Source organism: Salvelinus namaycush, chromosome 1, assembly GCF_016432855.1.
Source record: "Salvelinus namaycush isolate Seneca chromosome 1, SaNama_1.0, whole genome shotgun sequence".
In the NCBI taxonomy this organism is placed as follows: Eukaryota; Metazoa; Chordata; class Actinopteri; order Salmoniformes; family Salmonidae; genus Salvelinus; species Salvelinus namaycush.
The window spans coordinates 78,871,655-79,015,833 of NC_052307.1; the positions used below are offsets into that span (position 1 = coordinate 78,871,655).

At 46.3% G+C, this 144,179-nt stretch overlaps 2 protein-coding genes across 3 annotated transcripts; one reads left to right on the top strand and one right to left on the bottom strand.

The window, feature by feature from the left end:
- Nucleotides 1-5,793: 5,793 nt before the first annotated feature.
- On the bottom strand, nucleotides 5,794-35,944 carry cstf3 (cleavage stimulation factor, 3' pre-RNA, subunit 3). Its single transcript, XM_038995846.1, has 20 exons — nucleotides 35,764-35,944; nucleotides 34,781-34,882; nucleotides 34,500-34,595; nucleotides 30,140-30,172; nucleotides 29,242-29,339; nucleotides 28,981-29,047; nucleotides 28,837-28,871; nucleotides 28,617-28,743; nucleotides 28,407-28,484; nucleotides 28,134-28,296; nucleotides 21,359-21,468; nucleotides 21,100-21,216; nucleotides 20,552-20,770; nucleotides 20,178-20,280; nucleotides 17,876-17,945; nucleotides 16,904-17,099; nucleotides 16,540-16,693; nucleotides 12,171-12,265; nucleotides 6,478-6,538; nucleotides 5,794-6,371 (listed from the first exon to the last, which is right to left on the bottom strand). Exons 1-20 carry the CDS (start codon nucleotides 35,788-35,790, stop codon nucleotides 6,172-6,174), a joined length of 2,151 nt encoding a protein of 716 aa, XP_038851774.1. The 5' UTR covers nucleotides 35,791-35,944; the 3' UTR covers nucleotides 5,794-6,171.
- Nucleotides 35,945-40,654: 4,710 nt separating this feature from the next.
- On the top strand, nucleotides 40,655-120,045 carry hipk3b (homeodomain interacting protein kinase 3b). Of its 2 annotated transcripts, none has more exons than XM_038995827.1 (16): nucleotides 40,655-41,013; nucleotides 55,124-56,411; nucleotides 89,167-89,290; nucleotides 103,372-103,491; nucleotides 104,016-104,102; nucleotides 105,344-105,528; nucleotides 105,694-105,850; nucleotides 110,071-110,194; nucleotides 110,348-110,469; nucleotides 110,995-111,122; nucleotides 111,408-111,578; nucleotides 111,681-112,001; nucleotides 112,369-112,515; nucleotides 112,959-113,218; nucleotides 114,583-114,716; nucleotides 114,871-120,045. In XM_038995827.1, the coding sequence occupies exons 2-16, from the start codon at nucleotides 55,126-55,128 to the stop codon at nucleotides 115,333-115,335; spliced, it is 3,831 nt and encodes a 1,276-aa protein (XP_038851755.1). In that variant the 5' UTR covers nucleotides 40,655-41,013; nucleotides 55,124-55,125; the 3' UTR covers nucleotides 115,336-120,045. The 2 variants fall into 2 exon arrangements, with proteins under 2 accessions (XP_038851755.1, XP_038851764.1); XM_038995836.1 differs by having other exon boundaries at nucleotides 110,998-111,122.
- Nucleotides 120,046-144,179: the final 24,134 nt, after the last annotated feature.

Here is a 144,179-nt window from a genome sequence, read left to right on the forward strand (position 1 = left end):
TGGGGAGTGTTGGATGAGAGCGAGAGGGAAAAGGATACAAGGTAGTGGTCGGAGACTAGGAGGGGAGTTGCAATGAGGTTAGTGGAAGAACAGCATCTAGTAAAGATGAGGTCAAGCGTATTGCCTGCCTTGTGAGTAGGGGGGGAAGGTGAGAGGGTGAGGTCAAAAGAGGAGAGGAGTGGAAAGAAGGAGGCAGAGAGGAATGAGTCAAAGGTAGACGTGGGGAGGTTAAAGTCACCCAGAACTGTGAGAGGTGAGCCGTCCTCAGGAAAGGAGCTTATCAAGGCATCAAGCTCATTGATGAACTCTCCAAGGGAACCTGGAGGGCGATAAATGATAAGGATGTTAAGCTTGAAAGGGCTGGTAACTGTGACAGCATGGAATTCAAAGGAGGCGATAGACAGATGGGTAAGGGGAGAAAGAGAGAATGACCACTTGGGAGAGATGAGGATCCCGGTGCCACCACCCCGCTGACCAGAAGCTCTCGGGGTGTGCGGGAACACGTGGGCAGACGAGGAGAGAGCAGTAGGAGTAGCAGTGTTATCTGTGGTGATCCATGTTTCCGTCAGTGCCAAGAAGTCGAGGGACTGGAGGGAAGCATAGGCTGAGATGAACTCTGCCTTGTTGGCCGCAGATCGGCAGTTCCAGAGGCTGCCGGAGACCTGGAACTCCACGTGGGTCGTGCGCGCTGGGACCACCAGGTTAGGGTGGCCGCGGCCACGCGGTGTGAAGCGTTTGTATGGTCTGTGCAGAGAGGAGAGAACAGGGATAGACAGACACATAGTTGACAGGCTACAGAAGAGGCTACGCTAATGCAAAGGAGATTGGAATGACAAGTGGACTACACGTCTCGAATGTTCAGAAAGTTAAGCTTACGTTGCAAAAATCTTATTGACTAAAATGATTAAAATGATACAGTACTGCTGACTGGTGAAGTAGGCTAGCTAGCAGTGGCTGCGTTGTTGACTTTGTTTGAAAGTGTAGCTGGCTAGGTAACCTCGATAATTAGTCTAAACTACACAATTATCTTAGATACAAAGACAGCAAAGACAACTATGTAGCTAGCTAACACTACACTAATCAAGTCGTTCCGTTGTAATGTAATAGTATCTACAGTGCTGCTATTCGGTAGAAGTTGGCTAGCTGGCTAGCTAGCAGTGTTGACTAGGTAGGAGAACGGTGGCGCGGCGGACGAGAGTAGCTGGCTAGCTAACCTCGATAGTTACTCTAAACTACACAATTATCTTAGATACAAAGACAACTATGTAGTTAGCTAACACTACACTAATCAAGTCGTTCCGTTGTAATGTAATAGTTTCTACAGTGCTGCTATTCGGTAGAAGTTGGCTAGCTGGCTAGCTAGCAGTGTTGACTAGGTAGGAGAACGGTGGCGCGGCGGACGAAAATAGCTGGCTAGCTAACCTCGATAGTTACTCTAAACTACACAATTATCTTAGATACAAAGACAGCAAAGACAACTATGTAGCTAGCTAACATTACACTAATCAAGTCGTTCCGTTGTAATGTAATAGTTTCTACAGTGCTGCTATTCAGTAGAATAGCAACTTCGGTAGAAGTTGGCTAGCTGGCTAGCTAGCAGTGTTGACTACGTTAGAAGTGCGAAAATAGCTGGCTAGCTAACCTAGATAATTACTCTAAACTACACAATTATCTTTGATACAAAGACGGCTATGTAGCTAGCTAAGATCAGACAAATCAAACCGTTGTACTGTAATGAAATGAAATGAAGTGTAATACTACCTGTGGAGCGAAGCGAAATGCGACTACTCGCTCCAACCCGGAAGACCTAAACCCGGAAGTATTTAGAAACTTAAACATACTTCAAAGTCCAGTACAGAATCTTGTTGCCGGTTTTGACTTGAGTCATATTCAGGTCTCGAGACATGACTGATTTGTAGCAGTGGAAGAGGCCTGGTCTCATATTCTCTTGATAAAGCTACTGAATTCCACACATTGATGTGGGAATGAGCTCTTTGGGCCAATTTTAAAGAATTAACTAGCAACAGATGAATGAAACAAAACAAATTCGTAGTCCTCCCGTGACCCATAAGTGGGTCCCAACCAACAGTTTAGGAACTACTAAGATGCTGCATAACAATCCAGTTGATATAAGGGTCTGGTGTCTGGTAAAGGGTTGATTGACTTGAGGCTAGGTGTCTGGTAAAGGGTTGATTGACTTGGGGCTAGGTGTCTGGTGAAGGGTTGATTGACTTGGGGCTAGGTGTCTGGTAAAGGGTTGATTGACTTGGGGCTAGGTGTCTGGTAAAGGGTTGATTGACTTGGGGCTAGGTGTCTGGTAAAGGGCTGATTGACTTGGGGCTAGGTGTCTGGTAAAGGGCTGATTGACTTGGGGCTAGGTGTCTGGTAAAGGGCTGATTGACTTGGGGCTAGGTGTCTGGTAAAGGGTTGATTGACTTGGGGCTAGGTGTCTGGTAAAGGGTTGATTGACTTGGGGCTAGGTGTCTGGTAAAGGGTTGATTGACTTGGGGCTAGGTGTCTGGTAAAGGGTTGATTGACTTGGGGCTAGGTGTCTGGTAAAGGGCTGATGGACTTGGGGCTAGGTGTCTGGTAAAGGGCTGATTGACTTGGGGCTAGGTGTCTGGTAAAGGGCTGATTGACTTGGGGCTAGGTGTCTGGTAAAGGGTTGATTGACATGGGGCTAGGTGTCTGGTAAAGGGCTGATTGACTTGGGGCTAGGTGTCTGGTAAAGGGTCGATGGACTTGGGGCTAGGTGTTTGGTAAAGGGCTGATTGACTTGGGGCTAGGTGTCTGGTAAAGGGCTGATTGACTTGGGGCTAGGTGTCTGGTAAAGGGTTGATTGACTTGGGGCTAGGTGTCTGGTAAAGGGTCGATGGACTTGGGGCTAGGTGTCTGGTAAAGGGCTGATTGACTTGGGGCTAGGTGTCTGGTAAAGGGCTGATTGACTTGGGGCTAGGTGTCTGGTAAAGGGTCGATGGACTTGGGGCTAGGTGTCTGGTAAAGGGCTGATTGACTTGGGGCTAGGTGTCTGGTAAAGGGTTGATTGACTTGGGGCTAGGTGTCTGGTAAAGGGTTGATGGACTTGGGGCTAGGTGTCTGGTAAAGGGTCGATGGACTTGGGGCTAGGTGTCTGGTAAAGGGCTGATTGACTTGGGGCTAGGTGTCTGGTAAAGGGCTGATGGACTTGGGGCTAGGTGTCTGGTAAAGGGTTGATGGACTTGGGGCTACGTGTCTGGTAAAGGGCCGATTGACTTGGGGCTAGGTGTCTGGTAAAGGGTTGATTGACTTGGGGCTAGGTGTCTGGTAAAGGGCCGATTGACTTGGGGCTAGGTGTCTGGTAAAGGGCTGATTGACTTGGGGCTAGGTGTCTGGTAAAGGGTCGATGGACTTGGGGCTAGGTGTCTGGTAAAGGGTTGATTGACTTGGGGCTAGGTGTCTGGTAAAGGGTCGATGGACTTGGGGCTAGGTGTCTGGTAAAGGGTTGATTGACTTGGGGCTAGGTGTCTGGTAAAGGGTCGATGGACTTGGGGCTAGGTGTCTGGTAAAGGGCTGATTGACTTGGGGCTAGGTGTCTGGTAAAGGGTCGATGGACTTGGGGCTAGGTGTCTGGTAAAGGGTTGATTGACTTGGGGCTAGGTGTCTGGTAAAGGGTCGATGGACTTGGGGCTAGGTGTCTGGTAAAGGGCTGATTGACTTGGGGCTAGGTGTCTGGTAAAGGGTCGATGGACTTGGGGCTAGGTGTCTGGTAAAGGGCTGATTGACTTGGGGCAAGGTGTCTGGTAAAGGGTCGATGGACTTTGGGCTAGGTGTCTGGTAAAGGGTTGATTGACTTGGGGCTAGGTGTCTGGTAAAGGGTCGATGGACTTGGGGCTAGGTGTCTGGTAAAGGGCTGATTGACTTGGGGCTAGGTGTCTGGTAAAGGGTCGATGGACTTGGGGCTAGGTGTCTGGTAAAGGGCTGATTGACTTGGGGCTAGGTGTCTGGTAAAGGGCTGATTGACTTGGGGCTAGGTGTTTGGTAAAGGGCTGATTGACTTGGGGCTAGGTGTCTGGTAAAGGGCTGATTGACTTGGGGCTAGGTGTCTGGTAAAGGGTTGATTGACTTGGGGCTAGGTGTTTGGTAAAGGGCTGATTGACTTGGGGCTAGGTGTCTGGTAAAGGGCTGATTGACTTGGGGCTAGGTGTCTGGTAAAGGGTTGATTGACTTGGGGCTAGGTGTCTGGTAAAGGGCTGATTGACTTGGGGCTAGGTGTCTGGTAAAGGGTTGATTGACTTGGGGCTAGGTGTTTGGTAAAGGGCTGATTGACTTGGGGCTAGGTGTCTGGTAAAGGGCCAGATGATATGACATTATGGTGTGGAGGGCACATCGTTAGTGTTGTGATCTGTTATGGATATCTCTCCTTCAGAGGACTTTGTCACTGTGAATAGGTTTAATAGAGCCCAGGGTAAATGAGCTGCCAAACAACTCATTCTCAGTTGATTATCAGCCATAGTGGAAGCTATTGTGTTGTCATGACGTTGCCCTCTTTTGGTACAGCGAGCACATCCCCCTCTCTCTGTCTCCTACACTCAGGCTGCTGCGACCTCAGGTCGTAAATTCCTGGAGGAGATTATCTCCTGGTGGCCACAGTATAGAGAGAGAGAGTGGGTTTTCATAGAGAGAACAAAGGAATTTCTTCCACCTCACAGAACTTGAGGTCCGAACAACATTTAGGTTCTGGAGAAGGTATAAAAGATCGGCGAAGAATCCAGCTACGAACTAGTCCGTTTGGTACAATTTTGTGAAACTCATGAGACACAATACGGCAACATTACCATAACGCTGTTTATACAATAGCCTCAGATATGAGGCTTACATCTAATTGTTGTATAAGATGAATGAGTGAGGATGATACTGTTTGTGAAATTGTGTAATGTGATTTGGACTGTTTAATGACGGAAACTCCAATTCCCTTTGGAGTTTAACTAAATCAGAGGACCGCCCATGAGCACAGTTACGGTCGGGCGTCCTGGGACAGGCCCTTTTCTGCTCTTCCGAATAAAACCCCCATCCGGGTTTTCTATCACCAGACCAACTTACCTCTATCACCAGACCAGACCATAAACCTGAGTATAAGCTAAGGTTTGAGTAGATGGCTGAATCTTTTAACCATACCACGTGGTTAAACTCTTAGACTATCGATACCGACAGAATAAGAACAAGTCTTTGATATTAATTACTAGTCTGCAGATAGGAATGCGATATCATTGAACGCGAAGACCGACAACCGCCGTAACATCTATGCTATAACGACATGAATGAATGTCACTCTGAACTATCCATTCTAACCACGACAGAGAGAGGGTGGACAAACTTTTCAACAGAGATCACGACGACACACTGAGCGTAAATATATATATTGATTGCAATTATTTGCACCCGTACGTAGATCAGTCATAGTTACTTAGTTAATAACAGGCTGGTGGAGGTGACCAGAGGCAGACCTATCTCAGCACTAACAGGAGTTCTTGTGATGGTCTGGTACTGAGCAGGTCCCATCATCAAGGCAGGGAATATGATTAGATAGATGGAGACTGGTTGTATCAGGCTCCACTGCTGATGCACTGATACACACAGCTGGAAGTCTCTGGTCTAGACAGCACCATGCTGAACCCTAGTGGTGACTATTAAATGTGCACAGCCAAAGTTATATGCTGTAGACTTTTACCCCTCAAACACGATTGACCTTGAAATAATATTAAAATAATCTAAGAGAACAGAAGTGATCATTTCAGTAACACACAAGACAGGAGCCAGTTTTGTTTGGGTTCTTTTCTCCCCTTTTTATTGGAAGGAAATGTGTTCTCTCAATTTGACTAGAAAAACAGGTCGATTCCATTTGTCCATCACCAGAGATTCACAAGGCCAAACAGCTGAGTGTCAAATTAAGGGTTGAATTAAAAACTTTGTACAGTATTAGTCACCCAGCTTTAAAAAATAAAACTGTTAAAAAAACACCAAGAACAAAAAAACAAACACAGGTGTGTGTAGAGGAACCAACAACGGTTGGATATAAAGGATCTTCCAGACAAACTTCAGACCAGTCTGTTTGCCCTAAAAGGTTTGACGTAATGGGTTACATTCCTGTACAGAGTCCATCCCAAGTGTGCGTGTGTCTGAGTGAGTGTGTGTTCACCGAATCCTCTTCTGCTGGCGAGCGCGGTAGATGTCGTGAACGGGTGGGGCCACAGCGCCCTTGTCCTCCTCTTCATCAGAGTCTGCGTTGGGTCTCTTCAGTGACTTGGTCATGGCATGGTTCTCCATGGAGCCGTTCCCTTCTCCGCCGGCATCAGGCTGCCTGCCCGTTATCAACTCTACTGCTGCATCTACAGCTGAGAGGGAGGGAGGGAGAGAGATATCAACATTATGTGTGCTATTCAGGCAAAGGAAAATCTAAAGGAAAGCTTGGTGAAATCTGACAGTTTCAAAGCTACTTACTCTCTGGTAGTGTACATCTCCTGAAGCTCTCCATCAGTTCATCCACCTGCACAAAGGGCCCCTGTAGAAACACCACAACATCAGGACAACAATCACATGAAGTCATCAACTGTTGGCACTGTGATGTCACCAACAGTGAGTGGTGGGGTGTTGGTACTGTGATGTCACCAACAGTGAGTGGTGGGGTGTTGGTACTGTGATGTCACTGTGATGCCACCAACAGTGAGTGGTGGGGTGTTGGTACTGTGATGTCACCAACAGTGAGTGGTGGGGTGTTGGTACTGTGATGTCACTGTGATGCCACCAACAGTGAGTGGTGGGGTGTTGGTACTGTGATGTCACCAACAGTGAGTGGTGGGGTGTTGGTACTGTGATGTCACTGTGATGCCACCAACAGTGAGTGGTGGGGTGTTGGTACTGTGATGTCACCAACAGTGAGTGGTGAGGTGTTGGCACTGTGATGCCACCAACAGTGAGTGGTGGGGTGTTGGTACTGTGATGTCACCAACAGTGAGTGGTGGGGTGTTGGTACTGTGATGTCACCAACAGTGAGTGGTGGGGTGTTGGTACTGTGATATGCAAGTGGTGGGGTGTTGGTACTGTGATGTCACCAACAGTGAGTGGTGGGGTGTTGGTACTGTGATGTCACCAACAGTGAGTGGTGGGGTGTTGGTACTGTGATGTCACCAACAGTGAGTGGTGGGGTGTTGGTACTGTGATGTCACCAACAGTGAGTGGTGGGGTGTTGGTACTGTGATGTCACCAACAGTGAGTGGTGGGGTGTTGGTACTGTGATGTCACCAACAGTGAGTGGTGGGGTGTTGGTACTGTGATGTCACCAACAGTGAGTGGTGGGGTGTTGGTACTGTGATGTCACCAACAGTGAGTGGTGGGGTGTTGGCACTGTGATGTCACCAACAGTGAGTGGTGGGGTGTTGGCACTGTGATGTCACCAACAGTGAGTGGTGGGGTGTTGGCACTGTGATGTCACCAACAGTGAGTGGTGGGGTGTTGGCACTGTGATGTCACCAACAGTGAGTGGTGGGGTGTTGGCACTGTGATGTCACCAACAGTGAGCGGTGGGGTGTTGGCACTGTGATGCCACCAACAGTGAGCGGTGGGGTGTTGGTACTGTGATGTCACCAACAGTGAGTGGTGGGGTGTTGGTACTGTGATGTCACTGTGATGCCACCAACAGTGAGTGGTGGGGTGTTGGTACTGTGATGTCACCAACAGTGAGTGGTGGGGTGTTGGTACTGTGATGTCACCAACAGTGAGTGGTGGGGTGTTGGCACTGTGATGCCACCAACAGTGAGTGGTGGGGTGTTGGTACTGTGATGTCACCAACAGTGAGTGGTGGGGTGTTGGTACTGTGATGTCACCAACAGTGAGTGGTGGGGTGTTGGTACTGTGATGTCACCAACAGTGAGAGGTGGGGTGTTGGTACTGTGATGTCACCAACAGTGAGCGGTGGGGTGTTGGTACTGTGATGTCACCAACAGTGAGTGGTGGGGTGTTGGTACTGTGATGTCACCAACAGTGAGTGGTGGGGTGTTGGTACTGTGATGTCACCAACAGTGAGCGGTGGGGTGTTGGTACTGTGATGTCACCAACAGTGAGCGGTGGGGTGTTGGTACTGTGATGTCACCAACAGTGAGTGGTGGGGTGTTGGTACTGTGATGTCACCAACAGTGAGTGGTGGGGTGTTGGTACTGTGATGTCACCAACAGTGAGCGGTGGGGTGTTGGCACTGTGATGTCACCAACAGTGAGCGGTGGGGTGTTGGCACTGTGATGTCACCAACAGTGAGTGGTGGGGTGTTGGTACTGTGATGTCACTGTGATGCCACCAACAGTGAGTGGTGGGGTGTTGGCACTGTGATGTCACCAACAGTGAGCGGTGGGGTGTTGGCACTGTGATGTCACCAACAGTGAGCGGTGGGGTGTTGGTACTGTGATGTCACTGTGATGCCACCAACAGTGAGTGGTGGGGTGTTGGTACTGTGATGTCACTGTGATGCCACCAACAGTGAGTGGTGGGGTGTTGGCACTGTGATGTCACCAACAGTGAGCGGTGGGGTGTTGGCACTGTGATGTCACCAACAGTGAGCGGTGGGGTGTTGGTACTGTGATGTCACCAACAGTGAGTGGTGGGGTGTTGGTACTGTGATGTCACCAACAGTGAGCGGTGGGGTGTTGGTACTGTGATGTCACCAACAGTGAGCAGTAAAGTGTTGGCACTGTGATGCCAGCAACAGTGAGCAGTGGGGTGTTGGTACTGTGATGTCACCAACAGTGAGCGGTGGGGTGTTGGCACTGTGATGTCACCAACAGTGAGTGGTGGGGTGTTGGTACTGTGATGTCACTGTGATGCCACCAACAGTGAGCGGTGGGGTGTTGGTACTGTGATGCCACCAACAGTGAGTGGTGGGGTGGTGGTACTGTGATGTCACCAACAGTGAGTGGTGGGGTGGTGGTACTGTGATGTCACCAACAGTGAGTGGTGGGGTGGTGGTACTGTGATGTCACCAACAGTGAGTGGTGGGGTGGTGGTACTGTGATGTCACCAACAGTGAGTGGTGGGCTGTTGGTACTGTGATGTCACCAACAGTGAGTGGTGGGGTGTTGGTACTGTGATGTCACCAACAGTGAGTGGTGGGGTGTTGGTACTGTGATGTCACCAACAGTGAGCAGTGGGGTGTTGGTACTGTGATGTCACCAACAGTGAGTGGTGGGGTGTTGGTACTGTGATGTCACCAACAGTGAGCAGTGGGGTGTTGGTACTGTGATGTCACCAACAGTGAGCAGTGGGGTGTTGGTACTGTGATGTCACCAACAGTGAGTGGTGGGGTGTTGGTACTGTGATGTCACCAACAGTGAGTGGTGGGGTGTTGGTACTGTGATGTCACCAACAGTGAGTGGTGGGGTGTTGGTACTGTGATGTCACTGTGATGCCACCAACAGTGAGCGGTGGGGTGTTGGTACTGTGATGCCACCAACAGTGAGCAGTGGGGTGTTGGTACTGTGATGTCACCAACAGTGAGCGGTGGGGTGTTGGTACTGTGATGTCACCAACAGTGAGAGGTGGGGTGTTGGTACTGTGATGTCACCAACAGTGAGCGGTGGGGTGTTGGTACTGTGATGTCACCAACAGTGAGTGGTGGGCTGTTGGTACTGTGATGTCACCAACAGTGAGTGGTGGGGTGTTGGTACTGTGATGTCACCAACAGTGAGTGGTGGGGTGTTGGTACTGTGATGTCACCAACAGTGAGTGGTGGGGTGTTGGTACTGTGATGTCACCAACAGTGAGTGGTGGGGTGTTGGTACTGTGATGTCACCAACAGTGAGTGGTGGGGTGTTGGTACTGTGATGTCACCAACAGTGAGTGGTTGGGTGTTGGTACTGTGATGTCACCAACAGTGAGTGGTGGGGTGTTGGTACTGTGATGTCACCAACAGTGAGTGGTGGGGTGTTGGTACTGTGATGTCACCAACAGTGAGTGGTGGGGTGGTGGTACTGTGATGTCACCAACAGTGAGTGGTGGGGTGTTGGTACTGTGATGTCACCAACAGTGAGAGGTGGGGTGTTGGTACTGTGATGTCACCAACAGTGAGAGGAGGGGTGTTGGTACTGTGATGTCACCAACAGTGAGTGGTGGGGTGTTGGTACTGTGATGTCACTGTGATGCCACCAACAGTGAGTGGTGGGGTGTTGGTACTGTGATGTCACTGTGATGTCACCAACAGTGAGTGGTGGGGTGTTGGTACTGTGATGTCACCAACAGTGAGAGGAGGGGTGTTGGTACTGTGATGTCACCAACAGTGAGTGGTGGGGTGTTGGTACTGTGATGTCACCAACAGTGAGTGGTGGGGTGTTGGTACTGTGATGTCACCAACAGTGAGTGGTGGGGTGTTGGTACTGTGATGTCACCAACAGTGAGAGGTGGGGTGTTGGTACTGTGATGTCACCAACAGTGAGTGGTGGGGTGTTGGTACTGTGATGTCACCAACAGTGAGAGGTGGGGTGTTGGTACTGTGATGTCACCAACAGTGAGAGGTGGGGTGTTGGTACTGTGATGTCACCAACAGTGAGTGGTGGGGTGTTGGTACTGTGATGTCACCAACAGTGAGTGGTGGGGTGTTGGTACTGTGATGTCACCAACAGTGAGTGGTGGGGTGTTGGTACTGTGATGTCACCAACAGTGAGTGGTGGGGTGTTGGTACTGTGATGTCACCAACAGTGAGTGGTGGGGTGTTGGTACTGTGATGTCACCAACAGTGAGTGGTGGGGTGTTGGTACTGTGATGTCACTGTGATGCCACCAACAGTGAGCGGTGGGGTGTTGGTACTGTGATGTCACCAACAGTGAGTGGTGGGGTGTTGGTACTGTGATGTCACCAACAGTGAGTGGTGGGGTGTTGGTACTGTGATGTGCAAGTGGTGGGGTGTTGGTACTGTGATGTCACCAACAGTGAGTGGTGGGGTGTTGGTACTGTGATGTCACCAACAGTGAGTGGTGGGGTGTTGGTACTGTGATGTCACCAACAGTGAGTGGTGGGGTGTTGGTACTGTGATGTCACCAACAGTGAGTGGTGGGGTGTTGGTACTGTGATGTCACCAACAGTGAGTGGTGGGGTGTTGGTACTGTGATGTCACCAACAGTGAGTGGTGGGGTGTTGGTACTGTGATGTCACCAACAGTGAGAGGTGGGGTGTTGGTACTGTGATGTCACCAACAGTGAGCGGTGGGGTGTTGGTACTGTGATGTCACCAACAGTGAGCGGTGGGGTGTTGGTACTGTGATGTCACTGTGATGTCACCAACAGTGAGCGGTGGGGTGTTGGTACTGTGATGTCACTGATGCCACCAACAGTGAGTGGTGGGGTGTTGGCACTGTGATGCCACCAACAGTGAGTGGTGGGGTGTTGGTACTGTGATGTCACCAACAGTGAGCGGTGGGGTGTTGGTACTGTGATGCCACCAACAGTGAGCGGTGGGGTGTTGGTACTGTGATGTCACCAACAGTGAGCGGTGGGCTGTTAGCACTGTAATGTCACCAACAGTGAGTGGTGGGGTGTTGGTACTGTGATGTCACCAACAGTGAGTGGTGGGGTGTTGGTACTGTGATGTCACCAACAGTGAGTGGTGGGGTGTTGGTACTGTGATGTCACCAACAGTGAGTGGTGGGGTGTTGGTACTGTGATGTCACCAACAGTGAGTGGTGGGGTGTTGGTACTGTGATGCCACCAACAGTGAGTGGTGGGGTGTTGGTACTGTGATGTCACCAACAGTGAGTGGTGGGGTGTTGGTACTGTGATGTCACCAACAGTGAGTGGTGGGGTGTTGGTACTGTGATGTCACCAACAGTGAGTGGTGGGGTGTTGGTACTGTGATGTCACCAACAGTGAGTGGTGGGGTGTTGGTACTGTGATGTCACCAACAGTGAGTGGTGGGGTGTTGGTACTGTGATGTCACCAACAGTGAGTGGTGGGGTGTTGGTACTGTGATGTCACCAACAGTGAGTGGTGGGGTGTTGGTACTGTGATGTCACCAACAGTGAGTGGTGGGGTGTTGGTACTGTGATGTCACCAACAGTGAGTGGTGGGGTGTTGGTACTGTGATGTCACCAACAGTGAGCGGTGGGGTGTTGGTACTGTGATGTCACCAACAGTGAGTGGTGCGGTGTTGGTACTGACCACGAAGCAGGTGGGTGGAGGCAGTAGCTTCATCAGGATGACTGCGGCCGGGGGGACCGGGAACACCCCCCCTGGAACAGGGTGCAGTCCTGGAGCTGTGGGGCGAGACCAGAGCATGTGAGAGGAGCTGGAGTGGAGTGTGCCCAATTTGACTGGAGTGTGGAGCGAGATTCCCAAAGGCTGGAGCGTCGTAGGTAAGGTACCTACTAGCCAGGTGTCTTTGGTGGTAGGGGTAGAGGAGGGGGTAAGGTACCTACTAGCCAGGTGTCATTGGTGGTAGGGGTAGAGGAGGGATAAGGTACCTACTTGCCAGGTGTGGTAGCTGGTAGGGGTAGAGGAGGGATAAGGTACCTACTTGCCAGGTGTGGTAGCTGGTAGGGGTAGAGGAAGGTACTTACTAGCCAGGTGTCATTGGTGGTAGGGGTAGAGGAGGGATAAGGTACCTACTAGCCAGGTGTCTTTGGTGGTAGGGGTAGAGGAGGGATAAGGTACCTACTTGCCAGGTGTGGTAGCTGGTAGGGGTAGAGGAAGGTACTTACTAGCCAGGTGTCATTGGTGGTAGGGGTAGAGGAGGGATAAGGTACCTACTAGCCAGGTGTCTTTGGTGGTAGGGGTAGAGGAGGGATAAGGTACCTACTAGCCAGGTGTCTTTGGTGGTAGGGGTAGAGGAGGGATAAGGTACCTACTAGCCAGGTGTGGTAGCTGGTAGGGGTAGAGGAGGGATAAGGTACCTACTAGCCAGGTGTGGTAGCTGGTAGGGGTAGAGGAGGGGTAAGGTACCTACTAGCCAGGTGTCATTGGTGGTAGGGGTAGAGGAGGGATAAGGTACCTACTAGCCAGGTGTGGTAGCTGGTAGGGGTAGAGGAGGGATAAGGTACCTACTAGCCAGGTGTCATTGGTGGTAGGGGTAGAGGAGGGATAAGGTACCTACTAGCCAGGTGTCATTGGTGGTAGGGGTAGAGGAGGGGGTAAGGTACCTACTAGCCAGGTGTCATTGGTGGTAGGGGTAGAGGAGGGATAAGGTACCTACTAGCCAGGTGTCTTTGGTGGTAGGGGTAGAGGAGGGATAAGGTACCTACTTGCCAGGTGTGGTAGCTGGTAGGGGTAGAGGAAGGTACTTACTAGCCAGGTGTCATTGGTGGTAGGGGTAGAGGAGGGATAAGGTACCTACTAGCCAGGTGTCTTTGGTGGTAGGGGTAGAGGAGGGATAAGGTACCTACTAGCCAGGTGTCTTTGGTGGTAGGGGTAGAGGAGGGATAAGGTACCTACTAGCCAGGTGTGGTAGCTGGTAGGGGTAGAGGAGGGATAAGGTACCTACTAGCCAGGTGTGGTAGCTGGTAGGGGTAGAGGAGGGGTAAGGTACCTACTAGCCAGGTGTCATTGGTGGTAGGGGTAGAGGAGGGATAAGGTACCTACTAGCCAGGTGTGGTAGCTGGTAGGGGTAGAGGAGGGATAAGGTACCTACTAGCCAGGTGTCATTGGTGGTAGGGGTAGAGGAGGGATAAGGTACCTACTAGCCAGGTGTCATTGGTGGTAGGGGTAGAGGAGGGGTAAGGTACCTACTAGCCAGGTGTCGTTGGTGGTAGGGGTAGAGGAGGGGGTAAGGTACCTACTATCCAGGTGTCATTGGTGGTAGGGGTAGAGGAGGGGGTAAGGTACCTACTAGCCAGGTGTCATTGGTGGTAGGGGTAGAGGAGGGGGTAAGGTACCTACTAGACAGGTGTGGTAGCTGGTAGGGGTAGAGGAGGGGGTAAGGTACCTACTAGCCAGGTGTGGTAGCTGGTAGGGGTAGAGGAGGGGTAAGGTACCTACTAGCCAGGTGTGGTAGCTGGTAGGGGTAGAGGAGGGGGTAAGGTACTTACTAGCCAGGTGTCATTGGTGGTAGGGGTAGAGGAGGGATAAGGTACCTACTAGCCAGGTGTGGTAGCTGGTAGGGGTAGAGGGGTAAGGTACCTACTAGCCAGGTGTCGTTGGTGGTAGGGGTAGAGGAGGGGGTAAGGTACCTACTAGCCAGGTGTCGTGGTTGGTAGGGGTAGAGGAGGAGGTAAGGTACCTACTAGCCAGGTGTCGTTGGTGGTAGGGGTAGAGGAGGGGGTAAGGTACCTACTATCCAGGTGTGGTAGCTGGTAGGGGTAGAGGAGGGGTAAGGTACCTACTAGCCAGGTGTCGTTGGTGGTAGGGGTAGAGGAGGGGTAAGGTACCTACTAGCCAGGTGTCGTTGGTGGTAGGGGTAGAGGAGGGGGTAAGGTACTTACTAGCCAGGTGTCTTTGGTGGTAGGGGTAGAGGAGGGATAAGGTACCTACTAGCCAGGTGTCGTGGGTGGTAGGGGTAGAGGAGGGGGTAAGGTACCTACTAGCCAGGTGTGGTAGCTGGTAGGGGTAGAGGAGGGGGTAAGGTACCTACTAGCCAGGTGTGGTAGCTGGTAGGGGTAGAGGAGGGGTTAAGGTACCTACTAGCCAGGTGTCGTGGTTGGTAGGGGTAGAGGAGGGGGTAAGGTACGTACAGGCCAGGTGTGGTAGCTGGTAGGGGTAGAGGAGGGGGTAAGGTACCTACTAGCCAGGTGTCGTGGTTGGTAGGGGTAGAGGAGGGATAAGGTACCTACTAGCCAGGTGTCGTTGGTGGTAGGGGTAGAGGAGGGGACAAGGTACCTACTAGCCAGGTTTGGTAGCTGGTAGGGGTAGAGGTGGGGGTAAGGTACCTACTAGACAGGTGTGGTAGCTGGTAGGGATAGAGGAGGGGGTAAGGTACCTACTAGCCAGGTGTCGTTGGTGGTAGGGGTAGAGGGGACAAGGTACCTACTAGCCAGGTTTGGTAGCTGGTAGGGGTAGAGGTGGGGGTAAGGTACCTACTAGACAGGTGTGGTAGCTGGTAGGGGTAGAGGAGGGGGTAAGGTACCTACTAGCCAGGTTTGGTAGCTGGTAGGGGTAGAGGAGGGGGTAAGGTACCTACTAGCCAGGTGTGGTAGCTGGTAGGGGAGGAGGAGGGGGTAAGGTACCTACTAGCCAGGTGTGGTAGCTGGTAGGGGTAAAGGAGGGGACAAGGTACCTACTAGCCAGGTTTGGTAGCTGGTAGGGGTAGAGGTGGGGGTAAGGTACCTACTAGCCAGGTGTGGTAGCTGGTAGGGGTAGAGGAGGGGGTAAGGTACCTACTAGCCAGGTGTCGTTGGTGGTAGGGGTAGAGGAGGGGGTAAGGTACCTACTAGCCAGGTGTCGTTGGTGGTAGGGGTAGAGGAGGGATAAGGTACCTACTAGCCAGGTGTGGTAGCTGGTAGGGGTAGAGGAGGGGGTAAGGTACCTACTAGCCAGGTGTGGTAGCTGGTAGGGGTAGAGGAGGGGGTAAGGTACCTACTAGCCAGGTGTGGTAGCTGGTAGGGGTAAAGGAGGGGACAAGGTACCTACTAGCCAGGTTTGGTAGCTGGTAGGGGTAGAGGAGGGATAAGGTACCTACTAGCCAGGTGTGGTAGCTGGTAGGGGTAGAGGAAGGTACTTACTAGCCAGGTGTCATTGGTGGTAGGGGTAGAGGAGGGATAAGGTACCTACTAGCCAGGTGTCTTTGGTGGTAGGGGTAGAGGAGGGATAAGGTACCTACTAGCCAGGTGTCTTTGGTGGTAGGGGTAGAGGAGGGATAAGGTACCTACTAGCCAGATGTGGTAGCTGGTAGGGGTAGAGGAGGATAAGGTACCTACTAGCCAGTGTGTGGTAGTGGTAGGGGTAGAGGAGGGTAAGGTACCTACTAGCCAGGTGTCATTGGGTAGGGGTAGAGGAGGGATAAGGTACCTACTAGCCAGGTGTGGTAGCTGGTAGGGGTAGAGGAGGGGATAAGGTACCTACTAGCCAGGTGTCATTGGTGGTAGGGGTAGAGGAGGGATAAGGTACCTACTAGCCAGGTGTATTGGTGGTAGGGGTAGAGGAGGGTAAGGTACCTACTAGCCAGGTATCGTGGTGGTAGGGGTAGAGGAGGGGGTAAGGTACCTACTATCCAGGTGTCATTGGTGGTAGGGGTAGAGGAGGGTGTAAGGTACCTACTAGCAGGTGTGGTAGTGGTAGGGGTAGAGGGGGGTAAGGTACCTACTAGCCAGGTGTGGTAGCTGGTAGGGTAGAGGAGGGGGTAAGGTACTTACTAGCCAGGTGCATTGGTGGTAGGGGTAGAGTCGTGGGTAAGGTACCGTACTAGAAGGTATGGTAGCTGGTAGGGTAGGAGGAGGGGGTAAGGTACCTACTAGCCATGTGTGGTAGCTGGTAGGGGTAGAGGAGGGGGTAAGGTACCTACTAGCCAGGTGTCGTGGTTGGTAGGGGTAGAGGAGGGGGTAAGGTACGTACAGGACAGGTATGGTAGCTGGTAGGGGTAGAAGAGGGGTAAGGTACGTACGGGCCATGTGTCGTGGTTGGTAGGGGATCATCTGGCTGGTGTCAGGTTTGGGGTACTCTGGTTTGCGGTCGGCCTCGTCCTTTTGCGTGGGAGCTGATGGAGTCACCACCGTCTCTGTCTGGAGCAACGCCGCCAGTTTGGCACGGGACACGTCCTGCACACACACAGGTTTAAAATCATAGAATTCTAAACAGATATCCTTTACCCCACATGATTGAAGAGTTGAACAAGAGAGAAACACACAAATGGTCCACTTGTTTCATAGCCATAGATCTGTTTCTATTGAAGAGTCGTGAAGAGGCCATAGCAGTCAGAATCATCTTCCTGTGTAAATGTAGCTGTAGAAATTACCAGTTGTACAGACCTTGTATCCGAGAGCTTTGAGCTCGCTGGCAGAGCAGGGGTACAGGTCCATGAACTTGTATCTGTCCACCAGCAGGGCTGTCTCCTTGCCTTCGTACTCGTCCTTGAAGGCTGTGAAACGCCTGCGCTCCACCTTCAGGATACTGGCCAGGTCCCCGATGTTACTCTCAAAGGCCAAGAAACGTGCCCAGATCTCACTGAGGGAGAGGTGTTGACAAACACACAGGCCCGTTAATAACACAATAACAGACAGATCTAATGTGGATGTTCTATAATAAAACAATAACAGACAGATCTAATGTGGATGTTCTATAATAAAACAATAACAGACAGATCTAATGTGGATGTTCTATAATAAAACATTAACAGACAGATCTAATGTGGATGTTCTATAATAACACAATAACAGACAGATCTAATGTGGCTGTTCTATAATAAAACAACAGACAGATCTAATGTGGCTGTTCTATAATAACAGACAGATCTAATGTGGATGTTCTATAATAACACAATAACAGACAGATCTAATGTGGCTGTTCTATAATAAAACAACAGACAGATCTAATGTGGCTGTTCTATAATAACAGACAGATCTAATGTGGATGTTCTATAATAACAGACAGATCTAATGTGGATGTTCTATAATAACACAATAACAGACAGATCTAATGTGGATGTTCTATAATAACACAATAACAGACAGATCTAATGTGGATGTTCTATAATAACACAATAACAGACAGATCTAATGTGGATGTTCTATAATAACACAATAACAGACAGATCTAATGTGGATGTTCTATAATAACAGACAGATCTAATGTGGATGTTCTATAATAACACAATAACAGACAGATCTAATGTGGATGTTCTATAATAACACAATAACAGACAGATCTAATGTGGATGTTCTATAATAAAACAATAACAGACAGATCTAATGTGGGTGTTGTAGGAACATAATTCCTCATACCCAGACTTCTCTGGCGACAGGCTTCCCGAGGTGAGAACACGCTCAAACAGAACTCTGGTGTTGTTGTCCTCTGGAGGGCGGTAGAGAAAGAGGTGAGGCCTTCAAACTCATGAATCTACCATTATGTTGCAGATAATGCCTCAGCATCTGTCTCCTAACTTACAGCATAACACTCTATCTACACTGACCAAAAATATAAAATGAACATGTAAAGTGTTGGTCCCATGTTTCATCCCAGAAATATTCCATACACACAAAAATATTATTTATCTCAAATTTTGTGCAAATTTGTTTACATCTGTTAGTGAGCATTTCTCCTTTGCCAAGAAAATCCATCCACCTGACAGGTGTGGCATATCAAGAAGCTGATTAATAAAGGACCAGACCCTTTTTTTCTATTTTTGCCTAAAATGACATACCCAAATCTATCTGCCTGTAGCTCAGGACCAGAATCAAGGATATGAATATTCCTGATACCATTTGAAAGGAAACACTGAAGTTTGTGGAAATGGGAAATTAATGTAGGAGAATAACACACATTAGATCTGGTAAAAGATAATACAAAAAAAAAAACATGCTGTTAGAAGGCCAAAATATGAGAAAGTGAATAAGAGAAAGGCCAAAATATGAGAAAGTGAATAAGAGAAAGGCCAAAATATGACTTAGAAATCTAAGCACAATATAGAATTTGGCACCTAGAGGCAGCAGTGTATGTGCAACGTTTAAGACTGATCCAATGAACCATTGCATTTCTGTTCAAAATGTTGCATCAAGACTGCCCAAATGTGCCTAATTGGTTTATTAATACATTTTCAAGTTCATAAATGTGCACTCTCCTCAAACATAGCAGGGTATTCTTCACTGTAATAGCTACTGAAAATTGGACAGCGCAGTTAGAGTAAAAATAATTTAAGCTTTCTGCCAATATCAGATATGTCTATGTTCTGGGAAATTTTCTTGTTACTTACAACCTCATGCTAATCACATTAGCCTACGTTAGCTCAACCGTCCCGCGGGGGGGGGACCGACTCTGTAGGAGGTTTTAAATAGCATGATCATTACACAGGTGCACCTTGTGCTGGGGACAATAACAGGCCACTGTAAAATCTACAGTTTTGTCACACAACAATGCCACAGGTGTCTGAAGTCGAGGGGGCATTAAATTAGCATGCTGACTACAGGAATGTCCATCAGAGCTGTTGCCAGAGAATTTAATGTTAAGTCACCTCCAATATCTTTTTAGAGAATTTGGCAGTATGTCCAATAGGCCTCACAACCACAGACCACGTGTATGGCATGGTGTGGGCGAGCGGTTTGCTGATGTCAACGTTGTGAACAGAGCGCCCCATGGTGGTGGTGGGGTTATAGTATGGGCAGTCGTAAGCTACAGACAACGAACACAACTGCATTTTATCGAAGGCAATATGAACGCACAGATATACCGTGATGAAAACCTGGGGCCCATTGTCGTGCCATTCATCCACCGCCATCACCTCATATTTCAGCATGATAATGCACGGCCCCATGACGCAAGGATCTGTACACAATTCCTGGAAGCTGAAAATGTCCCAGTTCTTCCATGGCCTGCATATTCACCAGACATGTCACCCATTGAGCATGTTTGGGATGCTCTGGATCGACGTGTACGACAGCGTGTTCCTGTTCCCATCAATATCCAGCAACTTCGCTCAGCCATTGAAGAGGAGTGGGACAACAGTTCACCGGCCACAATCAACAGCCTGATCAACCCTATGTGAAGGAGACTTGTTGCGCTGCATGAGGCAAATGGTGGTCACACCAGATACTGACTGGTTTTCTGATCCACGCCCCACCTTTTGTTTTTAAGGGATCTGTGACAAACAGATGCATATCTATATTCCCAGTCATGTAAAATCTATAGATTAGGGCCTAATTTATTTATTTCAATTGACTGATTTCCTAAAATTAACTGTAACTCAGTAAAATCTTGGATGTTGGGTTTATATTTTTGTTCAGTATATACACGTCAATGAAATAAAGAAACACACAGCAGCGTCTATAGACCGTCTCTGCCTGGGTTTTATCTAGTTTGACTATATGAGTAATTGATAGAGGATGTCACTGGTCCATGTCATAGAGAGAATAGGATCAGCATGTTGAACAAATACACTGATATTGGATCCCCTGTAGCCTTCAACACCATCGCTTAACAACGATACAATCTCAATGACTGTTGCCATGGCAGCTACCCGTGGTTGTGTTATTGTTACACAAGAGGGTGTATGACAAGTCTCAATAAATGAATCCGTCACTTGTCACTTACCATTAAGGTGTGAGAGGTAATCGATGTATGCAAGTATATACTCTGGAATGTCTCCATATTTCTTCAAGCCCAGTTCAAATATCTTGAAGGCCACTGATTTGTCCTGTGAGGGAAGGTAACGGAAGACCAGTCAAACATTGAGACAGAATGTTTCCCCTTATATTCTCTTTGCACTGTTGGCACGGGTGTCAGGCTAAGGCCACAGAGACACAGGAACACAGATGAAATCATATATGCATTAATTAATTGTCAGTTTTTGTCCATCAAACGCTATTTTCAAGTCAACTGTTTTCAGTTCCCCATCATCCGTCAACCGATGACTCCGTCCCATTTCAGACAAAATGTGTTTGTGGCCGTAGACTATGTATACCCACCTTACTGCAGTAGTACTCCATCAGTGCTGCAGTCACGTAGACGTGGTGACGCGTGCGCATGTCCTCCCGGGCCTTCTTAAAGATGATGCGGCCTGACTTGATGCCCTCGGCCCGCCTGCCAAACTTCATGTACTGGATGTAGACCAGCGTGGGGTCGATGTCCTCGATGGCCAGCAGACGGTTGTAGATGCTGTGGACCTTTTCATGCTTCAATCGACTCTGAAAAGAGGAGAGATGTGGGTTAGCTCATTCATCAATTAAATGCCTGTCAAACATTTCCTGGACCTCTATTCAACATTCATTTATACTGGTTCACGCTCCACAACTTAACTCAACACTAGGATTGCTCCGGAATAATCCAATTAATTAGTCTTAATAGGAACGAGATGAGACAAATTAATACGTCTGCAGTGAAAGATGCACTAATCATTTATGGATGACAGTCAATTCTACATTTCCTTGGCAACCCTTGACATCTTCATATTATGACCTGATGTTTTGTTTCGGCAAGTGTTCCGTGACAGATGATTGGTGTTCGTGCAGCTCACCTCCTCGTAGTCAGCGAATGAAAAGTACAGCAGCATGTTCTTCTTCAGTAGAGTACCGATGGCGCGCTCGTAGATGTTAGCTGCTTCGTCACTGAACACCTTAGAGTTGTTCATGTCCTGAGGAGTGGAAGAAAGGGTTCAAGTCTGGCATTTAAAAACCATATAACAGTAAGGTCTAAAATATATAACATATCTTTTAAAACGTGGAGGAAACCCAGTTCCAATGAGGACACATTGTGCCATCAGTGGCCTCTCTTACCCCCTTCTCTGCCAGTAGTTTACTGGACTGGTCCAGATACTGGGCAGCCTCATACCACACGTCAGGGTGATGACCCAGCACCAACAGACACTGCTCATAGGCAAACATCACTGCAACACGGAGCACAATTACAACATTAGGGCTGCAATGCTAGCAAAACCTCTAGGCAACACTGGATTTCTATCAACTTTACTGTGCCTATAAAGTCTGATGGTATAATATATCAAGTTCACACACACACCACCACTATAGGAATCAATGTCCCCCCCCACCACACACACCACCACTAGCTATATGAATCACTGTTCCCCACCACCACGAGCTATATGAATCACTGTTCCCCCCACCACCACTAGCTATATGAATCACTGTTCCCCCCCACCACCACTAGCTATATGAATCACTGTCCCCCCCCCCACCACTACTAGCTATATGAATCACTGTTCCCCCCCCACCACCACTAGCTATATGAATCACTGCCCCCCCCCCCCCTAGCTATATGAATCACTGTTCCCCCCACCACCACTAGCTATATGAATCACTGCTCCCTCACCACCAGCTATATGAATCACTGTTCCCCACCACCACCACCACTAGCTATATGAATCACTGTTCCCCCCACCACCACGAGCTATATGAATCACTGTTCCCCCCACCACCACTAGCTATATGAATCACTGTTCCCCCCACCACCACTAGCTATATGAATCACTGTCCCCCCCCCCCCACCACTACTAGCTATATGAATCACTGTTCCCCCCCACCACCACTAGCTATATGAATCACTGCTACCTCACCACCAGCTATATGAATCACTGTTCCCCACCACCACCACCACTAGCTATATGAATCACTGTTCCCCCCACCACCACTAGCTATATGAATCACTGTTCCCCCCCACCAGCTATATGAATCACTGTCCCCTCCCCCCCCCCAGCTATATGAATCACTGTTCCCCCCACCACCACTAGCTTTATGAATCACTGTTCCCCCCCACCCCCACCACCACTAGCTATATGAATCACTGTCCCCCCCCCCCACCACTATATATATATGAATCACTGTTCCCCCCCCCCACCACTAGCTATATGAATCACTGTTCCCCCCCACCACCACTAGCTATATGAATCACTGTTCCCCCCCACCACCACTAGCTATATGAATCACTGTTCCCCCCCACCACCACTAGCTATATGAATCACTGTTCCCCCCCACCACCACTAGCTATATGAATCACTGTTCCCCACCACCACCACTAGCTATATGAATCACTGTCCCCCCCACCACCACCACTAGCTATATGAATCACTATTCCCCCCACCACCACCACTAGCTATATGAATCACTGTTCCCCCCACCACCACCACTAGCTATATGAATCACTGTTCCCCCCACCACCACCACTAGCTATATGAATCACTGTTCCCCCCACCACCACCACTAGCTATATGAATCACTGTTCCCCCCCACCACCACTAGCTATATGAATCACTGCCCCCCCACCACCACTAGCTATATGAATCACTGTTCCCCCCCCCCACCACTATATATATGAATCACTGTTCCCCCCCACCACCACTAGCTATAGGAATCACTGTTCCCCCCCACCACCACTAGCTATATGAATCACTGTTCCCCCCCCACCACCACTAGCTATATGAATCACTGTTCCCCCCCCACCACCACTAGCTATATGAATCACTGTTCCCCCCCACCACCACTAGCTATTGAATCACTGTTCCCCCCACCACCACCAGCTATATGAATCACTGTTCCCCCCACCACCACTAGCTATATGAATCACTGTTCCCCCCCACCCCCACCACCACTAGCTATATGAATCACTGTCCCCCCCACCACCACCACTAGCTATATGAATTACTGTTCCCCCCACCACCACCACTAGCTATATGAATCACTGTTCCCCCCACCACCACTAGCTATATGAATCACTGTTCCCCCCCACCACCACTAGCTATATGAATCACTGTTCCCCCCCCCACCACTAGCTATATGAATCACTGCCCCCCCACCACCACTAGCTATATGAATCACTGTTTCCCCCCCCACCACTATATATATATATGAATCACTGCCCCCCCACCACCACTAGCTATAGGAATCACTGTTCCCCCTCACCACCACTAGCTATATGAATCACCGTTCCCCCCCCACCACCACTAGCTATATGAATCACTGTTCCCCCCCACCACCACTAGCTATTGAATCACTGTTCCCCCCACCACCACTAGCTATATGAATCACTGTCCCCCCCCCCACCACTAGCTATATGAATCACTGTTCCCCACCACCACTAGCTATATGAATCACTGTTCCCCACCACCACTAGCTATATGAATCACTGCCCCCCCCCCCCCCCCCTAGCTATATGAATCACTGTTCCCCACCACCACCACTAGCTATAGGAATCACTGTCCCCCCACCACCACCACTAGCTATATGAATCACTGTTCCCCCCACCACCACTAGCTATATGAATCACTGTTCCCCCCACCACCACTAGCTATATGAATCACTGTCCCCCCCCCCCCCACCACTATATATATATATATGAATCACTGCCCCCCCACCACCACTAGCTATATTAATCACTGTTCCCCGCCCACCACCACTAGCTATATTAATCACTGTTCCCCCCACCATCACTAGCTATATGAATCACTGTCCCCCCCCCCCCCCCCAACCACCACTAGCTATATGAATCACTGTCCCCCCCCACCACCACCACTAGCTATATGAATCACTGTTCCCCCCCCACCACCACTAGCTATAGGAATCACTGTTCCCCCCCACCACCACTAGCTATATGAATCACTGTTCCCCCCCCACCACCACTAGCTATATGAATCACTGTTCCCCCCCCACCACCACTAGCTATAGGAATCACTGTCCCCCCCCCCCCCACCACCACTAGCTATATGAATCACTGTCCCCCCCCCACCACCACTAGCTATATGAATTACTGTCCCCCCCCCACCACCACTAGCTATATGAATCACTGTTCCCCCCACCACCACTAGCTATATGAATCACTGTTCCCCCCCACCACCACCACTAGCTATATGAATCACTGTTCCCCACCACCACCACCACTAGCTATTGAATCACTGTTCCCCCCACACTAGCTATATGAATCACTGTCCCCCCCCCCCCCCCAACCACCACTAGCTATATGAATCACTGTCCCCCCCCACCACCACCACTAGCTATATGAATCACTGTTCCCCCCCCACCACCACTAGCTATAGGAATCACTGTTCCCCCCCCACCACCACTAGCTATATGAATCACTGTTCCCCCCCCACCACCACTAGCTATATGAATCACTGTTCCCCCCCCACCACCACTAGCTATAGGAATCACTGTCCCCCCCCCCCCCACCACCACTAGCTATATGAATCACTGTCCCCCCCCCACCACCACTAGCTATATGAATTACTGTCCCCCCCCCACCACCACTAGCTATATGAATCACTGTTCCCCCCACCACCACTAGCTATAGGAATCACTGTCCCCCCCCCCCCCACCACCACTAGCTATATGAATCACTGTCCCCCCCCCACCACCACTAGCTATATGAATTACTGTCCCCCCCCCACCACCACTAGCTATATGAATCACTGTTCCCCCCACCACCACTAGCTATATGAATCACTGTCCCCCCCCCCCACCACCACTAGCTATAGGAATCACTGTTCCCCCCCCCACCACCACTAGCTATAGGAATCACTGTTCCCCCCCACCACCACTACTAGCTATATGAATCACTGTTCCCCCCACCACCACTAGCTATATGAATCACTGTTCCCCACCACCACCACTAGCTATAGGAACCACTGTTCCCCCCCACCACCACTAGCTATATGAATCACTGTTCCCCCCCCACCACCACTAGCTATATGAATCACTGTTCCCCCCCCACCACCACTAGCTATATGAATCACTGTCCCCCCCCCCACCACTAGCTATATGAATCACTGTTCCCCCCCCACCACCACTAGCTATATGAATCACTGTTCCCCCCACCACCACTAGCTATATGAATCACTGTTCCCCCCCCCCCCCCACCACTAGCTATATGAATCACTGTTCCCCCCCCCACCACTAGCTATATGAATCACTGTTCCCCCCCACCACCACTAGCTATATGAATCACTGCCCCCCCACCACCACTAGCTATATGAATCACTGTCCCCCCCCCCCACCACTATATATATATATGAATCACTGCCCCCCCACCACCACTATATATATATGAATCACTGCCCCCCACCACCACTAGCTATAGGAATCACTGTTCCCCCCCACCACCACTAGCTATTGAAACACTGTTCCCCCCACACTAGCTATATGAATCACTGCCCCCCCCCCCCACCACCACTAGCTATATGAATCACTGTCCCCCCCCCCACCCCCACTAGCTATATGAATCACTATTCCCCCCCACCACCACTAGCTATATGAATCACTGCCCCCCCACCACCACTAGCTATATGAATCACTGTCCCCCCCCCACCACCACTAGCTATATGAATCACTGTTCCCCCCCCACCACCACTAGCTATATGAATCACTGTCCCCCCCCCCACCACCACTAGCTATATGAATCACTGTCCCCCCCCCCACCACCACTAGCTATATGAATCACTGTTCCCCCCCCCACCACCACTAGCTATAGGGATCACTGCCCCCCCCCCCACCACCACTAGCTATATGAATCACTGTCCCCCCCCCCACCACCACTAGCTATATGAATCACTGTCCCCCCCCACCACCACTAGCTATATGAATCACTGTTCCCCCCACCACCACTAGCTATATGAATCACTGTTCCCCCCCACCACCACCACTAGCTATATGAATCACTGTTCCCCACCACCACCACCACTAGCTATATGAATCACTGTTCCCCCCACCACCACTAGCTATTGAATCACTGTTCCCCCCACACTAGCTATATGAATCACTGCCCCCCCCCCCACCACCACTAGCTATATGAATCACTGTCCCCCCCCACCACCACCACTAGCTATATGAATCACTGTTCCCCCCCACCACCACTACTAGCTATATGAATCACTGTCCCCCCCACCACCACTAGCTATATGAATCACTGTTCCCCACCACCACCACTAGCTATATGAATCACTGTTCCCCACCACCACCACTAGCTATAGGAATCACTGTTCCCCCCCACCACCACTAGCTATATGAATCACTGTTCCCCCCACCACCACTAGCTATATGAATCACTGTTCCCCCCCCCACCACTAGCTATATGAATCACTGTTCCCCCCCCCACCACTAGCTATATGAATCACTGTCCCCCCCCCCACCACTAGCTATATGAATCACTGTTCCCCCCCACCAACCACTAGCTATATGAATCACTGTTCCCCCCCACCACCACTAGCTATATGAATCACTGTTCCCCCCACCACCACTAGCTATATGAATCACTGTTCCCCCCCCACCACTAGCTATATGAATCACTGTTCCCCCCCACCACCACTAGCTATATGAATCACTGTTTCCCCCCACCACCACTAGCTATATGAATCACTGTTCCCCCCCCCACCACCACTAGCTATATGAATCACTGTTCCCCCCCACCACCACTAGCTATTGAATCACTGTTCCCCCCACACTAGCTATATGAATCACTGCCCCCCCCCCCCCCCCACCACCACTAGCTATATGAATCACTGTCCCCCCCCCCCACCCCCACTAGCTATATGAATCACTATTCCCCCCCACCACCACTAGCTATATGAATCACTGCCCCCCCACCACCACTAGCTATATGAATCACTGTTCCCCCCCCACCACCACTAGCTATATGAATCACTGTTCCCCCCCACCACCACTAGCTATTGAATCACTGTTCCCCCCACACTAGCTATATGAATCACTGCCCCCCCCCACCACCACTAGCTATATGAATCACTGCCCCCCCCCCCCACCACCACTAGCCATATGAATCACTGCCCCCCCCCCCCCCACTAGCTATATGAATCACTGTCCCCCCCCCCCCCCCCACTAGCTATATGAATCACTATTCCCCCCCACCACCACTAGCTATATGAATCACTATTCCCCCCCACCACCACTAGCTATATGAATCACTGTCCCCCCCCCCCCCACCACCACTAGCTATATGAATCACTGTTCCCCCCCCCCCCCCCACTAGCTATATGAATCACTGTTCCCCCCCCCCCACCACTATATATATATGAATCACTGCCCCCCCACCACCACTAGCTATAGGAATCACTGTTCCCCCCACCACCACTAGCTATATGAATCACTGTTCCCCCCACCACCACTAGCTATATGAATCACTGTTCCCCCCCACCACCACTAGCTATATGAATCACTGTTCCCCCCCACCACCACTAGCTATATGAATCACTGTTCCCCCCCACCACCACCACTAGCTATATGAATCACTGTTCCCCCCCACCACCACCACTAGCTATATGAATCACTGTCCCCCCCCCCCCACTAGCTATATGAATCACTGTTCCCCCCCACCACCACTAGCTATATGAATCACTGTTCCCCACCACCACCACTAGCTATATGAATCACTGTCCCCCCCCCACCACCACTAGCTATATGAATCACTGTTCCCCACCACCACTAGCTATATGAATCACTGTTCCCCCCCACCACCACCATATATATATATATATGAATCACTGTTCCCCCCCACCACCACTAGCTATATGAATCACTGTTCCCCCCACCACACCTCTCTTAGTGATGAGTGTCTGGTCCTCTGTGCGGAGCGGGTTGCTCTTCTCCCATTGGATGTACTTCTTCCACATCTCCACCTGCACCGCCTCCTGGGGGGAGTTCTGGGGGGGCACCGAGGGGGCGTTCCTATCTAGACCCTTCATCACAGTCTCATATTCCTGAATAGACAATTTTACATCAGCTCACAATCATTAAATAATTTACCAGACAGTATGAATCCGTTTACCTCATCATAGTGTGTATGTATGTGTGTGAGTGAGTACCTTACCTTGGCCACTCTCCTAGCGTTCATGTAGTCTCTGCTGCGGTCCTCAATCATCTTCTTGGCCAGATGTACGTTGATGCCCTGTTTGTACAACACCAGGCTACTTAGCACCACTGACAGATGAGATCAATGGCACACGAAAGCAATGTTCTGCTACCCCTCATGTGGTTCCTTATTCAGCCCTCCATATGAGTCATAGGTCATTGGTCTTACCTCCTCATACTTGCTGTAGTCTCTCCAGAGCTGCTCGATGTTGATCATGGGGTTCACACAGCCCCTCTGGTAGACCCTGCGCACCGCCGTGATTCGCTGGTTTTCAGCGTACGAACCAACCGCCTCACTGGAAGGACACAAGGCTAGGGAATTAGGGACTTGAAGTACTTTTTAATGAACGAAAACAACAACAAAGTATTGTGTTAAGAGCCGTACTTACACTCCTTTGAGGAAGTTGATGTAGTCCACCCATATCTGAGGGGAGAGCAGAAGAATTAGAGATCATGGCTTGGAAACCCATTTCAGATTACATATTTTTAACAGACTTGTTATAACATTTAATTGCCAATATACTTTGATTTACCTGGTAGGACATGATCTCCATGCCGATTTTATCCAGCGCAAAGTCATATGCCTGCGCCATTTTCTCTCTGGTGATGGTCAAGCAGGGCTGGGTTAGGACTTGTGTTACATCACAATATCAAGACATGCACTGGCAACATTTGTCAAAACAGGGTGCTGTGTTATCACTGTGAAATGCATTGCTGAATGGTTAAGATTGTGTGTGAGCACAGGAAGAGCCCGTCCCCCTCCAATTCCTTTCCTGGGTAACAGGTGAACCTACTTGTAGCTGGGTAGCTTTCCTTTGGTCTCTCGGACGTAGGAGAGGTAGCATTTCCACAGGTCGATGTGCAGCACTTTCATCAGACATCTCTGAAACAACTACAGCAGGAGGGAAGGGCCTCGTTTCACTTTAACGCATTCAAAAATATATCGGTCTACTGAAAATGAACGCTTCAGACAACAGTGTGTATTCAATCATTCCCCACTGTCATACTGAGAAATGGATACGCTGGGTGATTTGTAGTGTGTTTCCGTGTATAAAAGGGGAAGTAGGGGATTCTCTCTAGGGGGGGCTGCCTAATAGAAAGTGACCCAATGCCTACCCTGGCAGGAGAACCAGCGGAACAGAGCTCACTGACAGACAGCAGCCACACTGTACCACAGCTGGAGATAGAAACAGCAGTGTACACAAGGGCTTTGCAACGTGCTGCTGCTATAAAAGACTGAACCCACCTTGGTGAAAATGAGAGAACTACTTTTCCTTTCAGTTTCAGGGGATGGTTAATAGACAGTACCAACATAGTAAAAACATCTGCACCAGGCAGAAAAGTTTGAGCTGCTAAATGTTTAGTGTTGCTTGTGGGTTATCAATACATGTTCTGTGACTTTAACAAGTGGCAATAAACAATGATTTCCCACTCTTGTGAATTGTAGATTTACTGTTGTACTGCAGTAAAGCATGCAGCTACATTTTATGGGTTTGGCTTGATCCTTGATATATTACAGAGGTGACTTAAATGGCTTCTTCAGTTGTTAAGGGCAACACTGGATGAGTCAGAACCATGTTGGTTTCCATCCAGTGACAGGGAGGTGGAACCTCCCTTAGAATCAACCAACCATGGCAGTCTCAGTCCCCTGTAAGGCCAATGGGAGGGGACTTTGGTATGATTGGCACTCACCTTTTCTACCTTGTCATAGTTTTTTGCCTTGATCTGTGGACAGAGTGTAAACGAAGTGTTAATTCAACAGGCAGGTGTTTCCATTGTATATATGGACAAACAGGCATGCATGCAAACTCCCTCTGACACACACACATACAATCCCTTTCAGATCAACAAAGTGAATTTCACACAAGAAAGACCATTTCAAGATCAATTTTGTAAGATATGGGGTTTATTCTCATTGTACATCATGGACCATACATGAGTCACATGAGCAAGCGGTTGTAAGAAAAATGGGGTTTGATGTTTAGACATTGTTCCATGGGGTAAAGAACACGTTTTCCCATCTGTGAATACCCACCCTTCCCAATAAACTGTAGGCTTAGAAAAAAAAGCTCAATAAAAACTATAAAAATGACATTTTCATCAGCATATAATAAGCAATCATATATTAGCCCCTTCACTACACTGGAAAAGACCACGCTCGTGCCAATCACTAAACATGTTACTGACAGTCAGCCTGCCCAGACATCAAGGGGACTCATTGGCTGACAGTGGCAGGAAAGAGTCTCAACACTGGCAGGCAGCTGATGTTGGGTGGGAGAGGGAGTCCTCAATCAGTTCTGTCCCTACTGAAAGCCCTGTGGAGTTTCAACTCTCCCTCTACACAGGCCTGCCAGCATAGACCAGTGTCAGCTAAGCATAATGAGAAGCAATCTTTACTGGAGCTACCGGTTGGCCTGGCCCTGACAAACGGCCTGTCTGACAGGCACAGGTCTCCCAACGCAGCAGCCTAGCTGCATGTCCTGTACTGTAGGCATTTTGTTGTTGTAATTGCAAGGCTAGTAGCTCCTAAAAAGTTGATGACAAAACACACAGTAACAAGAAACATTCAGGTGTTTGAATGGGAGAATACGTTTGAACTTGGAATGAATCCTGCCTCGATAATTCTCCATCTAATTCTTTCCCTCATCAATTCTAAGAGTAATACAGAGGAATGTCACTAAGCCCACAAGTTGGCTTTCAGCTTATTGTTGTGCAAGCCACTTAACACAATCACTGATTAGAGGACCTATCAAATAATCTGTCAACGTTAAACATCGCCTAGGCCTCGAAGTGTAAGGCTTGAATAGAAGTACTTTTTCAGGAATAACAATACTCAGCGCAAGAAAATAACCCATTCAATATGCATACATCTAGAGGTGGGAAGTATCATTGCAAGATTACAATGAATAATTTCACATTTGTTCAAAAAGTCAGATCCTAAAGAGAACTAGGCCTATGTCAAATGTAGCCTATGGAATTGTAGTGTTAGACATGAAAAAGAACACTAGTTTTACACAGACAACATGAAACAAGATTGGTAATAAACAATGATTTATTGAAGTAAAATCACTAGAGATAAATCAACATAAAAATAATACACAGAAGACGTAACCCCAGCCGTGACAGCTGCAGGCATAGAGAACTACATCCCGTGACATAGCTTTAGGTAGGCTACATAGATAAAATCTCACATCGAGGGCAGACTCACACACCCACACAATCTGTAGCCAGCATATATTGTCATTGTATGAATCTACAGCAGCCCATGGCTTTAGCATTCACTACCAATAGTTTCAGTGTCTCACTCAGTTGTTATTCCAGCTACAACATGAGAACCAGACCCCGAAGACACTACAAGAGAGACAAAGTCTACTAAAGCACTTTGTTCTATTTCGGTGCAGGCAAAACAGTCGAGTGGGGAATTAAATATGAATCAATCCATCCAATTGTCTAAAATTATTGTTTAAATCTCAACCAAATAAAATACATTCTAGTAGTAATATGGGCTTTTATCAGGAAGTCACAACAATCCAGGCTACTTGAAAGACCCAGGCTTAAAACCCCAAGAGCAAGCCCATCAACACAGAAATACTGTTTAACATATCCATAGAGATAGCTTCCACAACACTCCAAACTATTCCAGTTCTTCATTCTACCATCAGTTCTCTATCAAATAAGCATTCACATTACAAACACAACATCACTAGGCCTACGACCTAACTCGCACTCAGCAGCCAAACAAAAAAGAACATGAACTAGGAAGGTAACAGGCACAATTTCTATGTGGGATAATCAAGAGCAGCAGGCCTAATGCATTCTTTAAAATGGGATTAGGTATGGGAATGGTTATGGGGGAAGGAAGTGGTTGTGAACTGGACTGAAGTAACCATCAACACCATAAAGAAAAAGATGCAATAAGTCACAGTAGAGAATTCTGGTCATTTGTTTTATTAAACAGTATGCAATTTAAATTCACTTTCTCAACAAACCGCAGGGTACAGTCAGAGTACAACGCAACTTATGCATTTCCTTATTCTTGTGCATGCACAGATCAACCACTTGAGTTCACCATGGTGAGTGAAACTGTATTGAAACGAAGACAAAAACCACAAAGCAAGTGCAAAATGTGCCACAAAAGGTCAAATCTGACCCAGAACCAAGACAATGGTCCCCTAAACTGCGATGTGTGAATTCACAAGTTAAACACCTGAATTCCCAATACTGGATTGTTTCTGTATAACTCTTTCACAAGCACACGTTATTTTCTTGAAAGGTTAGTGAAGAGGTCAGACATTCAAACGTATGATTTGTTTTCTACACATTAGATCCAAACTAGAATGTTGATGTTACTGCAGTAAAGAAAAAGGTTACAACTACCATATTATTTGACAGGTGGCGGTTAAGCTCAAAACAACCAAATCTTAACAAAATTAGGTAATTTTTTCCCAGGTTGCTCATGATGTTGAGGCAAATGAAACTGGGATAAAAAGACTGCGGCAAGCTCGATTTGACTGCAGTCTAGAAATAAATCAAAGGCTACCCAAACTGGAAGGGGGAAAAACTATTGAATAGTTTTAATGCAAATTACCTACTTTTAACTATGGTACATAGCTATAAATAAATGAAATCACAATGTACCCAACTCCTCACGGATGTGCACGGTGCATTTACCCCAGGGTATAGGCTGATTGTATTACAGTTACAATATATCTACAAATAAGGTGACGGTCTGAACATTAGAGACTATTAGCCAATCTGGTATCAAATCAACCCTTAGACAAGGGGTGTCTAATTCCAATCTTGTAGGGCAGCAGTATGTGCAGGCTTTTCCTCTCTAGTCCAGAACCAACACACATGGGTCACGTTCAGTAGCCACAAATAACAGGGGGAAAAAATACTTTACCCAGATTCAACAACATGGAATCAGGTGTATTTGCACTGGGCTGGAACAAAAGCCTGCATACTGCCGGACCAAGATGGGACACCATGTTCTAGTCAATTCCTGTAGATGTGAAAGGAAGCTGTGGGTGTAAGGGGGCTCCGTGAAGCATTACCTGTTCACATACTCCCACTCAATCCCTTCAGACCTACAAGAAGTGAGGCATGGGCTTGATTTTAAACTTGGGCACATGAGCTGGTCTCCTCCCCAGACTTCTGTTCACCTGCTGTAGACAGCCCAGGTCCCAGAAGACTAGTTCGGATCAGAGCTGCGTGTAGTGGGCATCAATTAATGAGGCTTGGTCAGTCATGCTTTTAACTCACACATACTTACCCACTTTATCCACCTAAATAAGTGGATTACAAGCATCCATTTGTATGTCTAAAACTAATGGCATACTAATGAAATGATGGAGCTTATGTAGGGATGGGGTTTAACGCTCATCTAAGATGTTGGCAATATGGCGTGATAAGGGTGGGGGGCAGGAATGAAAGCAGGTACCATCCACAAATACCCAATGTCATTTTGTAATTTGGGTGAACTATCCTTTTAAAAGACATATTGGAGTAATGTGGATTCTTTGCTGGGTCAAAACCAGGGTGAACATCAGCCTACATGAACAGGGATCTACAATACTACAGCCTTCGTAGTAAACATAGGTCACTTGTTGGGGGGGTAGGGTAGCATAACTGTGCTGGAAAAAAAATGTTAAGTTGGACACAACATTCACTCATACGGTTTATGATCAAAAACAAAAATGACCTCAAAGAAATGACACAGGAGGCAATAAATAGACACGACAAGTGAATAAAAGGCTAAAGCACTCCAATACCATTAAAAAGTTTTAATGCTGTTGCAGATCAAACATGCAACAAATGCACTTAACCCCATTTAAAGACGTAGAAAATAGTTTTTTTTCTACTGAGGAACATACAGTCTGCGTCCTGAAAAATAAATGGTTAGATAGTAACCTAAACCCCTCGTATTTAAAAAAAAAAAATACCATTGAGATGAAGTGGACCTATTTGTTGTGTGAAAGTCACATTGTTGATCCTGTTAGGATATGTACGCCCATGCACACATATAGTTGTGAGAAATTTATAAAATATTAACCTCCGCTTCAATGAATAGTTTCCAGAATCTGCCCGAGCTTGGGAACTGGGCCACAAGTCGTTCATACGTCTTCCTTGCTTTGTCTATTGGTTGGTTCTAAAAGGGTAGAATGCATTTACATGTACACTTGTTGACAAACAAGTTGAAACAGTCCTATATGACACATTTGTAATTTTTCTGTTAGATCCCCACCCACCACCCTCTTGATCCCCACCCTCTCCCCCTCCCTTGACCCGATCGATTACCCCAGGTAAGAGGAATGCAACCCTGAGTCACTAAACCTGTGCTTCTCGAATCAGAATGCTCCATGCGTCAAGGTCATATGGGTTTTCTTCCAACTTCTTCTCTGCTTTCTTAACCTTCTCTGGGATATACTCAGCTGCCTGCAAGACATAAAAAGATGATTGGGGTTACAGACATGCATACACTGCAATAAGAGGTGGCTTGGGAAAACAAATCAATCAGGGTGCCAATATTATAGACAATTTTAAGAGTACATTTTAGAAGATCTCGTTCATAATAGACCTACTACACTTGTTTCCAGTTTGGACTACTTTATTTAGCCACATAAGAAACCGAGTAGAACAAAGGCAGACACGAGGCAATGCTTGCTTGTTTACATGGTTAGCTAGTTGGCTACTAAGGTAGTTCGCTAATCATGTTACACAACTTCTAACACAGCTAGCTTATGGAGTAAACCGTGCGCTCAATTGTTTAAACGCAATACAATGTGCACGCATTGCTGCATACGCTTTGGCTAGTTAGGTAGCGTAACAAAAAAGCGCGGCCCAACTGCAACAGTAATGTTACCTAGGTAGCTAACTTCAGCTAGCAAGCGAAATTAACTCGTTTGTTCCCAGCAACAGGCCAAAAGCTAACTAGTATACGCTAACTAGTCGTGTTAGCATGACGTTCAGACCATATTAGGTCGTGTTATCTGTACAAGTTAGCTGACGTTTGTTGGTCGACTGACATTAATTTCTGACCAAAATCATTGGCAGGTTACCTAGCTAGTACGCAATGAGCTTAGCCGCAGATCTCTCAAAAAGGCAACGTAATTAAGTAGTTAACTATTTTCACTAAAATATTGTCAATAATGTGTGGTAGCTATGTAGAAAGCGCTTCAAATCCATAGATTCTATATTAAACGGTATCTAGAGTGTAGGCCTAGTTAGCTAACGTCAGTGAACCACCATGCAACACGAGTGAAATTGTAACGTAGCTAACTAGCAACCGTTCGCTACAAACAACTGAAATGCTCTACCTGGTCGGCGGTTGCTTCCGTGGACATTACTGGTTACGTTTAGTGTACCTATATTACAAATTGCAACAGTATTTAAACATAGAAATATTTAATTAAAAACAGCTATATCGCATGACTGCACGACGACTCCAGTAGCTATGAACACAGTCTGCCCACTGCTGTGACTGGCCGTTTTCTCAAAATGGCGTGGCAGAATGCTCACTTCCTTATGTTCTGGAGGATGTAACCCCTTTCAGACAAAAAAAATCACATTTGAGGTTGCTCTGTACAGCATTTTAATGTTTTATATATATGGATGAGACCAATATTTAGAGCACAAAAAAGCTATTCAATTAACACATTTTAATCACTAATGTAATATCTTTCATAGGATATCTGGGTCATTGAATTAACACATTTGAATCACGAATGTGATTCATCTCTTTGATAGCTATGACAAAAACAGTACAGTATGAAGATAGGCTATAACTGCTTCTCCAATAGAAATCCCCGATCACATGTGTCATGTCATGGCGACGTTGACTAGCAAAAACGTCAAATCAAAGGCATTCCTTCGATATAAAGTTGTTTTTGACGAAAATTAAAACGTGTCAGTTTGTCATTTTCCCGAGTTGAGTAATAACATGTTCAACCACTTAAAACATTGGTTCGATTCTTGATTGTACCTTTAGATTTTGAGAAAATTAACAACTAAGGAATAATTCTTCACTTTTCTCATTGACTTCTCAAACCCCCAACTCTAGCCTGATCTGTTTGGTATGTTTTGCAAAAGTTCCCGGAAGTCTCGCGATGCGCCTCTAGGTTTAGAAACTCCGTGGCTATGACGTCTGGGTCCGAAAATTGTCTGCATAGCTAGTTTTTGTGATTTATTTATCATATAAAAACACATGAGCTGATGCACACCCAGAGTAATAGTTTGTGTGGAGGTGCTGACTAACAGCGAATGAACTATAAACTATCAAAATAAAGAAAGTCGCACATTCCATGTATAATATCCCAGCAATTGAATGGGTATTTCAGGCACAGTGATGCCGAAACGTTGGTAAATACCCATTAAATTGCTGGGAGATTATACATGGAGTGTGCGACTTTATTTATTTTGATAGTTTATAGTTTATTCGCCGTTAGTCAGCACCTCCACACAAACTATTATTCTGGGTGTGCGTCAGCTCATGTTTCTTTTTTGTAATATATGTTTAAGACAGCAGAGGGGGACAGAATGCAAATCAACACTATGATTAAATAAACAGACCATATCAACCGAGCCCAGAGCTCATCATCATCCGTACACGTTCTGCTATAATAGTAATAAAAAAAACATTATCTGCTGTAATTTGCACTCACTGCAGGCATTGCAATGCTCACTTTACGAATGATTAACGAGAGCAGGTCCACAGGGTGACTACAGGGTGTGAGACGACTGACTCCTACTTCACGTTTAACGGCCATGACAACTGCAAGATAGTATATGCGAAGGAGACCCTTTTTTTTAGGCCTATACACCATAGACCTACACCAAACAGCTGGTCAGGCCATTATGGTACAGACTTCCCACTCAATCCAGGTCTCTGCTGATTTACTTTTTCTTTAAAATGAACATTTATTTGCCTTTGATATTTTATGTTGGCAAGGTTGGGGAGTGACTGATTACATAATCAGTTACATTTAAACCTATTAAAGAAAACTGTAACTAATCCGTTTTGTTACCAGCAAACATATTGCAATCAGATTACATATACTTTTGAAAAACTAGATGATTACTTATTGGATTCATTTCAAATTCAGAAAGGAATGTAGGCTATATAATGAATTGATGTAGGCTATATAATGAATTGATGTAGGCTATATAATGAATTGAATTGAGTGCTATTTATTGGCCCCTAGGTTTGTTAGTGTGGTGCTACAGTGACAAAATATGTCTGAATTCCCTGCAAAGACTGGGGAGTTAAAGCCGCTGAACAGACAGATGCAAGGGCTTACAGGGCAGCGAGAGGGGAACCCTACAACCCTCCTCACACCTGTTGCCTTTACCAGCTGAGGCCACTGGCTGAGCCAAGCCAGGCCTAGAGTTTGGTTTGTCCCCAACGGTGGGGCTGGAGGCAGGGACAGGAGCTGTCACTGCCAGAGATGGGGGCTGGGATTGACAGTTGCCTCTTGTTGGATTAGGTTGCGGTTGAACCCCAGTTGGCCACCTCAGACAGTGAGGACTCTCTTTGTCAGGCTGGTGCCTCCAGGCTGTTTGTGGATGTGCTGTGTATTTGCTTGTCGCTTTCAGGAAGAATAAAAAAATATCTGCAAGATTCCACTTTGTCTTCAGAACATTTCTAATGGCTGCTCTGGGTGGTCTTTGTGGAACTCTGCATTCAGACTGCGTGTGTGACATAAATGTTCTGAATTTCTGAAGAAACTGTAGAATAAACTTTTAGGGCTAGGATTGTGCTTTGTCTACGTTTTGGCTCTGTGGTGAATGTATTTACTTAGTCTTGGGTACACCACTGAATCTTCTATTTTTATAGATCTCTTTTTGTCCATGACATGCCAATCATTAACGCAAACAGCAGAGACACAGTTATTAAGGATGAGCTGTAAGTCTAATCAGACAGATGGGTTGTCTATTCAGTCTTATTAAGTTTAATCTCCTGACCTCCAGACAGTGGCTCGCCACACTATGATTCAGGGTCTTTCAGCTCCAATCCAAGAGGGACACGATGCTGGATCCTACTGTCCTCTCATCATCATTTGATATGGAATGAGGTGCCAGGTGACAAGGCAATCTAGCACATCATGAATTAGTTAGTTATTTTGATCTAGGCCTATAAAGTGTTGAGTAGAGTGAACCAGCATAAATTGTGGCCTTTGAGTGAGGACAGGACTTGAAGGCCGCCTATAGCCTGGTCATTGCTGTTTAGAAATTAATGAGACATTAGCTGTTGTTGATGATACATTTTCCCCTACAGGACAACCTCCTTTAGCCGGCAGTGCCCAGCACATGGATGATCGGTCAAAAACTCAACCAAATCAGACTTAGCCAGGCTATACTCAAGGATTTTATTTCAAGTGCCAGACCAGATGAGGCAAGCAGATGGTTCTGTCATTTTCCAAATATATGTGAAAACAAGCGGGACAACTATGAAGCCATTTGACCAGCCATGTGTGACCAGCTGACAGGAGACTCATCTTTGCCACCAGGAGATGGCAAACTTTTTAAAGTCTGTTAACCCATTCAACACTAAGTCCATAGAACACTTCCTTTGTCCAATATCAATCAGTGCAACAGTTATGTCAGCTGGAATGCATGATGAAAATAGAGATTGGTTAAAGGGAATTGTTATTTCATGTTGCCTCACTTTAGTTTGGTGTGGGGAATCTGCAGAATCTTCCACAGTTGTTTTGTGAATGGCTTTTTATGCGTCATGCAGTTCCTGACAGCTGGACAGAGCAAGATGTCTGAGACAAACATGAACAGTTGCTATGGTAATCATATTGTCCATGTGCCTATACTGTAGTGTTATTGTAAGGCAGCATGTCAGATGTTTGTACATTTATGTCTCTGCCTTTCATTGGTGTATCTGCAGTGGTGTATGGGGAGATACGTTGAGTTGATCATGCAGAAAGAGTGGGCTTCAAGCTTTATTTTGTTTTGCTCCCTGAGACCATGTCCAAAACAAGACCAATTGCAAGCCCACCTGTTTCTTTAGGAGAGAATATTACAATTTTAGAGTATTTCCAACCCCTGAAACCGTTCTTTCCCTGCAGTGCCTCATGTGCTGCGGAGTTGGTCACTGTGGTAATGGCAGCCATTGATATTTGTCAATGTAACTCATTTTATCAGTTTCCATTATGTACACTGAATTCCAAATAAGGAACCATCGACAACAACATGTTCTATAGAAGGACCTTTTTTTTTTTTTTTTTTTTTTTAAATAAATTTTATCCCATTTTCTCCCCAATTTTCGTGGTATCCAATCGCTAGTAATTACTATCTTGTCTCATCGCTACAACTCCCGTACGGGCTCGGGAGAGACGAAGGTCGAAAGCCATGCGTCCTCCGAAGCACAACCCAACCAAGCCGCACTGCTTATAGAAGGACCTTTTGAGAAAGAAGAAGGCAGTTTCCTTGGTAACTTGCATATCAATGATCCCTCCTCAAATGAATACCTTGGAGGAAGATACAGTTGGTGACCATCAACACATTTGTGGATTATTGTACAGTATGACCCGAAGAAGATAACACACATTATTTTACACAACAACTTCTACTTGAGTTATTGCTTTACCGGTGAAGTTTTATTAAAAAAATAAGTGTGAACATTTTGCTGGAATTTAGAAATACAAAAAAGTATGAACATCTCTGTAACATGTCACAGTTGTAAACCTAGAAAGAAATCAGCCAAACATTCACAACCGTACTGAACAAACATGAGAATGGATTTGGAGAACAAGTGAGTAATAGTCCCATTGGAATAGAAATAGATTATAAATATTATGAAACACCTTTAGACAAGCTTCGGAAATATTTTTCTTCGGTATGTATAATCTTTGAACGCATATCAGTATGGACAATTTTGAATTTAATGACGTTTCTGTATTACTTGTCTTGAAGCATATTACTTTAAGCAGGCACCTACATTGCAATTTCGTCTGTCATTCATTTGAAAGATAAAACAGCTTATGAGAATATGAATCTAATGTTATTTAGGGAAGAAAATATTTTTTGTCTTGACCACTGCATCTCCAAATCCTACGCATGAGTGGCCCTGTCGCCCATTATAAACATGTTGACAGCTGCCACATTGTGAACGCGCTTTTCATTGGGCGCGCGCAGCTCGACTATTGATTCGTCTAGTCTAGCTCAATGCCATCAACTCACAAACATTTTTCACACAGCCTAGGCTAGACAGAGCAGAGGGACATGTTGGAGACAGACAGAACGGGAGTATCTTTCGGGAAGTAGGGCTAACGTACGCCCTTTCAGAGATGGGCTTTCTCTCCCAAAGAGGCAAGAGAATAACTTGAACTGCAGAGTTACATCCTGGGCTAAATTGGTGTCATTGAACCTTTATATGCTCAAGTTATTTGAAGTTTAAAATGTGGGAGATGGGGGTGTTGTCGAGAGCGAGGTCTCCCCTCCTGTTGTCCAGGACAAGATGGCAGCAGTGCAGGCAAACTCTGCATGGTATGGGTATATAGCTAAGTCCACAACATGTTCAGAGAAGCCCTGGATTCTACGTATTGTTACTCTATAAGAAGGTAAGCAGTCAGTTGTATTTTCTTTGATGCTATTTGGAAGGATAAAAATGTAGCAAAAAGATTTGGCACATTTTTATGATTACAATTATTAGTTGTATCTACCGTTAGCTATGTAAAAAATTAAGGCAAGCCAGCTAGGAAGCAATAGTAGGTTGTATTTCTGGCGTACTCTGTGAATTGTATTTGTTTGTTATAGTTAGGGCTTTTTTGTTGTTGTTAGCTACAGTAACGTTAGCTATTTAGAAGTTTGTCGACAGGAAGCCGAGCTAACGGTACTAGTTAACTGTTGGCTAGCTAGTACGTGTTGACATGTCCATCAATGTAAAATTATCCTATAGCTCCAATACTTGTCAGAATATTGACAAGTTCACCATTTACCAATACCTGTAACGTTTACATGTAATTGAATACCGTAGTAGCTAGCTAGTTAAATCACATCAGGTGTTATTTAAACAGGTCTGTCTCTCTGTGTGATATTAGGCTAACAATGCATCTAAAAGGTGTTTTTCTAATACAGCCAGTTGGTTTCAGACAGTCAGCTATCTAGTTTCACCCACAGCAACCCCCTCATAAACGTCACCAGGCTTTGCTGTTTCCAAGCACGGAATTATCTCATGCAGAAGTAGTCACCAGGGTATCGTCACGTCTGCCATTTAAGAACAGAGCAGATCAGGGACCAATTTATCTTCACTGTCACTGGGAAAATCCGAGGTTGAAATAGATGTGTGTGGGATTAGCATACATGGTAAATTGCAGTTATTTCCTCACTCAGTTTGTTCCCCCTCCTCCAACCCTCTCATGTACCCGGCTCTATGCCACCTTCAAAACAACCAACCCACTCCCCCAAAAACATCCTGGCAGACGTTTCTTGATCCTGTGTTGACACACATTCTGAAAAATGACAACTTTCATGAACATTCTTGTTTCATGGCCTAGCGTACTTTACATTGATCCTGCCAGTCTGACATCGATATCTGTTCTTGCCTGGTTTAAACTCACCACCACCCCCCTTGTAAAAGCACAAACATCTCGGTTAAAGAAGGGTTGAAGGGGCTCTGCTCTGTGACTTCCTTGCCAGCACTTTATTTGTACTAAGAGAGAAACTAATGAAGGCACTAAATGTACCACAAACCCAGGCTTGTTGGTAGTGTAAGAGGCATTGGATGGAGGATGAATGGGATTCTTATTTTTATTTTTTTAAGGTCAGACAATCTGCTCTTGGCAGGGTTTGAGCCAGCCAACCTTTTCTGGCGAGAGTGATAGCTTGAGAGTTTGGACAGGGTGTCCGAACAGTCTTCTTGTCTCTTGAGTGAAGTGTTCTCACAATGTGCTATTTCATGCAACAACAAGAGCTAATGAATACCCAGATTAATCATTTAAGGTGATTAGCGTGTTTAGCAACATTAGCCGTTGCTATAAGCCCTGCTGACACATACTTACTCTACCACCTACTGCGTGCCCCCCAATAAGTCAAAATCAGATTTGTTTCTTTATTTTACTAATCTGAAAGCGGTGCATGAGTGGATGCACAACTTTCGGGAGAGTGAGAAGGGGATGATGCCTTGCTCACCATCTCGTGGTCTCCTGATTTGAAGCAGCATACTTGATTAAGTTGTGGTACTCGTGATCTTGCTTTGAGTGTGCTTGTTCAACCCCGCCCCTCTATCACCCCTTGGGCATTAATGGAAGAAGGCTGTTGTTTTTTTACCCTGAGCTCATTCTGGTATGAAGTCAAACAGTGGCTTAAGGAAGTGGACACATGGTGTGGACACAGGGCAGCCTGTGTCTTCAAATCAACGTTTATTGGTCGCGTACACAGATTTGCAGATGTTATCGCTACGCAATGCTTGTTTCTAGCTCCAACAATGCAGTAATACCTAGCAATACAAAAACAATACACACACAATCCAGAAAAATAAAGAAATGAAGAAATATCAGAATGAGAAATGTCAGAGACCGGAATATAAATATATAGGCCTATACATAGATGGATAGATAGATATAGTGTTTTCAGACCCCTTGACTTTTTCCACATTTTGTTATGTTACAGCCTTATTCTAAAATTGATTAAATTGTTTTTCCCCCTTCAAATCTACACACAATCACCATAATGACAAGGCAAGAACACATTTTTGCAATAAATAAATGACTGAAATATCACATTTACTTAAGTATTCAGACCCTTTACTCAGTACTTTGTTGAAGTGCCTTTGGCAGTGATTACAGCCTCAAGTCTTCTTGGGTATGATCCTACAAGCTTGTGACCTCCCTGACCAAAGCCCTTCTCCCCGGGTTGCCAGCTCTAGGAAGAGTCTTGGTGGTTGCAAACTTCTTCCTTTTAAGAATGATGGAGGCCACTGTGTTCTTGGGGACCTTCAATGCTGCATAAATGTTTTGGGTACCCTTCCCCAGATCTCCGAGACAGTCGCAATCCTGTCTTGGAGCTCTACGGACAATTCCTTCGACCTCATGGCTAGGTTTTTGCTTTGACTTGCACTGTTTGCTCTGGAACCTTTTTATAAAGACAGGTGTGTGCCTTTCCAAATCATGTCCAATCAATTGAATTTACCACAGATGGTCTCCTATCAAGTTGTAGGAACATCTCAAGGATGATCAATGGAAACAGGATGCACCTAAGCTCAATTTCAAGTCTCATAGCAAAGGGTCTGAATACTTATGTAAATAAGGTATTTCTGTTTTTTATTTTTAGTAAATTAGCACACACGAACAGTTTTCGCTTTGTCATTATGGGGTATTGTGTGTAGATTGAGGGGGAAAATTTAATTTAATACATTTTAGAATAAGGCTGTAACGTAACAAAATGTGGGGAAAGGGGTCTGAATACTTCCCGAAGAGTGTGTGTGGACAGTATATGAATAAAAGGTGTGTACAGGAGTAGTTGTTATATAGGATGATCCATTACTAGAATACACTATATACATATAAAGTAAGTAAACATTTATTAAAATGACCAGTATTCAATGACTCTATGTACATAGGGCAGCAGCCTCTAAGGTGCAAGCTAGAGTACCAGTTGGTAGTCACTGTTCTAGCCAGCTAAGGTTCAGGGTCGGGTACTGGGCGGAGGCCGGCTAGTGGTGACTGTTTAACAGTCTAATGGCCTGGAGATAGAATGGTGATTCTCGTGAAACCCGTTTTAAACATTTCTGTAGGCAATTGAGTTACAAAACCATGACGCATCTGCAAAAATCAACTATCATTCTCAGGATTAAGACGCCTAGTTTTTGACAATGTCTTCTTTTAAATACATTTTACATTTTTGCCTGAATTTTGTACATTTTCACACCAAATTATCATTACTGAAATGCGTACGGATAAAATTTTAGGTCAATTTTATACAATTTTATTTTAGAAAAATCTAACTTATTAAATAAAACACAATGTTTTGCTGTAAATCATAAAAATTGTATACTAATTAAAGTTGACATTAAACTATAATTATTACCTACAAACAAAGTGGACATCTCATTCCTGTAAAAATTCCAATCAGTTTTTAAATAAATGTTTATTCACCCATGATGCATCATCTAGAGGAGTATTAGAAGTGAAGTTAATTAATTTGCTTGTATTCCTCCAGAATTATGTTTTTATTCTCAAACACCCCCTTTACCCCACTAGGCCTTCTCATTACCAAAATGGCTAAAAAGCTGAAATTTGGTGAAAGGTCAAATATTTTTTTTAAAATATGTGTATTTTCAGTGTTTGTTTTAACTCGGGCCTTTTAAGGGAGCAATGTTAAAACATATTAGAAATTGATTTGTTCATTACTTTTTTGGACTGTTGCGGTAAGAGAATTTTGTATAAATTGTGGTAAAATGCATAATATCTGATCCAAAAATAATAATTATGAAATAAATAAGTACAGATCCTAATCTGTGATCAGAGGACATTTTTTATAAAAAAAAAATATGGGTCAAATGTCCATTTTGTAAGTGACCCAGAAGTTGTTTCTCCGTCCGACCTTTCATGCACCTGTATTGTCTACGGCTTCTATATGGTAGCGGGGTGAACAGGCCGTGGCTTGGGTGGCTGAGGCTCTTGATGATCTTCTTGGCCTTCCTGTGATACCGATTGCTGTAGATGTCCTGGAGGGCAGGCCTTGTGGCTCCAGTGATGCGTTGGTGATGATGCGTACAGCCTGACAAGATGTTCTCAGTGGTTCATCTGTGAAAGTTTGTGAGGTTCTTAGGTTGTCAGTGATGTTCACTCAGAGGAATTTTAAACTTTTGACCCTCTCTGTTGATGTGGATGGGGGCGTGTTCTCTCCGCTGCCTCCTGTAGTTCATGATCAGCTGCTTAGTTGTTGAGGTAGAGGTTATTTTCTTGGCACCACTCTGCCAGAGCTCACATCCTCCCTGTAGGCTCTCATCGTTGTTGGTAATCAAGTCTACCACTGTTGTGTCGTCAGCAAACTTGATGATTGAGTTGGAGATGTGCGTGACCACGCTGTCATGAGTAAAGCAGGAGGCTGAGCGTCTTGATGATCAGCCTGGTGGAGGTGTTGTTGGCTACCGTCACCACTTGGAGTCGGCCCATCAGGAAGTCCAGGACCCAGTTGCACACAGAGGGGTTCAGACCCAGGGCTCTGAGCTTAGCGATGAGCTTGGAGGGTACTATGGTGTTGAATGCTGAGCTGTAGTCGATGAACAGAATCCTTACATAGGTATTTCTCTTGTCCAGGTGGGATAGGGCAGTGTGCAGTGCAGCAGTGATTGCGTTGTCTGTGCATATGTTGAGGTGAATTGTAATGGGTCTAAGGTGGCTGGTAAGGTGGAGGTGATATGTGAATTGTAATGGGTCTAAGGTGGCTGGTAAGGTGGAGGTGATATGTGAATTGTAATGGGTCTAAGGTGGCTGGTAAGGTGGAGGTGATATGTGAATTGTAATGGGTCTAAGGTGGCTGGTAAGGTGGAGGTGATATGTGAATTGTAATGGGTCTAAGGTGGCTGGTAAGGTGGAGGTGATATGTGAATTGTAATGGGTCTAAGGTGGCTGGTAAGGTGGAGGTGATATGTGAATTGTAATGGGTCTAAGGTGGCTGGTAAGGTGGAGGTGATATGTGAATTGTAATGGGTCTAAGGTGGCTGGTAAGGTGGAGGTGATATGTGAATTGTAATGGGTCTAAGGTGGCTGGAAAGGTGGAGGTCATATGGTCCTTAATGCGTACAGAAGCACCACACCCACCAGTGTCTACATAAGCCTGTAGGTTGAGCGTCTGACTGTTCTCTCCCGTTGAGGCAGATTGGACCAGTGTCAGTGTGTCACCGCCCTGTATTGACCTGCCCTGCACTCAATTTGTTGGTCTCCCCTGTCTCTAAGTGAGGCACACTGTACGCAGTTTGTTGCACATCAGCTTTTGTTTATCCATTAGCGTTTATTAGCCAGTAGTAGTACATTTTGGAAGGGACTTGCTGCTGTGTTTGTGCCACGTGACCACTCAATCACTCAAAACACGCCACGTCATTCTGCTGTGACTGTTGAATGTGACTGTCCATGCTGTTAGATAAAGCCTCTATGTTCTGGAGCACGGGACCTCATGATGCTTTATCTGTGCCCTTAAGGCTGTCTGTTTTAGCAGTCCTCCATTCACAAGACAAGCCCATAAAAACCCATATGACCATAGTGTTTGAAGAGGCATAGGACACATGCTTGCCCAGACCCTTAGTGGTTCACTCCTAATTACTGAATAGACACAGAGTTTGAAAGTCTAGTAGTCTACTCAGAAATGTATTTTATATTCCAATGCAATTTAAAAAAACATTTATTTTTATTTAACCTTTATTTAACCAGGTAGGCTAGTTGAGAACAAGTTCTCATTTGCAACTGCGACCTGGCCAAGATAAAGCATAGCAGTTCAACACATACAACAAAACAGAGTTACACATGGAATAAACAAAACATACAGTCAATAATACAGTAGAAAAAAAGAAAACAAAAAGTCTATATACAGTGAGTGCAAATGAGGTAAGATAAGGGAACTAAGGCAATAAATAGGCCATAGTGGCGAAGTAATTACAATATAGCAATTAAACACTAGAATGGTAGAATGTGCAGAAGATGAATGTGCAAGTGGAGATACTGGGGTGCAAAGGATCAAGATTAATAAATAAATACAGTATGGGGATGAGGTAGATTGGATGGGCTAGTAAAGCAAAGTACAGATACCCAGCAAACGACTTAAGTAGTGCTTTAAAGTCTTTTTTCTGAAATACCTTACACCACTGTGATTAACTGTCCCATTCTGTACTGATCTACCACAAGTCACATGGTGTAAACTGGATGAAGGAATTTATTTTATTTTTTAATGTTATTTCACCTTTGTTTAACCAGGTAGGCTAGTTGAGAACAGGTTCTCATTTACAACTGCGACCTGGCCATGATAAAGCAAAGCAGTTCGACACATACAACACAGTTACACATGGAATAAACAAACACAATCAATAATACAGTAGAAAAATCTATATACAGCATGTGCAAATGAGGTAGGATAAGAGAGGTAAGGCAATAAATAGGCCACGGTGGTGAAGTAATTACAATACAGCAATTAAACACTGGAATGGTAGATGTGCAGAAGATGAATGTGCAAGTAGAGATACTGGGGTGCAAAGGAGCAAGATAAATGAATACAGTATGGGGATGAGGTAGTTGAATAGACTGTTTACAGATGGGCTATGTACAGGTGCAGTGATCTATGAGCTGCTCTGACAGCTGGTGCTTAAAGCTAGTGAGGGAGATATGAGTCTCCAGCTTCAGTGATTTTTGCAGTTCGTTCCAGTCATTGGCAGCAGAGAACTGGAAGGAGAGGCGGCCAAAGGAGGAATTGGCTTTGGGGGTGACCAGTGAGATATACCTGCTGGAGCGTGTGCTATGGGTGGGTGCTGCTATGGTGACCAGTGAGCTGAGATAAGGCGGGGCTTTACCTAGCAAAGACTTGTAGATGACCTGGAGCCAGTGGGTTTGGCGACGAGTATGAAGCGAGGGCCAGCCAACGAGGCTGTACAGGTCGCAGTGGTGGGTATTATATGCGGCTTTGGTGACAAAACGGATGGCGCTGTGATAGACTGCACAGCGCAGTCTATTTTATAATTGACATCGTCTGCAGCATGAGTGAAGGATGCTTTGTTGTGAAATAGGAAGCCGATTCTAGATGTAATTTTGGATTGGAGATGCTTAATGTGAATCTGGAAGGAGAGTTTACAGTCTAACCAGCTACTTAAATTCTAATTTAAATTCAAAGAGGATAGATAAGGCAACTGTGACTGATGGGCCTAAAAAACCCAACTGTGACTGATGGGCCTAAATAAGCTGCAAGTGGTTGTGTAACCATCAGTAACCTATTAGTCCTTCTTCAGGTGTTTTGTAGTTGAGGTAGTCACTGCTGGGGTGTCCAGGTGCTCCATTTCAGGGTACACCTAGGATGCTGAGTAGTGTAGGGTTACTGCACCTGTGTCCGTGTGTTGGGCATCCAGCCACTAAGCATCTGGTGTAGTGTCAGCGGTGAGACGGACAGCCTCTGAGTCTCTGCTGTCTTGCCAGGGAGGACAGCAGATGGATGGTCTACAGGCAGGATAGTCTATCTGAGCATGTGGTGTTGACCACGTTACACGTCATCTGTTTTAGATTTGGAGCACCAGAATGAAATCCTCCATGGGTTGACTGGGTTTTACAAAGGGCTTTGCCTTTATGATTATGTGCTGAACTTGAGTCCGAGCCAAACATGGTTCCGAGGTGAGAAACTCATTTTTGCGTTATGTTGAGTTGGATTATAGGAACATAAGCAAAAGCAATGTCCAAAGTCTGATAGACATCATGATAACATTTTAGGCCAGGGATATATTCTGGGAAGGTATCTGGGTGTCGTTCTCTAGTCACTCAGGGTTGAGATGCTGGACAGTTGTTGATGGACTGTCCCCTGAGAGAGCGTTTTCAGCTGAAATGTTCCTCCAGTCTTTTATGAGAGGAATTCTCTGAGACTCCTGCACTGTTTCTTTGCTTTGTCAGGCCCAGTATCTTATCTCCTTGATCCTGACAAGATGCTGAAAGCCCGAAGGCCTTTACTAATGAAACACATCTTTATATGTTTTTTTTATTGCTTACAACATATAGAAAACGTAAATAAAGAAACACTTTATAAGATAGATCCAAATGTAGCCAACTTTTAGAGGAATTTGTTTGGTCTTGGGGTTCATTTCTTTTCTAAGTGAAATTACAGCCTCGTTCCTGTTTTCTCTGTTCTTCTGTTTGCTGCTGAAGGGTTCTTCCACGGCACATACATTGAGGAGCCAGGGGTGGGCTAGAGCCAGGGGTGGGCTAGAGCCAGGGGTGGGCTAGAGCCAGGGGTGGGCTAGAGCCAGGGGTGGGCTAGAGCCTGGGGTGGGCTAGAGCCAGGGGTGGGCTAGAGCCTGGGGTGGGCTAGAGCCTGGGGTGGGCTAGAGCCTGGGGCGGGCTAGAGCCTGGGGCGGGCTAGAGCCTGGGGCGGGCTAGAGCCAGGGGTGCCTGGCACAGCTTGACCTGTAGAGTTGGAGAGCCAAATTGACTTTTACTGTGTGGCAGAACTGTGTACTACACATTCTCTTCCCCAACCAACAGGTCCACTGACATTTTGGTTGTGCTTGCAATATAACTGGTGTGTGGGACAAGCTAGAGAGATGTGCTTTCTAAAGGCCTAGATCCCCAAATGAATCAAACCTCAAGGAAGCCCATGTGGAGAACATCCCCTAGGGTAGGCTTTCTTAAAGTCGGGGTGTCTTTGCACCCTGTTACTGCATCAATCCCAACTAAGCCTACCTGCGCTCCTTAACATGGCGATGTGTTTTCCACAATTAGTTTAATTCGTTTTTCCACCAGTATGGGCTGTTATAGTTCTCGCGCCCAGCTCCTTTTCACATCTCGGGCAAAACAGTTTCTTCCTCTCCCCTCACTGGGGCATTTGGTCTGAGGACAGGTGTGTTGTCTTTATTTTTTTCGACCCCTCAATTTAATTCCCGCCTGGTTCAAAGGTCAACTATGTGCAATTACTTTGAGCTGAAGGCTGCTGAAAACCCCCAGCAGCTCTGAGTGATGTAACATGACGACGGGGGCGTATCGGGCTTCAGGAGGTAATAATATCCAGGGCCCTGCAGCTGACACTCTGTAGGCTCTGCTAAATTAAAGAGCCTCCAGTCGTCATCAGTCGCCTTTTGTCCCAGAAGCCTTCGACCACTGTTAAAGAGGGGAAGGGTGTTTAAGAACGGGAGTATACACTGTCCACTTATAGCTCTGCTAGCTTATCAGTTTGATGTTTCACACAAAAAGCCCATTTAGAGAGAAAATGGTCGCTGCTTGATAGCATTATTGTGTCTCAAAGGCCTGGTTCTCGGTGCCCTGTCACCAAACGGCACCATAGGGCCTGATTGTGTAGAGCAGTCGGAGGAATAGGACAGGCCTTATCTGCCTGCTCAGAATAGGGGCTGGAGCGGTGGCTCACAGACCTACCGTTGTTATCAACACAGCCTGTGTGGTGCTTTCCGTTAAGCAGGTTTTCTGGAGGAGGCTGGGCCCTCCGCAGTGGTTTGTGACAGCCCCGCATTTCCTGTGGTCGGACTTTACGCATGTTTTCTTCTCTTTTAAATGTCTGCCGGTTTCTTGAAGAAGGATTCTGGAAACTTTGTTGTCTGAGTAAGCGGAAGCCAGGGGATTTGAGCAGTTAGCCCGAGTGCAGCCAAGGATTGCTGTGTTTTTCCACCACATGGTCTCATTCAGACCGGGGAGACTGGAGGCTTCGCTGCTCGTGTGAAACGGTCAGTACTTTGTCTAAACGGACGACACAGGCTACATCTTTTAGAGTGAAGACATCATTTAACCCAACTCTGTCAGCTGAGAGGGATTTTACCATTAGTCTAAATTAGGCCTAGTGATTGACAGTTCGGCCGAGCATTAAACTTTGGGATGTTTTTTGCTTTTATTCCTTTACTTTATGTGTTTTAATCTCAACAGATCCACTGTTCTGCCACAGTGGTTGACAGTTGTTTTGAGGAGCCCAGTTGTGTTTCCTATGTTCTGTGTATTTATGTAAGCAGAGCAGCTATTTAGCCTCTCGCTCCCTCTGTACCTCTCCCAGTCACTGGTGTTGGTCAGACAGACACTGGGATGGCCGCTGGGTTAATATTTGCACAGCGTGGGCCGCTAATCAGGCCAGTAAACTGGACACCACCCTTCCTGGAGCGCTATCTATCTTGCACCAGAGCTACTACCTCAGGCTCCACAGCAGTCCAGTCTCACCCTCCTAGCATCTGTTTGTTTTCTCTTTCATCCTTCGTTCAGGCAGTAATGGTCTGCCACTGTCAGCGACAGGGCGCAGGGAGTCAAATGTTCTTTTGAGAAATGGAGAGTTTTTTTCTTCTCCTTTTCTTCCAGAAAGCACCGCCGACCTGTCTGCTCCTGCCCCGGGGGGCTAAATGAGGAGAGCAGCATAATGTCCTGTAAGCTAGCGCTCTCCTGCCTGAGATGGATGTGATGGCCTATGTAATACTCAGTGGGCCTGTGCAGTCACCTAACCCATGCAGGTTATGACTAGCCTCTCCCTTCTTGGCAGAGCAGAGATCATGTATAGTATGGCGGTAGTTTGTCTATGGCTGGAGTTGAAGGAGGGGTAAAGGTTGGTTAACGTTTTAGATAACCTTATCTGTATCAGGGTTTGACTGTGTCAGTTGCTGAGGTCTAACGTCATCGGCTGGCTATACAGAACATTAGGAGAGTGGAGCGGCCAGTATTGATGTGTTGCTGATTACTGGGCGATTTGGTTGTTTTCCATACTGTAGGAACAGCAGGACATGGTGCACACAATGATGAGTGTTCTCTGTGGTGACACAACACAACTGCTGAGAGCTCGATGGCCTTCTCTTAGGACCAAGCTGCTTTCTGCCAGTCATGACAAGCAACAACCACAGTTGGGGTGGATTCCATGTGCGTTCATTTCAATTCAGGAATTTAATGGAGCGTTCCTTTGGGACATTTCCATAATGGAAAGGCCAAACAGGGAATATTTCAATTGGATTTGAAATGGCCTATTCAAAATGGAATTGTCTCTAGTTTTGTTTAATGACCTGTCTTAATTCTCTGACTGAAAGCCTTGTTGTGGTGCCAACTGATGTGACACCGTCATTCAAAACTAAACGCATCTGAGTTACTTGTTAGATTACGTAATCATTGATTGCACTGTTAGGAACTGGGTTAGTCTCAACTTGTAGGCCACCAGGACCAAAAGCCATTTCCTGTTCTCACCCTACCACTCTAGTTTGAGCTTGTTCTGAACACTATGTTGATGGAAAAGGGTTACTTGGTCTTATTCTGACCAACCTTACCCTAATCTGTGCCTCATCACATTAGTGCACATGTGTCAAACTCATTCCACAGTGGGCCTTCAATTTTGGGGTTTTCCCTCCTTTGTACTTGATTGTGATGGATTAATGTCACTAATTAGTTATGAAACTCCCCTCACCGGTCTATCTAGGTCTTAATTGAAAGGGAACACTAGGCCCTCCGTGGAATGAGTTTGACACCCCTGCATTAGTGACTGGAAGATAGCAGCACACTATTATTAACAATATTTTGTTAAGCTCTTATTTTGAAAATTCCCTCTCCGATTGGCCTGCTACAGCAAGGCCAACCTCTCCGATTGGCCTGCTACAGCAAGGCCAACCTCTCCGATTGGCCTGCTACAGCAAGGCCAACCTCTGAATAAAGCTAAAGCCTAAAAGGTGTGTGTAGAAAAGCTGAAACAACCAGCAGTCCAGAAGCTACCCAGTGTTGCCTGCCTAGTCAGTCTAGCGAGTCAGGAATTGGCAGGCTCCCCTTTCTGCGAGCACGTGATTGCAGCCTGTTGAATAGTGCGCACTTCTGAAGTTCCCTTTGGCTTTGCACTGCTGCTGCTGAGCACAACCCAGGCAGACTGTATACTGTAGCTCTCCGCCCGTCCTATTAACTCCCATGGGAGGGAATCATCAGGGTGTGCCTGACTGAACTTCAGAGAGAGGACAACATCTCCTAACATGGAGGAGAATGAGAGTGAAGACAGGTAGGCAATGACTATGAAAAGTTAGTGCTGATTCTTGGCTATTGAGCCTCATGTGCCTGCTATCGTTGAAAAGTTGGGGACTTGAGAGCGAGGTGTTTGTTCTTTCATTTGGCACCTGTAATTATAGCTCCTTCCACTAAATCTGGAAGGTGTAATTTGGGAACAATTATTTTCTTCTCATTTAGGAGAGGTGCTGTCTACTCGACAGTGTGCCCCTGTCTGTGACTCACCACCCACAGTCTTGTTATTTGTGAGGCAGTGGGTTGTCTTTTGGAAGCTGTAGCAGTCTAGCGACGAGGCTCTGCATCTAAATCCGTCAAGGTGAATGCACCGTTGATTTATAGTCAGAGCCAACAGGGAAGAGCCACTTTGATGTCACTGGACGGGCTCCAGATGAAAGGAAGTAGGTGGCGGGCTCTCCGGCAGGGCACACGGACAGCTATTCTGATAAGGTCACTGTGCCAGGGTGCCCTGCTGCCCGCCACAGCTGCCACCTCTCTTTAGACCCCCCCCCAAAAATCCCACAGAATTGTAATAAAAACGTATGGCGTTATCCTAGTCCCTCACTAGCCCAAGCCCAAAGACCTCATCCAATTTCCAAATGTTTTCCATGGTATTCGCTGGGATGGCATTGCTTCTTGTTTTTCTTTTTTCTCTCAAAATGAGAGCGGGGGGTGAGGGAGGAGCATTCCTCTCGGAGTTGTGTAATGTGAGAGGAGCTGGCTGGCATGAAGACCTGATGCTAGGGCTCTGCCCCCCCCTCCCCACTACTCTCTGAGACTCTCTTCGAACACATCGGTTGCCTAGAGACCCACTGTGGGATACATGTTAACGGCAGGGAAAGGTCATCCAAACCTTTTTGAGAAGTTAGTCATACCCTACGGTGGAGGTGGTAGGGGGGCTCCAGTGGATGAGGGCAGAATGGTGAGGGTGTTCTAGAACACTCTACCGGAGCGTATCTTCTTCCCTCTGCTAGGCGCTTGATTGGTCAGCATGGTGTCTCTGGCTGTGGTGGGAGTGTGGTTTCTTTCTGCAGAGGTGTTTGGTGTGGGGTTGTAATAACGGGCTAAAGGTCAGCTGTGATGTCATCCCTTGAGTGATGCAAGTGTCATTATGAGAGCAGTGTGGAAGCCTCTGGTTGTTCTTGCTGAACTCAGCAAATATAACAAGACAAAATCTTGCCAATGCCCTTATCTCCATTCATGCTGTCTTAATGGAGGGGCTGTGTTGCTGAATTTTGTGTTGCTATTATGCAATTGCACATGCAAACATTCAGAGTGAGCAGGCTTTGGAAAAACTGTCCCCCTCCCAGTACTTTTCCATCGTTCTCTTGAGTAATGGCACCATGGTGTAAAGCCTTCCATTACGAGCACAAATGCAGCAGTGAAGCCGCTGACGCTTCCGTCTTGTGTTTCTGAAGAAAATATTTAATCAGAAGGATAAAAACAGGAGGATATCTGCCCGTTATCAGGCTAGCCTGTATAGTGAAGAGTTTGTTACCACGTTATTAGGCTAGCCTGTATAGTGAAGAGTTTGTTACCACAGGTGTGTGTGTGTGTGTGTGTGTGTGTGTGCAGCTTGTACAGAACAACTGGAAAGGTCACCTTTTCTTTTCACTATGCAAATCAATCAGCCAATCGACAGCCTCCAGTCAATTGTTGACATGGTCTTTTTATATCACTATGCAGACTGGACTTTCTCATCCAACAGGATGACATGACAATACACCTACATTTATTTAGGCCCAGTGTCATTTTATTTGAATTGACATCCCCTCATAGCCACTTACCTCGTTGACCTAACTGAAATCACATTATGTCATGTTCGTGGTGAAATTGATTACCATAGGACACTTTGACCTTTCACACTACTCTTTGCATTAACGATATAGTTAGAACCTTTACAGTTGGTGTTTAATATTTTAGATGATGTTGTGTGGGTGTGAGCATCAAAACGACGTTCACTAAGTAGGTTGATCAAGCTTTGATAATATGCTAATGTTGTCTTTCTCCTCTTTTGAATGTCTCTGTCCAGGTATGGCCTCACAAGTCTGGATCTACCCACCACACATTTATCAAATCCAGACTAGTGCCTTTTGCAGCGTGAAGAAAGTCAAAGTGGAGCCCAGCAGCTGTGTGTACCATGAGAGAGCCCAACCGCGGACTTCTCTGAACGGCAGAACCCTTGGCATAGCGCACCCGATCAGACTCGCTCCCTCCTTTGCAATCCGAGACTCTGCAGCGGGCGAGAGAACGTGTGGCGGTGGGCAGGAGTTCCCTGTACAGACGGTGGCAGTGCGTGGGGTACGAAGAAAGCAGAACGGAACAGGAGGAACAGGCCCGGCGGAGGCCCAGCAGCCCCAGGACACAGGGCCAGTCCCCAGGCAGGGCAAGGGGCAGGAGCAGACGGACAGAGACGGGGGAGGCAGCAGTAGTGGAGCGACAGGAGGAGGGGGAAGGGGGGAGGAAGGTAGAGGAGGAAGAGGTAGGAAGGAAGAGACAGAAGGTGACTGGGAAGAGGGCGATTGTGGAGGTTTGAACTTGGCCGACAGCGCTCAGCGATGTGGGCTGAAACGTAAGAGCGAGGAGCTTGATAACCGCGGGAGCACCATGCAGATAGTGGAGGACCTGTCCATGTTGCCAGCCATGATGCAAACGACCAATGGGGGGAATCCAGCTGGGTTGCCCGCGCCCACGGCTGTAGGGGGCGGAGGAGGACCCCCAACCAAACAGGGAGCGGCGGGCGGAGCAGGAGGTGGTGACGGGGACTACCAGCTGGTGCAGCACGAGGTCCTGTGCTCCATGAAGAACACGTACGAGGTGCTGGACTTCCTGGGCCGCGGCACCTTCGGACAGGTGGTAAAGTGCTGGAAGAGGGGTACTGGGGAGGTGGTGGCGGTGAAGATCCTGAAGAACCACCCGTCATACGCACGCCAGGGCCAGATCGAGGTGGGCATTCTAGCCCGACTGAGCGGGGAGAACGCGGATGAGCACAACCTGGTGCGGGCCTTCGAGTGCTTCCAGCACCGCAGCCACACGTGCCTGGTGTTTGAGATGCTGGAGCAGAACCTCTATGACTTCCTCAAGCAGAACAAGTTCAGCCCGCTGCCGCTGAAGGTGATCCGGCCCGTGCTGCAGCAGGTGGCCACGGCCCTGAAGAAGTTGAAGACCATGGGTCTGATCCACGCGGACCTAAAGCCGGAGAACATTATGCTGGTGGACCCTGTCGGGCAGCCCTACAGGGTGAAGGTGATAGACTTTGGCTCAGCCAGCCACGTGTCCAAGGCTGTGTGCTCCACGTACCTCCAGTCCCGGTACTACAGGTCAGTGTCCACGGAGGTTGGGGATGGAGGGTTACACATTCAATGCTGGGTGGTTTGTGTACAATACAGGCTGTCTATAATAAGTCAGTGAGTCAGCGCAGGAGAGGCCAGGATTATCAAATTCTGACAGTAAATCCCTAAAGTTCAAGAGTAATGACATATATCCTCCCTAATATGCTGGAGCTTCTGGTAGGGAGCTGAGATCATCTTGAAATCTAATTCTCTGGTGTCCACATATAGGCTACCATGAGGTAGGGCTGCACAATGAATCGATTTTATATCGAAATCGCAATACGGACATGTTCAATATCCATATCACATGCAATATTTTGAAATGCCACTCAGCCGTGTGTAACATCCGTTTTTAAAGTTTACTCCTGTTTTTCTCCTGCGGCTGCTTTCCACACACACCAAGGCTTGCCCTGTCACTCAAGGATCGAACCAAGGCTTGCCCTGTCACTCAAGGATCGAACCAAGGCTTGCCCTGTCACTCAAGGATCGCACCAAGGCTTGCCCTGTCACTCAAGGATCGCAGTTCCTCCTCTTACATCCACTACGTTTGCACTCTGTTCTGTTAGGTCAAATGCAGTCAACCGATTGTTCCAAACAAGAACGATGCTGCGGTCCACTTTATTTAAAAAAAATAAATAATGATTTTTCTATGATTCTAACATTTTATCCAAGTGTTTGGATTTTTATCACAAGCCAAATCACAATCGCAATAATACAATTATTTTGTTGTTTTGCCCATATCGTGCAGCCCTACCATGACAAAAAACGCCCTTCTGAGGTCAGGCAAGGATATGTCTTCTCTATTGCCTAACATCCTGCGCGTTCAGGAGCCGCATACCACGACCTGTGAAAAAATGTGACCCCACAGCATTACTGGCAGGGGGTAGCCCGCTCACGTCCCCTCAGCCTGGGAAAGGAAACCGTGTTCTGAAAACAGACTGCAACACAATGAGGCGGGAAAAAAATCAATAACTGTCTGTATGAGTTTGTGAACATCTCACACATTGTTATCAGTCCTGGTGAGGCTGGGTTAGGATGGAGGCTGAGTTAGGCTGGAGGCTGGGTTAGGCTGGAGGCTGGGTTAGGATGGAGGCTGGGTTAGGATGGAGGCTGGGTTAGGATGGAGGCTGGGTTAGGATGGAGGCTGGGTTAGGATGGAGGCTGGGTTAGGCTTGAGGCTGGGTTAGGCTGGAGGCTGGGTTAGGCTGGAGGCTGGGTTAGGCTGGAGGCTGGGTTAGGCTGGAGGCTGGGTTAGGCTGGAGGCTGGGTTAGGCTGGAGGTTGGGTTAGGCTGGAGGCTGGGTTAGGCTGGAGGCTGGGTTAGGATTGAGCCGTCACCAGTCTGTAGAATTTGTCAAGATGTCATGGTGAACAAGGAACTGCCTGTAGGCAAATATTTGAAGTGTAAGCCTTAATGCACAGGCCCACTACGTTTGATTAAATATCTGTGAAGAGCAGAAAGGCCCACTGGATCTGTACACTATGTGTGTTTCCTTGGAAGGAAATGTGATTGTTGTGTAAAGAGCGTTAGGCCATGTTGCATACAGACCATGCTAACCATCTGAGGATGAACAACTTCTCTCTCAGCCCAACACCTCCCGAGTCTGAACGTAACTCTGTTACCAACCCTGATGCGTAACATGGCAGCCTATCTATCTGGTATGTTTATTCTGAGAATAATGTTTCTTCTGCTCTTGGACAGGCGAACGGAAAACTCACGAGAAGAATTACACTTGGCAGCACCCTATGGGCGCCGGTAGTTTTAGTTTTTGAGAAACGGGGCCCTGAAATGATATGAACTGTTACGTAATGGTCTGGACAGGAATGACCCAGTTTAGTGTCAGTCTGTGGTTTCTACCTCGTAGCTGCTGTGCTGGCAGGCTATTTGTGTGGTGAGGAGGATGTTTAGTGTCAGTCTGTGGTTTCTACCTCGTAGCTGCTGTGCTGGCATGCTATTTGTGTGGTGAGGAGGATGTTTAGTGTCAGTCTGTGGTTTCTACCTCGTAGCTGCTGTGCTGGCAGGCTATTTGTGTGGTGAGGAGGATGTTTAGTGAAGCCTCAGCCCCATTCAGTACTCAGTTCCTGAGAGGTCTCATCGGAGGAAGAACATGCAGGATGACTTGTTTTTGTGACCGGAAAATACATTTGTCCTCCTTAAATAGAAAGCACTGCACTGTCTCTCAGAACATCTCATAGGGGCAGCTAGGCCTATTTAGTGATTCACATACATTATATATAGGGGGGGATGGTTTGACTGTTAAACAGCACAGAGGTCTGTCTTGTAAAATGTCATGATGGAGTTCTAATGTAATGACTCTAATGGTTCTGTCATAGCTGGCTGCACCATATAATGTCATAACCTTGCATTAGCCACCGTGAGCTTCCAGCTGCTCTGCTACCAGATCCTGTTCTGTGTGGTGGTGGTGAATGATGTCACCCTGATGAAGGCTTTAATGCCGAAACCACTCGGTTTAGGAGGCACCTTTTTACTGAACCTGAAAAGCCTGAGTATCACAGACTCGCTTTCTCCTTCAATTCATACACCTTGGTCGGTCTGTGAGGTAGGAGCCTATTCTTTTCCCCTTGTTGTGGTAGCACAGGTCTGCCTTGGAGGACCTGGCAGCTCTCCTGTTTTCCACTGCCTCAGAAGAGCATCATCAGGCAGCCTTACTGCACCAGGATGGATGTTTCTAATTACCCAGTTCTAATTAAAGTCTCTGCTCTGGTTCTGGGGGGAGGAGGGGGAGAGGGAATGGGCACGTGTGCACTGCAGCCATGTCCTCAGTAAGTGGGCATAACACAGGCTAGGCTTCTCTGTTGTCTGCTTCGCTAGTGGTTTGCTATTTGACATGTTTATTGAACAGACCAACACCCAAGAAGGAGGCTTTCATTTTTGCAAGCCGTTGTAAAAGTGACAGCATAAAAGTAACATGTCAATTGAGATTGTGTCTGTACCACAACACAGACGTGAAGTCCTGTGCGTGTTTTAATTTGCACTTTAAAATCCCTTGATCCCGTGTATCTTTCTCAGCCCTGGGTCTTCTGCTGGCTCTCACAGAGACGAGGTCAGCCACTAGGGACTGACTCACACGGCTCAAATTCATGTGCGTCATCTCATTCCAATTCCAGCTTTTTGCTGCATGTCTTCTCAAGGCATGTTGGAGAGGCTTGAAGTCAACACCACACACACACACACACACACACACACACACACACACACACACACACACACACACACACACACTATAGAAATAGCATGTTGTAGACCTATCGTCAGTTCAGAGTAGTTTGTCTGTCTGGTACAGTGTCCAGCATCGTTGTCTGATAATTCAGTAGAGCCACAACAAGCCCATCCACAGCACAGTGACTCAAGTTCATTGACACACCTGGTATCCAGAGGAACCGGGACAGCCAGAGAGCAGTGTTTGTGTCCCAGAGATCAGTCTGTCAGCTTTTCCCTTGGTGAAAATGTCAGGAATGTCCTGGGGAATCTTGGAGAGCTCTAGGGTGTATTCATTACACCGATTCTGTTGCAAAACATTTCATTTACTCCAAACAAAAAAACGTTTTGCAAAGAAAACGAGAGTTTCTATTAGACAAATTCCGGTATGTCCCTCCCCGTTTCATTCCGTTTGCTCTGTTTGATTCCGTTTGGTTCTTAACCTTTAATGGCTGCAATCCCGCTACCGAGATGATATGACAACAGCAAGTGAAAGTGCAGGGCGCCAAATTCAAAAAGCAGAAATCTCATAATAAAAATTCCTCAAACATACATGTGTCTTATATCATTTTAAAGGTAATCTTGTTGTTAATCCCACCAAAGTGTCCGATTTCAAATATGCTTTTCAGTGAAAGCACTACAAATGATTGTTAGGTCACCACAAAACCACAATAAGCACAGCCATTTTTCCCAGCGAAATATAGCTTTCACAAAAACCAGAAATGGAGAAAATTAATCACTAACCTTTGATTATCTTCATCAGATGACACTCATAGGACTTCATGTTACAGAATACATGCATGTTTTGTTTGATTAAGTTCATATTTATATAAAAAAATCTGAGTTTACATTGGCGCGTTAGATTCACTAGTTGCAAAAACATCAAGTGATTTTGCATAGCCACATCGTTTCAACAGAAATACTCATCATAAATGTAGATTAATACAAGTTATACACATGGAATTATAGATATACCTCTCCTTAATGCAACCGCTGTGTCAGATTTCAAAAAAACTTTACGTAAAAAGCAAACCATGCAATAATCTGAGACGGAGCTCAGAACAATAGCCAAATTAGCCGCCATGTTGGACTCAACAGAAACCAGAAAATACATGATAAATGTTTCCTTTGATGAATTCATCAGAATGCAGTCCTAGGAATCCCAGGTTCACAATAAATGCTTGATTTGTTCAATAATGTCCATTATTTATGTCAAATTAGCTACTTTGGACATGTTTACCAAACGCCCCACCCAAAGCGTGTCCACTATAACATGACGAAATGTCCAAAAGTTCCGTTACAGTCAGTAGAAACATGTCAAACGAGGTACTGAATCAATCGATTTCATCGACTTCAGTTGACCGAAGGAACGGAGCTGCCTATCACGTGAACGCGCGTGTTCAATGCGTGATCACCTCCTGGCAGTATTCACTAATTCCTGTCTCCTTCGGCCCCCCTTCACATTAGAGTCATCAGACAAAGTTCCATTGATTGTTGACATCTAGTGGAAGCCGTAGGAAGTGAAAACTCATCAATGTCTCGCTGTGATTTCAATGGGACCTTGGTTGAAAATTTGGCACCCCCAGAAAAAATATAAACAGGAAGTGGAACTTCTCAGGTTTTTGCCTGCAATGTGAGTTCTGTTATACTCACAGACATAATTCAAACAGTTTTAGAAACTTCAGAATGTTTTCTATCCAATACTACTAATAATATGCATATATTAGCAACTGGGACTGAGGAGCAGGCTGTTTAATATGGGCACCTCTGTGCACCTTTCATCCAAGCTACTCAATACTGCCCCTTCAGCCATAAGAAGTTAAACAGTAAACGTTTTCCATTGCAAGACACAATGAATACACCCCTGCTGTGTATCCTGCTCTAAACACACAGAGCTTCCAGGTTTTTAGGGATCATACATGTATGCTTCCAGAGTTTGATACATGTTCCTAAAGCCCCATGGGAGTTGGAGTCTACTGTACTTGTTGTCTGTATTGCAGACTTGGCACCTGGTACATAATATGTTGTCGTTCCATAGGTGTGGTCGCCTAATCCCCACATGCCCCTGCTGCTCTCTCTCTGATTAAATCTGATGACACAGTCTGTCTGAGCCCATACCAGCCTCTTACTGCCCTAGACTAGACTCCAGTAGTCTGTGCGGCATTACTTTGCATTCGGCTGTTAAGATGATGCAATTTGATTGGTTCCCCGGTAAGCTCCTCCCCTGCCCTCAGAGCCTATCATCCTACTCCAGGCAGTTGTTTTTGAGACTCCCTGTTGATATCTGATTGGTGGTGACTCCGGTCAGTCATTTCATTTTGAACATCAACAGCCCAGCCACTTGACTTCTGAAAACGATGTGCAAGTGATGATGTCCTAGGTCAATCTTTTGAATGGACTTGACCATTCTATCATCAAATTCATGAAAACGCAGTCATTTAAGATACAGTATATATCAAATTATATTAGTGTTTGTGGAATTTACTTCTGCCAGATGCCTTTTATGAAGTTATGTTAAAGACCATTGCGCTTCGTTTTTCGCCCATTTGAAACCCTTAAAAAAAAAAAAAGACTACAAAAATTAAACTACAATACTACTTCCTGGAAAGCGGTGCGTCACTTTCATACCGTATAGCCATTGAACAAACTGTGCACGCTCCACCCCAGACTCTGGCTTATAGAGTCAGTAATGAGACTCCAGTAAGTGTAGCTTCCTTTCCCTCTCAAGTCTCCTGGGCCTATGATGTGCTGACTGACTTTTCAAGTTATATAACAACTCTCTCATATCTTCCATCTTCAATTTCTGCATTTGTCACAGGGGTGGTGTTGGCAGAAGTTCCGTGGTATGATTCTCATTTTTATAGGCCCTGTACATATGACTAAAAGTGACGACGTCATTGATCTCTTACTGAGGAAAGTTTGTCTCCTCACAATTCACTGGGCTCGATCATCTGAGGAATGGCGGTTGGGCTAGCTGAATGCATAATTCACCTGAGGTGCCAGGCCAGCAGACCACATATGCGAGGACATATTGGGTGGTAAATTGTGCTAAAAGCCTTGGAACTCATCTTTGAGAGTACTCCCCTGCCCTCGTTTGATTAATGGTAGTCACTGGCTGAGTGAGCGGTTGAATTCCTCAAAGTGAGATGGAAGGAGTCGGGGATTAGTTTGTACTCCTAATGCTATGCCTTAGCGTCCGCGGGAGTAGCTCTCCTTGGACTGGTTTAGACTCTAAAGCCAGCCTTTTAAACAGTAGTGTTACTACTTGTGAATTTGAGGTTTCTCTCTTTCTCTAAAGAACTGATGGGAGGTTTAGTTTGATGTATGAACAGAGGATGCAGTTTGATGGTCTCTCATTCAATTACGCGTTGCAAGTTCAGACCGAAAGTGAGGTGAATCGATCGGAAAGAGTCTGAACAGGCCTCCTTAAAATGTTCAGCTAAGTTGTGTCCATAGGGAATGGATGGATGCTGTTCGTCAGCTAAATGGAGTTACATGGAATTGCTCTCGTGGAAGTGGACACCATCGGCTAGTCTGTCAGTGCCAGTATCACGTAGCCTAGCCTCAACGTGTGCTGATGTGGTATCATCTCAGAGACCAGACCTTCTGTTTGGTTCTCTCAGACGTTTAAAAAGAAAAAACGGCCACATTTCAAATGAGCCTAGTTGCTTGTTGTAGCCTATTCTGTGAGGTTATTCTCTTTTGTAGTTTTTGAGTCAAAGTTGTAACAACAAAAAAAGAAACACTTCCTAAGAGATGACAGTATTAGGCTGTTAGCTATGTCATTTAGATGTGGCCTCGTCTCTTAGTAATGTTTGGGTTGGTGGAAAAGGGAAGATACTGTAGAATGACTGTCACACGGCAGCTATATGTCTTAGTACAGGGGGATTTACATTTCATTTGAATAATTCATGCTTCCTGAACATATTAAAATGGGAGGCTTGGGTCTGGGTTATCCATTTCCCTCTCTGTATGCAGCGTCTGTAGATTCCTGCTCACTGAGGTGAGATGAGTTGCATTCACCCGAGTTGAGACTGGCGTTCTTCAGAACACTAGAAAACTGCTTGTCATAGATGACTTGATTATTCAAATGGAATCTCTGTGCAGCCTATGCCTTTTTACTGCTGCTTCTCTGTAGGTGTGGTATCTCTGTGCATCCTAGGCCTTTTTACTGCTGCTTCTCTGTAGGTGTGGTATCTCTGTGCAGCCTAGGCCTTTTTACTGCTGCTTCTCTGTAGGTGTGGTATCTCTGTGCAGCCTAGGCCTTTTTACTGCTGCTTCTCTGTAGGTGTGGTATCTCTGTGCAGCCTAGGCCTTTTTACTGCTGCTTCTCTGTAGGTGTGGTATCTCTGTGCAGCCTAGGCCTTTTTACTGCTGCTTCTCTGTAGGTGTGGTATCTCTGTGCAGCCTAGGCCTTTTTACTGCTGCTTCTCTGTAGGTGTGGTATCTCTGTTCAGCCTAGGCCTTTTTACTACTGCTTCTCTGTAGGTGTGGTATCTCTGTGCAGGCAAGGCCTTTTTACTGCTGCTTCTCTGTAGGTGTGGTATCTCTGTGCAGGCAAGGCCTTTTTACTGCTGCTTCTCTGTAGGTGTGTGGTATCTCTGTGCAGCCTAGGCCTTTTTACTGCTGCTTCTCTGTAGGTGTGTGGTATCTCTGTGCAGCCTAGGCCTTTTTACTGCTGCTTCTCTGTAGGTGTGGTATCTCTGTGCAGCCTAGGCCTTTTTACTGCTGATTCTCTGTAGGTGTGGTATCTCTGTGCAGCCTAGGCCTTTTTACTGCTGATTCTCTGTAGGTGTGGTATCTCTGTGCAGCCTAGGCCTTTTTACTGCTGATTCTCTGTAGGTGTGGTATCTCTGTGCAGCCTAGGCCTTTTTACTGCTGCTTCTCTGTAGGTGTGGTATCTCTGTGCAGCCTAGGCCTTTTTACTGCTGCTTCTCTGTAGGTGTGGTATCTCTGTGCAGCCTAGGCCTTTTTACTGCTGCTTCTCTGTAGGTGTGGTATCTCTGTGCAGCCTAGGCCTTTTTACTGCTGCTTCTCTGTAGGTGTGGTATCTTTGTGCAGCCTAGGCCTTTTTACTGCTGCTTCTCTGTAGGTGTGGTATCTCTGTGCAGCCTAGGCCTTTTTACTGTTGATTCTCTGTAGGTGTGGTATCTCTGTTCAGCCTAGGCCTTTTTACTACTGCTTCTCTGTAGGTGTGGTATCTCTGTGCAGCCTAGGCCTTTTTACTGCTGCTTCTCTGTAGGTGTGGTATCTCTGTGCAGGCAAGGCCTTTTTACTGCTGCTTCTCTGTAGGTGTGTGGTATCTCTGTGCAGCCTAGGCCTTTTTACTGCTGATTCTCTGTAGGTGTGGTATCTCTGTGCAGGCAAGGCCTTTTTACTGCTGCTTCTCTGTAGGTGTGGTATCTCTGTGCAGCCTAGGCCTTTTTACTGCTGCTTCTCTGTAGGTGTGGTATCTCTGTGCAGCCTAGGCCTTTTTACTGCTGCTTCTCTGTATGTGTGGTATCTCTGTGCAGCCTAGGCCTTTTTACTGCTGCTTCTCTGTAGGTGTGGTATCTCTGTGCAGCCTAGGCCTTTTTACTGCTGCTTCTCTGTAGGTGTGGTATCTCTGTGCAGCCTAGGCCTTTTTACTGCTGATTCTCTGTAGGTGTGTTATCTCTGTGCAGCCTAGGCCTTTTTACTGCTGCTTCTCTGTAGGTGTGGCATCTCTGTGCAGCCTAGGCCTTTATACTGCTGCTTCTCTGTAGGTGTGGCATCGTACTTTGGCTGCAGTCCCACAGCTCTTTGTTTGACAAAAGTTTAAGGACGGTGTTATGAGAGAAATGAAGTGTCTATTTCATCATACAATACCGCTGAACTTTAGAATTTCACAAATGATAAAGAGCAGTACACAAAGAAAGAATAATTTGTTTAATTCGTTGTCATACATGAATGTAAGGTTTTCTGGGTAAAGTAGTCCTATGCTTTAGTAGCCCTGCATACAGAGTTCATAGCAGTTCCAGTATGAACGGGGAAGCTGCAGCAACGTGTATGTAATAAAAAGGAGTGATCTCTCATGGTCTGTCATTTGTCTTCTCTCTAGTTGTCCACCAGTAGCAGGCTTAACATTAGGAGTTTCGTTACATAATAGGTCTACGTTTGTTGACAGGTGTGTGCATTTCTGTAGACAGTGGAGACTTCTCTTGAATGAATCATTTAAACAAGAATGCTCAAGTTATATCCAGATGTGTGTACTCAGGCTATATCCAGATGTGGGTACTCAGGCTATATCCAGATGTGGGTACTCAGGCTATATCCAGATGTGGGTACTCAGGCTATATCCAGATGTGTGTACTCAGGCTATATCCAGATGTGGGTACTCAGGCTATATCCAGATGTGGGTACTGAAGAGAAATGAGTTTGCAGTACATTACCACTTTGATGATCATTTCTGCTTCCTCTAGTCTGATAGGACAGTCTGGTTGACTCTCTTGGTGTGCATGTGTCATGACGTTGGCAGTGGGGGTAGGTTTATGACAGTCATAAATACCTCTTTCCCCCTTTTTCTCTCTCCCTACTATAACTGATGTGACATAAGGAAACCCATGGGTTAACATAGAGATTCTGGGTAACATCAGAAGTTGGGGAAAATGAACTATATTCTGGTGATCCGACCAACTGAACATATGCGGTGGTACTTAAGGTATATTATGTCAGTTCGGTTGCCCTCTGACACATTCTCATCAATGATAGAATGACATAAACTCTACTGTGGAAAGTCTAAATGTCAGAGATATCGGATTCACATGGAATTGTTGTTTAATTCAAATGTTTGAATATGACATTATTTGTGAAGAGATTAAATGTGATTTTAGCTTCCAAATGAGAGATCTGTGCTTTCATAAGTTTTCCTCTGCTCACAGTGGTCCGCCCCTGTGAAGAGGCATGGGTTAATAGACTTTTCAGACACACCCCTCTCCCTCCACTATAAAAGCAACGAACGAGAATATAACTTGTTATCCCGGGTACACCAGGATGACGGTCCGGTGTCAGAATGGTTCAGATAATAACTACAGATGAAGCCAACATCAGCATGGACTTTGATTGTGAATGGTATGAACTTTGAACTCGTATTCACTACAGAAGTGATATATCCTAGCCTTTGAGTTAGCAACAGCTAAACGCAGGTTCGGAAGGACAGTCCAAGTATCCCGTCTAATACACACAACGTATTCCGTGACTACCAGAGACATTCTTCAAAGGACAGAGGACTCGGGTTGGCGACACGGTCCATCTACCACCAACCTACTGAAGCGCAGCTCAGAGTAAATATTGATTGCATTTTCCTCTTCAAATGGGCGGTAATTTAGAATGCATAAGATACTGTATTTACGATAGCACAGATCGCCTATGTTCAAGTCTCCCGCTCTTTCACTAGGACTCAGCCCCTTTCCTTTGTGTAACAAGCTGTCATACCTATTCCGCCCGCTAGGGACGTTTTTCTGTATGACGTAATTTGTGATCAAGTTATGAGTTAATTGTATATATGTGATTCTGTGTGATTAGTTAGGTATTTAGTAAATAAATAATTAAACCCAATTTTGTATTGCTGATTCAACTTGTTAGCCAGGATTCTTGCAGATAATCAAGGACTTACAACTTTCAGATGAGACTGAATAAAATGACGATTAATGTGACTGCTATTTAGTAAAATATTACTAAATCTTTACGAGTTTATTCGAAAGATAACAGCTCTATAAATATTCTTTCGTGGTGTCCCTCTCTAGTTAATTCATATTTACATGATTAGTTCAATCAGGTAATATTAATTACGGAGAAATTATTTTATAGAATAGCATGTCATAGCAATTAATCTGGCATAGTCAAAGACACGACATATGTCAGCTGCAGAAGAGAAGCCCACAACATCCTCTGGGTTTAGCTCATCTCTCTGCTTCCTCTAGTCTGATAGGACAGTCTGGTTGACTCTCTTGGTGTGCATGTCAGCTGCAGAAGAGAAGCCCACAACATCCTCTGGGTTTAGCTCATCTCTCTGCTTCCTCTAGTCTGATAGGACAGTCTGGTTGACTCTCTTGGTGTGCATGTCAGCTGCAGAAGAGAAGCCCACAACATCCTCTGGGTTTAGCTCATCTCTCTGCTTCCTCTAGTCTGATAGGACAGTCTGGTTGACTCTCTTGGTGTGCATGTCAGCTGCAGAAGAGAAGCCCACAACATCCTCTGTTTAGCTCATCTCTCTGCTTCCTCTAGTCTGATAGGACAGTCTGGTTGACTCTCTTGGTGTGCATGTCAGCTGCAGAAGAGAAGCCCACAACATCCTCTGGGTTTAGCTCATCTCTCTGCTTTCTGACACACACAACCCAACCTGACACACACACACACACACACACACACACACACACACACACACACACACACACACACACACACCCTAACACACACAGGCCTCCTTTCACTCACTTCTGGTAAATGCACCATATTTTAGGAAGTGGCTCAAAATAGAAACGGCCCTACACTGTACTTTAGTGACTTTTGGCAGGAAGTTAAATACAGTGTGCAGCTGCTCTCTCCTCCATTTGCCAGTTCTACCCATCGACAGCATGGGTCGCCAAGTCATTCTCACCAGCCATTTTATCTTCAGATACAATTTTAGAGCAGTATATTGCCTACTTTCAATGGAGGACCACACAGAATGATGATAAGCCTAGCCCACCAGTGGTACTTTGTGTCGGAAGAGCTGGCTTAATGAAGATTTCTATTCAACCTAATGGGGGGATGTCATTTCACAAGGCAAGAGGGGCAGTGATATCATGTATGCCACGAACAAGGCACAATATTAATTCAGTTGAACAAATGGAGAAAGTTCCCCTCAACATGCAGTTTGCCATTTACAATTCCCCCAAAATCAATTGATGACTTTTAGTGGACTTTCCCTCCTCCACTGCATCCAGGTTGTGTGTGAAATAGAAAAGGGAACTGCTGGACTGTATCCTGATGTTTATACTGTCAGACGCGTTCTGTATCTTACCGGGGTATACGGCATTACCGCAACTACACACAAGGGCTGATATAAAAAAACTTCTTAATATATTACTTTCTTTTTTTTGACGCACAAAACAATTTAGACAACAAGGATCTTGATCCAGGAGGGGATTGATTGTCTCTGCTGTAACCAAGAAGCTTGGTCTGGACTTCTAGCCAGTTAGAAAACCAAACGCATAGCTGGAGGCCTGAGCTGGATATCATTTATTTGACACATCTTAGATATCTTTATAGTTATAAGTAGTGGCGTAGCATGCATTACGCGAGGCGGGGGATGCATTACGCGAGGCGGGGGATGCCCCCCATTTTTTTTTTTTGCCTAAATACCCCGCTATACGGTATAAAGCCTACTCTCTATGTTGAACATTCCCTTAGCGCTCTCTATGTTGAACATTCCCTTAGCGCTCTCTATGTTGAACATTCCCTTAGCGCTCTCTATGTTGAGCAGTCCCTTAGCGCTCTCTATGTTGAACATTCCCTTAGCGCTCTCTATGTTGAACAGCATAGTCTTTACCAGTATGTGGATCCAGGGAATGTTTTGGCCTTTCCCATTGGCTAGGCCTATTGGCCTGCCTAATCATATGATTCAATACTTTGGTTGCTTCCAATCTGCCACCATGACCACTAGCCCCCAGGGAATGGTTGTGGAAGTGGTGTCCTGAAAAGGCAAGGCCTGCTACAGATTATTCTGCCTGGTAAAGCCCTGGGCCTGGTCATGAGAGAGTTGCACAGGTCTATCCTAACATCACATTACATGATTATGATCCTGCCTCCTGCTGTCGCTGCTCCTCTGGTTAGAGGATCTCCCAGACATACGGAGGGAGAGGGCAGAGAGGGGTAGGAGGTGGAAGGCTAGGGGTGGAGAGGTTGCTTAAAATAGCTGATGGGAAGGCGACCAGCGCCGTTGGACTTCTATAGATGGTGAAGCGCGCTGGCAGCCGGAGCAAAATATGGGCCGGGTGAAATGCAAGAGAGAGCGTGCTTGCTGGTTCAAGGTCAACCAGCTCCAACGTCAGCTGTTTTGCAATGTGTTTGCATCTGGATGGGTGTGTGTGTGCCTGTGTCCACATAGTGGGTGGAAATATTCACGTTGAGTCTATTTGAATGTGAGTCTGTGGTTTCTTCACCCCCTCAGACTTCCACGTTTGGGGCCTTTGCCTGGGCCCTCAGACGTGATTCACTCTACTTTTTATTTTGTTTTCCCCTTTTTAAAACCCTGTAGCCATTTTGGTCTGGCACTTTTAATTAGTTTAACATTTCTCTTCTCTGGGCTTGGTGATTGGTGAACCACCGGCTCCCCTCAGCCCTTCTCTCCAGACTGAGGCCTGTTTGTGTCTCTGACTGAACCTCCTAATTGGAGTCTTCAGATTGAAGCCCAAATGCCAGCGAGCCACGAGAAGGTTCCCTTAATTACGCCCCAGCACCCTCAACCTCTCTCTCTGTCTCTGTGTGTGTCAGACGTCCTGTTTCTGACGTCTTTACAAGACTCTGCGTTGAAAAAATGCTCAACACATAAACCCCCCACCTCTAATTGCTTTCATTCTGCAGTTGATTTGCTCCCCTGGTGCGTTGCCCTTTCATTTTCTTCCACTCTGCAACTTTTATTCCCTCAATTTCATACTCTCCCGTTTTCATTGCCAGTAGCAATTTGAAATAGAAATGTATTTTAAATAGGATTTGCACTTTCAAACGAACGTCTGTGAACTTAAACCTCACGTAGCTAAGGACGGTCCCCTGTTTTTGTCTTGGTGGTGTGTCTGCATCGGTTCAACATGGACGCCATGCTGAGCGCTGCATCATAGACCAGTAGCTTATCAGAAGCCAGCTAACACCACTAATTACCCACTGGTGTCTAACGTTACTGTGCTGTGTATCACTCTACTGGAGGCTGCTGCTTGTGTGTATGTGTGTGTTTTGGCAGGGAAAAGTGTGTGTGTGTTGGTGATCTCTGTTGTGTGGGTGTGTAAAAAGCCTAGTGTTTGTTTGTGTATACAGTATATGATCCCTTGTGTGTTTCTCTGAGTGTGCGTGTTATTTTAGTGCGTTTTCCTGTGTCGCTGGGCGTCGGTCGGTAGCACCAGGCCTATCAGGCGTATCTCCTTCCTCAGGTAACACTAGGCCTCTGTGTTTCGGTTTGCAGAGCAAGCTCATCAATCATTCATCAAAGACAGCTCCTAGACAGAGAGCTGCTGTTAGCAACAGCGTAAACACAGCCAATCACATTATGTCCTACAACGGAGAACTTGGCTAATTTATCCTGTAACCTAATTTGACTCACTAAAAACGTGGCACCTACTTCACTGAATCGGAGGTGAGACTGTCCCAGCCAAGGATGCCCCCTCTATCGCTGGGTGTTGGTTTGACGTTGTTGTCTGTCTCTCTCTCTCTCCTGCTTTGTGAAATGCTACGGGGTTGATTATGGTCTTAGATACTTTGTCTGCTGCTCTTTATTGAATGCCTGGCCATCTAGTGTAATGACACCATCTCTTCTCTCTCTCCTGCTGCTGGAGTCTCACTGTGGTTCTCTCAGAAATGATTGCTTACGGGGTGAAAGACCAAGGAGCTGCAGCAAGGCCTCACCTTGAAAACACCAAGCTGCCTTGGAGATGACTGGAGGCCATGTTGTTTTGAAGGCCACGTTGTTGTCTAAGTTGGGTTCAGTCAAGGATGGACAACTTGTTGCTAAGGCCTGGTTGTTCAGTCCAGGCATTGTGTTGTCAGTTTTGGTCGAATACAGTAGACAAGATCTGACATTCTGATAAAGGCACTGGAACACGCCTGCTCGGTGGGACACGCCTGCACGCTGGGACACGCCTGCACGCTGGGACACGCCTGCTCGCTGGGACACGCCTGCTCGCTGGGACACGCCTGCTCGCTGGGACACGCCTGCTCGCTGGGACACGCCTGCTCGCTGGGACACGCCTGCTCGGTGGGACACGCCTGCTCGGTGGGACACGCCTGCTCGGTGGGACACGCCTGCTCGGTGGGACACGCCTGCACGCTGGGACACGCCTGCACGCTGGGACACGCCTGCACGCTGGGACACGCCTGCACGCTGGGACACGCCTGCACGCTGGGACACGCCTGCACGCTGGGACACGCCTGCACGCTGGGACACGTCTGCACGGTGGGACACGTCTGGAGAAGTTGTAGCCCAAGATGCATTTATTTTTCTGACACAGACCTGTGGTTTCAGGTTGACTTACTCCAGGAAAAGATCCTAAGAGGTCTGGGTGAAATAGTTAGAAATAACAGATACTAATGTGTTTGTGGGGTTGTTTTGGTTGCTATGGCTCTTTCACGAGCACCAATAATGCAGTAGTCCAGGGATCCCTGGCTATCAGTCACTGACACCCTGAACTCCACATCAGTCTTTCTGTTTCTCAGCACTGCTCCTTGGGATGTTACTGACTGGCTCATGATTAGTTAGCCAGCTGCCTTGGATTGGTTTAGCCTGACCAGCTGAGTTGGGGTTCTATGCTGCCTTTTGAACTGAAAGGAAGAATACGGCTGTAGCAGACCGTGGCTCAACTAGGAGCTAGTAACAACACTTCATCCATGCTCCCCAGCCTCATGTACCCACTAAACATTAGTTTAGCTAACACCTTTGTCACAACTCTCCAGTGTACACAGCAGTAATCTACAGACCGGCCGAGCCCCTCCCATGTAAAAATGCTAGCCATTTCCTCCTGGCTTCCCCTGGCTAAATAGGCCAATGTGGTGAATTACATAACGTCGCTGTCTGATGATAAACCTTATCTCAAAAACACACACTTTAGGAAATAAAAAAATTACCATATTTTCCGAACGAACATAACATTTTGAAACTAAAGCAGCTATTTTGCTATTTTCTTGGTCCCATAGTCCTGAAATGTTCAGTGTACGTTGAGGAGAGTTGCTGCTTTCAATAAATGTAAAAAGAAATTTGGGGTAAAAATGGAGTAACAAGGTTTTCATCTGACAGTGATGATAAGCAATGTTTAAGTAACAAGAAGTGCTATCAGTGAGCCAAGTGTCTAGTTCTCTGAGGGTGGCCTGTGATTTACTCAATTGCTCAACGTATTACACACACACTCTGAGGCTCAAAACAATCTCGCTTCTTCCCTCACTCGTAAATTCATGGGGCCATGTCATGCGAGCCAGGGAAAGTTGGCTCACAGAAGGCAAGAGGAGACTGCTGTGTTAGGTCAGGTTTTCCACGTATTCCTGGAATTTCTCCCCCTCCACATAACTCCACTAATGACAAGACCCCCTAACATCCAGGTCCCTTGGTACTGATCGATAGGGAAGGCTGCTCTGCAGAAATACTCCAAATCAACTGTTTGAAAGGTCAATTTAATCCTTCTTTGACTATTGTTGTAGAACATATTTCAGCTTTACGCTGTTTGCTCTCATGGTTTGATACATCCAGCCCCAATTGCTGTGTTTTGCTCTCTTCTCCCTGCTGTGGAGATGGAGGAGAGCCCTGCTGACAGTTTAGCCTGGAGGTTTTCCAGGAAGTGGGTGGACCAGTGGAGCTCCTGTAAAACTCAATGTGCAATTCAGTAACCTCCCATCTCTCCAAAGGAGCGAGGATATTTCACTCTGATGCCTCCGTAGGCATGTGTGTTTCTGTTTGGTCGTGTGTTGTGGCTTTGAGTTCATTGAATTGTTTTCACATTTGCAGGCCTGTGTTTTGTCTTGGGCAGCGTAGCGAGGCAGACTGGAAAAGAGTTGTGGATGATGGAGCGAGGGTAATGACTGGGTCAGGATGTGGTGAGGGAATGAAATGGTGGATGGTCCACTGGCCTTCAGAATCTGGACTCTCCTCCTCTGAGGTCCTTCGCTACCTCTGCTGTTCCCACTGGAGAAAGTGGACAACAAATACATTCTCCATTTAAAAACAAAGACTATTTTTAATGTGCATCGTATGAAAAGGTCTATATTTGTTCAAATGTTTTTTTATACTTTTTGGCGCTTTTGAAGAACACAATCTTATTTTTCTAGTTTGATGTGAAGCTGGCTGTAATTTTGGTACGAGATTAGAAGCTTGCAAAGAGAGATGGATCAAGGAGCCAGATTTGGAGTCAGCGACGTGTTGGCTTTCTGAATTGAAATGGAAGTGTTTTTCTCTCTGGAATGTACAAAAATGTCCTTCTGTCACTTGTCCCTGCCTGTTTGAGTTAGCGTTTTCAGACCGTCCCAGCGTCTCACATCGCGGCGGAGCAAGAAAAGGTCTTTAGATGATGTCATGTATATAAGGGCCTGAACTGAAAGGAGGGGGGAAATGATAATGATATGGGTTTGTCACGCATGCCTTCCTATCACTGTACAGAAGGATGTGGGATTCAAGCAGTGTTTTGTATCTGACTGCCTGCCTTGTTTCGACTTGTTAGAAAGGCTTTCATACGCCCGATAATCTCACAAACCCAGAACCAAAATCTTGCATATTTACATTCGACGCCCGATTAGGTTCTGGGGGATGTATGACAAACGATGCTAACAAGACTAGCGAGGTCTCCACCTTCCTAAAGTGAAACTCTCAGCCAAAGCATTTGCCAACTGTCCCCTCACCTTTTGAAATTGGAAAAGATGCGAATGCCTGCGAAAGTCGTGATTTGGCCAAATGATCGGTGACAAACATGCGCTCACAGGATCAGATTTCCTCGCTAGTCATCATCCCACAGTCTGTTGACAGAGGCTACGATACCATTTCTGTTACGTGTGTCTGTCCACGTTGTGGGTGTTGAAACATAGGCCCTTTCTCATAACTAGCCTGTTATATTACCTAGGCTCAGAACTCTGAGCTAGAAATATTAGGCCTGAGTTTGGTGTGTGTTATCATTATTCAATCACTGGCCTTGCCTCCATCTTCTATAGACGCAGTGTGGTTGTTATAGACACACCTGCATGCTGGCCTATATACATGCTGTGTGTTCCTCCTGACCTCAATTTTCTAGTTCAGATACTTTCCATGACGTGTCTGGCTGACGTTTGTCAACAAAGGCAAGGACACGAGGACAGTCACTCTGGGATAGAAGTGCTGAATAGGAGAAGGTGTCATTGAAGAGCTCTTTCATTCAAACGTGTACACACACACACACACACACACACACACACACACACACACACACACACACACACACTCAATGCGGGCTAAGGAAAGGTAGAGAGCTCATTCATGATCTCCTAGTGTTGTTTTCTGTCCTCGGTTTAATGTGCTGCTATTCTATTTGACATGTTTTCCTAACTCCATTCAGCTGAGCAGAAAGTAGGCCTATTGCCTGGCTATTTTCACATGATGATAACATTAGTGCCGTAATGTCCTCCTCTGCATGTGTTTGTGTCAGGCAGGGCAGCGGAGGTGTGTTGTTGCTAGCCGTGTGCATGGGCTACGTCATCCCTGATTGGAGCCAGCTCTGTGTTCCAGTTAATAATTCAGAATGCAACAAGGGTGTGTGGAATTACAGTTCCTGGAAGGGAAAGATTCCGTTCTTTCTCTCATTGAGACGGTCATTAGCCAATGTGTCAGTCAGAACTCCGATAAAATCACTTGAATACCAGCAGCACAGTATTTGTAGCCTGGGTCTATATCTAGAATGACACATGGTTTATTTAGAGTAGCTGCTAGCCTACCTGAGCAAATACATGGAAACCTTCACCCCTCACCTCAGATGAAGCCTAGTCTACCTTGTTTGTTGCTTGTGTGGGGGTTGACCGTCACTCTACACCTCAGGGAAGAGGCAGCCTGAATCGCAGACCTATTTCTGGAGTGTGGGATCAGGGCCATGAATAAAAAAAAAAATGCCCATATAGATTATTTCTCTCAGTAACCAGCTGCACCTAGCATATACCAGTGTTTCCCCTACGATTGTTTTCAACAGTGGTGGCAAAGGTAGCGGCTACTAGCGTTACTTCAATGACATGCTAGCTGTTCCCATAGACTTCCAGTCATTGAGCCAACGACTATCCATTTAAAAGCACTTCCCGGCAGAAATATCTACCAACCTACCGTGCATTTGGAAAGTATTCAGACCCCTTCACTTTTTCCACTGTTTTATGTTACAGCCTTATTCTAAAATGTATTAAATTGTTTTTATTTTTTCTTATTAATCTACATGCAATACCTCATAATGACAAAGTAAAAATAGGGTTTAAAAAATACTAAACTATGAAATTTTACATAAGTTTCCAGACCATTTACTCAGTACTTTGTTGAAGCACCTTTGGCAGAGATTACAGCCTTGAGTCTTCTTGGGTATGACGCTACAAGCTTGGCACACCTGTATTTGGCAAGTTTCTCCCATTCTTCTCTGTAGATCCTCTCAAGCGCTGTCAGGTTGGATGGGGAGGGTCACTGCACAGCTATTTTCAGGTCTCTCCAGTGATGTTCGATTGGGTTCAAGTTCAGGCTCTGGCTGGGCCACTCAAAGACATTCAGAGACATTTCTACGTTGTCTTGGCTGTGTGCTTAGGGTTGTTGACCTCACCCCAGTCTGAGGTCCTGAGCACTCTGGAGCAGGTTTTCATCAAGGATCTCTCAGAGTAAAGCACAATCTTTCCCACGATGCTGACTAGTCTCCCAGTCCCTGCCGCTGTAAAACATGACCACAGTATGATGCTGCCTCCATTCTTCAACGTTTGGGATGATATTTGCCAGGTGATGAGCAGTGCCTGGTTTCCTCCGGACGTGACGCTTGGCATTCATGCCAAATAGTTCAATCTTGGTTTCATCAGACCAGAGAATCTTGTTTCTCATGGTCTGAGAGTCCTTTAGGTTCCTTTTGGCAAGCTCCAAGCGGGATGTCGTGCCTTTTACTGAGGAGTGGCTTCTGTCTGGCCACTCCACTATAAGATTGATTGGTGGAGTGCAGCAAAGATGGTTGTCCTTCTGGAATGTTCTCCCATCTCCAAAAAGGAACTCTGGAGCTCTGTAAGTGACCATCGGGTTCTTGGTCACCTCCCTGACCAAGGTCCTTCTCCCCCGATTGCTCAGTTTGGCCGGGCGGTCATCTCTAGGAAGTCTTGGTGGTTCCAAACTTCTTCCATTTAAGAATGATGGAGGCCACTGTGTTCTTGGAACATCAATGCTCCATAAAATCTTTTGGTACCCTTCCCCAGATCTGTGCCTCAACACAATCCTGTCTCGGAGCTCTACGAACAATTCCTGGGTTTTGCTCTGACATGCATTGTCAACTGTAGGACCTTATATAGACAGGTGTGTGCCTTTCCAATGTCCAATCAATTGAATTTACCACAGGTGGACTCCAATCAAGTTGTAGAAACATCTCAAGGATGATCAATGGAAACAGGATGCACCTGAGCTCATTTTCAACTCATAGCCAAGGGTTTGAAATCTTATGTAAATAAGGTATTTCTGTTATTTATTTTTAAATAACATTTTCAAAGTTTACCTTAGTCATTATGGGCTATTGTGTGTAGATTGATGATTCCCTTTATCTAATATTTTGTTTTGGTTGAAGGTTTTAACATTCGGCATCAAAAATATGCAAACGGAGAGAAAATCTGAAAGGGGGCAAATACTTTCACGGCACTGTATAAAAAGTCATATTTTTTTGCAGCGGAGGCAAGAAGGAATATTGGTTAAACACTGCATAGCCTACACCCTACACCTTTGTTCTACAGTAGCTTAGAAACAGCAATGCTGCCTGTCAATGTCCTCTCTTACTGCAGAGGGCATTTGACAATGTGTTAGTTCTAATAAGAGAAAATAAGATTCCATATGTTTGTCATTGTGGAATATTGTTTTAATTTGCGTCTACAGTTTACTGTATTCACTCAGCAGGGGGAAGAGGGGGAGCGACTGACGCCAGATTTATGATATGGAATAGCACATAACTTAAGTGTTTCCCTGGGGATCTTCAAAGTCGTCCGATGCTGACTTGCACTAATATAATTCAGAATTGATCCAGTAAAAGTCATGTCAGTAACTGGAACCAGGCCTTGAATACCAAGTGGACCTGTCACTTTATATGACTTGGACTTCCCATTAACATAAGAGATCAGGGCAGTTCTGAGATCCCCTTTGCTTTACATTCTCAGAACTATTTACAAATTCAGATGGGCACTCCTGAGTTCCCTCTTATTGAGTTAAGTGTAAATCATTCTAAATTACAGGCTTTTTCATTCTCTTCCTTTGCTATTCCAGAGTTTTTAGCACTCTGATACGGCTCTCCGTTTGTAATGGTTGTTTGTGGCGTGTGTGTGTCCATCCTCTAGCAGCTCTGGCGTCAGAGCCTGGTCTTCCGTGGGATATTAGCTTAGCAGATGTTGGAGGTGAGGACCCCGTTCCTTTCCTGGGGTCGTGGGACTCCTTCCCAAGCCCAAGGTCACCAAGAGGAGCTAACATCCTCCTGCGCTCTGTGGGATCCGGCCCTTTACCATGTTGGTGTTTTTACAGTCCCCACAGTCCTAGGCTTACTTATGCCTCTGCTTAGTGAGTGTCTCTCAGTGGGGAGGGGGGAGAGAGAGACGGAAAGAGAGGGATGGAAGTGAAGGGAAAGATGGAGTGACAAACAAACTTAGAAGAGAATGAATAAAAGTGTGAGTCTGAGATGGAGGAAGGGACTGGAGGAAGGGACTGGGGGGTGGGTAAGGGACTGGGGGGTGAAGGGACGGGACTGGGGGGCGAAGGGAAGGGACTGTGGGGCGAAGGGAAGGCACTAAGGAAGAAGGGAGGCCATGTCTGAGGTTGCAGAATAGGCCTCTGAACTCAGTGACCAGGAAAAAGGGCTTATTTCATTGGCCACAGACACTGTGCACGAGGGAATAGGGCTTATTTCATTGGCCACAGACACTGTGCACGAGGGAAAAGGCAAGGCAAGAAATGCAGTACAAGCTTAAGGCTATTTGATGAACACAAATAGGATTGTTTTGGTGTTATTACTCAGTGAAAAAGTTAAGGGAGACTGGCTATTCCTTGGTTGCTGCAATCATGCACATTTGGCTCCCTATTTACAGTAGGAAGCAAACCAAACAAATCACCTCAAAGACAGAAGACTCCACTGCATGTTAATCTAAACATGTTTTCTGTTTGCAAAGGAAGAATGTTATTTCTGACAAAGACCATTTTAAATGGTCTTTGTCAGGTTACTCTCATGGCACCAGCCCCCACTGATGCCCTTAGCGGGTGTTAGTCTGTTTACACAGCAGTGTGCCAATGCTGGGCTTACCACTGTGCTTCTGCTCGCTGGCATTGGAGTTGAGTTAGGCTTGGGCGGTATCCAGATTTTCAGATCGTCATACCGTCCTTCTCTCATCCCGGGATTTATGGTATTACCGGCATAGCATACAAAGGGGCGCTAAAAACAAAAGCCCATTGGGCTATATTACCAGAATGCTAACAAAATTAGCACAAACTAATAGCGAAATCACATAGATGCTGTTAGCTAAATGCTAACGAGCTAAAACTAACACACTAATTGCAAAGATGGGCAAATCGAGCTCATGAAGTTATACAAGCGTAGCCAGTAGCTACCGAATGTCTTTTTCGGTGCGTGTGGACATTTATGAGAGCGATTGTGCAAATGAACAAAGTTGTGAGACATGCTTTTCTAAAGGAAGAGCAGCATGTTTACACGCAGCAGAGGGGAGAAGAACGGAGGACCAAAAAAATGGCAGCTGTACAGAACTCATCCAGAACTCATCCAGCACTCTTTGACTTCTAGCAGAAAGCCTTTCTGATATATCTGAGGGTCAACTTTTAGTAGTGAATTGCCTACAAGTGTAAATTCATCACCTCATGTCCGCCACACACCAGAGACTGATAGATATAAACTCAGCAAATAAAGAAACGTCCCTTTTTCAGGACCTTGTCTTTCAAAGATAATTCGAAAAAATCCAAATAACTTCACAGATCTTCATTGTAAAGGGTTTAAACTCTGTTTCCCATGCTTGTTCAATGAACCATAAACAATTAATGAACATGCACCTGTGGAATGGTCGTTAAGACACCAACAGCTTACAGAAGGTAGGCAATTAAGGTCACAGTTATGAAAACTTAGGACACTAAAGAGGCCTTTCCACTGACTCTGGAGAACACCAAAAGAAAGATGTCCAGAGTCCCTGCTCATCTGCGTGAACGTGCCTTAGGCATGCTGCAAGGAGGCATAAGGACTGCAGATGTGGCCAGGGCAATAAATTGCAATGTCCGTACTGTGAGACGCCCAAGACAGTGCTACAGGGAGACAGGATGGACAGCTGATCGTCCTTGCAGTGGCAGACCACATGTAACAACACCTACACAGGATTGGTACATCTGAACATCACACCTGCAGGACAGGTACAGGATGGCAACAACAACTGCCCGAGTTACACCAGGAACGCACAATCCCTCCATCAGTGCTCAGACTGTCTGCAATAGGCTGAGAGAGACTGGACTGAGGGTTTGTAGGCCTGTTGTAAGGCAGGTCCTCACCAGACATCACCGGCAACAACGGTATTGTCTCACCAGGGGTGATGGTCAGATTCGCATTTATCGTCGAAGGAATGAGCGTTACACCGAGGCCTGTACTCTGGAGCGGGATCGATTTGGAGGTGGATGGTCCGTCATGGTCTGGGGCGGTGTGTCACAGCGTCATCGGCCTGAGCTTGTTGTCATTGCAGGCATTCTCAAAGCTGTGCGTTACAGGGAAGACATCCTCCTCCCTCATGCGGTACCCTTCCTGCAGGCTCATCTTGACATGACCTTTCAGCATGATAATGCCACCAGCCATACTGCTTGTTCTGTGTGTGATTTCCTGCAAGACAGGAATGTCAGTGTTCTGCCATGGCCAGCGAAGAGCCCGGATCTCAATCCCATTGAGCACGTCTGGGACCTGTTGGGACCCCCCACCCCAGACATGTCTGGGACCCCCCACCCCAGAAATGTCTGGGAACTTGCAGGTGCCTTGGTGGAAGAGTGGGGTAACATCTCACAGCAAGAACTGGCAAATCTGGTGCAGTCCATGAGGAGGAGATGCACTGCACTACTTAATGCAGCTGGTGGCCACACCAGATACTGACTGTTACTTTTGATTTTGACCCCCCTCCCCTCCTTTATTAAGGGACACATTATTCCATTTCTGTTTGTCACATGTCTGTGGAACTTGTTCAGTTTGTCTCAGGTGTTTAATCTTATGTTCATACAAATATTTACGCATGTTAAGTTTGCTGAAAATAAATGCAGTTGACAGTGAGAGGACGTTTATTTTTTTGCTGAGTTTAGAACGCTATGGACTCAGTAGTTCTCTTTCTCCCGTTGTGCTATTTACAAACAAACACGTGGCTCAACTGTTCTGGGGAACTACGGTAAGCTTCATACTGTAAAATATTGTGACAGGTGAAATGAGGAACGCAATTTGCTTTATGTCCTAACGTATTCCCCCAGTTGACTGCAGTTATTAACTTTAAAAAGTAGCTCCACATATTCAAATTTATTGAAACTTTTTGTTTTGACGGTATAATATCCTGGGGATATATCCAAAAACCCTGGTATACGGTATATCCGTTACACCGCCCAGCCTATTTGGTGACATTACTCTTAGTCAGCTGCACGCCAGGCGGTACCTATACAATAGGATTCACTTAAATCATCTCCTTTTCCTTGTCTCCTAATAGAAGGTAGAGAGTAGCCTACCAGGTGGAGTAAATAAGCACTCTCTCCTTGACGTGTATGGAGAGGCCTCACTGAGGTATTCTGCCTTGCCATTGTCCTGCTAGACTATAGTCTAACCTCTGGTCTCCACAAAAAGATTAATCAAACACTTTAAATCTATGTGAGTGGAATCGGTTTTAGAATCATGCACCTCAAGTGTGGATCTTTGCAACCGTTTCGCCCTTTCCCCCCCTTAGAATATGTATAGCACTCATTCACCAAGGATATCATCGATGTTCTGCTATCGAAATGACTATTTCCCATTTTGGAATTTTCTTATCCCCTCTCCTGTCTTCAGTGAGTGTAATCCATTTGCCAAGAAAATGCTACATGGTATTTAGCTAGCAGCAAGGCAGACGGTTGAAACTTTAGATGAAACGTGTGATGTTTGAAAGGCTCTTTTGGACATGTAACACCCCCCCCCCCCCGTGCAGACTGTAAAGGGATGTCTCTTCTATAGCACACAGTGTTCTGTTGGAAACCTCTGAACTCTGATATTTCTCACCTGGCTGACATCATCCATTCTTAGCCTGTTGGGAACACAATAGTGTTGAGCAACGATACACCTGATACTCACGCTTCAATTCTCACTATTTGCTGTTATGAAATGGCATGCTGAGATGTTTTCTCTGGCGAGGCCTGTCCAGTTTAAATTAAGTATGGGAAGCAGATGTGAGTACGTTGTTGGCTGCTGAAGTTAAGAAGTCCTCCCATGTCTTTTTCTGTTATGGTTTTTGAACTGCCTAATTTGGTCTTCAACCACTGTCCAATCCAATAATTTCCCTAGCACCTGGTTATTTGGCTAGAAAGTTGTGGATAATCTTTATGTAATAACCCTCATGTTTGACTTCAAGTGATCCGCTCCCCTCTCGATCTAGGGTAAATCCAAAACAGCTTGATCTACCTCCCAGTATTTTCCAAAGGAAAGATCTCTATCCCAAAAACATGGTACTCTGGAATAATGTTGTGAAAGTACATTTTTCAGTCTGTCAGTTCATTTCTAGTCAAGTTTCAGTACTCCTCCTGCGCTAAACATAACTCCAGACTCTGGAGGTCACCCATCAACTCGCGCTTATGTTGGAGAAAGAGCTTAAACCCCTCTCTCTGATCTCAAAGTGACTCTGCCTTGGCTGTACAGGCCCACTGCTGCGTTTCACTGTCATCATTAAGCCCAGTATGACATCTCTGCCAGTTTGTTCTGCCACAGGTGTCGACAGTCTCTGCACGTTCTTCTTCTGAAATGTGCCACAGGTCCCGCCCTGCCCATTCTTCTTTAATTGACTGTATTCTGGGACATAATGAACACAAAGGAAGTGGTGGAGCTATGTCTGGGTGTGGTAGACAGATAGAGAGAGGTGATTAGGTCAGAATTTTGATGTGTCTTAGGTGCCAGCCGGACGGTTAACGCCATTAGGGATCCATTAGGGATGGGAGTCAGAGAGGGTGGTGATGGTGGTACTGAAGGCTGCTGGGCTGTATTCAGAAGCACCACTGTACATGTGTGTTTCAGCCTTCATGCATATAACAATTATAGGACCGCAAAAGGCACCATGTTGTCTATCTTTCAGTCAACTCATTAGGCTTAAGTCGTACTGAATCTAAATGTTTAATGTCTGCTATGGAGGCCCAGAGTCATGCTGGAGGATTTGTCCCATTCTGGGTGGATTTTCTGTCTGATCTCTGATGCGACTGACCTCATCTGCTTCTTTAGCAGTGCCAGTTGGTGGTATTGAGTCACTGAAGAGCATATTGCTCAACAGTGACTCAATACCACCTTTCTGTGATGACTTACAAGTGAGTCCCAGTTAGCCATTTCCCACCATACAGGTGAGCAGCACCCCAGGGTCGTGTGTGTTAATGTTGTCACGGTACCAGTATCACGATACTGCGATACCAGATTTTCCATGACAAAAAGGAAAACCCAAAGCAGACAAGTCTATGGTCCTCTAAAAACCTACTTCATGTTCAATATAGTGTGCTACAGCTTGGAAAATAAACATGGGATTCTAAGTGACATCATCAGGCTGTTTGTCTCCAACATTAGGACTGTTTAATTTCCTTGTTACCGTACCTCTGAGTACCGCCGTACTGGCATTGTGACAACCCTAGTGTGTGTGTGTGTCCTCAGGGGGCCCTGTGTGTGTCCTGTGGATCCTGTACATGTGAGTGTGTGTGATCACGGGGCCTCTGCTTGGCTTGCGTCTCCTGGGCTTCGCACGTCACATCCTCAGGATAGAAAATAGATTTGGTTTCACTGGAGACCGGCTGCTAGGGTTGCGTCAATCAGGAAAGTGCATTGTCGCCATGACAACGACCACTCATCCACCCCATGCTGGATCTGAGTCTCGCTCGCTCGCTCTCTCCTCTGTTTTGAAACTGTTCATATCTGGCCCTTTAACCTTCTTCCTCACTTGTTACTCACTAGCCGTTCACCATTCTCTCTTTTATACGTGATGACATGGGGATTAGCCTCCTACTTTATTCATGTAAGATATGTTAGTCATTCACCTTGCTATTTCTTCTGGAGTGTTCTCTTGTTTTCTCTTATAAACACATTACCTTTGGTCCTGCCATTTTAACTTCTGCTCCTGTTAGCTTCTCCCCTCTCAACCTCTGTAACACACTGAGTGTATAAACGGCTTTTAGTGCTGCCGTCATTATTGAGCCTGACTAGCAGTGTAATAGTAATTACACCCCTGAGTGTATGATTAGTGAAACAGCCCTGTGGTAATCAAAAAGATGTGTCCAGTCATACAGGGGGGAGAAAACACCGGCCAGTTGGACTGTTCCAGTACCCCTCCCTCCCCCTACACCACCAAGGTGTTAACGTAGGCAGAATGTATTTGAACTCTTGGATAAGAATAGTTCCTCTGCCAAGGCCAGAGTGATGGGCTGGGTTACATCACACTACAGACCCACTGTGAGATCAGTGTTACCCCTATATCGTTTCCCCCCCCTAGACAGGTTGCAAAGTCCCCCAAAGCTACACCCAAGGCCACAAACACCGCAACATTCATTTCAAACCAATTTGGTTTTATGTTTGGTGGAAGAGAGAGGGGAAGCACCTATGTAATTGTAGGAGAAGTGCTGCTTAGAAGCCTGCTGATTTGTCCCATTTCTGGACATGTAGCCTGTGTTGTGCTGACAGACAGTATGAATCAATCACAGATATCTAAGGTGGAGGCCAAAGGAGTGGCAGGCAGGACAGCTGGAAGGCAAACATAAAGCCAGTTGAACTGTACTGACTGGATTCAGTCTTCCACTGGTCTGTCTGTCTGTCTTTTCAGTCTTCCACTGGCCTGTCTTTTCAGTCTTCCACTGGCCTGTCTTTTCAGTCTTCCACTGGCCTGTCTTTTCAGTCTTCCACTGGCCTGTCTTTTCAGTCTTCCACTGGCCTGTCTGTTCAGTCTTCCACTGGCCTGTCTGTTCAGTCTTCCACTGGCCTGTCTGTTCAGTCTTCCACTGGCCTGTCTGTTCAGTCTTCCACTGGCCTCTGTCTGTCTGTCTGTTCAGTCTTCCACTGGCCTCTGTCTGTCTGTCTATTCAGTCTTCCACTGGCCTCTCTGTCTCTATTTGTCTATTCAGTCTTCCACTGGCCTCTCTGTCTCTATTTGTCTTCCTGTTGAGCCTCCTAGGGAGAGACTGGGTCTTATTAACAGGCAGTGAGTGGTCTGTGGGCCTGAGATCCTTGGTCCTTTTTCTGTGTGTCTGTGGCCATTGCCCCCACCTGCTGTCACCTGAATTTGTTATGACAATGTGGTTAAAACAGACTAAAACTGTTAGCAGGTCATTGGTCGGCCACCCGCCACCGTTCACTTACAGCTCGATGACATATGGCTTTAAAGATTTTACAGTCTAGCCACTCTACCTTTTCTGCTAGATGCAGTTAGATAAGCCCAATAAAAAAAGCTCAGGATTGCCCTAGTCTGTGTGGCCAGCTGTGGAGAACTGTAAGCCAGGGGAGCGATGCTAGGCTGGCCCTTCAATCCCTCACTCATCAGTTATATAGATTATCTTAATCCTATCATGGAACTGTAACAGCAATGTTTGTGATAGCTGTACTGTTACCGTAATGTTTGTGATAGCTGTACTGTTATCGTAATGTTTGTGATAGCTGTACTGTAACAGTAAAAAAAAATGTCAGAGACTTCAGCCACCCAAGTCATAGACTGTTCTCTCTTCTACCGGAGCGCCAAGTCTGGGGCCAAAAGGCTCCTGAACAGCTTCTACACCAAAGCCATAAAACTGCTCAACAGTTAATCAAATGGCTGCCCGGACTATTTACATTGACCTCCTCTTTTTTTTGTTCTGTTGCACATACATTCTTGCACTGGCTCTGTGTACGTTCACTGGACTCCAACACAGTCACACGTACTACACTGGCTCTGTGTACGTTCACTGGACTCCAACACAGTCACACGTACTACACTGGCTCTGTGTACGCTCACTGGACTCCAACACAGTCACACGTACTACACTGGCTCTGTGTATGCTCACTGGACTCCAACACAGTCACACGTACTACACTGGCTCTGTGTACGCTCACTGGACTCCAACACAGTCACACGTACTACACTGGCTCTGTGTACGCTCACTGGACTCCAACACAGTCACACGTACTACACTGACACACATACACATTCAGTACCAGTCAAAAGTTTGGACACAGCTACTCATTCCAGGGTCTTTATTTTTTACTATTTTCTACCTTGTAAAATAATAGTGAAGACATCAAAACTATGTGCAAAGCTGTCATCAGGGCAAAGGGTGGCTACTTTGAAGAATCTCAAATATAAAATATATTTTGATTTGTTTAACACTTTTTGGTTACTACAGTACATGATTCCATATGTGTTATTTCATAGTTTTGATGTCTTCACTATTATTCTACAATGTAGAAAATAGTAAAATAAAGAAAAACCCTTGAATGAATAGTTGTCCAAACTTTTGACTGGTACTGTATTTCTGAATAGGCTAACTGACATAATAAATAGTTGTTCCCAGACCACCACAAGCACCCAATCCCGTGTTTGAGCTCAGGTTTGTTTAGTTCCCCCTTACCAACATACTCCTGACAGCATAGGGTGTTTTTAAACATATGGAGCACCATTTGTCACCCGTAGATATTCATGCTTGGTGAAAAAATGGCCAAATATACTTGTTAAAACATTGGCCTTGGGTTTATCAAGCTGCCATTTTCTATGGGCCTGTCTATAGACACTGGTGGCATCTGACATTGTCAACAGAGCACAAGTTGGGTCAGGCATTCGTATAGGGTCCGCTCAAGTGCCCAGAGAAATAGCCCTATCAGAATCACAGGAATCCTAAAGGAGGAACATGGGGCTTGTCTGTATATTGCAGCGTGTATTTATCTGCAACTAATAATAGTTATTATCTTTGAGTTATAATAACTCAACAAAACTTAATGAAAACGTCATGTTATGGTGCCTCGTTTCTTGAGTTAGGTTTGGCTATTTGGTTCCTGCAGTGGTATGTAGGCTATTGCTAAATGACTGTAAACTTGTGATGATTTATATTGTTATTTTGTTTTCTTACACATGACATGTCATCCCAGTTGGTTAAAATGTCATTAGAATCTTTTTACAACCAGAAATGGTTGCAACAATGTAATTTCAACAGTTTTTTTCCCACTGGGATATGTCTTGTTTTGGAGCGATTAGGCTGCGTTTACACAGGCAGCCCAATTCTAATATTTAGTCAATTTATTGACAAAAGATCTGATTGGTCAAGAAACCAATTAGTGGAAAAATGTAAGAATTGGGCTGTCTGTGTTAACACAGCCTCAGGCCAGGCTATGAGGTAGCTTGTCCTAGCAGTGTGGTCATGTCCCAGTAAGGTTTCTAGTCCTAGTATGTTCTAAGGAGCTGTCAGTCTGTTTTACCCAGATCAGCTCTGACGTGGCTGCGTCATTGCTAGCCTGACGTTGTGTGACAGCGCATTAGGCCTACTGTTTAACGGGATCATCACCATGGAGTTACCCAGGGTTACCGTGAGCCAGCACTTAGTGACGCTGTAGATGTACAGTACTTCCTGGTTGTCCTTATCCAGCTCACACCCTGACCTGATAAATTACTGGCAGAGGCTGGTGGTTCTCGAAGAAGGTTCCCCTGTGAGATATCAACCATAGCTTAGCCTCACAATCCTAGCTACATTGACTAGAAGCAGGGAAAAGGCAAAACTGGCTTTAGCTCAGTGTGAAGTGGGAAACTTCCTCCTACTCTGGCTGGTGCTGGTGGCACCAAGCTGGCTCCTGATATGATGATAATGGCGCCGACAGATGGTCGCCTCGCTTCAGGTCCTTAGAAAACTATGCAGTTATTCGTTTTTTTTATGTGTTCTTACATTGTTAGCCCAGAAAATCTCAAGTGTTATTACATACAGCCGGGAAGAAGTGTTGGATATAAAAGTGATGTCAACTTACCATCATTACGACCAGGAATACGTCTTTCCCGAAGCGGATCCTTTGTTCTGAACTACACCCTGGACATGCGATCTTATCCCAGAGGCCCGACCCAAAACAACGCGGTCGCCGCAGGAGTGTCAGATGGAGCGGCCTACTGGTCAGACTCAGAAGGCGAGCACACCATCCACCGCTTCCTAGCATATTACTCGCCAATGTCCAATCTCTAGAAAACAAGGTGGATGAAATTAGGGCACGAGTTGCCTTCCAGAGAGACATCAGAGATTGTAACATTCTCTGTTTCACGGAAACATGGCTCACTCGGGATACGTTGTCAGTCGGTCCAGCCACCCGGTGTCTTCACGCGTCGCGCCGACAAACAAACATCTTTCTGCTAAAAAGGAACTCAAGTCCTTTTGCTCATCTGACCTAGAATTCCAAGAGAATTCTCTTTGATTATAGTCACAGCCGTGTATATCCCCCCCAAGCAGATACCTCGTCGGCCCTGAAAGAACTTCATTGGACTCTATGTAAACTGGAAACCATACATCTTGAGGCTGCATTTATTGTAGCTGGGGATTTTAACAAAGCTAATCTGAGAACAAGGCTACCTAAATTCTATCAGTATATTGAATGGGCGACACGAGCTGGCAGAATTCTGTATCATTGCTACTCGAACCTCCGCGATGCATACAAAGCCCTCCCGTGCCCTTCCTTCGGCAAATCTGACCGTGAATACATTTTGTTGCTCCCAGCCTATAGACAGAAACTAAATGAGGAAACGCCCGTGCACACTAACATAGAGAGGCTGCTGCCAACATACTGACTCAAATCTCTGGCCACTTAAATAAATGGACTTAATTAAGGTATCACTAGTCACTTTAAATAACGCCACTTTAATAATATTTACATATCCTACATTACTCATCTCATATGTATATACTATATTCTATACCATCTACTGCATCTTGCCTATGCCGCACGCCATCACTCATCCATATATTTATATGTACATATTCTTATTCATTCCTTTACATTTGTGTCTAATTGTGTGTGTAAGGTAGTTAGAATTTGTTAGATTACTTGTTAGATATTACTGCATAGTCGGAACTAGAAGCACCAGCATTTCGCTATACTCGCTATACTCGCTTTAACATCTGCTAACCATGTGTATGTGACCAATAACATTATATTTGATCAGTATTCGTACATGGGTCACTTGGCAAGGTGACACACACGAGACTGCTGTACTTTAGCTTTGACCTCTTGTGTTTCTGCCGTCTCAGTTTTATCATGATACGACTGACTAGAAATGTAATTGTGCTAGAAGGCATGTTTGGACTCGATCCCTTTCTCAAATAGTCAGTTCTAACTGGGTTGTGCTGAGTCAGTGTATGAGTGTAGCTAACCGCTTTGTGTTTCTCTCCTTCCAGGGCTCCAGAGATCATCCTGGGCCTGCCCTTCTGTGAAGCCATCGACATGTGGTCCCTGGGCTGTGTGATCACTGAGCTCTTCCTGGGCTGGCCCCTCTACCCAGGGGCCCTGGAGTACGACCAGGTAAATAAGCCTGTTATAATGAACTGTAGTGTATTGTTACATTGCTGTATACCCTCCTCTGAGGCTCACTGGTCTAGATCATAAGAACTGTAGACCTCCTTCCTTTTCCTCCTCCTATTCCCTTCACATCTTCTCATTCGCTCCTTCTTGAAGTTCCTTTATCTCCTCCAACCCTTTTCTTCCCGCTCGCACACTCTCTAGTCTACTGTCCTCCTCCATCTCCTCCCCTCCACTTTCCTCTGGCATCTATTCTCCTCTCTAGCTGAGTGAAGTCTGTCTTGTCCCTCCTACTGTACTCTAACAGTGTGAGTTCATGCTATGAGGTGATTGCTTGTGTTAGGACATTGACTCAGACCTCCCACTCCTCCATAGCCCTGTTATTAACGTTTTACTCCTGCTGGGTTCTCAAGATGATCGGGCTGAATCCTGCAGTGACCTGTGGAGAAGGGAGGGGGAGGCAATGGAAATGAGAAAGGGAGAGGGGAGGAGAAGGAGATAAAGGATAATATACTGTACTGGGACTGCTTGAGGCAGCAGGGGTGGAAAGGAGGGAGAGATTTAGAAAGGGAGAGAGAGTTTGGAAGGGGAAATATTGATGAAGAAATAAATGAACATAGTGTGTGGGAATGAATTGAGAGGGTAGAGAGGAGTGAGAGACGGAGGAGGGGAGTGACAGGCAGCGACAGGCCCAGATTAGTGCCGTATTTCCTGGCCACCGCCGGCGGGGGAGGGCTCCCCTGTGGATGTGCCAGTGGCGGCAGGCAGGGCGGAGGTGTGGATGGTCTCTCCCCATGACTGATGGCATAGCAGGCTGGAGGTGATGGATCCCCCCAGCGGAGCCCTGAACAGCAGCTGCCCAGAGTTAAATGAATCTGGGGCTTACGTTGGAACGGTTTTCCCCCCGCCCTGGAGACCCATCCACAGCAAGCCTTTCAGTCCAGCCCCAACCTTTCCTATACATTACCCTGCAGTACACCCCCTGAGCCCCCTCTGCAGATGGACTGTGTCCTCGCCAAAGTATTTTTACTTCCCAGCATCATTTTTCACGCTTCCCGCTCCGGCCCTAGAGGCAGGAGGGATAACTCAACACCTCCCGAAGAGATTTGACTTGAGCACGGCAGCACTAAATGTAATTCATCTGTTTTTATAGGGGCCGATCACAATGCCCCAAAGCCGCATTACACAGACAGAACCTCGGTGGAGCCTCCTCTGAGGGAGTGAACCAACGACAGGCCTGACCGCTGGTGCCAGAGGCCTGACCGCTGGTGCCAGAGGCCTGACCGCTGGTGCCAGAGGCCTGACCGCTGGTGCCAGAGGCCTGACCGCTGGTGCCAGAGGCCTGACCGCTGGTGCCAGAGGCCTGACCGCTGGTGCCAGAGGCCTGACCGCTGGTGCCAGAGGCCTGACCGCTGGTGCCAGAGGCCTGACCGCTGGTGCCAGAGGCCTGACCGCTGGTGCCAGAGGCCTGACCGCTGGTGCCAGAGGCCTGAAGGAAAGCCTCTCAAAGAGATTAGAGGAAAGAAGGAGATACGGAGAGGGAAGCCAAGGAGCAGGGAGGAGATACGGAGAGGGAAGCCAAGGAGCAGGGAGGAGATACGGAGAGGGAAGCCAAGGAGCAGGGAGGAGATACGGAGAGGGAAGCCAAGGAGCAGGGAGGAGATACGGAGAGGGAAGCCAAGGAGCAGGGAGGAGATACGGAGAGGGAAGCCAAGGAACAGGGAGGACATACGGAGAGTGAGCAGAAAAATGATAGATAAAGGGAGAGCACTAAATACGAGAGGAACTGAATATTGAGGGAAAAAGAGAGTATTGAAAAAGGGGGATTCATGGTGGGAGTAGTTGGGTCTGATTATAGAGTTCTTATTAGATTTCTTCATCGTTGCAGCACCAATACCACTATGTTACTACCGCTACTGACCTACAGCTACGGTACTACCGCCACTGACCTACCACTACGTTACTACCGCCACTGACCTACAGCTACGGTACTACCGCCACTGACCTACCACTACGTTACTACCGCCACTGACCTACCACTACGTTACTACCGCCACTGACCTACCACTACGTTACTACCGCCACTGACCTACAGCTACGGTACTACCGCCACTGACCTACCGCTACGGTACTACCGCCACTGACCTACCGCTACGGTACTACCGCCGCTGACCTACCGCTACGGTACTACCGCCACTGACCTACAGCTACGGTACTACCGCCACTGACCTACAGCTACGGTACTACCGCCACTGACCTACCGCTACGTTACTACCGCCACTGACCTACCGCTACGGTACTACCGCCACTGACCTACCGCTACGGTACTACCGCCACTGACCTACCGCTACGGTACTACCGCCACTGACCTACAGCTACGGTACTACCGCCACTGACCTACCGCTACGGTACTACCGCCACTGACCTACAGCTACGGTACTACCGCCACTGACCTACCACTACGTTACTACCGCCACTGACCTACAGCTACGTTACTACCGCCACTGACCTACAGCTACGGTACTACCGCCACTGACCTACCACTACGTTACTACCGCCACTGACCTACCACTACGTTACTACCGCCACTGACCTACCACTACGTTACTACCGCCACTGACCTACAGCTACGGTACTACCGCCACTGACCTACCGCTACGGTACTACCGCCACTGACCTACCGCTACGGTACTACCGCCGCTGACCTACCGCTACGGTACTACCGCCACTGACCTACAGCTACGGTACTACCGCCACTGACCTACAGCTACGGTACTACCGCCACTGACCTACCGCTACGTTACTACCGCCACTGACCTACCGCTACGGTACTACCGCCACTGACCTACCGCTACGGTACTACCGCCACTGACCTACCGCTACGGTACTACCGCCACTGACCTACAGCTACGGTACTACCGCCACTGACCTACCGCTACGGTACTACCGCCACTGACCTACAGCTACGGTACTACCGCCACTGACCTACCACTACGTTACTACCGCCACTGACCTACAGCTACGGTACTACCGCCACTGACCTACAGCTACGGTACTACCGCCACTGACCTACCGCTACGGTACTACCGCCACTGACCTACCGCTACGGTACTACCGCCACTGACCTACAGCTACGGTACTACCGCCACTGACCTACAGCTACGGTACTACCGCCACTGACCTACCGCTACGGTACTACCGCCACTGACCTACCGCTACGGTACTACCGCCACTGACCTACCGCTACGGTACTACCGCCACTGACCTACAGCTACGGTACTACCGCCACTGACCTACCGCTACGGTACTACCGCCACTGACCTACAGCTACGGTACTACCGCCACTGACCTACCACTACGTTACTACCGCCACTGACCTACAGCTACGGTACTACCGCCACTGACCTACCGCTACGGTACTACCGCCACTGACCTACCGCTACGGTACTACCGCCACTGACCTACAGCTACGGTACTACCGCCACTGACCTACAGCTACGATACTACCGCCACTGACCTACAGTCTCTCTCTCTGGCCAGCTATCATCTAGTGTACGCGCCTCAGTCAGTTATCATACCCATGCCCTGTGGGCGTTCACATGGACATTAACAGGTGTACTTTAATCCATGCCCTTCGACACTAACCCCCCCTCCCCTCCCAGGGTGTAGGGTGTCACCATGGGCCCCGGGGGCAAGATGACTGGAGCCAAAGGGGCTGCCGTCACCCCTCACTCCCAGCATGGTGTCTAGTTTCATCCCACACAGCAGAATGTATTTATAACCCTCCTCCTCCTCGCCTCTTCCTCCGTATCTCACCTCTCAGCCACGTCTAACCTTCTTTCAACATTTGGGCAATGTTTCAACAACCGTGATATATGGCGCTATTGGATAGGGCCCTGGTAGTGTCCCCAATCAGCTCCCTCTCTCTCTCTTTTTCTCTCTCTCCCTCTTTCTCCCTCTCCCTCTCTCTCCCTCTTTCTCCCTCTACCTCTCTCTCCCTCTTTCTCCCTCTACCTCTCTCTCCCTCTTTCTCCCTCTACCTCTCTCCCTCTTTCTCCCTCTACCTCGCTCTCCCTCTTTCTCTCTACCTCTCTACCTCTTTCTCTCTCTCTACCTCTCTCTCTGTCTGTGTGTTGTACTGCAGGGATGGTATTGTATGGTGGGTTGTTTTTGTCCTAGGAAGGCTGCAGTGAAACACCTTCCATGAAAATAAGTTTTTCCCTTCAGAGAGGCATTCTTCTCACTCGCACGTACACATGCACTCGCACGTACACATGCACGTACACATGCACTCGCACGTACACAGGTGTGAGTGTTGACGAGGACAAGGCTGGAGATCTCTCTGTCATGCTGATTTGAGTTTGAATAACACACTGGAAGATTCAAAAGGAGGGTGGTGCTTGGAATCATTGTTCTTCCTCTATCAATCATGGTTACCTGCAAGGAAACACGTGCCGTCGTCATTGCTTTGCACAAAAAGGGCTTCACAGGCAAGGATATTGCTGCCAGTAAGATTGCACCTAAATCAACCATTTATCAGATCATCAAGAACTAAAAGGAGAGTGGTTCAATTGTTGTGAAGAAGGCTGCAGGGCGCCCAAGAAAGTCCAGCAAGCGCCAGGACCGTCTCCTAAAGTTGATTCAGCTGCGGGACCGGGGCACCACCAGTACAGAGCTTGCTCAGGAATGGCAGCAGGGAGGTGTGAGTGCATGAAGTGTGAGGCGAAGACTTTTGGAGGATGGCCTGGTGTCAAGAAGGGCAGCAAAGAAGCCACTTCTCTCCGGGTGGACAAACAAAACCCCACAAATTCTGACAAACTCCAAGCGTTGATTATGCAAGAATGGGCTGCCATCAGTCAGGATGTGACCCAGAAGTTAATTGACAGCATGCCAGGGCGGATTGCAGAGGTCTTGAAAAAGAAGGGTCAACACTGCAAATATTGACTCTTTGCATCAACTTCATGTAATTGTCAATAAAAGCCTTTGACACTTAGGAAATGCTTGTAATTATACTTCAGTATTCCATAGTAACATCTGACAAAAATATCTAAAGACACTGAAGCAGCAAACTTTGTGGAAATTATTATTTGTGTCATTCTCAACTTTTGGCCACAACTGTACACATGCACTCGCATACACATGCACTCGCATGGACTCGTACTCGCATGCACTCGCATACACATGCACTCGCATGGACTCGTACTCGCATGCACTCGCATACACATGCACTCGCATGGACTCGTACTCGCATGCACTCGCATACACATGCACACAGAAACGTAGGCACGCAGGTAAGTATACACACACACTCAAGTAAACACACACAAACACAGTCTTCAGGCCAATGTAGTAGAGGAGGGCGGAGAGAGTGCAATGGAGAGGCGGAGAGAGTGCAATGGAGAGGCGGAGAGAGTGCAATGGAGAGGCGGAGAGAGTGCAATGGAGAGGCGGAGAGAGTGCAATGGAGAGGCGGAGAGAGTGCAATGGAGAGGCGGAGAGAGTGCAATGGAGAGGCGGAGAGAGTGCAATGGAGAGGCGAGGGCGGCGTGCAATAGAGGCAGAGGAGGAGGGCGGCGTGCAATAGAGGCAGAGGAGGAGGGCGGCGTGCAATAGAGGGAGTGTGAGAAAGAGAGAGGGTGTGACACTGAGGCAGCAGTGTTTTATGAAGAGCTGTTTTAAGGCCACAGTGGGTGAGGTGTACTGCTGCAGACACTAAATGTTAATGTCAAGTCTTCATAGGAAGATGGTAACACCATGATGTAAGCACGAGGAATGGCAATGAGACCACTCCCTCATCTCTGCTCTACCACCATCATCTCTGCTCTACCACCATCATCTCTGCTCTACCACCATCATCTCTGCTCTACCACCATCATCTCTGCTCTACCACCATCATCTCTGCTCTACCACCATCATCTCTGCTCTACCACCATCATCTCTGCTCTACCACCATCATCTCTGCTCTACCACCATCATCTCTGCTCTACCACCATCATCTCTGCTCTACCACCATCATCTCTGCTCTACCACCATCATCTCTGCTCTACCACCATCATCTCTGCTCTACCACCATCATCTCTGCTCTACCACCATCATCTCTGCTCTACCACCATCATCTCTGCTCTACCACCATCATCTCTGCTCTACCACCATCATCTCTGCTCTACCACCATCATCTCTGCTCTACCACCATCATCTCTGCTCTACCACCATCATCTCTGCTCTACCACCATCATCTCTGCTCTACCACCATCATCTCTGCTCTACCACCATCCCTCCCTCCCACACATGTACTTACATGCACATCAACTGCACACCCTCTCGACATGCATGCACACACAAACACTGTATACACACACACACTCGGGCTCCAATAAACATATTTATCCCGGGAGTGAACCTGGGTACACATCCTGTTTTTCTTCATTTCTAGGGCATTTGTCTCCGAGATGTTCTCACATATTTCATCCCTTCTCCATTACCAAGTCAGACTAAACATACAGTGCATTCAGAAAGTATTCAGACCTCTTGACTTTTTCCACATTTTGTTACGTTACAGCCTTATTCTAAAATGGATTAAATTGTTTTTATCTCCCTCATCAATCTTCACGCAATACCCCATAATGACAAAGCAAAAACTGGTTTTTAGAATATTTTGCAAATGTACAAAGAAATTACAAACTGAAATATCACATTTACATAAGTATTCAGACCCTTTACTTTGTTGAAGCACCATTTGCAGAGATTACAGCCTTGAGTCTGACGCTACAAGTTTGGCACACCTGTATTTGGGGAGTTTCTCCCATTCTTCTCTGTAGATCCTCTCAAGCGCTGTCAGGTTGGATGGGAAGCGTCGCTGCACAGCTATTTCCAGGTCTCTCCAGAGATGTTCAATCGGGTTCAAATCCAGGCTCTGGCTGGGCCACTCAAAGACATTCAGAGACTTGTCTCGAAGCCACTTCTGCGTTGTCTTGGTTGTGTGCTTAGGGTTGTTGTCCTGTTGGAAGGTGAACCTTCGCCCCAGTCTGAGGTCCTGAACACTCTGGAGCAGGTCTTCAGGATCTCTGTGCTTTACTCCATCTTTCCCTCAATCCTGACTAGTCTTCCAGTCCCTGCCGCTGAAAAACATCCCCACAGCATGATGCTGCCACCACCATGCTTCACCGTAAGGATGGTTTTGGCCAGATGATGAGCAGTGATTGGTTTCCTCGAGACGTGGCACTTGGCATTCAGGCCAAAGAGTTCAATCTTGGTTTCATCAGACCAGAGAATCTTGTTTCTCATGGTCAGAGTCCTTTAGGTGCCTTTTGGCAAACCCCAAAGCGGGCTGTCGTGCCTTTTTACTAAGGAGTGGCTTCCTTCTGGCCACTTTACCATAAAGGCCTGATTGGTGGAGCACTGCAGGTGTTTGTACTTCTGAAAGGTTCTCCCATCTCCAAAGAGGAACTCTGGAGCTCTGTAAGTGGCCATCGGGTTCTTGGTCACCTCCCTGACCAAGGCCCTTCACCCCCGATTGCTCAGTTTGGCTGGGAGGCCAGCTCTAGGAAGAGTCTTGGTTGTTCCAAACTTCTTCCATTTAAGAATGATGGAGGCCACTGTGTTCTTGGGGACCTTCAATGCTGCAGACTTTTTTGGTACCCTTCCCCAGATTTGTGCCTTGACGCAATCCTGTCTCAGAGCTCTACGGACAATTCCTTCGATCTCTTGGCTTTGTTTTTGCTTTGACATGCACTGTCAACTGTGGGTACTCATATGGACGTGTGTCTTTCCAAATCATGTCCAATCAAGTGAATTTACCACAGGTGGACATCTCAAGGATGATCAATGGAAACAGGATGCACCTGAGCTCAATTTCAAGTCCCATAGCAAAGGGTCTGAATACTTATGTAAATAAGGTATTTCTGTTGAAAATTTTAAATCCTGTTTTTGCATTGTCATTGTGGAATACTGTGTGTAGATTGAGGACAAGTGCTAGAATAAGGCTGTAACGTAACAAAGTTTGTAAAAAGTGACTGTTCTGAATACTTCCTGAAAGTATTGTAAGTGCGGTGGAGGATACCACAAATGCCCAAACTCCTCAGCAGTAAACAAACGAACAGAGAAAACAGGGCACGGCCTGTAATTACACTCGCAAAAACATTCCGTTATTTCGTTTTTCCTTTAGTGGAAAAAAATAAGAACAGAGTGCTTTCCAAATGCACTGCATGTCCTCCTTCCCCATTACCAAGTCAGACTTGACATATGTCCTCCCTTCCCCATTACCAAGTCAGACTTGACATATTTCCATCTGGTTTGCAGACAGGAAGGGAATAACTTTAACACTGAATGCCTGAGAGGGACACATAACTGTAAACACATACAGGGTGCTCATGCTGGCAGTGTTCACCAGAGAAGCCATCTGATAAGAACAGTGTGTTTTATTAACTAGTGATGGTTGTAGCCTGCTGGTTGTGGGTTCAGAGGTCAAGACTTGTCTCTGTGTACAGGACACTTGAGGGATCCAATTTAAGATTTTATTTTTAATTGGTAAGATGTTAATCCTAGATGTATTGATGTGACTAAGTGGAGCTACACGCACACCTCTTTATGTGTATATCATCTCGTCTCTATAATTGATTTTCTGTCTGTGTCTGCTTTGGCATTTAGATCATATGAGGTTAGATGACATTTTTTTATTTAAAAGATATGGTAGAGGGAACCTTGAAAGCTGAAAGTCATTGAATTTGAGCCCAAACAGGCAGGGTTAAGCCTGTCTAAAACCCAGGGTCCCAGAGAGGATGGTTTAGGGGCTAGTGCCCTGCAGTCTCAAGAATGCCAACTCAGCCCTCGTTCCTCTCCCCTAGCCCTTCTCAAACACAACTCCTCCACCCCAGTGGAATGGCAACTCAGCCCTCATTCCTCTCCCCTAGCCCTTCTCAAACACAACTCCTCCACCCCAGTGGAATGGCAACACAGCCCTCGTTCCTCTCCCCTAGCCCTTCTCAAACACAACTCCTCCACCCCAGTGGAATGGCAACTCAGCCCTCGTTCCTCTCCCCTAGCCCTTCTCAAACACAACTCCTCCACCCCAGTGGAATGCCAACACAGCCCTCGTTCCTCTCCCCTAGCCCTTCTCAAACACAACTCCTCCACCCCAGTGGAATGGCAACTCAGCCATCGTTCCTCTCCCCTAGCCCTTCTTAAACACAACTCCTCCACCCCAGTGGAATGGCAACTCAGCCCTCGTTCCTCTCCCCTAGCCCTTCTCAAACACAACTCCTCCACCCCAGTGGAATGGCAACACAGCCCTCGTTCCTCTCCCCTAGCCCTTCTCAAACACAACTCCTCCACCCCAGTGGAATGGCAACACAGCCCTCGTTCCTCTCCCCTAGCCCTTCTCAAACACAACTCCTCCACCCCAGTGGAATGGCAACTCAGCCCTCGTTCCTCTCCCCTAGCCCTTCTCAAACACAACTCCTCCACCCCAGTGGAATGGCAACACAGCCCTCGTTCCTCTCCCCTAGCCCTTCTCAAACACAACTCCTCCACCCCAGTGGAATGCCAACTCAGCCCTCGTTCCTCTCCCCTAGCCCTTCTCAAACACAACTCCTCCACCCCAGTGGAATGGCAACTCAGCCCTCGTTCCTCTCCCCTAGCCCTTCTCAAACACAACTCCTCCACCCCAGTGGAATGGCAACTCAGCCCTCGTTCCTCTCCCCTAGCCCTTCTCAAACACAACTCCTCCACCCCAGTGGAATGGCAACACAGCCCTCGTTCCTCTCCCCTAGCCCTTCTCAAACACAACTCCTCCACCCCAGTGGAATTCCAACTCAGCCCTCGTTCCTCTCCCCTAGCCCTTCTCAAACACAACTCCTCCACCCCAGTGGAATGGCAACTCAGCCCTCGTTCCTCTCCCCTAGCCCTTCTCAAACACAACTCCTCCACCCCAGTGGAATGGCAACTCAGCCCTCGTTCCTCTCCCCTAGCCCTTCTCAAACACAACTCCTCCACCCCAGTGGAATGGCAACACAGCCCTCGTTCCTCTCCCCTAGCCCTTCTCAAACACAACTCCTCCACCCCAGTGGAATGGCAACACAGCCCTCGTTCCTCTCCCCTAGCCCTTCTCAAACACAACTCCTCCACCCCAGTGGAATGGCAACACAGCCCTCGTTCCTCTCCCCTAGCCCTTCTCAAACACAACTCCTCCACCCCAGTGGAATGCCAACGCGCCCCTTGCCCCTCTTGCCCTCCTCTCGCCCCCAAGGCAGCACTAAGCCTCTAATGGATGTTTTCCCTGACACCTTGGTGTGACTGACGTCAGACAGGCCTCTCTCTACAACTGCTCTCATAAACCTCCCTGTTCTTTATCCCACCACCCAGTAGGTAGACACAGACAGAATCATCCCACCACCCAGTAGGTAGACACAGACAGAATCATCCCACCACCCAGTAGGTAGACACAGACAGAATCATCCCACCACCCAGTAGGTAGACACAGACAGAATCATCCCACCACCCAGTAGGTAGACACAGACAGAATCATCGCCCCACCCAGTAGGTAGACACAGACAGAATCATCCCACCACCCAGTAGGTAGACACAGACAGAATCATCCCACCACCCAGTAGGTAGACACAGACAGAATCATCCCACCACCCAGTAGGTAGACACAGACAGAATCATCCCACCACCCAGTAGGTAGACACAGACAGAATCATCCCACCACCCAGTAGGTAGACACAGACAGAATCATCCCACCACCCAGTAGGTAGACACAGACAGAATCATCCCACCACCCAGTAGGTAGACACAGACAGAATCATCCCACCACCCAGTAGGTAGACAGTGTTGCATTAGCTTTCAGAAAACTGCATTTTTAAATCAAACCACCCCCCCCACAAAAAGAATGGTGGCAAAAACGATGATTGGCCATCATATTTCTAATGTTTATCATAGAAGAATGTAGCAGCTACATTTCCTAATATTTTTTTATTGAAATTGAGCTTGCATTTTAACAATATACCGGAGAAAAACTACACGGGAGGAAATTACCTGCTGGTGATCCAATGACGAGCAAATACACTCCTCCACTCAGATGGAGTGTAACTGAAGCACGAAATGACTCCTTTTACATTCATGATTTGGAGCGTATCCTGACTGAAGCTGAGCAGAATTTACAATAAGAAGCATTTTAGATTTGCGTTTACATAATGCAGAAAGATATTTTTTCTGCGTCTCATCTTTCCCTTTCTGTGTGAAAAACGCAGAATCCTGAGTCAACACGACCCCATGCAGACAGCGGCATACAGTCATACTCTCTCTCTCCTGCTAGGGCCCTGATCACGGACACACCCACATGTAACCAGTGTGAAATGGCTAGCTAGTTAGCTGGGTGCACGCTAGTAGCGTTTCAATCGGTGACGTAACTCGCTCTGAGACCTTGAAGTTGTTGTTTCCTTTGCTTTAAGGCTTTTGTGGAGCGATAGTTAATGATGCTTCGAGGGTGACTTGTCAATGTGTGCAGAGGGTCCCTGGTTCGAGCCCAGGTAGGGGCGAGGAGAGGGACAGAAGCTACACTGTTACACACACACGTCACCCATTCCCAGGGCCCTACCCCGCGCGCGTGACCCATTCCCAGGGCCCTACCCCGCGCGCGTGACCCATTCCCAGGGCCCTACCCCGCGCGCGTGACCCATTCCCAGGGCCCTACCCCGCGCGCGTGACCCATTCCCAGGGCCCTACCCCGCGCGCGTGACCCATTCCCAGGGCCCTACCCCGCGCGCGTGACCCATTCCCAGGGCCCTACCCCGCGCGCGTGACCCATTCCCAGGGCCCTACCCCGCGCGCGTGACCCATTCCCAGGGCCCTACCCCGCGCGCGTCACCCATTCCCAGGGTGATGGTAGTGTGAAGGACACTTGTGCATAACCTGAATGTCAACGTCATGTATTACTACTAGGTAATGACTGTGTTCTCGGGATGTGTGAGGCTGGAGAAGGGGCCAGCACCTGGGCTTGAAGGTGGGGGACTGTGGGTATGGGAGGAGTGGGCAGGACTGGGCAGTTTACAGTGGAACAAGGCACCGCAGTAATGGAGAAGAGAACTGTGCTGGGATGTTTAGACTGTATGATGGTATGGTAATATTATGGGGGAGAAATGGTGATAATGAACTGTTCTTTCCCCATCTGCTGCAGCCATAGCATAAAGGGAATGTTCTTAACCCATCTGCTGCAGTCATAGCATACAGGCAATGTTCTTTCCCAATCTGCTGCAGTCATAGTATACAGGGGATGTTCTTTCCCCATCTGCTACAGTCATAGTATACAGGGAATGTTCTTTCCCCATCTGCTGCAGTCATAGTATACAGGGAATGTTCTTTACCCATCTGCTACAGTCATAGTATACAGGCAATGTTCTTTACCCATCTGCTGCAGTCATAGCATACAGGCAATGTTCTTTCCCCATCTGCTACAGTCATAGCATACAGGGAATGTTCTTTACCCATCTGCTACAGTCATAGTATACAGGGAATGTTCTTTACCCATCTGCTACAGTCATAGCATACAGGGAATGTTCTTCCCATCTGCTGCAGTCATAGTATACAGGGAATGTTCTTTACCCATCTGCTGCAGTCATAGCATAAAGGGAATGTTTTTTCCCCATCTGCTGCAGTCATAGTATACAGGGAATGTTCTTTCCCATCGGCTGCAGTCATAGTATACAGGGAATGTTCTTTACCCATCTGCTGCAGTCATAGTATACAGGGAATGTTCTTTCCCCATCTGCTACAGTCATAGTATACAGGGAATGTTCTTTCCCATCTGCTGCAGTCATAGTATACAGGGAATGTTCTTTCCCATCTGCTGCAGTCATAGCATAAAGGGAATGTTCTTTCCCCATCTGCTGCAGTCATAGTATACAGGGGATGTTCTTTACCCATCTGCTACAGTCATAGTATACAGGGAATGTTTTTTCCCCATCTGCTGCAGTCATAGCATAAAGGGAATGTTCTTTCCCCATCTGCTGCAGTCATAGTATACAGGGAATGTTCTTTCCCCATCTGCTACAGTCATAGTATACAGGGAATGTTCTTTCCCCATCTGCTACAGTCATAGTATACAGGGAATGTTCTTTACCCATCTACTACAGTCATAGCATACAGGCAATGTTATAATCCCATCTGCTGCAGTCATAGTATACAGGGGATGTTCTTTACCCATCTGCTACAGTCATAGCATACAGGGGATGTTCTTTACCCATCTGCTACAGTCATAGTACACAGGGGATGTTCTTTACCCATCTGCTACAGTCATAGTATACAGGGAATGTTCTTTCCCCATCTGCTGCAGTCATAGCATACAGGGGATGTTCTTTACCCATCTGCTACAGTCATAGCATACAGGGGATGTTCTTTACCCATCTGCTACAGTCATAGCATACAGGGGATGTTCTTTACCCATCTGCTACAGTCATAGCATACAGGGGATGTTCTTTACCCATCTGCTACAGTCATAGCATACAGGGAATGTTCTTTACCCATCTGCTACAGTCATAGTATACAGGGGATGTTCTTTACCCATCTGCTACAGTCATAGTATACAGGGGATGTTCTTTACCCATCTGCTACAGTCATAGTATACAGGGGATGTTCTTTACCCATCTGCTACAGTCATAGTATACAGGGGATGTTCTTTACCCATCTGCTACAGTCATAGTATACAGGGAATGTTCTTTACCCATCTGCTACAGTCATAGTATACAGGGAATGTTCTTTACCCATCTGCTACAGTCATAGTATACAGGGAATGTTCTTTACCCATCTGCTACAGTCATAGTATACAGGGGATGTTCTTTACCCATCTGCTACAGTCATAGTATACAGGGGATGTTCTTTACCCATCTGCTACAGTCATAGCATACAGGGGATGTTCTTTACCCATCTGCTACAGTCATAGTATACAGGGAATGTTCTTTACCCATCTGCTACAGTCATAGCATACAGGGAATGTTCTTTCCTAACACATTTTTCCTTTCTCTTTCTCCTCCCTTTCTCTCTTGCTCGGTCTATCCACGTCTTTGTTTTTCCCTCGCTTCCTCTTTTCACAGATTCGCTACGTTTCTCAGACGCAGGGTTTGCCTGGGGAGCATCTGTTGAATGTGGGGACAAAGACGGCACGGTTCTTCTGCAGGGAGTCTGACTCCCCCTACTCAGCATGGCGATTGAAGGTAAGAAGGACCCCTAAGCCCGTAATACATCTCCAGCAGAACCCCCCCCCCCAGCACCCTCTCTCAACCATTCCATACACTGACCCCTCCTCTCCACCAAAACACACACTGACCCCTCCTCTCCACCAAAACACACACTGACCCCCCCTCTCCACCAAAACACACACTGACCCCTCCTCTCCACCAAAACACACACTGACCCCTCCTCTCCACCAAAACACACACTGACCCCTCCTCTCCACCAAAACACACACTCCTCCTAGCCCAGCACTGAAAACAAACCTTCATATTATCTCTCACCATCACCAAACATTCTCCCTCTCAGCAAACAGTCATTACTCCCACCACCCACCAGAGAAGAAAACCCCAACACAAGCATCCTCTTTTCACCGCTTCTACCAACTCTGGAGATGAAGGCTGAAGGGATAAACCAAATCCTTATTGTACTCCCCTTCTCTTTCTCCCCTTCTCTCTCTTTTTCTCCCCCTGTCTCTCTCTCTCCCCCTGTCTCTGTCTCTCTCCAGTCGACTGATGAGCATGAGACCGAGACGGGGATGAAATCAAAGGAAGCAAGGAAGTACATCTTCAACTGTTTGGATGACATAGCGCACGTAAGTCTTGTTCCACAGGATGTGGACACCTTCAGCTGGTCTAACTAGACCGTGTTGATGAGTCTCGACTCAGGAAGCCCATGGTCAGATGATGTAGGTCTGAGAGAGAGGAAGTTCACCTTCAGCTGGTCTAACTAGACCGTGTTGATGAGTCTCGACTCAGGAAGCCCATGGTCAGATGATGTAGGTCTGAGAGAGAGGAAGTTCACCTTCAGCTGGTCTAACTAGACCGTGTTGATGAGTCTCGACTCAGGAAGCCCATGGTCAGATGGTCAGATGACATGTGGCCGTAGGTCTGAGAGAGAGGAAGTTCACCTTCAGCTGGTCTAACTAGACCGTGTTGATGAGTCTCGACTCAGGAATCCCATGGTCAGATGAGATGGGGCTGTAGGTCTGAGAGAGAGGAAGTTCACCTTCAGCTGTTTGACTGAAAAAGCTAGAACATGTACGTACATCTCATTGCTGGAAAACCCCCATTCTCACATCTCTAGTCATATGCTAAGTGACATGCTAAGGTTCAGCACCCAACACTTAGTTTGAAAGTCAAGCCTCGGGTGAAACCACAGCTGGAAATTCCCTGACAATGAGATCATGGGTTGAACATTTCCCTGCTGATGTTTTTATGAGTTGGGGGGGATTATGTAGAATGATGTAGAGATGTAGAGACGGGATGATGTGGAGACGGGGGATAATGTAGAGACGGGTGATGACGTAGAGACGGGTGATGACGTAGAGACGGGTGATGACGTAGAGACGGGTGATGACGTAGAGACGGGTGATGACGTAGAGGCGGGGGGGCGACGTAGAGACGGGGGGGCGACGTAGAGACGGGGGGGACGCAGATGTGTAGAGACGGGGGGGGGGGTGCAGATGTGTAGAGACGGGGGGGGTGCAGATGTGTAGAGACGGGTGGGGTGCAGATGTGTAGAGACGGGGGGGTGCAGAATGCTGTAGATATGAAAAATGCCTCATCGTTCTCATGTTCCACTTATTACAATGGTTGGTTTGATGTTTTCACTTTTGATAAACTTCTGCAAAATGTCTGGTATTTTTAACATAGGAAACGATTATTCCAGCTTAGCATAGTGACTGTTTATACTGTTTGTCCCCTTAACCAAGTCTCCCTTGACTTGTAAAGCTGGTTTAAAACTTCCTGAGGCTCCAGATGAAATAGACACAAACGTTGGGAAAGATGACAGATGACCAGTTCTCCTGAGCCCTGACCTGCCTCTCTCTCCCAGGTCAACTTGGTGATGAATCTGGAAGGTAGTGACCTGTTGGCAGAGAAGGTGGACCGAAGAGAGTTTGTAGGCCTGCTGAAGAGGATGTTGTGGATCGATGCGGAGAAGAGGATCACCCCCGCTGAGGCGCTCAGCCACTCCTTTATGTCCATGCAACACCTGCTCGACTTCCCCCATAGCAACCAGTGAGTTTCCCCCACTGTCTTTCAGACGGGTTGACCTTTTGGTAGAGAAGAGACATGATGAAACATTTAGTTATTTGTAAAAGGAGGACAAGCATGAAGAATAGCTGGGGCCTGCTGTACTGTGATGAAAATAACTCCACCCCCCTCCTTTCCTCTCTCCATCAGTGTCAAATCATGTTTCCACATCATGGACGTAACCCGGTCTCGTCCCGGTCCTTACGACACACTCAACCGGAACAAAGCCCCCTTCATCAGACCGGTGACCACGACCACAGTTAACCTGACCCGGCCCTTCAGCAAGATGGCCGCCATCCACAACCAAGTAAGCAGTTTCACCACATCAATACAGTAGCCGTCACATGGAGGGAAACATTTCAGTTTATATGAATAGACGGCTATATGACAATGTACCACTGCTAGAGCTGTTAGACTGTATATTATATTTGAATGGAGACAGTTTTATCAGACTTCATTTGAGAAACAGCTAGACCAAGGCGTGTTTTCCCCTGACCCAGACCTCCTGGCGTGTTTTCCCCTGACCCAGACCTCCTGGCGTGTTTTCCCCTGACCCAGACCTCCCGGCGTGTTTTCCCCTGACCCAGACCTCCCGGCGTGTTTTCCCCTGACCCAGACCTCCCGGCGTGTTTTCCCCTGACCCAGACCTCCCGGCGTGTTTTCCCCTGACCCAGACCTCCCGGCGTGTTTTCCCCTGACCCAGACCTCCCGGCGTGTTTTCCCCTGACCCAGACCTCCCGGCGTGTTTTTCCCCTGACCCAGACCTCCTGGCGTGTTTTCCCCTGACCCAGACCTCCCGGCGTGTTTTCCCCTGACCGACCTCCCGGCGTGTTTTCCCCTGACCGACCTCCCGGCGTGTTTTCCCCTGACCCAGACCTCCCGGCGTGTTTTCCCCTGACCCAGACCTCCCGGCGTGTTTTTCCCCTGACCCAGACCTCCCGGCGTGTTTTTCCCCTGACCCAGACCTCCCGGCGTGTTTTTCCCCTGACCCAGACCTCCCGGCGTGTTTTTCCCCTGACCCAGACCTCCCGGCGTGTTTTTCCCCTGACCCAGACCTCCCGGCGTGTTTTTCCCCTGACCCAGACCTCCCGGCGTGTTTTTCCCCTGACCCAGACCTCCCGGCGTGTTTTCCCCTGACCCAGACCTCCCGGCGTGTTTTCCCCTGACCCAGACCTCCCGGCGTGTTTTCCCCTGACCCAGACCTCCCGGCGTGTTTTCCCCTGACCCAGACCTCCCGGCGTGTTTTCCCCTGACCCAGACCTCCCGGCGTGTTTTTCCCCTGACCCAGACCTCCCGGCGTGTTTTCCCCTGACCCAGACCTCCCGGCGTGTTTTCCCCTGACCCAGACCTCCCGGCGTGTTTTCCCCTGACCCAGACCTCCCGGCGCGTTTTCCCCTGACCCAGACCTCCCGGCGCGTTTTCCCCTGACCCAGACCTCCCGGCGCGTTTTCCCCTGACCCAGACCTCCCGGCGTGTTTTCCCCTGACCCAGACCTCCCGGCGTGTTTTCCCCTGACCCAGACCTCCCGATGGTCGGAGTGGATGACATGGGGCTTTATCGTCCTCACGTGGAACTGTAGCCATTCACCTTCGCTGTCGTGGCGACGCCAGGACGCTACGTAGGCTATGTCATGGCAACAGCGCGGGTGTTGCTGAGGAGAGAGATGGTTGAAGTTTGGAGCCATCTGATCCTATTAGACAGATGGGTTCAACTGGCCTCATACTGTCATGTTTTCACTTTGTTATTCTAAATACCGACCAGCTATTTCTGGAAATACAAGTTCATCTTTGTCAATACATTAGAAGTTCGTTCTCATATCAACTGTTGGTACAATGTGAAGGTGATGGCGTCTGAACCTCATATGCCACAAGCACAAATTTAAGCCCAATTGAATCAAGTTGATGTATCGACACATCCTAAATTCTAGTGCATCTGTTCAGTATTTACCCTTGGGGGGGGGGGGGGGGGGGGGGCAGAATGGGTGGTCTCTAGTAAAGCCTTGCGTGTGTAAAACGCATCCGCTCTGATGTAGGTGAACTTTGAATCGTTCCAGTTACAGGAAGTATTTGGTGGAAAAATGCACCAGATCTCCCAGTATTCACCTCTCAAAGAGTTCTTTGTGTTGACTGTCATGTGTATGGGGGGGCGGTCCCTGTTCTGTGTGGGCTTTTTTATTGGACTTTCCAGACCTTTGATCATGTTGGATTCAGCCCTGGTCTAATTCCCTGGATTCAATATTGTAGGCTGGGCACAAGAGGTCAGAGCAGTGACCTCTGAACCACAGGCTTCTGCTCTGTTCTTTGTGTATTCATAAAGTGTCTGAGTAGGACTGCTGATCTAGGATCAGTTTTGCCTTTTAAATTAGTGAATAATAAGATTATATGGACAGATCCTAGATCTGTACTCTTACTCTGATATGCTTGGTGCATACGGCACTGCTGTTTGGCTCAGACTCCAGACAGGCAGGTCGCCATCTACTGGGGATGTGAGGCTAATGCGGATTATATGTTGGAATCTGTCACAAGACTTACAGTAGGGCGTTTTTAATTGTGGAGAGTCAAAGTTTTGGTATTTTTTGTCTTATTTTCTTATCTCAGAAACACTTTCTTTATGAAAATAGGCCTTGAGGCCACAATTCCCCTTATGTTGTGCTGATGAAATCCCTGTTGATAGACAGTCTGTGTTGATCTAACCCATTAGTTTCTGTACTAGATGTCAGGGGGCTCATGTCTCTGTGTTGATCTAACCCATTAGTTTCTGTACTAGATGTCAGGGGGCTCATGTCTCTGTGTTGATCTAACCCATTAGTTTCTGTAGTAGATGTCAGGGGGCTCATATCTCTGTGTTGATCTAACCCATTAGTTTCTGTAGTAGATGTCAGGGGGCTCATGTCTCTGTGTTGATCTAACCCATTAGTTTCTGTAGTAGATGTCAGGGGGCTCATGTCTCTGTGTTGATCTAACCCATTAGTTTCTGTAGTAGATGTCAGGGGGCTCATGTCTCTGTGTTGATCTAACCCATTAGTTTCTGTAGTAGATGTCAGGGGGCTCATGTCTCTGTGTTGATCTAACCCATTAGTTTCTGTACTAGATGTCAGGGGGCTCATGTCTCTGTGTTGATCTAACCCATTAGTTTCTGTAGTAGATGTCAGGGGGCTCATGTCTCTGTGTTGATCTAACCCATTAGTTTCTGTACTAGATGTCTGGGGGCTCATGTCTCTGTGTTGATCTAACCCATTAGTTTCTGTACTAGATGTCATGGGGCTCATGTCTCTGTGTTGATCTAACCCATTAGTTTCTGTAGTAGATGTCAGGGGGCTCATGTCTCTGTGTTGATCTAACCCATTCGTTTCTGTAGTAGATGTCAGGGGGCTCATGTCTCTGTGTTGATCTAACCCATTAGTTTCTGTAGTAGATGTCAGGGGGCTCATGTCTCTGTGTTGATCTAACCCATTAGTTTCTGTAGTAGATGTCAGGGGGCTCATGTCTCTGTGTTGATCTAACCCATTAGTTTCTGTAGTAGATGTCAGGGGGCTCATGTCTCTGTGTTGATCTAACCCATTAGTTTCTGTACTAGATGTCATGGGGCTCATGTCTCTGTGTTGATCTAACCCATTAGTTTCTGTAGTAGATGTCAGGGGGCTCATGTCTCTGTGTTGATCTAACCCATTAGTTTCTGTAGTAGATGTCAGGGGGCTCATGTCTCTGTTGATCTAACCCATTAGTTTCTGTAGTAGATGTCAGGGGGCTCATGTCTCTGTGTTGATCTAATCCATTAGTTTCTGTAGTAGATGTCAGGGGGCTCATGTCTCTGTGTTGATCTAACCCATTAGTTTCTGTAGTAGATGTCAGGGGGCTCATGTCTCTGTGTTGATCTAACCCATTAGTTTCTGTAGTAGATGTCAGGGGGCTCATGTCTCTGTGTTGATCTAACCCATTAGTTTCTGTAGTAGATGTCAGGGGGCTCATGTCTCTGTGTTGATCTAACCCATTAGTTTCTGTAGTAGATGTCAGGGGGCTCATGTCTCTGTGTTGATCTAACCCATTAGTTTCTGTAGTAGATGTCAGGGGGCTCATGTCTCTGTGTTGATCTAACCCATTAGTTTCTGTACTAGATGTCATGGGGCTCATGTCTCTGTGTTGATCTAACCCATTAGTTTCTGTAGTAGATGTCAGGGGGCTCATGTCTCTGTGTTGATCTAACCCATTAGTTTCTGTAGTAGATGTCAGGGGGCTCATGTCTCTGTGTTGATCTAACCCATTAGTTTCTGTAGTAGATGTCAGGGGGCTCATGTCTCTGTGTTGATCTAACCCATTAGTTTCTGTAGTAGATGTCAGGGGGCTCATGTCTCTGTGTTGATCTAACCCATTAGTTTCTGTAGTAGATGTCAGGGGGCTCATGTCTCTGTGTTGATCTAACCCATTAGTTTCTGTACTAGATGTCAGGGGGCTCATGTCTCTGTGTTGATCTAACCCATTAGTTTCTGTAGTAGATGTCAGGGGGCTCATGTTTCTGTCTTGTCTTCAGGCTTTAGCCCCCTCGGCCCCCTCAGTGATGCACCCTGGGATACCGCTCCAAACAGGAAATGGCCAGTTTGGCTGCAGCGACTCATTTCAACAGGCACTCATCCTGTGCCCCCCAACGATGCAGGGTATGACTTCTTAATATTTTCCTCTTTCTCCCCCTCTCTTCTCTCTCTTTCTCCTCCCCTCCTCTTTCCTCCCTCCTTTCCATCCACCTCTATAGCAAAATCTACTGACTTGGACTTACTGTGGAACACATGTTTCCCTTTCCGGTCCTCCAGGAATCCCCACTAACGCGGCCAAGCCACAGGGCTTCTCCGTACGCATGGAGACTGCTGTGCCTCTGGTCACCCAAGCTCCCTCCATCCAGCCCCTACAGATCAGACCTGGGCTCATCACACAGGTAACGAGAAGAGAGGCGGGAGAGAGAGAGTCCCTAGTATTCGGGCTAGCTGTGATTGAGTGATTCAGACCAACAGAGAAACTGACAGTGATGGAGAATCAGCAAGACACAGCCTGGATGCATTTGTGCTGGGGATGTTTTGAATGTATTCAACTGAAATGTGTCTTCCGCATTTAACCCAACCCCTCTGAATCAGAGAGGTGCGGGGTGTTGCCATAATCGTCATCCATGTCTCCGGCGCCCGGGGAACAGATCCATGTCTCCGGCGCCCGTGGGAACAGATCCATGTCTCCGGCGCCCGGGGAACAGATCCATGTCTCCGGCGCCCGGGGAACAGTGGGTTACTGCCTTGCTCAGGGGCAGAAAGACAGATTTTTACCTTGTCAGCTCGGGGATTCGATCCAGCAGTCTTTCGGTTACTGGCCCAACGCTCTAACCACTAGGCTACCTGCCGCCCTATACCACTGAATGAATAAGTTTAGATAGCTATAGAAACCATGGAAACGGTGTTCCTCTCCCTTGCAGCAGACCTGGTCTAACCGCCCCCAGCAGATCCTGGTGCCCGCCTGGCAGCAGGTGACTCCAATGGCGCCCCCACCAGCCACCATGGCGTCCGACACTGTGGCAGGCCCACAGAGACTGGGAGAATGGGGGTGAGTGCTATCTGTCAGCTGTTGACTGTCTGTGCTCTTCAGAGATCGTCAGTGACTAATGCATTTTTTGAAACTGCATTGTATATCAGTCTGTTTTGTTGCTATGCTCTACCCTTGACAACGACTTCTCTGAGAATATAGGACACAGTGTGATGGCTGTCTGTCATACTGATGGAGAATGAGTCACATGCCTCTCCTTTGAAGCAGGCGAGTGAGACCAGTCAGTTAAGTCTCTAATATAGATAATAACCTTTGGCTCGTTACCCCCTGTCCTGTCATTTGCAGGAAAGTGCGTCCCCATGGCAACCATTACAGCTCTATGATGCCCCACCACCATCAGCCGCTCTTAACCAACCAGATGACCATGTCTGCCCACCAGCCAATCAGCATAGGCATCGCACACGTGGTGTGGCCACAGCCCTCTGCTAACAAGAGAAACAAGCCCTGCTTTAACAGGTAAACACACGCGCGCTCACGCACGTACGCACACACACACACACACACACACACACACAATCTGATCATAAAATCCCCTTCCCGTCATTTATTTCTCCCTAGAGGCAACAATTTCACCTACAACACCAACACCCAAAACTCAGCATGCCAGTCCCCAAAGATGGCCGACACCACGAGGAATGTCCCAGAGGAGAGATTCCCGGAGGCGGGGCGAGCTGCACAGCTGGAACCTGAACCGGAGCAGGAGGAGGAGGCTAGCTGCTGTAAGGCAGGTTCAGACTCTGAAGAGCAGTCTGTCTCTTATAAGCAGCGGCAGGCCATGGTGATGTCTGATCTGGCCAGCCCCACTGTCACTGTCATTAGTATCAGCAGTGATGAGGAAGAGGAGGAGGAAGAGAGAACACGGAGACACTCACTGGGGGAGTAAGTAACTCTCAAGCACCTCCAAAATCAGTCTATATATATATCCACTACAGTCCACAATCAGTCTCTTCAAATATCCACTACAGTCCACAATCAGTCTCTTCAAATATCCACTACAGTCCACAATCAGTCTCTTCAAATATCCACTACAGTCCACAATCAGTCTCTTCAAATATCCACTACAGTCCACAATCAGTCTCTTCAAATATCCACTACAGTCCACAATCAGTCTCTTCAAATATCGAAGTCATTATCGTCTCAAACTCTGTATCTAACTTGTAACTAAAACCCTCTCTTCTCCCCCTCCCTCTTTCTTTCTCACCCCCCCCTTTCTGTTTCTTTCTCTCCCCCCCCTCTCTCCCCCCAGGTGTAAGGGCAGTGCTGAGTGTGAGGCGTGTCAGAGCACAGTGAGTATGGAGAGAGTATGTTCCCTCAGCAGTCCAGACAGCACCCTCAGCACCAGCTCCTCTGCCTCAGCCCAGTCCAGCACCTCGCCCTGCAAACGCCCCAACAGGTATGACCCAATGACAACAGCCACACACACATACATGTTGGGCCTTAACCGAAATGTTGCACCTACACCTGTCATACAGTATAGAATGTATACTCTCTGTGTGTGATTGCTCTGGTCTGTTACAGTATAGAATGTATACTCTCTGTGTGTGATTGCTCTGGTCTGTTACAGTATAGAATGTATACTCTCTGAGTGTGATTGCTCTGGTCTGTTACAGTATAGAATGTATACTCTCTGAGTGTGATTGCTCTGGTCTGTTACAGTATAGAATGTATACTCTCTGAGTGTGATTGCTCTGGTCTGTTACAGTATAAAATGTATACTCTCTGTGTGATTGCTCTGGTCTGTTACAGTATAGAATGTATACTCTCTGTGTGATTGCTCTGGTCTGTTGCAGTATAGAATGTATACTCTCTGAGTGTGAATGCTCTGGTCTGTTACAGTATGTCAGATGACGAGCAGGAGAGTGGTTGTGACATTGTGGATGGCTCGCCTTCCTCCGACTCCTCTGGCCCTAGCAACAGCCCCTTCACCGAACAACGCTACATCGCCGACGGCAACCAGAACCGCGGGCCCCGTGTAGCGTGCGTTGCCCCGGTAACGGAGCCCAGAAAGCCGGCGGTGCGCACCATGGTGGTGCCGCCCATGAGGGTGCAGAATAACAACCCCCACCCACACATCAACGAGACGCTAGGCAACACCAGTAAGCATCTAACACACACACACACAGCGGACACCTGATTCACCCACAGGAAACAGACAACCGGCTGATTCACCCTAGACGTACACTTGACACACCTGGTTCACACAGCCCTATGGTTGAACAAACAGGTTCAGTAGTCATGAACAGGTGGCCACAGTTCTCTCATCATAGGTAACCACAACAGACACACCTAGCCCAGGGCAGACAGGGCAACAGAAAACACAGCAGGTCACATGTACAGTACACACTGGAACCCAGTGACACAGCAGTATTGTCAGTGATCAGACACACACGGACACAGGGCTAACAGGGTCACAGCGGGTCAGATACCTCGTCACTGCTGATGATGTCTGTTCCACAGGTCACATGGTGTGGGATTACTCCTCGTTTATAGGGCACAGAGGTACTCGCAGGTGATTATGGCTGCAGCCCTGACCTCTCACCTCAGACCTCTTGGCTTCGGCCTCTGGAGTGGACTTGTGTTTCCTGTAGACTGTCTAATCTGGTTGCAGCTGGCTTCTTGTTGACAGCCCTTTCTTTGAATCTATCCTTTATTCTACCTGTGTGGATCTGGAGCTTATGAAGCTACGTATGACAGGCGTAACATCCCCTGGAACGCTTTACAACCTGACTTAGGCCTTCATAGACATGGATGACAACCAGACACGCACACACATGCGCCACATTGTGTTCCCTGGCTGTCATTAACACCTAGATGTTTATGAATGCGTTCGTAGGGTGTTACTGAGGGGTTATGTATGTCATATGTAGGCTTCATAACAGCTGTGGTCTTCTCCCTCTGTTCCTGGGGCTGGGCTTTTTTAAGGTCCCTGTTTATAGGTCATTTATATATCCTCAGTGAAAATCACACTGTCTCCTATGGCCTCATGTCCCAGCCAGGCCCCTCCCATAGCTGACATTCAGAAACACTCCCCAGCTAAAGCCCACAGAAAAGGCCACAACTTGCTATTCTAGTGCTACTAGGGGGGTATTAATAGCCAATGGTATGACCCCCACTATGAATACGAACCAGCTTACTTACCCATTTGGCTTCCATCCCTTCACAAGATCCCAGATCAGTTCTAGTCTATTTATAAACATCCACATGATGCTTGAGGAACAGATGGCACTTGTTAAAGAGCTGTGTTTGGTCAAACCCAGTGGAAGTCAGTGATGAGCATGCAAAATCTCTACTGTCACAATGGCTGATGGATCCTACAGTCAGGGTTTAACTCTACTGTCTGTCTCTGTGGGTTGATGCTGCTGCCCGTCATGATGTCTGTGTTTAAACTCATCCCTCTCTTTCATCTTCCTCTCTTCCTCCCCCATCTCTCTCTCTCCCTCTGTTTCTCTCTTCCCTCCAGTCTTAGAGTCTTTCCAGTTCAAAGGGCGAGGTATCCCAGGGCGTCAACCGCCCCACTCCATCCCCCTCCTCAACCGGCCACAGAAGATCACTGCATTCCAGCCCCAGCAACAGCAGCCCATGGGCTTTGGACAGGTCAACACACACACACACACACACACACACACACACACACACACACACACACACACACACACACACACACACACACACACACACACACACACACACACACACAGATGTAATATGTGTATGATATCTAACCATCCCTCTTTCTCTCCATTTCCAGCTCCAGCATTACGGCTCCTGCCACCAGGAATGGAATGGAAACTATGCCCACCGGCGCCCGCAGGCCTACATCCCCCCCACTATGCATGGGCACTCCTTTACCCTACCCCACGGCAGCCCCAACCACACTACAGGCCCCCGCCATCACCCCCACCCGCACGGCCAGCATACCCTCCTGTCCTACCCGCCCAATGGGCCCCTGGTCACAGCAGCCCCTGTGGCCCACATCCTGGCCTCCCCTGGGGCTTCACGGCCCGTCCTGCAGCCCGCCTACAGCATCTCTCACCCAGGCGGTATCGTCCACCAGGTCACTGTGGGCATCAACCCTCGGCTGCTGCCCTCGCCCACTATCCACACCCAGGGCCAGTTCAAGGCCCTCTTCCCCCCGCACCCCTACATGGCATCGCCTGCCTACGCCACCTTCCCCCTCAGCCCCACCAAACTCAACCAGTACCCCTACATCTGACAGGGTCCCGGAGCGGCCCGCCCTCCAGATGCACCTCGCGCCCCCCGGGGGCCAAGCGAGCAGAAGGGGCCTTCTTCTCAGAATACACAACAAACAACCACAACATGGTTTTCATGTCCAGAGCCATGGCACAACCACAGAGAAACAAGCTATTTTTATGAATCATGTAGACTTGGGTGCAATTGAACTGTGAGCTATAAAAAATAAAATCACTAAGTTTAGGTGGAGGATGGTGAAATGGAGGATGAGGGGACGGGGGCAAGGAAGGAAGGATGGATGGAATGATTGAATGTAGATAAGTAACTCACTCTCTATGTGTTTTGCACATTTAATATACCTTCACATTAGCTCTTCTACCAATACTCCTCAAAAAACAGGTGACTAATCGGGTGGCGTTGCTAGGTCAGACTTGGCACCCCCTTATCCCAGCTATTTTTCTATATTGCCTTCTGAACGTGTGCAAGACACATCCACATTTGTAAAGCCATCCCAGTCTCTAGCTCGATAGGCCGACAGATGCACATGTTCTCCACGGTGGGTGTCGTACCGCGTTTGAAGTATTTGTACCTTTTCTCAGTGTCTTTGGTGTTTTAAAAATGTGGAGTCACTTAACCTATATAAAGTAGGGTTGTTGCTCCTCAAGCTGCATGTGATCTTGCATGAGCAGATCAAAATGTAAACAGGAAGTTGATAAGTTAGACGTCGCTCTTGTTGTTGGCGTCACGAGACTCGCTGCATCGTATACTTGTCCCCAGCCATAGTGCCTTATATATTTGAGGTGGTTAATGTTACTACTTATATATAAATATATTGATGTACTGGACTGCAGCACTTGAAGGTCCTACCAGTCCATGCATCCTGTGTGTGTGGATATATATCCATGCACAGCCTGCATGGACGTGAGGTATCGCGGATAGCGGTGCTTATAGTTTGGATTCAGTGTATATTTCTGTGTGTAGTGAGTTACTCTTTTGTTCCTTAAAGAAGGACGGCATGCTTTGCTGTAGCAAATGCTCGCTGGTCCGTTTTTAAATGTTCCTTTTTTGTCGTCGTCGTCCCCCCCGAATGAACTAGTGTACAAAGAGCAAGCATTGAATATTTGCTTAATATTTCATAATCAATTTCTATTTAGTGAAACTCTTACTACTAACAGTATTTGTACTGTTCCATGAAACTGCAATACAATCTCTAAATAGATGTTGATTTTCATTTTTTTGTCTTTGTATTTAAAAAGTGTTTGAGTGGGTTTTTCTTTGTTCTAGCTGTGTTACAAGTGTGGTGGGCATGGCTTTGACTAGCTGAGGACAAAAATGCTAATTAATTAACGGTATGGTTTCTTCTAAGCCTGAGCAGACCATGCAGTATTTGATATACACACACACACACGCATATATGTGTATATATATATATGTGTGTGTGTATATGTGTATATATATGAGCTAGTCTACTTAGTGCAGATGCTTAATAATGTGTGAGTTTGTCGCGTGCAATTCTCTCATTTATGCATGTGACAAAGTTAACTTTTTTCCCTTTACATTATACCATTTGTTTAAGGTTTATTGGTGTCGACTGCTTATTTTATACATTCCGTCAGGGAGAATATATATATATATATATATGCTGTGTGCATTTTTCCGTTTGTTTTTGCTAGTTATGTGCGTTACGTTTTTCGTCTTTTCAAATGAAGTTGCTTGTGCAGCACCAAAGACTGTAATTCATTTCCTGAGCAAGGTAGCTAGATATATTCTGTTTTTACACAATAGACCTCTATCTAGTATACTGTAGTCGTAGAGCTGGGGTTACATCTCAAAAAATTGTATTTAAAAAAAAAAAGATAAAACATTTCTAATACATGGCTGAGGTTATGTTTAGCTTTTCCCGGCGATTTTAATAAGCCGTATCATTTTTCTTGAATGTATCATAGATAAGCTGCTATATGATCCACAGCTGTGAAATTAGGTGATTTCTCTTAGTTCAAAACTAGCGTTCCTATTTTTGTATAGGTCCCTAATTATCTGAAATAGAAGTGGTTTTTTTGTGGGTTTTGCGTTCATGTTTGCAGCGTCATTGTAACTACTGTATTGCTGATGATGGACGTTAGTTGCATTCGTTCTGTTTTTGGGGGTCTGTGTGTTTTTGATCAGTATTTTATCCTTATTAACCGTTTTGGGCTCGTCACTGCATATAAATGGATGTATCAATGTCATTTCATTTTTGTATGTTTTCATATTGCCGTTTTGTAAACATGTAAAGCTATAGCTTGCAAGATTGATTTAACTTCCTTCATTATGGTAGTCATTTCACTATACACTTATAATAAGGTATGTTATGTATGGCAGGAGCACTGTGAGATAGCAGGACACTCAATGGAAGGCTTACAGTATGTAACATGTTATCCCCAAGTCACACACCACTAACAAGCTGTCAGTAGTCTGCTAGTAAGGGGTGGTCCTATTGGCTCCTCATGGCCCCGCGGGGAATTAAACACAATATGTCTGACATGAATTTAGCCCAAGGTGTTTGATCCCATTCAATATTTTATAACTTTAAATGATTATTTCCTTTTAAAATATGGATTTTACTCAAACCTTTTTATCTGTTCAGTATTGTCACTGTCCGTGACATGAGTGGTTCCCCTTCTACATTGGTTACATATTGGAATAATCTGCCTTCTGTTTGTTTAGGAGATGTCTCCATTGTATCGCTCTACCCTTTAGAAGTGTCTCATAACAGAGTGGTGTTTATCAATGGAAATCTCTGGGCATATATGTTCTTTACTGATGTTCAGACAGTGTGAGCAGCACTGTGTTTGTGCCTTGAGAATCAGAGGGTCAGCGAAATAGGGACAGGGACGATGTTAGTCCCTTATACGGTAACAGTACCCCTCTCCTCTACCTGCTCTGTGTTGTAGGGGGAGGAGGGGTTGAGGATCTAACAAAAATCCATCTTGCAGAATTAAGTTAGTAATGAGTTAGTAATGGCCACTTGACCGAAAATAACCTACAGAAAATGGAACGTTTCACAACCGGACTGTCATTCAACCTGTCATAACAGGGATTAGAAAAAAGACTTGTTTGATAAGCGTTGTCATGACAGTAGTGTAGAGGGCATATGTGTTTCATAGATATAGGCCAACAGTCTCTCTCACACACACCGAGAGGCTCTTTGAGTGACGTGCCGATTTAACAGTCCTCTCGATAGTCACTCTTGTTGAACAGCAAATGCAATACTTTAACGTTATGGTCGTTGTACCACCAAGTGTTCTTACATCTCCCCCTGCCAACTCCGATACTGTTTATATACACCACCGAGTCAGCTGCACTAATCTGTGGGGAAATACTACTGACTCCAAGTCTGTCATTTTTCCCATTGTCAATAAACCAAACACGTTGCAACCATGACAGTCAGGACCAGTGGATAACACATAGTGGACTCATTGTAGGACTGAGTAGTTAAGGAGAACTCTGAACTCAGTCCAGAGGACTTCTAGACTTTAACCACAAACTGTTGCTGTTCGTAAAGGGCTGATTGACCAAACAGAGTATGTTAATATAAGACATTAGAGAATTGCTATAGAATAAATATTTAGTTTGCATTGTGTTAAGGAGCTCTCTGGAGATTATTGTGGCATCACTTGAAATTCATTACTCTTGAGGAGGAGCGTAAGGTATTACACATTTCAACACCAAAATATTGCCGGACAGGTGTTTTATCAACAATGTTTTCAGTTTCATGCTTTTGTTATGACACTTATCTTTTATTTAGGTAAAAAGCTGAAATTACGACAAGGCATGAACTTGGCAGACCTACAGTGCTTGATATGTGTTCTCCAGTGATATAAGCATGTTAAATGTAACTTTATTCCTGTGTAATGGTATTCACCAGCAATGCGCCTGCACAAACTCTCACACACTTAAAAACAAAGATGGATACAAAGTATGAGAGATCCTAGACTGTTTTTATTTCTCCAGTTATAACTCCGTATGACAACTACTGGACACATGAATGAACAGTTTTCAGAGAACTCGTATGACATTTTTGAGATGAAACGTAACACCAGAAGACATCAGTTTAAAATGATCAGTATGATTAATTCATGATTTTGAAGAATGCTCTAATCTGGTGTGAAGATGTTTGATTCAGGGTCTATGTATTCGTTCAATGTGATACTGTGTTACACTTCAATACTTACTATTTGGTTTTGATCACTTCTCAACTTGTATTCTTCTTTTTGGGCGTTCTGGTCGACTGTGTCCGTTCAAAGTTAACTTCATGCTGCAACTTATAGAATCATCTGTTTAGATCACTCATCTAAATAATAGACTTGTTATAATCTGAACTGTTACTGTTTTTAATACTTGTAGATTTTTTTGTGGCTTTGATTTTAATATTTTTGTGGCTTTGTTTTTATTTGTTTGTTTTGCTTTTGTTGGTTTTATGCCACACTAGTTTGCCATGTAGCAATTGCGCTGTGCAATATTTACAGTACGAGGACTGGGAAAACAAATGATCTGGATGTGATGTCTCTTAACAGTTTGCTAGTGTTTCCTCTAGTTCTCAGTGATTTAGGTGTGACCAAGCCTTTGCTACTTAGTCACGTTAAGCGGGTTTTCCAGGTGGCTCTTTTGGTGAGTGTCAAAATAAGACTTTATGGTGTATTATTGTCAAGATTCACTTTGAATATAAAAATAATCTATTGCTGCAAATCCACTTTGTCTTTGTGTGATTTCTTTCTCTCTTGTCTTACTCGTCTTTAATGAGGTTGATGAAAGGTATCCTGTGACTTCCTTGACTAATTCCTTTCAGCTCCTCGTGGAACAAACGGCCTTTGCAGTGCATTTCCAGCGGACTCTGTTCTGGCTGCTTTTCTTCATTCCCGGAGGTTCTTCTCTTTCTCACCTCTCATTCGTCCTTTTCCATGTCTTATCTGTATGCCTCAGTTGGTAGAGCATGGTGCTTGCACTGCCAGGGTAGTGGGTTCGATTTCCCTGGGACACCCATACGTAAAATGTATGCACGCATGACTAAGTTGCTTTGGATAAAAGCGGCCTGCTAAATCAAGTTTCAAATCAAGTTTATTTTATATAGCCCTTCGTACATCAGCTAATATCTCGACGTGCTGTACAGAAACCCAGCCTAAAACCCCAAACAGCAAGCAATGCAGGTGTAGAAGCACGGCTAAATGGCTTATATTAATTATAAAGAGGTCACCTTTTTAATTATATATATATTTTTTTAAAGTTGCCGTTGTCCTTGAATGCCATCTTGTGGATTAAGATAGTAAAGGTAAATGCTATTGCTATGTTCAATTTAAAATCAGAATGGGAATTCTGAGCTTCACACCTGAATATTCCCAGTAACATCCCACATTTTGAAATCCCAATTTCAGCACATCATGACCCAGGACTAGTACTGTATCTCTTATCCCCTCTCCTCATGTGAGTCCATACCATCTCTCTAATCTCTGACGGGTGTCTGTGTTTCCTACTCAGAATCTGGAGAGAACACAGAAGCGGGCATGGTGCATTATCCTTGGACCATCACACAGCATCTATTCATCAGCACTCTCAATCTGATCTCTGAGAAGAACGCAACTGAACTCTGCCTCCAGTTTGCCCATCATCACCTCCATTCTGACAACAGCAACCTGCTGCCACAACCACCAGAGGTCGTAACTCCCTCATTACTAATGCACACGCTTTCTCTCTCACGCTTGACTTGGAGGAGTCACTAAAACTGTGCAGAAAATTATTTCACACCCCAACAATACATTGTCACAACTGGCCCTAGAAGCTGGCCTGACCTTAACGGTTTAAAAACAATGGTTTTTGCTCTGAGCTAAATGTTAGACGTTTGTACTCTACCGCGCATCTCTCATAGTGCCGCGCTGCGCCGCATAGTGATGGGTGGACCGAAGGCACCGCTCCCCGAGACGCATCCCTAAAAAAAAGCTCAATGCCTCTTCCTCCGAGCCGCGGACAGCAGGCGAGACCCTTGTACCGCTTCGCTAACTGTCCAGACACGGACTGATTGATCAGATGTCTTGTTCACGACCGAAACTTCAACCATGCATTCACTGGAAACGCAAATGGCTCCCAGTTTGAGGAGTGCGCGGAGAGAATTCCCCAAATTGCATACCTGCGGCGCGGCGGCTGGAGACCGGCGCTCACCGGGATGGATAAGAGTGCGAGAAGCAGGGTGGTTTCGGAGAACCAGGAGAAGAGATGGAGCAGAAGGGATGTCTGCAAACTGTCTGTTATACATAGGAATGGTCTTACTTCTGTTGCAGTGTGCGCAGGCCACAGAGGGTAAGGAAGCACACGAATTTGACCATTGTTTTGTCCATTGTAGGCTATAACAGAGGATGTATCATGCATAGCATTTCTGCTAAATGCTGCAATAGGCCTATTGTCCCTCCAACCGTACCCCTCTCCTGTTCCCATAAAAATGCTATATTATTCATTAATATTTCAGGCAGCGAACAGTCATTGATTTATTGCATAATCCACTGCTGTGGATTGGCCCGCTATTGTTATGGATGGACGCAATATTCAATAAATGTTATGTAAAGTGTAGGCTACAAAATTCAGGATAACGTGTTTTAATAGTAGTGCCACATCTACACATGCATGCCAATGAGACAGATCGTGAATACACCCTTTCATCCCCAGAAAAAGTTAACCATCAAAGCTCCACCATGCCCTTTGAAAACGTAACGTGCGCTATACCGACCACATGCTGTTCGAGTCCTCTGAAAGAGATGTCCCAATACTCATAATTTTCTATTGCACAACGTTTCAGGATCATTAAGTACTTGCATGCATCATTACTAAAGCTGAGAGGAAGAGAGAGAATGGACAGAGCCTATAGGGAATGTGCTTTGTGCTGAGCTCGCGGCAGGCTGCAACACTGCGCGAGAATGCAGCTGCCTTCTTTGTTTCCTGCTTGTTTATGATGTAACTCACCAACTGCTTCTTCTTCTCAATCTGAAGACTGTCTCTGAGGTGTTTGAGCTATTTCCTCTGTTTACTGATGACCTTAATCTATTGTTCATCATGATCATGCAACGATTTGATCTGATAAGGACTTACTCTCTCTCTCTCTCTCTCTCTCTCTCTGTGCATGTAGGCTATTGTGGTTAATGGCTTATAGGACTCTAGATCATACAATATAGACTGTAGCTGTTGTGTTTTTAGGATATTTGTCCATACATTAATGACCTCCCACTGGTTGAATCAATGCTGCTTCCATGTAATTTCCATCGAACCAACATGGAATAGATGTTGAATTGAGGTCTGTGCCCATTGTGCTATCTCACTCAACTGCTGCCCCTGCACATTCCTATGATGGATATCTATACCGTTACACTGGGGTCGTATAGATAGACTCTATGGGCACACGTTTCTTTTGTTCCTCTGCAGTGTCTCATTGCAGTGCCTTATGAGTAATGCTGAGATTACAGGTTGTTGTTCGTGGATGGTGTTGATTACCTGGTCACATATAAGGAGGTTAATAGAGCTGTCCCCATTGAGTGGAGAAGTTAGAAGGTTACCATATCTCCCCTGTACATCTCTTCTCATGTATAATATACACAGAGTGTACAAAACATTAGGAACAACTGCTCTTTCCATGACATAGCTTTCACCTGGTCAGTCTATGATTCCTTATTAATGTCCCCTCTTAAATCCACTTCAATCAGTGTAGATGAAGGGGAGGAGACAGGTTAAAGAAGGATTGTTAACTCTTGAGAGATGGATTGTGTATGTGTGTCATTCAGAGGGTGAATGTGCAAGACAAAGGATTTAAGCGCATTTGAACAGGGTATGGTAGTAGGTGCAAGGCGCACCGGTTTGTGTCAAGAACTGCAATTCTGCAAGGTTTTTCACGCTCAACAGTTTCCCGTGTGTATCAAGAATGGTCCTCCACCCAAAGGACATCCAGCCAACTTGACACAACTGTGGGAAGCATTGGAGTCAACATGGACCAGCATCCCTGTGGAACGACACCTTGTAGAGTCCATGCCGCGACTAACTGAGGCTGTTCTGAGAGCAAAAGGAGGAGGTGCAACTCAATATTAGAATTGTGTTTCTGATGTTTTGTACTCCGTGGACATGTGTGTAATGTGCCTGTGCTGTGTGCTTGTACAAGCCTACAGTGCATCTGGGTCAGCTTTCAGTAGTGGCACACATAGATCCATGTCTCCAGCGACCAGGAGAATTGGGGAAAGTTTGTCGGGATTATTGCTCTTCAATCTGGTAAAGAAACAGCCTTGTTAGATAGAAGCATAGCCACTAACTCTCCGATGCATAGTTCATCGATTTCTCATGACTGCACTCCTCATACATAAGGAAGCTTGCGTGTAGTAGACTCAACACACAGCCCACCACTTTACTATACCTCTCTGCATAGAAGTTACCCCAGATTTGATCTAGGTTCAGATTTATACTTCTCAAATCCTCTTTTTAACCACTTGGGGAAATACATATCGCTGACCATAGATCAGTCTCTGGGGGCAATTTCATTGTACTTTGTAGAATCCATTGTTATGTGGTGTAGTGTTCTAGTCTAGTGGCCCTCCTTCCATTATCTGCTGTTGCATTCCATCTCTTTCCCACTTCCTGATCAAGGCTAGAAGGGATACAGCTTTTGTCAAATTAATGTCAAAAGTATTATTATTATTTTTTTTTGCATTTTAGCTAACCCTAACCCTTTTCCTAATCTTAACCTAATTCTCCTAACTTGCTACGTTAATTCTCCTAACCTGCTGCGTAAGTTATTTTAACTTGCTACGAAAAGTCAAAGCTGACAAAAGCTGTAACCTATCTAGTCAGAACCCCATTTCCTCCCCCTCTCTGTTTACTCTGCTTTGCCATTCATAAAACACCTCTAGGCATGAATGGGCTCTTAGAATGAGCATGGATGGATAGAGTTGAGGGCAGTCATACAGGCAGGCAGACTTTGGGGTACCTCTTCACTCTTCACCCTCACTGAGATAGACCACATTAATTTAGGGTCAGAATTCTTGCTTTCAGGGTGAACTTTTTTCATCAATAGAGGGTGTGCGTTATGGGGACTTAAGCATGACTGTGGTTTTTGTTGGTGAGAGTGGATGTGTTAAATCCCCATATCGCACATCATCTCATGTATTATTGCTTAGGTTTATCTCTCTGAACCAGGATTCAGCTTGTACTGTATGTCATGTCGGCATGCGTACGGCTAATCTCACGGAGCCATGTCTGGCATGCAAGACTGTGTATGGCAGGCTAAAGTCGGTACTATGGCTGTTAGTTAAAGGGGAAGTATTGGCTAGTTTAGACAGATCTAGGCCAGCGCTTACTTGTTGTGGCTCGCCTCTCTTTAATCCAAAGAACCACTACAGTGCATGGTGTCGCTATGGGAACCACATCTTCAGCTTACAGTAACCAACTCTCTCCCCCACCCTCTGAAAACAGTCAATGAAGTAGTGTTGTATGAGGACCTTGAGTAAACTGGAGCAGTGTGTGCAGGGGGAGGTGGTCCGGTGAACAGGTCAGGGTTCCATGGTCGTAGGAAGAACAGCCAAAACTGGGTCAGCAGCATGACTAGGGACAGGGACCGCCAGGAGTCGTCAGGTCCTCGAGGAAAGGAGAGACGGAGAGGGAGAGATGGGAGCATACCTAAGATCACACAGGACAAGACAGGAGAATTACATCAGGACAGACTGACCCTAGCCCCCTGGCACATAGACTATTGCAGCATAGATACTGGAGACTGAGACGGGGGTCAGGGGACGCTGTGGCCCCGTCCACACACACACACACACACACACACACACACACACACACACACACACACACACACACACACACACACACACACACACACACACACACACACACACACACACACACACACACACACACAGCCTCCCCCGCCCAACACACAGTGGATAAGTGATACCCTAGCCTATGCAGAGCTAAATAAGCAGTATATTCCTACACCACCTGTGTTCCCTCCAGAGTAACTTTCTCCCAACATCAGCACTATGAGGTCCTTATACTGCAGACCTGCCCTTTGCCCACGGGTGCTGACAACATGGCTTTAACTGAAGTTAACCTCACAGACCTCCACTCTATGAGAGGCTCTCCTCACACTGTGTCATGTAATTGCTTTTACATCACATTTTCATTGGTTAGAAGAATCGATGGTGCTGAGCAAGGACAAAGACTGACTGTCTCATTGCTTATTGACATCCCAATCTGTGTCCTCTCTCTCTTACAATTCTCCAATGATAGATTGCAATGCAGCTCACCAGGCTACTGACCTTCGGTCTTACGCCTGGGGCAGTGGGCTGCTTACTTTGACTCTTGTGTCCAATGCTGAGGGGGACCGGGGGAGCAGGTATCTAGTGGTGTCTATTCAGCAGCCTGATGGTCTGGGGGTAGAAACAGCTGACTAGTGGTGTCTATTCATCAGCCTGATCGTCTGGGGGTAGAAACAGCTGACTAGTGGTGTCTATTCAGCAGCCTGATCGTCTGGTGGTAGAAACAGCTGACTAGTGGTGTCTATTCAGCAGTCTGAGGGTCTGGTGGTAGAAACAGCTGACTAGTGGTGTCTATTCAGCAGCCTGATGGTCTGGTGGTAGAAACAGCTGACTAGTGGTGTCTATTCAGCAGTCTGAGGGTCTGGGGGTAGAAACAGCTGACTAGTGGTGTCTATTCAGCAGCCTGATGGTCTGGGGGTAGAAACAGCTGACTAGTGGTGTCTATTCAGCAGCCTGATCGTCTGGGGGTAGAAACAGCTGACTAGTGGTGTCTATTCAGTAGCCTGATGGTCTGGGGGTAGAAACAGCTGACTAGTGGTGTCTATTCAGCAGCCTGATCGTCTGGGGGTAGAAACAGCTGACTAGTGGTGTCTATTCAGTAGCCTGATGGTCTGGTGGTAGAAACAGCTGACTAGTGGTGTCTATTCAGTAGCCTGATGGTCTGGTGGTAGAAACAGCTGACTAGTGGTGTCTATTCAGTAGCCTGATGGTCTGGTGGTAGAAACAGCTGACTAGTGGTGTCTATTCAGCAGCCTGATCGTCTGGGGGTAGAAACAGCTGACTAGTGGTGTCTATTCAGTAGCCTGATGGTCTGGGGGTAGAAACGGCTGACTAGTGGTGTCTATTCAGCAGCCTGATGGTCTGGTGGTAGAAACAGCTGACTAGTGGTGTCTATTCAGTAGCCTGATGGTCTGGTGGTAGAAACAGCTGACTAGTGGTGTCTATTCAGTAGCCTGATGGTCTGGTGGTAGAAACAGCTGACTAGTGGTGTCTATTCAACAGTCTGATGGTCTGGGGGTAGAAACAGCTGACTAGTGGTGTCTATTCAGCAGCCTGATGGTCTGGGGGTAGAAACAGCTGACTAGTGGTGTCTATTCAGCAGCCTGATGGTCTGGTGGTAGAAACAGCTTACTAGTGGTGTCTATTCAGTAGCCTGATGGTCTGGTGGTAGAAACAGCTGACTAGTGGTGTCTATTCAGTAGCCTGATGGTCTCGGGGTAGAAGCTCTTGGCCAGTCTTCCAGTTGTTGCCATGATGCTCCTGTGCTGCCCGCGTCTTAGTGATGGAAGTGGGGAGAACAGGCCATGGCTCGGGTGGCGGGGGTCCCGCTTCACCTCATTGCACTGATTTTAGTGTGTCAAAGTTAATTACAGTGTGGACAGAGATGTCAGGGAAACGGAGGACTGTGTGTGTGTGTGTGTGTGTGTGTGTGTGTATGTTTGTTTGAGTGCCTGTGTGTGTGTATGTTTGTTTGAGTGCCTGTGTGTGTATGTTTGTTTGAGTGCCTGTGTGTGTATGTTTGTTTGAGTGCTTGTGTGTGTGTGTGTGTGTGTGTGTGTGTGTGTGTGTGTGTGTGTGTGTGTGTCTCAGTCTCAACTTCCCTGCTGAGTTCATTTTCCTCTTAATGTTTGAGTGCTGAAGTTTGGCACATCTTTAATTCCATCTGTTGTTCTCCCAGTTCTAGGGCTTAAAGGCAGCAATACACTTCAAGCAAACAGACCGACCGAGCGTCGTATACGGTCCGTACCAACATTTGAGCCAAACAAAAGTACGTAGAACTACGCGTGAAATCGACGCTGCATCTGTAGGCCCTTTAGACAATTGCATGCCACTTGACTGTATTTGTACAGGTATTCAAGCATCTGATTTGTCTGTGTTGTGAATGTGTGTATCGATAGGCGTGTTTGTCTCTGTGGAATATGAAAATCTGAACTTCCCCTGTCAATTCTTCAAGCCAGTGGTGAAGAAAAACCCTTCGAGTCTCTCTATTATCATGACTGTGCATACTGCTTGATGTAGACAGTGGTTGACAGTGTGATTTCTATTCAGAACTGCATTGAATTGAGGAAACGTGATTACTACACAAGGTATCTATAAACCTGCTGATAGTGTTTTGAGAGAGTACTGTTTGTATTAGCATGGGGGTCATTCAAATCTTCCTCATCTACCACCTGTAATGCCTAGGCTTTAGCTCAGTGGGCTAAACACTGTCTTGAGGCACACAGACAACCCTGGGTCGATACCCGGTCGGTCACATGCTGGCCTGTTGTAATGGTCACTGGATGGTAAGTGATGGTCAGCAGGGTCCACTAGTGCGGTTTCTAGTCTCCTCCCCTCTATGCCATGTCTGTATCAGGTGATAACACTGATAGATAGAATGGCATGGTTAACAGTGCTGCTAATTAGCACCATGTGCCATCTGCCCACCATTATCCCTCACACTGCACCCTGCACCTGGGGAATGTAGTGTGTGTGTGTGTGGAGTGATATTGTGTGAAGTAATGTCTACCAAGCAGATCATGACAATGTGACAGGACATGAGTGCCTGGTTCTGGGGTCATCTCCTAATCAATGTGTTCTGTCAGTTAATTAAAGTAGATGTATATCATTGTCAGGCTTCAGAGACATTTTATCCTGTAATGTTCTGGTCCAGATCCCACTCTCCTCTCCTCTCCTCTCCTCTCCTCTCCTCTCCTCTCCTCTCCTCTCCTCTCCTCTCCTCTCCTCTCCTCTCCTCTCCTCTCCTCTCCTCTCCTCTCCTCTTTGGTGTAGCAGTGTTCATTGTTTGCAGTCACTTCTTTGTTGTTGTAATATCGCAAACAAACGTGGCAGTTTCACCATTAAGGATTCCATCTTTAAAGGATTTTTTTCTCACCTTTTTTAACCAGGTAGGCCAGTTGAGAACAAGTTCTCATTTACAACCGCGACCTGGCCAAAATAAAGCAAAGCAGTGTGACACAAACAACAACACGGAGTTACACATGGAATAAATTGAATGCAATCACAACGTGCACATGCATTTCATTTTCAGCAAGCCATGGTCCTCTACAGTATCCTACCAGTTACTATTCAGAGATAGTATAAACATGAGAAGAGTCACTGGCAGTCTGGCAGGCGTGGGAGATGAGAAAATAACACTCATGGTGATGATGAACAAACTAACTCAGTAGGATGGTGAACGAACTTACTCAGTAGGATGGTGAACAAACTAACTCAGTAGGATGGTGAACTAACCATCTCGGTAGGTGGTGAACAAACTAACTCGGTGTGATGGTGAACAAACTAACTCGGTAGGATGGTGAACTAACTATCTCGGTAGGAGGGTGAACTAACTATCTCGGTAGGAGGGTGAACTAACTAACTCGGTAGGAGGGTGAACTAACAAACTCGGTAGGAGGGTGAATTAACTAACTCGGTAGGAGGGTGAACTAACTAACTCGGTAGGAGGGTGAACTAACTAACTCGGTAGGAGGGTGAACTAACTAACTCGGTAGGAGGGTGAACTAACTAACTGTGTAGGATGGTGAACTAACTAACTGTGTAGGATGGGGAACTAACTAACTGTGTAGGATGGTGAACTAACTAACTGTGTAGGATGTTGAACTAACTAACTGTGTAGGATGGTGAACTAACTGTGTAGGATGGTGAACTAACTAACTGTGTAGGATGGTGAACTAACTAACTCGGTAGGAGGGTGAACTAACTAACTCGGTAGGAGGGTGAACTAACTAACTCGGTAGGAGGGTGAACTAACTAACTCATGGTGATGGTGAACTAACTAACTCGTGGTGATGGTGAACTAACTAACTAACTCATGGTGAACTAAGTAACTCAGTGGGATGCAGCAGTGACTTGAAGGGGAGAGGAACTAAAAGAGAGTCACAGTTAAATGTTTAATGTGCTTTTCTGTGTGAATGGGAAATTGTCTGGATTAGTTGTGGATTTACTGGGAACATCCTCAGCACTGACCTTCATGACTGGATGGGGCTGATGAGACAGGCTGAATGGGAACATCCTCAGCACTGACCTTCATGACTGGATGGGGCTGATGAGACAGGCTGAATGGGAACATCCTCAGCACTGACCTTCATGACTGGATGGGGCTGATGAGACAGGCTGAATGGGAACATCCTCAGCACTGACCTTCATGACTGGATGGGGCTGATGAGACAGGCTGAATGGGAACATCCTCAGCACTGACCTTCATGACTGGATGGGGCTGATGAGACAGGCTGAATGGGAACATCCTCAGCACTGACCTTCATGACTGGATGGGGCTGATGAGACAGGCTGAATGGGAACATCCTCAGCACTGACCTTCATGACTGGATGGGGCTGATGAGACAGGCTGAATGGGAACATCCTCAGCACTGACCTTCATGACTGGATGGGGCTGATGAGACAGGCTGAATGGGAACATCCTCAGCACTGACCTTCATGACTGGATGGGGCTGATGAGACAGGCTGAATGGGAACATCCTCAGCACTGACCTTCATGACTGGATGGGGCTGATGAGACAGGCTGAATGGGAACATCCTCAGCACTGACCTTCATGACTGGATGGGGCTGATGAGACAGGCTGAATGGGAACATCCTGAGCACTGACCTTCATGACTGGATGGGGCTGATGAGACAGGCTGAATGGGAACATCCTCAGCACTGACCTTCATGACTGGATGGGGCTGATGAGACAGGCTGAATGGGAACATCCTCAGCACTGACCTTCATGACTGGATGGGGCTGATGAGACAGGCTGAATGGGAACATCCTCAGCACTGACCTTCATGACTGGATGGGGCTGATGAAACAGGCTGAATGGGAACATCCTCAGCACTGACCTTCATGACTGGATGGGGCTGATGAGACAGGCTGAATGGGAACATCCTCAGCACTGACCTTCATGACTGGATGGGGCTGATGAGACAGGCTGAATGGGAAGAGCAGGAAGCCCCACACACTGTTTATGCTCACAATTCACAGCTTTATTGACAACGTTTCCATCCCAAAGGTCAAACAGACTGAGTGCTCACATCCCAAAATATACACGTTTTACCTCACATGAACATTACGTACATCAATGATGCATGGTCGGTGTGGAAACAATTCAATTCACTTTTGCGCAGTGGTGGAAAAAGTACCCAATTGTCATACTTGTCATACTTGAGTAGAAGTAAAGAGATCTTAATAGAAAATGACTCAAGAAAAAGGGGAAGTCACGTGGTAAAATCCTACTTGTGTAAAAGTATTTGTTTTTAAATATACTTATCAAAAGTAAATGTAATTGCTAAAATATACTTAAGTTTCAAAATTAAAAGTATAAATAATTTCAAATTCCTTATATTAAGCAAACCAGATGGCACCATTTTTTTTTTTTTTTTAAATGTATGGATAGCAAAGGGCACGCTCCAACCCTCAGACAGAATTTACAAATTAAGCGTTTGTGATTATTGAGTCCGTCAGATCAGAGGCAGTAGGGATGACCAGGAATGTTCTCTTGATAAGGGTGTGAATTAGACCATTTTCCAGTCCTGCTAAACATTCAAAATGTAACGAGAACTTTTTGGTGTCAGGGAAAATGTATGGAGTAAAAAGTACATAATTTTCATTAGGAATGTAGTGAAGTAAAAGTATAAACTTGTCAAAAATATAAATAGTAAAGTAAAGTACAGATACCCCAAAAAACGACTTAAGTACTTTACATCACTGCTTTTACGCATAGTCAATCCTAATTAATCACAGAGGTACATTTGGTCATGAAGGTCGTCCAAGTTAAAACCTAGGCAACAGTAAAAAAAAATAATAATAATTAAGATCACATTAGAAACTGTTTAAATACACGTTCATATGCCCATGATGTGCAGGATGCATGGTGCCCGTAGATTTAATAACAGTGATCTATTTCAAAAACAACTTGTGTACCTTTAATCATTTTAGATCAGTGAGATGGGCACAGGTAGTAGTTACAGGTAGTAGTTACAGGTAGTAGTTACAGGTAGTAGTTACATGTAGTAGTTACAGAAAATCTAATATATATGTACAAAATGTCTAAGTGGAGACCTGGATGGCAGAACAAGTCAACGTGACATATTCATGTGATACATTTTCTGATAACAAACTCTTGGTTCAGACCTTTAGGAGACAAACAGTGAATCCAATACATTTCTCTTCTCCGTAATAGACTATCAGTATCTCCTCCCTCCTAGGAGTCTTAACATGTTGGATACCATTGTATCTCAGAGAGCTGATGTGACGAGCCTCCATGAAAAGCGCAACCAAAGAGTTTCTCAGGCCAAGAGTCCTGATATTACTTCTGTGTTCTGCTATCCTTGTTTTCAGAGCGTGTTTCTTTTTTCCTACATAGCATAGACAACATACACTTGATCAGGTATACCACATTTGTTTGTGTAAGACGTGATGATGCCCTTTATCTTAATGGCCTTGCCCGTGATAGGGGGATTGTGCATCTGTTCATGAAGTTACACTGGGTACATCAGCCACATCTTTATTTACCGTCCGGCACATTGTCTAGAAAGGTGCTATGTGGCACCGGTGGAAGATCAGACCTCACCACCATGTGACTGATGTTGTGGGCGCGTCTGAAGACGACCCGCGGGGGTTAAACGTCTTTTCCCGTTGTGGATCAGTGTTCAAGATGTACCAGTGGTTTTTAATGATGTGGTCCAACTGTTTACCAAGTGGGGAGGACTGAAGGAAGCATTGAACCCGTTGGTCAGGGGGCGAGGTGGCTTGGGCGTCAGGCTGTCATCCTGGGTCATATTTTTGTAATGATCCCTTGCGTCATGCAGCCATTCCTCTGATAACCTCGCTGTCTGAAACGCTCATCCAGACAGTCGGCTTGTTTGTCATAGTTACTCTGTGTTCTACAGATCCTGCCTATGCGACTGTATTGGCGGATAGGGAGGCTCTTTCTCAGGGGTGGAGGGTGGAAGCTATTTGGATTTATTAAGGATCCTATTAGCTGCTGCCAAGGCATCAGCTACTCTTCTAGGGGTCCAGCAACATTAAAGTAGTTATATAACATTACATTTCATAACATTTTTCACAACACACACAGTGTGTTCCCTCAGGCCACTACTCTACTATCACATATCAACAATACAAAATCCATGTGTACTGTTTTAAAGCAGATTTATGCTGCATTAGTAAAGATGTGATCAATACATGTGGATGATTTCATTTCTGTGCTGTTTGTAAATACCCTGGTAGGTCGACTGATGACCAGGCGCTGGTTACAGTTTGAAGCTTTTTCTTGAGTGGGCAGCTTGACGAAAGCCAGTCAATATTAAGGTCACCCAGAAAATATACCTTTCTGTTGATATCACATACATGATTAAGCATTTCACACATATTATCCAGATTTTGACTGTTAGAACTTGGTGGTCTATAGCAACTTCCCACAAGAATAGTCTTTAGGTGAGGCAGGTGAACCTGTAGTCATATTACTTCAACAGTATTTAACATGAGATCCTCTCTATGCTTTACAGGAATGTGGCTATGAATACAGACCGCAGAACACCGCCCCCATTGGCATTTATGTATTTTCGGTAGATGTTATAACCATGTATTGCTTCCACTGTATCATCAAAGGTATTATCTAAGTGGGTTTCAGAGATAGTCAGAATATGAATGTCATCTGTTACTAGCAAGCGATTTCATGAACCTTGTTTCTTAGGCTACATGTTAATGTGGGCTGTTTCTAACACTTTTCTGGGATGCTTGATTGTTTTTAACAGGGAATTCCTGTCAGTCGGCTTCCTGTATAGGTCCGTGCTTAAGCCACCCCCCCCCCCCCCCCCCCCCTTATCAAAATGTCGAGATCTTGTTTTATGCGCATCAAAGGTGAGGGTGAATTTCAGATGTTCACTGCTTGAATTGATGGAGTGGAATCGATGAAGTTCCTCTGCTGTGCCCTGGAATAGAAGGAAGACGGCATCAATGAAGCATTTCCAGAGCTTGATATGGTGCAAGAATGGATTGTTAGGGCTGAAAATCACATTCTTCTCAAACCACCCCACATACAGATTGACATAATTCAGTGCCATTTTACAACCCATAGCAGTTCCCTTCTGTTGAATGAACATGTCATTTTAAAACATGAAAAAGTTCTTACTCAGAACAATCTCAGCCAGATCAACAATACAGTTCGTACCAGGCTGTGTACCAGTGGGTCTGTTGACTAAGACAGTGTACCAGTGGGTCTGTTGACTAAGACAGTGTACCAGTGGGTCTGTTGACTAAGACAGTGTGCCAGTGGGTCTGTTGACTAAGACAGTGTACCAGTGGGTCTGTTGACTAAGACAGTGTACCAGTGGGTCTGTTGACTAAGACAGTGTACCAGTGGGTCTGTTGACTAAGCCAGTGTGCCAGTGGGTCTGTTGACTAAGCCAGTGTACCAGTGGGTCTGTTGACTAAGCCAGTGTGCCAGTGGGTCTGTTGACTAAGCCAGTGTACCAGTGGGTCTGTTGACTAAGACAGTGTACCAGTGGGTCTGTTGACTAAGACAGTGTACCAGTGGGTCTGTTGACTAAGACAGTGTACCAGTGGGTCTGTTGACTAAGACAGTGTACCAGTGGGTCTGTTGACTAAGACAGTGTACCAGTGGGTCTGTTGACTAAGACAGTGTACCAGTGGGTCTGTTGACTAAGACAGTGTACCAGTGGGTCTGTTGACTAAGACAGTGTACCAGTGGGTCTGTTGACTAAGACAGTGTACCAGTGGGTCTGTTGACTAAGACAGTGTACCAGTGGGTCTGTTGACTAAGACAGTGTACCAGTGGGTCTGTTGACTAAGACAGTGTACCAGTGGGTCTGTTGACTAAGACAGTGTACCAGTGGGTCTGTTGACTAAGGCAGTGTACCAGTGGGTCTGTTGACTAAGACAGTGTGCCAGTGGGTCTGTTGACTAAGACAGTGTGCCAGTGGGTCTGTTGACTAAGACAGTGTACCAGTGGGTCTGTTGACTAAGCCAGTGTGCCAGTGGGTCTGTTGACTAAGCCAGTGTGCCAGTGGGTCTGTTGACTAAGACAGTGTACCAGTGGGTCTGTTGACTAAGCCAGTGTGCCAGTGGGTCTGTTGACTAAGCCAGTGTGCCAGTGGGTCTGTTGACTAAGACAGTGTACCAGTGGGTCTGTTGACTAAGACAGTGTACCAGTGGGTCTGTTGACTAAGCCAGTGTGCCAGTGGGTCTGTTGACTAAGCCAGTGTGCCAGTGGGTCTGTTGACTAAGACAGTGTACCAGTGGGTCTGTTGACTAAGCCAGTGTGCCAGTGGGTCTGTTGACTAAGCCAGTGTGCCATAGCTTGTAGGCCTCCCTGGTGGGGATGTTTGTATACAGGGATTCAACATCAAAGCAAGAGATAAGTATCACTATTGATAATGTCATTGTCTTAAGGGGGTTAATCGTGTCCATAGAATCACATTCACATGCAGGGAGAAAGTGGTGGTATTTAATTGTCCCTGGATCTCATTCACATTATTATTCAGTTTTAATAACCCCACGGCTCCGCCCTTATCAGCATTATGCACTATCATGTATCTAACGCTTGACTCTGTTCTTTAGGGAGATTATTGTAGACTCTGTATTCTCGCTTCTTATTCAGAATAGGAGACGTCTTTTTCCACCAGTCTGTTTCTAGGGAGGGATTTCTGTATCTGGGCGGACAAAAGGTGGATTTGGCTCCGAAAGGGTTTTTCATTCTTTGTGAAATGTCATCCTCTATTGTGTCACTCATAGCCTGAACACTCATCTCACCCATACTTGACTCATCCACATTTATGGGGCAGAAGATCTCCCTAAGTCTCAATGTACAAAATCATTTCTGAAACTCTATTGTAGTGTCAGAATCATTACACGATGCAGTGGGGATGAAAGATCAGCCTTTACTCAAGACCACCTCACATGAAGTGGTGATGGGACGTGAAGAAAGGTTGATCACACTCAGGCATTCTGACTGCGTGTCCAATAGCGGCCTTGCTCCTCTGCTCATCCCACACTTCTTCCACGTCCGCGGTGCTGCTGACCCTCCTGGGCCATTCAGGGTTTCCTCTTCTCCCTCGCTCACCCCTCCCATGAAAACCCTAGCTGAGTCTGTTTGACCTGATGAAGAGCTGTTTGGGATGGAAACTTTGTCAATAAAGCGGTGAATTGGGAGCAGAAACAGTGGGCCTTCCTGTTCTTCACAGGTTTTCTATATTAGCACAGAACCTCTGTTTTTAAGGATGTGGGTATGACCTTTTCTACAGGCTGAATGGGACACATCCTCAGCACTGACCTTCATGACTGGATGGGGCTGATGAGATTGCATGGGATACAGTCCACCCTCTCACTGTGTGTGTGCGTGCGTTAGTGTGACAGAGAATAACATGGCCATGGCTTATAGAACTGTGATGGGAGCTTTTAAGAAAATGAATCTGTTGAAGCATGTAAATGTTGCAGCTCGACTGAGCACATGACTGGAACAGGATCAAGCCAAGGATGGGGTTAAATGGTCTCATCTCCCTGGTCTATGGTGGTACTTCCACCCATGATATGAGTGAACAGAGTAGACCGAACAGAATGTTGCTTTGACACAGACCATTCAACACCTCTCCACCATGGAGGGAGGGAGAGAGAGAGAGGGAGGGAGGGAGGCTCTTTACACTACTTTAACACAAACTAGATCCAGGAGAGATACTGTACTTATAGTGTATATACATATCTCTCTTTAAGATATGTCTCCCACACTACCTCCGGGTGGAGACATCTACACCACATACCCCCCTCTGAGTGGTACAGTATAAAGACAACGGCTCACTGCGAGATTTACCTTAATACCACTAGACAGCATTTTTGCACTGTTAGACAAATTGAAAATTAAAGGCTTTAAAAACATCCCCACATTTGTGAATCATTGCAGTAATAAAGTGTGTAACACTATGCAATATGGTTTAGATGAGAATCTCCTGTATGGTTTGAATAGCTATCCTTATTTCATGTGTCTATATACTATGGTATTTACGGTATATGCTAATAGCTGCACTCACACATGAAGCAGGAATGTGGCTTTGGCCACACCACATCCAGGGCTAGTGTAAACAGAAAAGTTGAAAATCTGATGGTGAAGTGACATAGATCTCACTAGACATATTTGACTAATGTAAATCCACCCTAAGAACCAGAGATAACACCTACAGTACTGGAGATTCTCCACAGATGAAGCTCCCCGGTTCTTTCTGCCAGAGTGATTTGCTCTGGCCCATTATTGCAATGACTGGGATTGGCCAGGCAGTGAAGCCTGGTGCTGCCCTGGCGGAGAGTGACAGACCAGCGGAAGCTACCCGCTGCCATTCCAGCCAATGAGCTGGATCTGAAGAGAGAGCCGGGGAAATCACTGAGACATGGAGGAGATTTATTACATGGGGCTCCGCTCACGCCAACGCACAGGGACCCAGGCCCAGTCACATACCCGTACCTGCACACTGTCATACAGGTCAACCACATGCCTTCTGTTTCTGTCAGAGTCTAACAGCCAAATGGATTGTGAAACCTTCTCTTTCAGAGGATAATAACTAACCTTATGAGCTATAAAAAGCAGAGAGAGAAAGAGCGAGAGCGTCAGATCGAAATAGAGGGGAAGAGAAATGAGGGAAGAGAGAAGGGAGGTATAGTGGATGGATTAGAGGTCGATAGGGGCAATCTTCTCATTGCTGTGCCGTTGAAAGGGTCAATAAAAGGTCACTGCGACAGTAGAGAAATGTGCTGAGGTCATGGTTCACAGTGCAGGGGGCGGTCCTTCATCAGCTCACTGTCTTTGACTCTGCCTCCGTAAGAGACAATCACTGATGTCAGTACTTCCTGGAACACAAAGTGTCTGTTTCTGACAGCTATTTGCAGCATAAGTTTGGCTGGAATCTAGTGTGGTATTGTATCTTACTCTAATAGGTAATCTGGAGAAAAAACATACTTCATATATTCAGTATGATCTGGTCTCTGACATCGCTCGTTCTAGTATTTATTCTGTATTTTTCTGGATTATGTGTGTATTGTTTAAAAAATATATATATATTGCTAGGCATTACTGCACCGTTGGAGCTAGAAACAAGTATTAATGCACTGTTGGAGCTAGAAACAAGTATTACTGCACCGTTGGAGCTAGAAACAAGTATTACTGCACTGTTGGAGCTAGAAACAAGTATTACTGCACTGTTGGAGCTAGAAACAAGTATTACTGCACTGTTGGAGCTAGAAACAAGTATTACTGCACCGTTGGAGCTAGAAACAAGTATTACTGCACTGTTGGAGCTAGAAACAAGTATTACTGCACCGTTGGAGCTAGAAACAAGTATTACTGCACTGTTGGAGCTAGAAACAAGTATTACTGCACCGTTGGAGCTAGAAACAAGTATTACTGCACCGTTGGAGCTAGAAACAAGTATTACTGCACTGTTGGAGCTAGAAACAAGTATTACTGCACTGTTGAAGCTAGAAACAAGTATTACTGCACTGTTGGAGCTAGAAACAAGTATTACTGCACTGTTGGAGCTAGAAACAAGTATTACTGCACTGTTGGAGCTAGAAACAAGTATTACTGCACTGTTGGAGCTAGAAACAAGTATTACTGCACTGTTGGAGCTAGAAACAAGTATTACTGCACTGTTGGAGCTAGAAACAAGTATTACTGCACCGTTGGAGCTAGAAACAAGTATTACTGCACCGTTGGAGCTAGAAACAAGTATTACTGCACTGTTGGAGCTAGAAACAAGTATTACTGCACCGTTGGAGCTAGAAACAAGTATTAATGCACCGTTGGAGCTAGAAACAAGTATTACTGCACCGTTGGAGCTAGAAACAAGTATTACTGCACTGTTGAAGCTAGAAACAAGTATTACTGCACCGTTGGAGCTAGAAACAAGTATTACTGCACTGTTGGAGCTAGAAACAAGTATTACTGCACTGTTGGAGCTAGAAACAAGTATTACTGCACCGTTGGAGCTAGAAACAAGTATTACTGCACTGTTGGAGCTAGAAACAAGTATTACTGCACCGTTGGAGCTAGAAACAAGTATTACTGCACCGTTGGAGCTAGAAACAAGTATTACTGCACCGTTGGAGCTAGAAACAAGTATTACTGCACTGTTGAAGGTAGAAACAAGTATTACTGCACTGTTGGAGCTAGAAACAAGTATTACTGCACTGTTGGAGCTAGAAACAAGTATTACTGCACTGTTGGAGCTAGAAACAAGTATTAATCTGGAGAAAAAACATACTTCATATATTCAGTATGATCTGGTCTCTGACATCGCTCGTTCTAGTATTTATTCTGTATTTTTCTGGATTATGTGTGTATTGTTTAAAAAATATATATATATTGCTAGGCATTACTGCACCGTTGGAGCTAGAAACAAGTATTAATGCACTGTTGGAGCTAGAAACAAGTATTACTGCACCGTTGGAGCTAGAAACAAGTATTACTGCACTGTTGGAGCTAGAAACAAGTATTACTGCACTGTTGGAGCTAGAAACAAGTATTACTGCACTGTTGGAGCTAGAAACAAGTATTACTGCACCGTTGGAGCTAGAAACAAGTATTACTGCACTGTTGAAGGTAGAAACAAGTATTACTGCACTGTTGGAGCTAGAAACAAGTATTACTGCACCGTTGGAGCTAGAAACAAGTATTACTGCACTGTTGGAGCTAGAAACAAGTATTAATCTGGAGAAAAAACATACTTCATATATTCAGTATGATCTGGTCTCTGACATCGCTCGTTCTAGTATTTATTCTGTATTTTTCTGGATTATGTGTGTATTGTTTAAAAAATATATATATATTGCTAGGCATTACTGCACCGTTGGAGCTAGAAACAAGTATTAATGCACTGTTGGAGCTAGAAACAAGTATTACTGCACCGTTGGAGCTAGAAACAAGTATTACTGCACTGTTGGAGCTAGAAACAAGTATTACTGCACTGTTGGAGCTAGAAACAAGTATTACTGCACTGTTGGAGCTAGAAACAAGTATTACTGCACCGTTGGAGCTAGAAACAAGTATTACTGCACTGTTGAAGGTAGAAACAAGTATTACTGCACTGTTGGAGCTAGAAACAAGTATTACTGCACTGTTGGAGCTAGAAACAAGTATTACTGCACTGTTGGAGCTAGAAACAAGTATTACTGCACCGTTGGAGCTAGAAACAAGTATTACTGCACTGTTGGAGCTAGAAACAAGTATTACTGCACCGTTGGAGCTAGAAACAAGTATTACTGCACCGTTGGAGCTAGAAACAAGTATTACTGCACCGTTGGAGCTAGAAACAAGTATTACTGCACTGTTGGAGCTAGAAACAAGTATTACTGCACTGTTGGAGCTAGAAACAAGTATTACTGCACCGTTGGAGCTAGAAACAAGTATTACTGCACTGTTGGAGCTAGAAACAAGTATTACTGCACCGTTGGAGCTAGAAACAAGTATTACTGCACCGTTGGAGCTAGAAACAAGTATTACTGCACCGTTGGAGCTAGAAACAAGTATTACTGCACTGTTGGAGCTAGAAACAAGTATTACTGCACCGTTGGAGCTAGAAACAAGTATTACTGCACCGTTGGAGCTAGAAACAAGTATTACTGCACTGTTGGAGCTAGAAACAAGTATTACTGCACCGTTGGAGCTAGAAACAAGTATTACTGCACTGTTGGAGCTAGAAACAAGTATTACTGCACCGTTGGAGCTAGAAACAAGTATTACTGCACCGTTGGAGCTAGAAACAAGTATTACTGCACTGTTGGAGCTAGAAACAAGTATTACTGCACTGTTGAAGCTAGAAACAAGTATTACTGCACTGTTGGAGCTAGAAACAAGTATTACTGCACTGTTGGAGCTAGAAACAAGTATTACTGCACTGTTGGAGCTAGAAACAAGTATTACTGCACTGTTGGAGCTAGAAACAAGTATTACTGCACTGTTGGAGCTAGAAACAAGTATTACTGCACTGTTGGAGCTAGAAACAAGTATTACTGCACTGTTGGAGCTAGAAACAAGTATTACTGCACCGTTGGAGCTAGAAACAAGTATTACTGCACCGTTGGAGCTAGAAACAAGTATTACTGCACTGTTGGAGCTAGAAACAAGTATTACTGCACCGTTGGAGCTAGAAACAAGTATTAATGCACCGTTGGAGCTAGAAACAAGTATTACTGCACCGTTGGAGCTAGAAACAAGTATTACTGCACTGTTGAAGCTAGAAACAAGTATTACTGCACCGTTGGAGCTAGAAACAAGTATTACTGCACTGTTGGAGCTAGAAACAAGTATTACTGCACTGTTGGAGCTAGAAACAAGTATTACTGCACCGTTGGAGCTAGAAACAAGTATTACTGCACTGTTGGAGCTAGAAACAAGTATTACTGCACCGTTGGAGCTAGAAACAAGTATTACTGCACCGTTGGAGCTAGAAACAAGTATTACTGCACCGTTGGAGCTAGAAACAAGTATTACTGCACTGTTGAAGGTAGAAACAAGTATTACTGCACTGTTGGAGCTAGAAACAAGTATTACTGCACTGTTGGAGCTAGAAACAAGTATTACTGCACTGTTGGAGCTAGAAACAAGTATTAATCTGGAGAAAAAACATACTTCATATATTCAGTATGATCTGGTCTCTGACATCGCTCGTTCTAGTATTTATTCTGTATTTTTCTGGATTATGTGTGTATTGTTTAAAAAATATATATATATTGCTAGGCATTACTGCACCGTTGGAGCTAGAAACAAGTATTAATGCACTGTTGGAGCTAGAAACAAGTATTACTGCACCGTTGGAGCTAGAAACAAGTATTACTGCACTGTTGGAGCTAGAAACAAGTATTACTGCACTGTTGGAGCTAGAAACAAGTATTACTGCACTGTTGGAGCTAGAAACAAGTATTACTGCACCGTTGGAGCTAGAAACAAGTATTACTGCACTGTTGAAGGTAGAAACAAGTATTACTGCACTGTTGGAGCTAGAAACAAGTATTACTGCACTGTTGGAGCTAGAAACAAGTATTACTGCACTGTTGGAGCTAGAAACAAGTATTACTGCACCGTTGGAGCTAGAAACAAGTATTACTGCACTGTTGGAGCTAGAAACAAGTATTACTGCACCGTTGGAGCTAGAAACAAGTATTACTGCACCGTTGGAGCTAGAAACAAGTATTACTGCACCGTTGGAGCTAGAAACAAGTATTACTGCACTGTTGGAGCTAGAAACAAGTATTACTGCACTGTTGGAGCTAGAAACAAGTATTACTGCACCGTTGGAGCTAGAAACAAGTATTACTGCACTGTTGGAGCTAGAAACAAGTATTACTGCACTGTTGGAGCTAGAAACAAGTATTACTGCACCGTTGGAGCTAGAAACAAGTATTACTGCACTGTTGGAGCTAGAAACAAGTATTACTGCACTGTTGGAGCTAGAAACAAGTATTACTGCACCGTTGGAGCTAGAAACAAGTATTACTGCACTGTTGGAGCTAGAAACAAGTATTAATCTGGAGAAAAAACATACTTCATATATTCAGTATGATCTGGTCTCTGACATCGCTCGTTCTAGTATTTATTCTGTATTTTTCTGGATTATGTGTGTATTGTTTAAAAAATATATATATATTGCTAGGCATTACTGCACCGTTGGAGCTAGAAACAAGTATTAATGCACTGTTGGAGCTAGAAACAAGTATTACTGCACCGTTGGAGCTAGAAACAAGTATTACTGCACCGTTGGAGCTAGAAACAAGTATTACTGCACTGTTGGAGCTAGAAACAAGTATTACTGCACTGTTGGAGCTAGAAACAAGTATTACTGCACTGTTGGAGCTAGAAACAAGTATTAATCTGGAGAAAAAACATACTTCATATATTCAGTATGATCTGGTCTCTGACATCGCTCGTTCTAGTATTTATTCTGTATTTTTCTGGATTATGTGTGTATTGTTTAAAAAATATATATATATTGCTAGGCATTACTGCACCGTTGGAGCTAGAAACAAGTATTAATGCACTGTTGGAGCTAGAAACAAGTATTACTGCACCGTTGGAGCTAGAAACAAGTATTACTGCACTGTTGGAGCTAGAAACAAGTATTACTGCACTGTTGGAGCTAGAAACAAGTATTACTGCACTGTTGGAGCTAGAAACAAGTATTACTGCACCGTTGGAGCTAGAAACAAGTATTACTGCACTGTTGAAGGTAGAAACAAGTATTACTGCACTGTTGGAGCTAGAAACAAGTATTACTGCACTGTTGGAGCTAGAAACAAGTATTACTGCACTGTTGGAGCTAGAAACAAGTATTACTGCACCGTTGGAGCTAGAAACAAGTATTACTGCACCGTTGGAGCTAGAAACAAGTATTACTGCACTGTTGGAGCTAGAAACAAGTATTACTGCACTGTTGGAGCTAGAAACAAGTATTACTGCACTGTTGGAGCTAGAAACAAGTATTACTGCACTGTTGGAGCTAGAAACAAGTATTACTGCACTGTTGGAGCTAGAAACAAGTATTACTGCACCGTTGGAGCTAGAAACAAGTATTACTGCACTGTTGGAGCTAGAAACAAGTATTACTGCACCGTTGGAGCTAGAAACAAGTATTACTGCACTGTTGGAGCTAGAAACAAGTATTATTGCACTGTTGAAGCTAGAAACAAGTATTACTGCACTGTTGGAGCTAGAAACAAGTATTACTGCACTGTTGGAGCTAGAAACAAGTATTACTGCACTGTTGGAGCTAGAAACAAGTATTACTGCACTGTTGGAGCTAGAAACAAGTATTACTGCACCGTTGGAGCTAGAAACAAGTATTACTGCACCGTTGGAGCTAGAAACAAGTATTACTGCACCGTTGGAGCTAGAAACAAGTATTACTGCACCGTTGGAGCTAGAAACAAGTATTACTGCACTGTTGGAGCTAGAAACAAGTATTACTGCACTGTTGAAGCTAGAAACAAGTATTACTGCACTGTTGGAGCTAGAAACAAGTATTACTGCACTGTTGGAGCTAGAAACAAGTATTACTGCACTGTTGGAGCTAGAAACAAGTATTACTGCACTGTTGAAGCTAGAAACAAGTATTTTGCTGCACCTGCATTAACATCTGAAAATCTGTGTACGCGACCAATAAACTTTGATTTGATGACAAATCCCTTTGATCAGACCTCATTAGATTTGAGGGATAGAGATGTTTGAGGAACTGCAGGATAGTTAGAATAGCCACATCCTAGCTATATGTAGTCAGGACTATATCCAGTGTGTTGTGATTAGCAGTGGTAAGTAATGGTCTGTCATACAGGGGGTTTTAGAGGTGATCTGTAATGATCTCTTGTCCCTAGGGCTATGGAGCGAGGGCTGGCCATATATCTGTGTAGACTGGCATACATATTTAATATACCCACGCGTGCACATGCACACCCACATGGCAGCTCACACCCAGACACACTCATGCATTTCCTGTGTGATTTACACCTAGCTCAGTGTTCTAAATCAGCACTCCTCATTTCCTGTGT

Coding starts and splice junctions, on each gene's coding strand:
- cstf3 (XM_038995846.1), bottom strand. CDS start 35,790: ATGTCCACGGAAGCAACCGCCGACCAG. Junction 29,048..29,241: donor GGAAAGCTACCCAGCTACAA/GTAGGTTCACCT, acceptor GACCATCACCAG/AGAGAAAATGGCGCAGGCAT. Junction 6,539..12,170: donor CTCCACCCACCTGCTTCGTG/GTCAGTACCAAC, acceptor GTGTTTCTACAG/GGGCCCTTTGTGCAGGTGGA.
- hipk3b (XM_038995827.1), top strand. CDS start 55,126: ATGGCCTCACAAGTCTGGATCTACCCACCACACATTTATCAAATCCAG. Junction 103,492..104,015: donor ACTCAGCATGGCGATTGAAG/GTAAGAAGGACC, acceptor GTCTCTCTCCAG/TCGACTGATGAGCATGAGAC. Junction 111,579..111,680: donor AACAAGCCCTGCTTTAACAG/GTAAACACACGC, acceptor ATTTCTCCCTAG/AGGCAACAATTTCACCTACA.